We start from the raw sequence: 142,619 nt of genomic DNA on the forward strand, positions 1-142,619 counted from the left end.
TATCGAAGGCCGCTAAGAGATCCAAAAGCATCAACAGGGTCACACTTCACATGTCGATGCTCAAGCAAAGATTATCTACTAAGGTGGCCATAACAGTTTCAACTCCGTATCCCACCCTGAAGCCAGTTTGAAATGGGTCCAGATAATCCATTTCATCCAAGACCGCTTGGAGTTGAAGAGCAACTGCCCTCTCAATCATGTTGTTTAGAAATAGAAGATGGGAGACCGGTCTGTAATTGTTCATCTCCAAGGGATCTAGAGAGGGCTTTTCCATAAACGGCCGTAACACCGCTTCTTTTAAGCAAGATGGAAAATAGCCCTCCCTAAGAGATGCATCTATGATATATCTCAGGTGAGTCCTAAGTGCATCTCCTTCTTGGATGACCAGCCATGAAGGGCAAGAATCCAGAGGGAAAGTTGTCTTCTTCTCATTTCCAGGGAGCTTGACCACCTCCTTAGTACTCACAGATTCAAATTGATCCAGTATGATCTTAATCAGAGTCACTGGACACCTGACCTATGGCCTCTGCAACAATGCTGGCATCCAAGTCAGGTCTTATCATTTAAAGCAGGGGTCCTCAAACTCCAGCCCTCCAGATGTTTTGGACTTCAGCTCCCAGAATCTCAGATCATTGGCCAAGCTGTCAGGGAGGGCATTATGAGGTAGGAAGGAAATTTGCATGTGGATGGTGATTGGCTGAGGGACAAAGAGGGAGGAGGAGCCTTTGTGGGGCTCTGGAAGTCTATTCAGATTGACTGTAGACTACTGAGGTAGGAAGGAAATTTGCATGTGGATGGTGATTGGCTGAGGCTTCTGGGAGATGAAGTCCAAAACACCTGGAGGGCTGGAGTTTGAGGATCCCCGATTTAAAGCATGACAGTGAGCTGTGATAGCTCTTACAATGGGTCCTGGGGGTGGGTACATTAGTGTGGTCCAAGATACCCCCTCCTTGCTTCAGTAGTCCCATTATGCTTCTCTTCATTTGGCACTTTCACTCCTTCCTTCCTTCCTTCCTTCCTTCCTTCTCTTGCTTTCACCTCCAGTCAGCCAGACAGAGAGCTGAGCCAAGCCAGAAGCAACCCTTTCTCTCCCCCAATTCCTCCAGGGGCCAAGGAAGGCATCAGAGGTAAGGCAGCAGTGAGAGGGGCATGGCCAGGACTGTAGATCCTCCCGAGGCCAGAGGACGCCAGCCAGGAGACAGCCTTCTCCCTTAACATCTCTGGCTCCCAGTGGCAGGGACGCAGTGGTGAATGGTGAGTGAGGCTGTGGGTGCCACTTTAAAGGGTCCCTTCAGTCTGCCCTGGGAACAACCCTCACCCGTCTGAGGACAGACGATGCCAACTGGCTGGTACCTTTTTCCTTGTGTACTTTTATTTCATATGTTCTTGAACAGATCTGTGGTGGGACACTTGGAGGGAGATGGGCATGGGCAAGGGCAAGGAGAATATGATTGAGGTGGCGAATTGGGGGGGGGGGAGAGATATTGACTGTGGAGCGGCTATACAAGGAGTGCATGGTGCGCTAACAGGGTGAAATGTTGTTACAGCAGAAGGAGAGATTGATGTTCAATATCTATCTCCACTTCCATTCACCCTGCTATCCCAAAAGAGCTGGAGAGCATACCAAAACAACCACAGAACCTTTGCCTGCTCTTGTGTAATGCCAGGTCAGTCAAAAATACAACGCAGATAGTCCAGGATCTCCTACTGGACGAAGAGGCTGACCTGGCTTGTTTCACGGAGACCTGGCTAGGTGATGAGAGCTCAGCCATCTGGGCTCAGGCCTTACCAGCCGGGTTCTCTGTCAGTGAGCAGGTAAGGGGACGTCGCTTTGGTCCATCAAGACAATCTTGCTTTGGCCCGGATACCTATCCAGAAGATGGACCACATCGAATGTATCTGCCTCAGCTTAAAGACTAGGGAAAATCTGGGGATTCTGTTGGTTTAATGTCCACTCCGTTACTTAACAGACTCCCTAGCGGAGCTGACACAACTGGTCTCAGAGCTGCTGCTGGAGTCGTCTAGGCTTTTAGTCCTGGGCGACCTCAACATCTCCCTCGAGGCCGGTTTAAGAAACGTATCTGGTGCAGCTCGGGAGTCCATGGTCACATGACAAACATGGGCCTTTCCCAGATAGTCTCTGAACCCACGCACTGTGCAGGTCATACTCTCGATGTGCTCTTCTATACGGAACAGGCACATCCGTGGGCGGAGGTAGTCAATATTTCCGCATTGTCATGGACTATGGATCATTTCCTGGTCAAGGCCCAGCTGAAGGCCACTATTACCCCCGTCAGGGGTGGGGGACCTATTAAAGTGGTCCACCCTCAAAGGTTGATGGAACCCACTAGGTTCCCAGAGGCCTTAGAGGGATTGATGGCTGGTAATGCCGGCGATTCTGTTGAAGTTCTGGTCAATACTTGGAACAATGGCCTGACCAGAGCTATAGACACTATCGCTCCCAAATGCCCCTTCCAACCCACTTCAATCGCAATTCATGGTATACTAAAGATCTCAAAATAATGAAGGGACAATGGCTAGAGTGCCACTAGCAGAAATATCGACTCATACCTGATAAGGGTTTTTTTAAAATCCTATGCAGTGGGAATAGATGCAGCTAAGAAGTCGTACTCTGCATCTATTGCGTCTGCAAAGTCTCGTCCTGCCCCCCTTTATTATAACTCTTTATTAGAACCTACAAAAGCCTGCTCTGATGCTTTTAATAACTACTTCGCAGACAAAATCTCTCAGATAAGAGCCGATTTGGATGCCTATACTGTTCTTCTGGATCAGTTTGAGTCAGTTAGTACAGAGGATGTGTATGAAAAAGGAGTATACTCAGGAGTATGAAAAAGACGACTTGCTCTCGCGATCCTTGCCTGTCTTGGCTGGCCGTCCAGGGGGAGATACCATCAAGATGCTACTTAAGAAATATAATTTATGCACTTTCAGGGAAGGCTGTCTTCCATCTTGCCTCAAAGAGGCGGTGGTTAAACCACTTCTAAAAAAGCCTTCCGTTGACCCCCTGGACAGAAACAATTACAGGCCAGTTTGGATCTTACCATTCTTAGGCAAGGTAATCGAGATGGCAGTCGCCATTCAACTCCAAGCAGTTTTGGAAGAAACGGATTTTCTAGATCCATTTCAAACCGGATTTAAGGCAGGTTACAGGGTTGAGACCGCCATGGTCGCCTCAGTCGATAATCTCCATTTGGGCGTCGATAGCTCTTTGAAAGGGGGAAGTGAGATCCTGCTGGTGCTCACAGGCCTTCGATACCATTGACCACGGTATCCTTCTGGAACGTCTGGGAGAGTTGGGTTTTAGGGGCACTGCTTTCCAATGGTTCAGGTCCTACATCTGCGGCAGATTCCAGATGCTGTCACTTGGGGACAGTTGTTCGTCCAAGAGGGAGCTCAAGTCAGGTGTCCCTTAAGGCGTGATTCTGACCCCAATGCTATTCAACATTTACCTGAAGCTGCTGGGTGAGATCATCTGGAGACATGGGGTGGGATGTTATCAATATGCTGATAACACCCAAACATATTTCTCTATGTCTCAAACTGATGCAGTGACTAAGGATCTTAATGCGGTAATGGACTAGATGAGGGAAAACAAACTCAAATTGAATCCAGGTAAACGGAGGAACTTGTACTAGGGAGCCCTAATCCGGGAATGGAGTTATATCAGCCAGTTCTGGATGGGAACCCTTTCTCCAAGGGTCCCCCCTGCCCTCTATTCTCATAATAACCTGCCAAGTACCTGGGCCCCAAGGACTCCCCCGAGGAGGGGTCAGGGAAGGAAAGAGGGAGAGGAGGCCTGGCAGGCCCCCTGCCTTTCCTTGGGCGGAGAAGAGGGGCATCCTTCCTTCTTATAATCCCCCCAAGGGCCCCCAGAAGACCCTCCAGCCATTAATCTGAATGAACAGAATAGACTGTGAAGGCAGCCATGGCTTCAGGGGCTGAGACTGTGCATGCACAGATGCCCCCAAAGGCCCCTCCTCATCATGCACAGAAATTGACAGGGTCTAGCTGCTGCTGCTTATTCTGCTGGCGGACTTTGCGGGAAAGGAAGGTGTGTGCCAGGGGTTCAGTGGCCTCTCCTTCCTTCCCTCCTTTCTTCCTTTGAGGAGACCGCAATGGAGCCCAAGGTGCAGAGCTGGACTCAAGAGGGAAAGGCAGGAAAGGAAGGTTCTAGTTTGGAAATATAGCTGTCTCTGTGTATCCTGTATGTTTGTGTTTGTGTGTGTTTGCCTCTGCTTTTCTTATGGCTGGGAATGGAGCTGAGGACTGAGGAGAGAAGAAAGGGTCAGTTTTGGGCAAATTCAGAACTTCTGTGCATCAAAGAGTCCAGTGTGTTGAAACAGCAAAGAACTTTATTGAGAACACATAGAAATTCAGTCTTTAAGCCAAAACTGCCCACTCCAAACAATACATTAAAACTCCAAAACCTAAAACTCCACCCTCTTCTAAATCTAGCCCCCACCTCCAATTCCCACAGTCTATGCCCCACAAGTAACAAGACCTCCTTTGCCATTCCCACAAACTATCTCTTTCTGTTAATACCGGCCTCCAACTTTCTTCAGCCAACATCCCACACATTGCAAAAGCTATCATTCCCATAACTAATAAAGCCAGCTGCAACAAATCCCAGCCCCCATCTACCTAACCTATACCACAATCCACAATCCCCAGCCAAATAGACAACCGAAAGTAATTATCTATACAATTAGCAATGAAAACCTAAATTTAACAAAATACAAACTTAAAACATAAACAGACATATGGACAGACAAACCTTACAAGCAAAATCACAAGGACCTTTTCTTAGCACCACTGGATTGAAAATATAATTTTTGTATTACTAATTGACAAAAAAATATTAGATCACTACTGGGATTTGTGTGGCTTCTCTCCTGTGTGGACTCTCTGATGTGTCACTAGGTATGACTTCATAGAAAAACATTTCCCACAATGCTGGCATTTGTATGGCTTCTCTCCTGTGTGGATTCTCTGATGTGTCACTAGTTTTGACTTTAAATAAAAACATTTCCCACAGTGCTGGCATTTGAATGGCTTCTCTCCTTTGTGGATTCTCTGGTGTGTCAATAGGTTTGACTTCCAATAAAAACATTTTCCACAATGCACGCATTTGTATGGTTTCTCTCCTGTGTGGATTCTCTGGTGTGTCACTAGGTTTGACTTTAAATAAAAACATTTCCCACAATGCTGGCATTTGTATGGCTTCTCTCCTGTATGGATTCTCTGATGTCTTACTATGTTTGACTTCAAACAAAAACATTTCCTACAGTGCTGGCATTTGCATGGCTTCTCTCCGGTGTGGACTCTCCGATGCCTGACAAGGATCGACTTGTACGCAAAATGTTTCCCACAATTCTGGCAGTTGTATGGCTTCTCTGATGTGTCTCTCATGACTGACAAGTTCTTCTGTAAAGAAGGAAAATAATACTGATTATCAGAGTTAAGAGAGGAAAGTGTTAGTCCAAGATTAAGACCCTACGTTCACGCCTCCCTATTTGATATTAAATTAATAAAGTTGGAGTGGGTGACCTGAGCATGACCCTGTTGCAGATGCCCCAAATCCATGAAACGATTATATCCTTACTCACAGGAGCTGGCAAAGAAGAGATTGTGGGGGAACTACCTTGAGGTAATCATTAGAAGCAGATAGTCATACAGACGGTTGAAAAAAGATTCTTTTAAACATGTGTACAAATATTTTGATTGAAAAGTGGCCTCATATCCTGTGAGACGACCAGAGAGTGTTGAGTCTGAGCATATGGCATGATGCAAGCTGACTGCAGAGGAGGCTTCATGCTGTGTGGCACCAGGAGATGGATCACAACCAATAGAGTACACAGGTGACATGTGGATTTCTGTGGATAGGATTGGATTGGAGTTGTTTATAAAAGAGATGGTGAACATGATGGAAGTCAGAGAGGAGAGCTTGCAAATATTTTTATTATATTGCAACTCAAGATAGAGAACCTCCAAAGATTTGGATTAAATCAACTGATATAACAACTGTGACTTATTTTTAAGTGTGAAATGTGGTCAGTGCATTGCCAATACCTGTATCTGGAAATTGTTTCCATACTGTGCTATGTTATTGTTGAGCTGCATCTGGGAGCATCGTGTTCACGTTGCGCTGTACATTCACTTGTGAACAGGACTGGTATTTAGAGCCAACGAGGACCTGAGGACCGGTGTGCTAATCCCTTATGTCTGAGGTATTTCCACCAAGCACCCATTGCATTCAATTTGATTTTGGACCATATTTTCCCCACCCAGGAAACTTCCTAAAACAATGGCGGGATACAGACGGGCAAAAAGGGGTGTATTCATGACGTCATGAAGGTAGAGCCTTCAGACGGGCCTTACCTGAATGCCGCCATGAACACGCCCCCCGCACGCCCCAAGCGGGAAGAAGCGGCATTAAAAAGGTGCTGCTTTTCTCCGCTTCTTTTCCGTCTGTAAGCTGCTGCACCGGTACGCCAGAATTGCTACGCCGCTAATTTAAGTTGCCCATTTAAAAGCTCCGTGTCTGCTGCGTCGCATAATGAGTCAGGGTCCTGGAACATGCGCAGTTTGCAGTCAGGCTTTAATTGCAGCGTCAGCTGCCATGCAGGTGTGGAAGCTGCAGCACATCTGCAGCGCATTTTAAGACTCGTAATCCTAACCCTAACCCTAACCCTAACCCTAACCCTAGAGCAACATGTACGCATGCGCTGCTTGGAAAGTTTGGACTTTAAAGTGAGCCCCTACACACATTCCTGTGCCATTTTCACCTAACAATAAAAAACGCTAAAACTGTAAATATTTATATATGTAGAAGGGAGGTGATGGGGGATGGCAGGGGGACAGCGGTGGCAGCGGCAACAGCTGTGGCTGTGCATTGCAGATTCAGCAGGAGCGCGGGGACCAAAGGAGAGGAGGCATCCATGATGCTGGTGACACTGGCAAAGTGCAAGTGGACAAGGATGCCAACACCAGCTGATCACCAGCTGGCAGGAGACCACCATTGTTCTTGGGCAGAGCGGGGGGAAAAGTTTTAAAGGGGCTTGGGCACTTTAAATGTGCCCATAGGCTTTCTGCCGCAGCTGCGCATCTGCCAGCCGGCAAAGGAAAAAAAAAAGCCCCGTTTTTGGCCACCCATGAGGAAGCTGCCTCTCTCTTTGCAGCGTCCTCCGAGGTGGCGGTTTGGAAACTGTGGGTCAGAAACGGCCCCAGGTGAGGCGTCTTCACTGCCCCCCATGTGGAAGCCCCATTTCCTGAGCCACGCCCCCGGGGCGGGCGGTCTGGAAGCTCCGTATTCAGCAGAATACACCTCCAAGACGTCTTCCCCTGCCCGTTTGTATCCCGCCAAAGTAAACCTTATAGAAAACTTGGTTTCTGCCCACTAGCAACAATTTCAGTATAAATATACCAACTGGCTGTTCTTCTGGATGAGTCCAGTTGCAGGCAGATGTTTCGTTGGTTTACATTGCTAAACCCCTCACTACACTCGCCAGCTCCACTTGCCATGGGAGTTACTGACTTCTCTCCCAATTTTGGACCCTCAAGAATTGGAATCAAGTTCCGTCTAGGTCATGTATTACCATTAGCAAAGCCTAACATCTATTAATCACCCCTACCTTTGTTAGCTAGTTCTTGTGTGTGTGCGGGAACACCTGCATCCACTGCTCCGGGTCCTAGTCTCTGGAGCAGCTGAAAACAAGTCAGCTCCCTCCTCAGTATGACATCCCTTTTAGGCCCATTTGTTGAGAAAGGCAGGATAATCAATATACAAATAATTCATTGGCAAAGGCAGAGCAAGGGGGCTGGGACCTGGACTCCAATTTTGGTGAGGGTCAAGCACCAGGGAGCAGCCTTAAAACAGCCTTAAAACATTTATAAGACAGGCATGGACTACTGATGGGGTTTGGAGGAGATCTCAGGGGCAACCCCACATTGTATTGCTGGGGGGGGGGGGGGAGATGAAATAATATTTTGCCCCTCAACATCCCACAGCATCCCTTTTGGGAAGTGGAGGCCATTTTGCCACTGTTGGGCCCTCTCTGAGCCATTGCAGGCCCAAGGGAGGGCTTTCTCCTAAGAAGACTCTCCAGAGCCTTAAAAAGATGGAAGAGGGGCCAAAAGAGGTAGGAAACTTGCTCAGGGATGTGCTGAGTACCATTTGGGTGTGAAAAGCATTAATCTCCATGGCTTCTTTCCCCAAAATCCTAGAACTGGTAGTTTAGGATGGGGTATTTAGACTCCTTAGAAACTGGAGAGCAATAGTGCCCCACTGAACTACAGATTCGGATATTCTACAGGATGTTGCTATCACAATTAAACTAGTCTTGAAAGGGATCTAGGACTCCTAGTAGACCGCAAGTTGAACATGGGCCAACAGTATGATGCGGCAGCTACAAAGGCCCATGTGATTCTAGACTACATCAATACAAGAATAGTTTCTAGATCAAGGGAAGTAATAGTGCCTCTCTATTCTGCTTTGGTCAGGCCTCATTTGGAATAATCCTGTGTCCAGTTCTGGGTCCCACAATTCAAAAAGGATGTTGACAAATTGGAACATGTCCAAAGAAGGGCAAGCAAAGTGGTGAAGGATCTGGAAACCATCAAACTGTATGAGGAGCAGCTTATAGAGCTGGTTATGTTTAGCATGGAGAAAAGAAGATAAAGAGTGGATATGATATCCATGTTTAAATATTTGAAAGGGTGTCATGTTGTGCAAGGGGCAGGCTTGCTTTCTGCTACTATAGAAAAAAGGAGACGCTACAATGGACGCAAGCCACAGGGAAAGAGGTTCCACCTGAAGATTAGGAGGAACTTGGTGATAGTAAGAGCTCTTTGACAGTGGAATATACTCCCTTAGAGTTTGGTGGAGGCCTCTTCTTTGTAGGTCTTTAAAGAGAGGCTGGATGGCGATCTCTTGGGGGTGATTTGAATGTGCATTCCTGCATGGCAGAAGGGGGTTGAACTGGATGGCCCTTGTGGTCTATTCCAACTCTATGACTCTATAATTCTAGTGGAACCAAAGCGACATGATAATATGGTATGAAAGGGCCCTCAGTCTTTATAGAAAGAGCAATAGATTCAGGTTCCTTACCCACAGAAGCCACATTCTCATAATTGTCCATCATTACATAATTGTACAAAAGTTTCTGTTTCTTCGTCAACAGATTCCATTCATCCTCGGAGAAATATACTGCCACATCTGCAAAGGTCACCTGAAATAGAAAATAGCCCTCATCTAGAGAGTGACTAAGCAAAACGGGAGGAAAGCACATGGTGCATCCAAATATTATTTCATCACTTCAGAATTCAGTCCAGGAAATAAACTTTAAATTCTTTCAACAAGAAAAAAGCTACTGCCTTTGAGATCTAGTTTGTCTCGAATCCTTTCAATATAATAAACAATATAATAAACAATATAATTTAGGCCATGGCTGGGATACCGAGGATGGATTAGGATACTGACTATCCAAACACATACAGTACATTTAGCCACAAAAGAATTATGATGCATTTAGCCATTTCTTGCCAAATTTCAGAGGCAAATATCATTTTCAAAAACAAACAAACAAACAAAAAAAAACCAGTTCTGGGGAGCACTCTGGACTTGAGGGCCACTGGGCCCACCCCCAATTTAGATCCAGAGATGGTTTCCCATATCCCCAACATTTCACAGACAGGAAAAGCAAAGAACATGTGGTCAAGCAACACCAGAAGGTGGAGAGGGTGGCCAAAGTTGTTTATGAGAAAGATCACACAAGCTAGGAAGGGCACAGCTGTTTGCTTTTGCCTCAGCCTCCTGGCAAGGGAAGACCCTGGCAGCTTCTCTCCTCTCCTCTCTCCCCTTTTGAGTTGATGGGGTGCAAACTCCTTGGAAGTCATTTTGCAGCAAGCCAAGGGAGCCAAGGAGAAGGGGGAAAGTGGGAGGAGGAGAGAGAAACTGGGACATTTTTGAAAGCCCCTGAAAAAGTGGGGCGACAGAGGATTAACCAAGACTTTCTCTGCCAAATTGGGACAATATGTTCTCCACTTGCTTTCATGAGCTGGCCTAGCAGTGACACAAATGAAACTAATAGTCAGGATGGCGACTCACCAAAGAGTTGTTGTACTTTGACAGTCTTTTTCTATTGGAGCACAACACCCTCCGCTTGACCTCTGTGTTGGCCATTAGGTGAGCCCTGCACTTTGGTCTCTTCCAGTAAAATATGCCCGAAAGCTGTATACAAGGAGACAGAGATGAAGTTCCTGAGAAAAGAGACTTGGTTTGAGAGGAACACAATAATAATAATGCTTTCTTGCTTCTGTACTTTGCTTTGCAAAAGAATCAATAGTTACAGAAGGCCCATAGATTAAGCCTACAGAGTAAAGTGCAAATGGGCTATGCTGGCCCCCACCCTTTCTTTCTGTGTGTGGCAGTAGCAAACACACTCACATAATCACCCCCTCCTTCCTCTGGAGGACTCTGAATACAATGGCCTGTGTTTAACCAGCGGCCTTGAAGAGCCTAGCTTAGCCGAGTATGTATCTTACAGTTATCTGTGCACATTCCAGGCTCCATGCAAGCAAGCAAGCAAATGTAATGCCAAGCAAATGTAATGCCAAAAAGAAAATGTAGGACAGAATGCTGCTTCGCTTTTGTGATTGGCTTACGCTAGGAAAAGTAGAGTTAGAAGGGCATAAAAGAAGATGGCAAGAGGCCCTCAGCGCTGCAGTTTTGATAACGCCCACCTTGCTGTGTGTGTGCGTGCTGCTGCCCTTGGCCAAGAAAATAAAGCGTGTTTTTTATCCTAGCCAGTTCGGTCTCTTTGACTCTGCTTGTCCTCTGGCAGGCCACGGGCCTTCGAGTTTGTGGATTTGGGGTTCACCCGCTACATTTTCTGGGGGTGATCGTCCGGGATTCCCCCCTGCCATTTTGGAGGACAGAGTCAGGGAAGAGGGTGTTAGCCCCGCCATGCTGACACCACCCCGGCGGACGACGGGACTTCTGTGCGACAAGAGGGGCCCCTACTGATAACCGTTGGCAGTCTTCGCGCCGTCCGACGTGGCTGTCCCAGTGTTAGGTGCCGAACCAGGTGGCTAGGATAACCGCTTCAGGACGACCGGTGCACCGCAGGAGGAGGAGGCAAGTATGAACACAAGGGGAATGTGTTAATTAAATGTGGGAGGCTTTTGTGTGCAGAGTGCATGACCTATGAGGCTGGTACGGTTTCTGTCACTTGCCATGACCGTCTGGGGGCACAGGCTACCAGTCTGAGTGTTCAAGTGGTTACTTCCCCCATTTTCCTTAAGTAACCACGAACTCCCTGTCAACCCTTGTGTGAATGGTGATTTATGTACCGCGGTTGAGAATAAAGAAGAGACAAACAAAGTCTAGACTATAAAGATAGGTTGTAACCTAAGGGAAACTGCAGTTAAAGTTGGTCTAGGTGAGGGTGATCCGAGACCCTAGTTACCGCAATGGGATCAGGAAAGTCAAAGGGACTGACCCCCTTGGATTGTATGTTAAAAGAAAAAGGAAAAAGGAAAAAAAAAGTTTAAAAGGCAACAGCTGTTAAGACGGGCTAGTGAGGGTGGGTGTCCCCACCCAAGACCTAGTCTGCAATAAGACAGACTAAATCTAGTCTGCAATGGGAGGAAAAAGTTCAAAAGGCAAAGTGCCATTGAGCTAATAAAAACAGCTGTTCAGAAGACTAGGGAGGGTGCCTCAACACCTGGTCTGCAAGGGTTAATGGAAAATCAAAAACTGGAGGCAAGACGTCTTTGGATTGTATGCTAGCAAACTTTGGAGAAAAAACACATTTCGGCAGGCACCGAAAAGCAGGGATGTTGAAACAAACAAGCAAACCTTTTGTATGTTAGAGTGGCCACTTTTCCCTTTAGATTCCCCCTGGCCAGCTATTGTGTCCTTGGACCTAAAACTTATAAAGAAAGTGTTAGCCTTTACAGCAAAGTACCAATCCAGATCAATGCCACTACATTATTGCATGGTACAATGTTGTAAAAGAAAATCTGCCATGGTTAAGAACAATGTTGCATGGTAGTTAAAATACAAACTACATGAGAAAGATCTACAATTCTGTGATTCTTCATGTGCTAAAGACATGGAGACCAATTGTGAAGGAGACTGGCAACAGTGATGCAAGTTTGCCTAAGGCAAGAAGAAGATTCAAAAACAAAACAACAGAGAGGGTTCTCGAGTTTTGTGATCTATGGCCCAGTGAATGAGAACCTGAAGGAAAAAACAGAGACTGAGTAATAAAATGCTAAGAGTTTTAATTGTAAAATAAGACCCCTTTTGTCAACCTATTGGAAGAGATTAAAGTTTATGCAATACACTGAATAGCCCATAAGGTCTAAAATGCTCCTAGATGCCCAGTGCCTTTGAAACAGACTTTGCCTGAAAACTAGAAATTTGGGATGAAATTTGAAAAAGCCAATGTCCGTTTGCTCTGAGGACTGTGTTTAAAATTTAAAAAGGAGCAAACAGAAGATAAACACAGGAGCATGGGCAGAAGAAAGATTAAAAGCCTGGAGTGTTTAAAATGAAAAATGAAAGATGGGTGTTAGAGTAATTCAAAAGCACCCAAATGGACTGTATATCATATAAGAAGAAAAATCACATTAATGAAATACCAGTTTGTGTGGAAAACACTCCTGTTAAAGAAAAATATAATCCCAATCTGTGTGAGTTTAAAGGAACTATTATTATTATTATTAAACTTTATTTATAAAGCACTGTAAATTTACACAGTGTCCAACAAACTTCCACAGATTGAGTTAGAAAACAGATGAGTTTTGCTGTCCTAAAGTAACAAAAGAACCTAAAGTAACAAAGCAGGACAAGCTTGAAATTCGGTTGTGAAAGCAGTGTAACAACCACATTTAAAGAATAAAAGATGGGTTTGCAAAGTTATGCAGAACACATGAAAGAACCAAGCATGTTTGTAAAAGGAAAGAGACTCACAAGAAGCCTTTGGATTGTGGAAATCCAGGCTGAGGAAGGATGTATGCATGGAGGCCTGAGAGAGGAATCCTGAGAGAGAAATCCTGAAATACAATACAGAGCACACAGCCAACCACTAAGAGAAAAGCAGGAGACAATGAGGAAATAAATGGGACAGGATTGCTAACAGCTTTTTGGGAAAACTTTCATTGAGCAATTTAAAAAGGAAAAGTTTCCTTCTAGAGAAAGAAGGCTTTCTTTTTTCTCCTGCCCCCCTTTATTCTTGCCATGGAGGATGAAAAAAAATACTTCTTCTTCGTGGTCTCTGCGAATCATACAAATGGGTTTTACTGCGCCTGCGCAGTGCTGTTCGGAAACCTCTAGAATCACTGGGCAAAGTACACTTTGCAACATATAGAAACTTTTTGGCGGTAACCCCGCCCCCCTCCTATAAAGCCCCGGTTCCCGCTCTTTTCCCCAGTTCCATTTTTCCACCGCGTTTGGCTGCTGTTTGGAACCTCGCTGTTATTTGCTCGTTTTTGGATCACTGGTTTTCGGACTTCGGACTGTTTTTGGACTTGGCTTCTCTGTTTCCCCGGATGTTTGACCATCGGACTGTGTGACTTCGATTTAGATCGCCCTCGTTTTCGGCTTTGGCAAGTATGTCTCCGCCGTTCAAAAAGTGTGAGGTCTGTGGGGGGAAAGTCCCAGTCCAAGACCCACACTCCTCCTGCCTCCTGTGTCTGGGAAGAGAACACGATGCAAAGGCTTGCCCGTTGTGTAAATCGATGTCCTCCCAGGCCAGGAAAAACAGAGAGTCGCGACTGACATCCGCGATTGCCCAGGGCAAGGTCCGGGAGGTGGACCCCCGTCCTTCTTCAGCACCCTCTGCCTCGGTTGCATTGCCTCCCGGCTCTTCGCGCAACATGGCCAGCGCTCCGCCTACATTGGCCACTCCAGGCCAGAGCTCTAGAGAGCCTAGTGTGATTTCTGATGTGGCCCGTGGTTCTGCCCAACCCAGTGCCTCTTCCAAGCCCGCCAAGAAATCCCGGGGATCGGGTTCTGCGGCGCCCACCTCTGCCTCATCAGCCCATGACGACCGTGCTTCGGGAGCGTCTGCTTCCAAGCGAGGATCTTCGGATCGTAAGGCGCCCGCGGCGGCTTCGACCTCGTCTTTGAGCCCGAAGAAGTCTAAGGACACTTCCAGGCATTCTAAGACTCACTCCAAGTCTTCGAAGCCGGAGGGCTCTGAGGCCGGTAGATCAGGAGCTGACACCACCAAGAAAGACAAGTCCAAGTTGGGTTCGAGGGTCTCGGAGATCCCTATTCCCTTCTTCCCGCCCGACGCACAGCTTGAACTGAGGTCGAGCAAGAAGAGACCTTCCTCCGTTTCGACCCCAGACACCGTGGCACCCAAGAAGCCTAGGTCGACTCCACCTGTTAAGGCTGTCTCCCAGCGTGACCGGTCCAGGTCTAAGTCTCCATCTCCAAGGGCCGCATCTGTCTCGGGCGGATGCCGTCTTTCTCCTCGAGGTGAGCGCCGGCGTCGCCATTCATCTCGGGACGACCACCCCAGCGGTTCGGCCGTAGAGGGCTTGCCTTCTGCCCCCTGCCCTTCGGAGTCAACGACTCAGGTCTCTCACCCGAAGGAGGTAGATGCTCGAATGCACCGAAGGAGGTCCCCCACCCCGCTGCCACGTTCGCCGGTCCGTGACCTCGACGAGGATGCCTACTTCTACGACTCCGAGACCGACCGGTACTATATGGCGGTACCGAGGGACGTGGCCATGCTGAAGTTCCCCTCCACACGGGACCGACATCGGGAGGAAAGGCGTCTGGACGCGGATATCTCCTCCAAGACAACTCGGGCTCCATCTACTCACCGCCCGGCTGACCGCCCTGTGCCCAAGGTCACGGTTGACCTGATGGCCTCGGACTCCGAGCCGGATCCCCTCCCAGAGTCTGACCGTTCCTCCGACGTGGGTGATCTTCCGCAGGACTCCCCACAGGCACTTCATCAACCGGAACCGACTTCGCCGACCGATGACGTCAGGTCATTTAGCGAGCACGTCATAAAGATGTCCCGTGCCCTTGACATTGAGGTGGCCTATCCCGACGAGACCGCCAAGGACCCGGTGGAAAGGCGTGTTCATGGTCGCGTGCCGACCCCTCCGGCCATACCACTCCTGCCTTCGTTAGAGACTCTAGTCAAGCGCTCATGGGATGCCCCATCTTCTCTTCTGGGTCCGCCCCGGAAGATTGAGTCTCTTTACAGACTGGCTTCTCCTGTCGCCCCATGGTTGGCCTCTCACCCGCGTCAGAACTCTGCGATTGTTGAGGGAGCCCAGCAGACTGCCATCCAGCGTCAGGCCTCTTCACCCCTGGATAAAGAGGCCAAGAAGATTGACGCCTTGGCCAAGAAGTCTTACTCGGCGGCCGCCTTGGTGGTCAAGGCCACTAATTATGCTGCCTGTATGGGCGCTTATATTCAGACTCTCATGGAGGGCATTTCCCCGGTCATCCCGGATGTCCCGGATGAGGTACAGCGCACCTTGGCTGAAATTAGGGACGAGACCCACTCCATTGGCAGCTGGCTAATTACTGCCTCGAGGAACATCGCAGAGTGCTCTGGCAGAGCAATGGCAGCTTCGGTCGCTCTGCGGCGCCACGCATGGCTCCGTGCCTCGGACCTAAATCCTAACGTTCGGGCCACCATCGAGGACATGCCGATTGACGACTCGGGTCTGTTCCATGCGGAGACTGATGACAAGCTGAACAGAAAGTTCAGAATGAAGGCGGCCGCGAGGAAACATGGCATGTCGGCCCCGGCGCCCTCTACGTTCCGCAGACGCCCGCGCCCGTGGCAACACCATCAAGGTCAGTCCCAGAGGTCCTTCTACCAGGACCGTCAATTCGGCCAACAGGGACAGCGCCAGAGGGATCCTTCCCAGTCTTCTTCTTCATCTGGCCGCCGCAACCAACCTGCTCGGTATCGTAAGAGCCGCCGGCAGGACTTCGAGCAGGCCAAGAAGAGGACATGAAGGTCCTGAGCGCACTTCGTCCATCCCTCTCCATTCTTCTTAGACATTCTGAGACCCTATTTCACCATCTGGGCCTCCATCACTTCCGACTCCTGGGTCTTAAACATCGTCCGTAGGGGCTATACCCTTGAGTTTGAAGAGCTCCCACCCACCGGAGCTTTTATTTCCACAGTCCCCTCGGACACCCTTCTCGACGAAGTGCGCTCTCTCCTCCAAAAAGGTGCAATTTCACCTGTCCCACCCGAACTGTTGTCTAGATCCTTCTTCTCAAGGTACTTCACGGTACCGAAGTCGGATGGTGGGATTAGGCCTATTTTGGACTTAAGACATCTTAATCTTTTTCTTCGATACCGACGTTTCCGAATGGTAACTTTGGCTTTTGTTTTACCATTGCTTCATCAGGGTCTCTGGTTTGCCACAGTCGACCTAAAGGACGCTTATTTCCACATAGGGATTCGAGACTCTCACAGGAGATTCCTCGCCTTCGCCATCGGCTCCGACGCCTATCACTACAACGTCCTGCCGTTTGGTTTGGCCACCGCTCCAAGGGTGTTCACGAAATGCATGGCACCGATTGTGGCATTCCTTCACCGCAAGGGCATCAGGGTCTACCCGTACCTGGACGATTGGCTGTTGGCAGCCCCCTCCCGGGAGGAGCTCCAGGAGGCCGTCCGCTTCACTCTGCTCCTCCTTTCAGATCTGGGACTAGTGGTCAACCTACAGAAATCTTCCCTGACACCATCCAAGCAGGTCCGCTTCATAGGCGCCATTCTAGACTCAGAAGAATGCACCGCGTTTTTGCCTCAGGACCGATTCTTGACCTTGTCGGCTGCGGTGAACACCGTACAGCTCCACAGGAGAGTGAGGGCGAGAGACGTCCAAGTGGCCTTAGGTCATATGGCATCCACGACTTTCGTGACTCCTTGGGCGAGACTACGACTGAGGCCTCTTCAGGCATGGTTCCTCTCAGTCTTCAACCCCATGTCGGACTCTCCAAACAAGTGGCTTACCGTACCGAGACCCGTCGCAGCCTCCCTCCGGTGGTGGTTAGACTCCCACAACGTCTGCGTCGGCATGCCTTTCGCCGAGCCCCGACCACAGCTGACCCTAACGACGGATGCGTCGATGGAAGGTTGGGGCGCCCATCTTTTGGACCTATCTGTAAGGGAGAGGTGGTCTCGACAAGAGTGTCTTCTCCACATCAACGCACTGGAGATGTTGGCGGTGGAGAAGGCGCTGAGAGCTTTCGAATCCAGTGTCACGGACAAGGTGGTCCTTCTCAGAACGGACAACACCACCGTGATGTACTATATAAACAAACAAGGAGGCACCAAGTCGACGACACTCCTGGAGATCACATTAAGAATTTGGGACTGGTGCATCCAGAGGCACATTCGCCTTCAGGCGATTCATCTCCCGGGAGACGACAACACGCTAGCGGACCAGCTCAGCAGGGCTTCCTCAACCTGCCACGAGTGGAGGTTGCACCCGGAGACAGTCAGCGACTTGTTCCGTCGGTGGGGAGCCCCCGGGATCGACCTGTTCGCGACTGCCTCCAACACTCATTGTCCCCAGTTCTGCTCCCGAAGGCATGACGAGAGATCCCTCGGAGACGCCTTCGCCTTCGATTGGTCCGGAGAGATGCTGTACGCCTTTCCCCCGTTTCCTCTCCTCACCAGGGTAATCTCCAAGATGTTGAGGGACCGTGTCGACGTGATCCTCATTACACCATGGTGGCCGAGACAGCCGTGGTTCCCGTCGCTGATCCACCTCTCCAACGACGAGTTCCTCCGGTTGGAACCGTGGCCAGATCTCCTCACTCTCCAGGGAGGGAGAGTTCGGCATCCAGACATCGACTCGCTACCGATGGTAGCGTGGAGGCTCCGCAGCTGATGTCTCTCCCACCCTCGGTACAGAGGGTAATTCGCGCCGCACGCAAGCCGGCTACCCAGAAGTCCTACGCCTCCAAGTGGAGGAGATTCCTGCACTTTCTTGAAGAGAGAGCCTTACCGCCAGATGCGGTTACAGTACTGGTGGTACTGGAATTCCTGATGTCTTTAGTGGATGCGGGGCTCTGCCTCTCGTCCATTAAGGTCTATCTTTCATCTATTTGTGCACATTTCCAATACGATGGTCTGCCCTCCTTTTTTAGGGACCCCCTTGTTAAGAACTTCCTGAAGGGCTACAACAACCTCCACCCCCAGGTCTCAGCTCCTGCCCCGGCTTGGAGTTTGGATTTGGTACTGTCTGCTCTCCAATCCAAGCCCTTCGAACCCTTGGCCACAACAGACTTGAGACTATTGACTTGGAAGACTGTATTCCTGGTGGCCATAACTTCTGCACGCCGGGCGGGCGAGCTGTGTGCTTTACGGAGGGATGAGCCCTACCTTTGGTTCCATAGGGATAAGGTGGTGCTCCGGACGGATATCACCTTCCTCCCTAAGGTGGTCTCATTTTTTCACACATGCCAGGACATTGTTTTGCCTTCCTTAGCCTCGAACCCGTCCACGGCCGAGGAACGCAGCTTGCATATGCTGGACGTTCGGCGAGCCTTGGCTTTCTACTTGGACAGGACTGCGGGTTCGAGCCGCTCCGAGAGACTATTCCAATGTTATTCGGAGCCGAGGAAGGGACTACCGGTATCATCTCAGAGATTGTCAAAGTGGGTGGCAAACACTATTCACCTCTGTTATGAGCTTTTGGGCAAACCGGCTCCGGCAAGGGTACGCTCGCATGCGACCAGGGCGGTTGCGGCATCCTCTGCCTTTTTGGCAGGAGTTTCTTTAGAGGATGTGTGCAAGGCTGCGACTTGGTCCCAGCCTTTGACTTTTATTAAACATTACAGGCTGGACACCAGGTCTAGGAGGGATGCAGCCTTTGGGAGGGCAGTGTTGGTTTCAGGTTTGCATTGACCAAACTGCTGCCTATCCATATTATGATACTGTTTTATACAGGTGTTTACATTTTACCTTGCCATCCAGGGTTCGTTTTTCCTCCCTTGGATGTGGTGTTGCCTTGTAGATAATGTAGAGTATCTCTCAGATAACAAGGATATTGACACATGTTTGGACTGGTTTGAAGTTTATTGTTCAATAAAATGCATTGCTTTACCTAGCTTGGTTTCAGGACACTCCCTCCGCCGTAACCTAAGCTTGCCAGTCTAAACCCATTTGTATGATTCGCAGAGACCACGAAGAAGAAGGACAGGTTACTCACCTGTAATGGTATTTCTTCGAGTGGTCATCTGCGAATTCATACAAATCCCGCCCATCCTCCCCTCGGTGTCCTGCTTGATTGGCTCTGTTGACATCGCCTGCTTGGCGGAAAAATTTTGGAACTGGGGAAAAGAGCGGGAACCGGGGCTTTATAGGAGGGGGGCGGGGTTACCGCCAAAAAGTTTCTATATGTTGCAAAGTGTACTTTGCCCAGTGATTCTAGAGGTTTCCGAACAGCACTGCGCAGGCGCAGTAAAACCCATTTGTATGAATTCGCAGATGACCACTCGAAGAAATACCATTACAGGTGAGTAACCTGTCCTTTCAGTTCCTCAAGGCAAGGCCAGAGATAAGACACTGTGTGCACTACAGAGAGAACAAGGAAGGTTTGTTTTAAGAAGGCATGAGAGAGAAAAAGAGAGAGTTCTTGCAATACTTTAAAAGTGAACACTGGAGGCACTAGAGAGTCAACAAGGGTTCCAGAGCATAACAAGAGTGCTATCTTAATGAAAAAGGAGATGAAGTTACCATTGCAGAATAAGTTTTAGCTGCACTTGATAACAGCAGCAACAACAACAACAATAAAATTACAGAGAGACATCTTGCTAAGTTGAAAGAGTCTGAGAAGGATTTCTAACAAAGAAAGGCATTTCCAGACTTTAAAGAGTTTTTCAGTTCTTGTTTTTTAAACTTTTGATGTTTATGAAATTCAACCACTTTTGAGAGTGTTTGGGACTGTTTGGATTTTGATTTTTGATTTTTGGGAAAAGGACACTGTTTCATCAATTTAGTGTTTTTGAGTTTTTGGAGGTTGTAATCCTGAGTGAGTTTTAAATCTTTTGTAACCATACCTGGAAGAAGTTGTAGAAGGACTGAGGAATGTCCCAGCCTTGGCAGACAGAAGTTTAAGGAACAGTGAGAAGCAGATGCAGGAAAAAGCAAGTTTGCTGGCCCAGCAGCACTGAAGGAGGATGATGTGTCCCATTGGACTGGAGAGGCCAGATGAGAGTATGTGGAATGATGATGCATGAGGATGAGGAAGAAGGCGTGGATGCGGAAAGGGTGCCATGAATTCTATCCTAGAGCTCCCATTCTATTCCACTTCCTAGGATGTTCCTGCCATGGTAATGAGAGATGTGGAGGAAGAAGAAGACTAAAGTAGAAAACAGAATACAAGAGTCTTAGCAGACAGCTGATGGCAAGATACTGTCAAATATGGATTTTAAACCTTGCTTCTCTGGTGAAGCCACTGTATGATATGTTAAAAGAAAAACTACTAGAGTCTGCACTTTTTTTGTGGACAGGCAAACACCAAGAAGACAACTGTAGCCCACCTGTTTTAGGATTACCAGACATCAGCAGACCTAGCATCTTGGTTCCTGGAATAAGCCTGTAGCCTGTTTCAATAAAAATAGGGACCCTGTGAGCCAAAGATAGCCGGGCTGTCTCAGAAACATTGTGGCTATTTCTCTTTTGTTGGAAGAAGCTGTCAAACTTATTTAAACTGTTAAAGTTATCAGCTCACATTAAATTCAAACCCTGTTGGAAATTTAAAGGCCTAAGTAGAAGACAAGTTTGAGATTGGAGAAATAATAATAACTTTATTACAGCCATTTGGTCAGCACAGTTAAAGACTGAGCTATGCTTAACTCAGCCACACTGTTTCCCATCCCAGAAGGCTAGGCCATCCCAACTTGGTTCAGAAGTTGTCATTTACATGTACAGTCTGTGTCACTTAGGAGAAGAGACACTGAGATATTTGACTGAACAAACTATATATATATATATTTATATATATATATATATATATATTGACTGGCTCTCAAGTATGTGCAGAGATGCCTCCAAAGGTTGTGTGACCAGAGCCAAGTCAAAACCCCTACAAGAGACCTGTGTTACAGCCCAAAGTTGTACTTGAAGAAAACTAAACTAAATTGGGTTAAGGTTTTACCAATGGCGTTGTTAAAAGTCAGGTGTACACCCACCAGGTTTTTGGGACTGTCACCTTATGAATTGGTGTTTGGCAGACCACCATTAGCAATTCCCCAATTGCATGCAGATCCAGGAATCTTGGGTCCCAACAGGTTAGCTAAAGAGGTCCAAGCATTAGGGATTATTTTGCAACAGTTGTACAAATATGTGGGTGAAATCAGATATCCGTTCCCCTTTACTGCTTTACATTCTTTCTCTCCAGGGGACACTGTGTGGCTAAAAGATTGGAAAACGTCTACCCTGGGACCCAAGTGGAAGGGACCATTTGTGATTTTGCTGACAACTCCAACTGCAGTTAAATTGGAAGGAGTTAAACCTTGGGTCCATTACACTCGCATCAAGAAGGACCACACCCAACAGAGACCTGTGTGGACCATACAGACCAATAAAGACAATCCTTTGCAGGTAAAGATCACCAAACATCCTACAGATGGAGATGGAGGAAGGGGCAGCATCGCAACGTGAGCCCCCCTTCCGAGGTCATGATGCTAAGATCAGCCTCGAAGAAACAGGAGGAGTGGCTTCCGAGAGCCATTCTGAAAGGCAGAAGGGACTTATGGGAAACGGGATGTGTTGCACAATTGATGTAGAAACACAAACACAAACATTTTCATCACCCCCTCCTATATGCCCACCTTCATCCAGATTAAGCTGCCTCACACTTAACCATATGGTAATCATTTGGTTAGCTGGTTTCATAGCAATTATGTTCATATTCCCACCGAGATGTCACGGATTTTCAGAAAGTAATTCCCTTTTGGTATACTCACAGAAAATTGGGAACGCTTTAAATGTATCTGACTGCTGGGTGTGTCACCAAAGGCCCCTTGACTCACACACTGGGATGCCCTTTGAGGTAGTACCATTGAACTCTGCTGAATTGGCCAAACCATATAGACCAGACAACAGCACGGGCTGGAGTTGGGTAAAGTCTGAACCCTCCACCCAAGGGTACTATAGAATTGGTCAAAAGGCAGGACAATGGTGCTGGCAATGCAATGAGACCACAGGACCAAGAGTGGGCATCAGTAAGTGTAAAGTCAACCTAAAAATAAATGGGGCATATATCAATGGTAGCTGGGTGGCAGGATACACCTTGCAAAATCAGAATGTAAGTGGTTATTATGCATCATGGACAGTGTCTGCATCATGTAAAAGGTCGTTCCCTGCTTTGAAAGGACATTATTTTATCTGTGGGACACGTGCATATGCCATTTTGCCTGAGAACTGGAGTGGGAATTGTTATGTAGCCACAATACTTCCAGCCATGACAATCAGAAATTATCAAGATTTGGAAGAAAGCAGGCAGCTTGTAAAAACTTATGCCCCAATGAGACACTGGAGAGGCCATAGAGGCCTATTGAATGCAGTATATAGACTGCAGGCTGTGGTAGAAATCATGGCAAATAAGACAGGTGAAGCCCTCATTGGTCTAGCCAAAGAACAGAAAGAAATCAGAAAAATGGTGTTGCAGAACAGGCTAGCACTGGACACCATGTTAGCCAGTCAGGGAGGAGTGTGTACACTAATAAAACAGGAGTGTTGTGTATACATCCCAGACAATGAAGAAGATGTCAGACAGCATGTCGACAGAATAGCAAAAATAGCAGAGGTTCCTCACATGGGAAAAGGATGGAATCTATGGGACTGGCTGACATCCTGGTTGCCAAACTTTGGATGGTTAAAAGGTCTGTTTGGAACAGGAATAATTGTCCTCACAATAGGGCTATTGTTATGTATGTTAGTGCCATGCTTATTGCAATGTATAAAGAGAAGTATTACTAAGACCACTGCAAGCTTTGTAGCAAAAGAAATGATGATAATGAGGGCATATGATGAACATTCATAGTGAAACTTGTTTTCACAACTTTCAAAGAGAAAAAGGGGGGAATGAGAGGAACACAATAATAATAATGCTTTCTTGCTTCTGTACTTTGCTTTGCAAAAGAATCAATAGTTACAGAAGGCCCATAGATTGAGCCTACAGAGTAAAGTGCAAATGGGCTATGCTGGCCCCCACCCTTTCTTTCTGTATGTGTGGCAGTAGTATACACACTCACATAATCACCCCCTCCTTCCTCTGGAGGGCTTTGAATACAATGGCCTGTGTTTAACCAGCGGCCTTGAAGAGCCTAGCTTAGCCGAGTATGTATCTTACAGTTATCTCTCTGTACATTCCAAGCAAGCAAGCAAATGTAATGCCAAGCAAATGTAATGCCAAAAAGAAAATGTAGGACAGAATGCTGCTTCGCTTTTGTGATTGGCTTACGCTAGGAAAAGTAGAGTTAGAAGGGCATAAAAGAAGATGGCAAGAGGCCCTCGGGGCTGCAGTTTTGATAACTCCCACCTTGCTGTGTGTGTGTGTGCTGCTGCCCTTGGCCAAGAGAATAAAGCGTTTTTTATCCTAGCCAGTTCGGCCTCTTTGACTCTGCTTGTCCTCTGGCAGGCCACGGGCCTTCGGGTTTGTGGATTTGGGGTTCACCCGCTACAGCCCCACCTTCCCTTCCCTGCCAAGGAGACCCAGAAGGAGCCCTTCTTCTTCCTAAGCAGCCAATGGTCAAAGCCACAGCATCCTACGACCCCATTCAGGCCTCTCTAGTCTCAGCAGCCACCTTCTAGAAGCTTCTTTCCCAACAGCTGCCCTCTGATTGGACGGTTGCCCACCAGTGATGTCATCCCCCAGAGGAGTGTCTTTGTGCCTCTGAGAATGGCCTCCTTCACTGTTGCCAGGCAGAGTCCATTGTCACCATGGAAACACCAAGGGAGGGAGGGAGAGTACTGAGCATGGTCCTCAAGAGATCTGGGCATGCTCAGTAGCAGCCACTGAAGCCCCTCTGCCCTGAAGGAAGATGGCTGCCCTGGCTGCCACTGAGCATGCTCAGTCCCTCCAGAGGAGAAAATGGAGAAGGAGGAGGAAGGGGGCTGAGCCTTTAAGGGCTTGAGCCATTCCCAGAAAGAAGGACTCATTAATAGTTAATACTAATTATAAGTGAGTCAGTTGGAAAAGCCCATCTCACTCCAGAAAATAAAATAAAGATACTTGAAGAGTTTGCTCTCTACCTCTTTTCTAATGTAAGCGGAAAATACAGGAAAGGGCAAAATATCAGTACAGAATATATAGGTTATGCCAAGATAATAAATAGAACATGTATTGGAAGGTATTAGAAGTTGTAAATATGATCCATCTGTAAATATCGTGTATGTTCAAGAGATGCTGGCAGAAGTTATAAATAACTGCAAAGTACAATCGCAAATGTATAACTGTATGTGAATTTATAAATAAAGCTCACCTGAACCTAAATCAATCAATCAATAAATAGTCACAGTGAGCTGCCATATTTTGAATTAGTTGAAGTTTCCAGACTTACTGCAAGGGTAGCCCTATGTAGAGCGCATTGCAGAAGTCAAGATGTGAGCTTACCAGTACATGAACCATAGTTTTGGGGTCTTCAGATTCCAGGAAAGGGCGCAGCTGGCGTATCAACCGAAGCTGATAACAGGCACTCTTGGCCGTCGCATCTATTTGAGCTGACATCTGGAGCAAAGGAACCAGGAGCACCCCCAAACTGCAAACATAGTCCTTTAGGGGAACTGTGACCCCGTCCAGGAGCGGTAGACAAACCTCCATACCTGGGTTAGAGGCTCCAACAACAAGTACTTCTGTCTTCAATGGATTCACTTTCAATCTGATTTCCTCATCTTGCCCATTACTCCCTCAAGACATTCATTCACAGGGGAGATGCCTTCCTTAGTTGACGCTGAAGTCTGGGGCATGGAGAGATATTGGATGTCATAAGCGTACTGATAAAACTCCATCCCATACCTCCGGATGATCTCTCCAGGTGGTTTCATGTAGATGTTAAATAGCATTCAAGACAGGATGATGCGACGAAGGATGGCAAATTTAAGATCCCTTTTGGTGCCATCTGCAAATTTGATAAGTATGCCCTCAATTCTGTCATCCAAGTCCTTGATAAAGATGTTGAATAGCACTGGGCCCTGGACAGAACCCCACTGGACACCTGACTGGTCACTTCTCTCCAGGATGAAAAGGAGCCATAGTTGAGCACCCTTTGGGTTCGGCCAGTCAACCAATTACAAATCCATGTAACAGTTTCCTTGTCTAGCTTGTTTCATGTTTTTGTTTTATATACTCTTTAATTTGGTTAACTGCTATTAAGAGACATAGCTATGAGATTCTATGATATGGGAGGCACTAAAAAACTTTTAATAAATGAACAGGTATTGCAATCCTATATATACATATTATCAGACATAACTCCAGAGAATGTTAACCTTTTGGTTGGCACAAGGTTCCTCTCATTCTTCAGTGCAAGAAGCAACACCTTCTAGAAGACAAAGCAAAAAGGCTTTCAAAAGGACTGAAGCCTTGGGCAAGCCTCACTCTCTCAGCCTTCCAGACCCTTCAACATTTTAGTTGCCCTCCTTTGGACAGATGGGGGGCTGGGATTTGTTGCAGGCCAGAAGATGGCAGTTATGGAGGGAGGAGTCTCTTCTTCCAGGCTAGCCCTGATGGAGCTCGGCCTGCCTGGTCAACTCCCTCGCAGGCCGGAAGACGACAGTTATAGACGGAAGAGTTTCTTCTTGCAGGCTAGCCCTGATGGAACTGGCCAGGATTGGTTTCAGGGTCTGTCAAGAAGAGAAAGGGACAGACCTCTCAGCCTCTTGAAGTTATTGGCTGTGTTTGCAGAGTACTCCAACAGGAATGTGGATTTCAACAGCTCCTATGAAATGGTTCCTTTGGGCTGATGCCCAAAGAATTACACTACAAGGATTCTACTTTAACTGATATGACATCACTGTAGGGAATCCCTCAGGCTTTGCACATTTGGAAGGGATACTTGGAGTTTTCTGCAAGAAAGTTCTAGTGCCGACTACACTACAAATCCCAGGATCCCGTAAGATGTAGTCTAAACAGATAAAGAGGAATCAAAGGGTTCTTTCACACTACACTGTCACAGCACTGTTTCTTTTTGGAGTTTTAATGCCTACATGCTATGAAATGGTGGGATGTGTAGTTTAAGAGGCACTAGGTCTCTCTGGCTTGGATTTCTAAATGCCTCTCTCTGTATGCTGCAAATCCCACATGGATTGTGGTTAGCTCATCCCCACATGCAAGAGCCAGCCTTTGGGGACTGGAAAGTACAGAACGGCCTCTTTGCTCTGTCTCCTTTCCCATCCTAAGGTGGGTTTCTGAGGACAAACCAGTCTATCTTTTTTGCCTCTGAAGAACATCATAAGCTGGTTCTCCTCCTTCTGCCATAAGCTCACCTTGCGCTAGCCCTACTAAACAGCCAAATAAGCCAAGGGTCCAGAAAAAGCCCAGCGAGCCCCGTCTCCTTTTCCCAGGAAGAGCCAGTCCAAGAAATGCCTTTCCATTGCTCCAAAGAGAGAGCCTTCCTCTGCTGAGGTTGCTCTCCTCCTGGGCAGCTGGGATTCAGAGGGAAAGGGCCGCCTGCCTCTCGACACGGAGGCTCTCTTTAGCCAAGAGACAGTGGGGAAACCCACCCTCCGTGGGTCCATGCCATCCTCCCCACAGGCCTCTCTACACCAGGGACTGTCACGGCATCTTGGAGCAAGGCTGGCCAACACTTTGTGGAAAGAAGGGTTGGTTTTCTCCCTCCAGAACCAGAACCATTTCAAGAAGGGAGATGGGAAATCTTTGTGTAGTACTCAGCATCATAGCTAGATGTCAAAGGGAAGCCATGTTTTCTGGGAGGGAGAAGCAGAGGGATTTTGGAAAAACCCCTTAGTCTTTAAGAAGACTATCTTGTCTGTAAACCCCCAAGAATAGGATTCCAATGAAGAACAAACCCACTCTCACTGGGAAAGTAAAAGCGGTCAGGAACAGTCTAAGAGCCTGAGTCCTTCTTTCCCAACCCATCCCATCCTAGGGTTGGTTTTCAGTTGAACTTTCTTCTTCCTACTCCATAATTACTACATGAACTAACCTTGTGTTGTCTTCAAGCCTGACAAAAGAGTGCAGGAAAGCAACCAGGAGGAGAAGGCAACATTCCCCATTGGCTCCCATAAGCTCTCCCTGAATCCTCCCTGGACCTGAGGTTTGGGAGCTGAATCCTAGCTCCTGGGGCAGGGCCTCTAGCAACGCCATTCAGCCTAATGCATAAAGTACCAACCAGAGTTGCTTTCAGCTTGTCATTCAATGATTCATTTTGATATATTTTCCTGTGTGGAAACGATGATTGACATTTTTAACTGGCTCTTCCCAGATCATTGGGAACTGAGAAGAATATTCTTTTCCACTTCCTTGGAGAGACAGGATGAAGAAGATGTAATTTAGCCTCCTTGTTTCTAGCCAGATGGAGGATGCAGAGTAGAGAGTGATTCCCCTGCAATCTTTGCCAGTTGAAGCAACAAATCCATTAATCCCTGCAATTATAACATTAGCAATCAATCAGTTATTAATACTTAGAACAAAGGCCATTTGCATACAAAATGTTAAAATACAATACAGCTGTAGGAACAGCATAATAAAAGTACAACACAAGTAAATTACATAATACTCTTGCATGTAAAAGGTATAAAATTCAATTCGGTTAAAATATAGACAACAAAACTATAACTAAATGAGGGCATCCTCAAAGCAATCAACAGCAATATCGGTAATATATCTAGCCCCAATCTTCATTGCTGCCAGGGAAAAAGATGAAGCCTTAGGAGTTATAATCAGAAAGGAAATTAAAAAAGAAAAACCCTTTCTGAAAGAATAGTCGAATCCAAAGGAGGCAGAATAGATCGCCCCAAAATTACTTCTCCTTCTTTGTCTTCACAGCTAGCGCTCATTGACTCCATTATGTTCTAGTGCATGTGTCTTCTCTGTTTTAAAAGTGCCTTCTTAGAAGTTGACCTCAGAACAGCGGAAGTGTCAGGGAAGTCGTATTATCGCTATAAACTCACCTTGTTATTATTTCAAAGTTGGTCAAAAACCCCTTCATTTTCACCAACTGAAGAGGAATTAGAGACGGTTCAAATGTTAGCACAATACTCTTATGTGCAGATATACTGGGAAGCCACTCCACAGCAAGCGTATCAATGCTATAGCGGTGTCTATGTAGAAGTTGGCTCACAGAAAGTCTAACAGCTCTATAGGAACTCCATCTGCCATTGCTTGATCAATCCTAGGCCATTTGCAGCATGGCTTGGTGTGCTTGCAGAGTCCTCTTGCGTTTTCCTTTCCCAGCTCCTTTGAAACAGCTGCTGAACTGCTCCTAGGATCATGGATTCTGTTCTCTTTCAGCCCAGCTTTCCTTCCTTTCTGGGTCCTGTGCTGCTGGATTGACCCAAGCTTTCTTTTAGAGCTGTAGCTTTTGGTATAAAGTTATCAAAGGGGAGTTTAAGACGCTTAAGTTGATTACCAGTTTTTTGTCTAAGAGTTCATACACTGAGATAACACTATGGGCTGTTGAAAAGCATGGTTTGCTCACAAAGTCTGGAGGGCATGGTTGCTGTTCAATATGTTGTTTCTTCTCAGCAATGAGTAAATACTCAAGGACAGGCTCCTCTGCCCCATTTGGCTCCAAGGATAGAAATTCCACTGCAGTGGCTCCAGGCAAAGAGACGGCGCTGTTGCCGGACGCTCTAGCTTTCCTTAAGCCACGCATCTTGTCCCTCCACTTACAGTACGCTGCTTCCGGCTTCATTTGCGAGGCGTTTCTGAGCGTCAAGAAGACCAGGAGCGGTTTGGATGCAGTTTAGAAGCGGTTTAGTCATCGTTAGGCACAAACCCTTGAAGTGTTTGTGTAATAACTGGGATCCAGTCAATGGAGGTCTTCTTCAGGCAGTAAAAGGAGGTTTACGCAAATGCAGAATGACATCACTGCTACGGAAGGCTCTCTTGACCAATCAGAGAGCAAGATAAAGGTTCTTCTGGAAGCTTCCGTGAGAAGGAGATATAAGGCCTGAGAGACCAAGAGACAGTTGGGGGAATTGTGTCGGTTGGAGATCGAGAGAGAGAGTTAAAGAGCGGATCTTGGAAGTTAGTCTCAGAATTGGACGCTTAGGTTTATTTATTTGTTTTAATAGCTTGTATGAATTGAATATTATATACTTACAAATATTGTACCTGCAAGATTCTAAATATCTTGTATGACTTATATTTCAGTTATATTTTGTTATTTACAGTAAATATCTCCTTGGAGTATCTGCTACTCAACGCTCCTTTTACAGGTGGTTTGGCTCAGTTGATGCTTGGGAAGATAAGTAAAGAAGTAGAAATAAGGTTCCTTAACTGGTCCCAGTGTAGGTTAAGGGAAACCCTTTTATAATTCACTGGATGATGGCAGCGAGATTTCAGGAATTTAAGGGTCTGCTGGGCTAAGAGCCATAATGACTAAATGTCTAATTAACAATTTGTAATCCACTCTGATAGCCTTTTGGCTGAAGAGAGAGGGATATAAAAATATTATCATTATCATCATTATTATTATTATTACAGGGTCGCAGTTTGGCTGCTTGGACCACCGGAGATCTTCACAGTGAGTCAGTTGGAAAAGCCCATCTCACTCCAGAAAATAAAGGTACTTGAGGAGTTTGCACTCTACGTCTTTCTGTAATAATAGCTACAAAACTGATAATAGCATTTGGGACATTTAGTCTTTTATAAACAAATATTGCAGATTTAAATGCTGCTTTAAAACCTCTTTCCATCTGCCAGCTTTGCTCAGATTTTGGGGGGAAATGAGAAAGTGTTGGGAGGGAGGGACTGCCAACAGAATTAGGAGATGCATTGCAGGCTATGGACAGTTTGCGGCCAAGAAAGGTCCAAAACACACGGCAGCAATAGTCCAGTTTGAGAGAGCTTTCACTGCCCTGCTCCAGTGCTAGGGAATCCTGGGAAATGGAGTTTATTATGACACCAGAGTTCTCTGAAAGAGAAGGCTCAATGTCTCACAAAACTACATTTCCCAGAATTCCCTAGCACTGAGCCAGGGTAGTTAAAGCAGTCTCAGATTGGATTATTGCTGCAGTTTGTTTTGGACTTAATGACCCTTGGGAAGTCACACTTTCTTAGCCTCAGAGGATGGCAATGGCAACCCCTCTCTGAAGAAACCTGCCAAGGAAACCCCATGGTAAGGTTGCCTTAGGATTGCCATAAGTTGGAATTGAATTGAAGACACACATGAAGAACAGATAAAAGTCTGCAATTATTTCTCAGGTTGTACATGGGAACGGGAGGCAGTGTGGTGCAGTGGTTTGAGTGTTGGGTTACAACTCTGGAAGCCATGGTCCAGTGCCCCAATCCTCCATGAAACCAGCTGGGTCCCTTGGAGAAGAAGTCACACTCTCTCAGCCTCAGGGAAGGCAATGGCAAACCTCCTCTGAACAACTCTTGCCAAGGAAACCCCAGGAGAGGCTCCCCAGAAGTCGGCAATGACTTGGAGCCACTCCACAAAAAACGAGAAAGCCTCAAGAAAGAGACAGTGTGGTTCAGTGGCTGGAGCATTGGACTGTGACCCTGGAGCCCAGGGTTCGAATGCCCTCTTGGCCACGGAAACGCACTGAGTGACCTTAGGCAAGTCACACTCTCTCAGCCTCAGAGGAAGGCACTTGCAAAACCACTTTTGGACAAATCTTGCCAAGAAAAGCCTGCAATGGGCTTTCTTTAGGGTTGCCATAAGTCAGAAACAAAGCATTGAAAGCACACAATGACAAAAGAGAAGTAACACCACTAACACAAGGCAGCTAGGGAGAAAGAAAGAAAGAAAGAAAGAAAGAAAGAAAGAAAGAAAGAAAGAAGACGTGGGAGTTGTAGTCCTTGTTTCTGAGGGACTGGAGGGGCCTTACTGCAGGGCAGGACCCCTCCTCTCTCTGGCCATGTGGATGCTGGGATACCAAGTCCAGGAAATACACTGTGAATCCCATTGGCAAGAGAAAATGCTACTACTGCCTTTCAGATCCAGTTTGCCCCAAATCCTTCATGAGGCCAGAAACCACTTTGTTAGGAAGCGAACACCGAATATCTCAGGAAGCTCTCTATTTCCCAAGACCCCATCCCTCCAGGGCCTCCTTCCACTCTTCCCTCAGCCTCTCTCTCTCTCCCCTGAAGGCCTCAAACTGCCAAGTGCACTGAGGCAGAGGCAGCCATTTTGTGTTCCAGCGACCATTTTGTGTTCTGGCTGCCATTTTGTTCTGCTTGTGACTGTGGGGAATAATGTTCCAGAACCTTCTCTGAGTCCTCAGTTGAACAGAGGCTTCTTTTTCTCTCCTGAGGCTCCAGAGTCAGAAGGAGGCCAGGCTCCTTGGGCCAAAAGGAAAGAAGTGTGTCCCTTTGTGCGTCTGACTCTCCATTTTGGGGCAAAGGAAGGAAGGACGGAAGGGGCCTGTGGTGTCTGAGGAAGGGAGGCAGGGACTCAGGGCCAGTGGGGAGGCTGGGCTTTGGGGGCTGGGAGAGAGAGGTGGGAAAGAGACTTTTGGGCCCTAGTTGGGGAGGGTCTCACAGGTCCTTGCCCCCCCCCTTTGAGAAAGGAGACCCCTTCAGCTCCCTGGACTCACTCCTGCCACTCATTCCTAGAATGGCTGGGACTCAGAGGAGTTTCCTAGGCATTGCCACCTTCTGCCCTCCATGGCCATTGGCACTGACCTTTCCCCATTGCCTTCCCTCCCTCAGCCCTTGGACCTCCTCCTCCTTCGCACTCAGAGCAACCCTTCTCTACGGCTGAGGAGACGGCCTCTGACCCAGGGAAGCTCCGGCCATAAAGGACTGAAGGAGAGGCCTTTCTGGGGCTGCAGGAATCAGGGACTTTGTACTGAAGGTAGGTCTTTATTCCTGGAGCTAGAAGAGGACCTTTGTTTAAATGCTTCAGTCCAGGATTGTGTGGAAGGGTTGCAGCTGAGAGACTGAGCCCATGCTTTGCAGGAATAAAGCCCCAAATTCAGTCTCTGGCAGCAATGTCTTCCCAGAATGTGGAAGTGAGATTTCCAGACCCCAGACACACAGTGCGCCAGTGAGTCCTTTGTGTGGGGACTGTGTGTGTATGTGGTGTTTGCTAGAGTTTTATGAGGTATTCGTTTCACTGGGTTGATAAAATGAGTTTACATACTTCTTCACTTCCCCCAAATGAGCATAATCCACGGTTCAGTGTTCAGTCATAAGCCTATACATTTATAGATTTTTGTTGTATAAGTGCAACATATTCAGCAGTGTGCATCTTTTTAAAAAATATACAAGGAAAAGTGAAGAAATTGTCATTTTGACAATAGATCCATTGAGAAACAATGCACACAAATGTACATGCCTCAATTTCTATGTGGCTTTAGCAAGCAGAGGGAGGAGGTGCATACTTCATGCTCCTGCTATGACTGACATAACAAAAACAGTAGTTAAGTTTAGAGAAATAGCATCATCTACAAAAATGAAATAATTATTTTGACCAGTGTCTAAATTGGGAGGGGGCCATCAGATCTCTAAGGTAATGTAGCTCTTATTCAGCCCAGGAGCTAAAGCTTCTCCACCTGGGACATAAAGCAGGTCCTCCCACTCCTCCTCTTTGTGAAAGAGAAGTCATGATGACACAGTGATTTTGAGTGCTGCAGAGTTTCTAGCCAAAGCAAGCCTAACCCTTGTCTCTTTTCTCAGGAACTTCATCTTGGACACTTTGTACACGGCTTTGGAGTGTCTTTTGTTGGAAGTGACCGAAGTGCAGGGCCACCAGGATCCCCCTTCCCACATGATGGCCAACACGAAGGCCAAGCAGAGGGAGCTGGGCTCCAACAGAAAGAGGCTTCAGAGGTACAACAACTCTTTGGTAAGTTGCCATCCTGACTGTTAGTTTCATCTGTATCTGGGCCGGCTCATGAAAGCAAGCAGAGAACATACTGTCGCAGTTTGGCAGAGAGAGTCCTGGTTAATCCTCTATCACCTCATTTTTTGAGGGGGCTTTGAAAATGTCCTATTTCACTCTCCTCCTCCCACTTTCCCCCTTCTCCTCAGGTCAGTTCAGTTGCTGCAAAATGTGTTCCAAGTTCAAAAGAGTGTGCAGCCCATCAACTCAAAATAGGGGAAAGGGGAGGAGGGAAGGGGGCAGGATCTTTCCCTTGCCAGGAGTCGGAGCAAAAACAAACTTCTGTACCCTTCCTCACTTGTGTGATCATTATAATTAACAACTTTGGTCATCTGGACCACCTTCTGATGTTGCTTGTCCACATGAGTCTTTCTTTCCCAATCTGTGAAATGCTGGGGGATATGGAAGAATATCTCTGGACTTAAATTGAGGGTGGTCCCAGTGGCCCTGAAGCCCAGAGTACTCCCCAAAACTGGTTTTTAAAAAGGAAATTTGCCTCGCAAATTAGGTGGGATATGGCTAAATGATTCAGTGGTGACTAAATGTGCTATACATGTTGACATAGTCAGTATCTTAATCAATCAATAATATTCCAGAAATGGCCTAATTTATATTGTTTATCATATTTTATATTATATTGAAAGAATTTAAGACAACCTGGATCTCAAAGGCTGTAGCTTTTTCTTGCTTGCAGAATTTAAAGTTTATTTCCTGGACTGAATTCTGAAGTGTTGAAATAATATTTGCAATGCACCATGTGCTTTCCTCCCCTTTTGTTTAGTCACTCTCTGGATGAGGGCTATTTTCTGTTGCAGGTGACCTTTGCGGATGTGGCAATATATTTCACTGAGGACGAATGGAAACTGTTGACGAAGAAGCAGAGACTGATGTACAGTTCTGTTATGATGGAGAATTATGAGAATGTGGCCTCTGTGGGTAAGGAACCTGAATCCATTTCCCTTCCTGTGAAGACTGAGGGCCCTTTCATAATTCACTGTCAGAGCGCTATGATTCCACTTTAGAATTATAGAATCAAATAGTTGAAATAGACCACAAGGACCATCCGGTTCAATCTTCTGCCATGCAGGAACAGACATTCAAAGCATCCCCAAGAGATGGCTATCCAGCCTCTGTTTAAAAACCTCCAAAGAAAGAGACTCCACCAAAATCTGAGGGTGTATATTCCACTGCTGAAGAGCTCTTACTGTGAGGAGGTTCCTCCTAAAGTTTAAGTGGAATCTCTTGTCCCTGTGGCTTGCATCCATTGTTCCATGTCCTTTTCTCTGGAGTAGCAGAAAGCAAGCCTGCTCCATCCAGAACATGACATCTCTTCAAATATTTGAACAGGGCTGTCATATCCACTCTTAACCTTCACTTCTCTAAGCTAAAAATACCCAGCTCCTTAAGTCATTCCTGCGAGAGCATGGTTTCCAGACCGTTCTCCATTTTGGTTTCCCTCCTCTGGACATGCTCCAGCTTCTCAACATCTGTTTGAATTGTGGTGCCCAGAACTGGACACAGGATTATTGCAAGAGAGCCCTGACCAAAACAGAATAGAGTGGCACTATTACTTCCCTTGATCTTGACACTATACTCCTATTGATACAGCCTAGGATCACATTGGCCTTTTTAGCTGCTGCATAACACTGTTGACATATGTTCAACTTGTGCTCTACTACCATTCCTAGTTCCCTTTCACACGTAATTTAATTGTCATAACAACTTCCTGCGGAATCATGAAATTTCTAGTTTTAGTGAGGCACTATTATTCTCCACTTTGTAAGGTTTCTAAATATCCAATCCTAAACTGCCAATTCTGGAATGTTGTGGGACGCAAGTGCTATGCTTTTAGGGGATTTTGGTACTTAGCTCAATAGAGTGAAATAGTTTTACTGGAGCAATAGTGACCTCTGGACTCAGCCAATCTATAGCAGTTCCTGAATCAAACAGATCTTCAGAGGCATTTGAAATAGGTTTTTATGTTTTATTTAGGGGGAAAGCAAAACACACAGACACATACATATAAGTGTTCATGCACACACTCAAGAACTAGGTAACAAAGGTGGAGTGGTGAATAGATGTAAGGCTTTGATAATGGTGATACATTATCTATCCAGATCTTTATTCCAATTGCTGAGGATTTGAAATAAGGAGAGGTCCGTAGTTCCCATGACAATTGGGGTTGGTGAGTGCATTGAGGTGTTTAGCCATGAAAACAAACAGAGTGTCTATCTGTAACTGGACTGACACCGAAGAACAGAAGTCGGGGCTGATATTTATACTGAAATTGGTGCTTGGGGGCAGAAACTGGGTTCAGAAAGGTTTATATCACTTTAGAATATTTCCTTTGTGGGGGAAGAATGGTGTGAAACAAACTGAATGCAATGGGTGTTTGATGCAGATACATCAGACAAAAGGGATTAGCTCACTGCCTCTCAGATTCTTGTTGGCTCTGAATTTTGATCGCGTTCACAAGCCAATGTACACTACAATCTGAGGGTGATGCACCCAAATACAGCTCAAAAATATCATTGCAGAATACGGACGCAAATATCCAGATACAGGCATTGGCAATGCAATGACGACTTTTCACACTTAAAAATAAGTCACAAACACAGTCGATTTCATCGAAATCCTTGGAGCTTCTCTATCTTGAGTTGCAAAATAATACAAATATTTGCAAGCTCTCCTCTCCGACTTCCATCAACTTCACCATCCCTTGTACACACAACTCCGATCCAATCCACTCCAATCCTCATGTGAGCTGCATACTGTATTGGTTGTGAGTCCTCTCCTGGTGCCAAACAGCATGAAGCATCCTCTGCAGTTAGCTTGCATCATGCCTTGGGCTCTGACTCAGCATTCAGTGGCCGTCTCACAGGATATGATGCCACCTGTCAATCAAAGTATTTTTGCACATGTTTAATTGATTTTTTTTTTCAACAGTCCTTTGACTATCTTCTTCTACTGATTCCCTCAAGGCAGTTCCCATATGGTCTCTTCTTTGCTAGCTCCTAGGAGTAAGAATGCAACTGTTCAATGGATTTAGGGGCATAAGCATCAGGGTCATGATTAGGTTACTCACAGCAACTTTATTAATTTAATCTCTAAGAAGGAGGGATTAATGAGGGCTAAATCATGCAGTAACACCCTCCTCTGTTAAGTCTGATTTTCAGTCTCATCTGTAATTGTCCTTCTTTACAGAAAAACATTTGAGTCATGAGAGAGTCCCCACAGGAAAGAGGTCACAAAAATGCCAGCATTGTGGGAAACATTTTGCTTACAAGTCAATCCTTGTCATGCATCGAAGAGTCCACACAGGAGAGAAGCCATACAAATGCCAGCATTGTGGGAAATGTTTTCCTCAGAAGTCAGACCTAGTGAAACATCAGAGAGTCCACACAGGAGAGAAGCCATACAAATGCCAGCATTGTGGGAAATGTTTTCCTCAGAAGTCAATCCTAATGATACATCAGAGAATCCACACAGGAGAGAAGCCATACAAATGCCAGCGTTGTGGGAAATGTTTTTCTCGGAAGTCAATCCTAATGATACATCAGAGAGTCCACACAGGAGAGAAGCCATACCAATGCCAGCATTGTGGGAAATGTTTTTCTCAGAAGTCAATCCTAATGATACATCAGAGAGTCCACACAGGAGAGAAGCCATACAAATGCCAGCGTTGTGGGAAATGTTTTTCTTGCAAGTCACACGTAGTGTCACATCAGAGAGTCCACACAGGAGAGAAGCCATACAAATGCCAGCGTTGTGGGAAATGTTTTTCTTGCAAGTCACATGTAGTGTCGCATCAGAGAATCCACACAGGAGAGAAGCCATACAAATGCCAGCGTTGTGGGAAATGTTTTTCTTGTAAGTCACACGTAGTGTCACATCAGAGAGTCCACACAGGAGAGAAGCCATACAAATGCCACCATTGTGAGAAATGTTTTCCTCAGAAGTCAATCCTAATGATACATCAGAGAATCCACACAGGAGAGAAGCCATACAAATGCCAGCATTGTGGGAAATGTTTTTCTCAGAAGTCAATCCTAATGATACATCAGAGAGTCCACACAGGAGAGAAGCCATACAAATGCCAGCGTTGTGGGAAATGTTTTTCTCGGAAATCAATCCTAATGATACATCAGAGAGTCCACACAGGAGAGAAGCCATACAAATGCCAGCGTTGTGGGAAATGTTTTTCTGAGAAGTCAAACCTAGTGAAACATCAGAGAGTCCACACTGGAGAAAAGCCATACAAATGCCAGCGTTGTGGGAAAGGTTTTTCTCAGAAGTCAGACCTAATGAAACATCAGAGAGTCCACACAGGAAAGAAGCCATACAAATGCCACCATTGTGAGAAATGTTTTCCTCAGAAGTCAAGCCTAGTGAGACATCAGAGAGTCCACAGAGGAGAGAAGCCACACAAATCCTAACATTATATTTGTCAATAACGAATACAACAAATATATTTTCAATCCAGCAGTGCAAAGAAAAGGCCCTTGTGATCTTATTTGTAAAATTTGTCTGTAAATATGTCTCTATGTTTTCAATTTGGATTGTGTTAAGTTTAGGTTTTAATTGCCAATAGTATAGATAATTGCTTTGGGTTGTCAATTTGGCTGGGGATTGTGGGTTGTGGTATAGGTTAGGTAGATGGGAGGTTGGGATTTGCTGCAGCTGGTTAGAATAGTTATGGGAATTATAGCTTTTGCAATGTGTGGGATTTTGGCTTAAGAAAGTTGGAGGCCGGCATTAAGAGAAAGGGCTAGTTTTTGGGAATGGCAAAAGGGGGCCTTGTTACCTGTGGGGCAGAGACTGTGGGAATTGGAGGTGGGGGCTAGGTTTGGAAGAGGGTCATGGTTTAGGTTTTAGGGGTTTTAATATATTGTTTGGATTGGAGTGGTCAGTTCTGGCTTAATCACTGAATTTCTATGTGTTCTCAATAAAGTTCTTTACTGTTTCAACACACTGGACTTTGATGCACAGAATTTCTGAATTTGCCCAAAACTGACCCTTTCTTCTCTCCTCAGTCCTCATCTCCATTCCCAGCCATAAGAACAGCACAGACACACAGACACAAACATACAGGATACACAGAGAGAGCTATATTTCCAAAGCAGAGCCTTCCTTTCCTGCCTTTCCCTGCTGAGTCCAGCTCTGCACCTTGGGTTCCGTTGCTGTCTCCTCAAAGGAAGAAAGGAGGGAAGGAAGGGGAGGCCACTGAACCCCGGCGCATACCTTCCTTTCCCACAAAGGCCTCCAGCGGAATGAGCAGCAGCATTTAGGCCCTGGCAATTCCTGTGCATGCTGAGGAGAGGCCTTTGCGACTATATGCACCTGCACAGTCTCAGCCCCAGTAGCCATTTCTGCCCTCACTGTCTGTTCTGAGGGAGGGAGAGAAGTGGGGAGAGCCCTTGTTCATTCAGAGGAATGGCTGGAGAGGCCCCTCTTCTCTCCCCAAAGAAAGGCAGGGGTCCTGCAAGGCCTCCTCTCCCTCTTTCCTTCCCTGCGTCCTCCTTGGGGGATTCCTTGGGTCCAGGGTACTAGGGGAGTTGTTATGATAAATGAAGGCCGGTGGGACCCTTGGAGAGAGGCATGGCCATGGAGGGGAGGGGGATCCAAAGGTAAAAAGGTCTTTGAGGAGCCCCCTCTCTCATGGAAAGTGGGGCTGAGGAGAGACCCTCTCTTCTGATGCTTCATTTGGGGAAGAGTTTTGTGCCAAATAGAAAGCATTGCACAGGATAGGATTCAATAGCATTTTTCTTGTGGGGGGGAGTTTTCTCTGGAGTCCTGGGGGAGGAGGCTCTGGGGGGGGGGGGGAGAGAAGAGCCAAAATCCTCTTGGCCAAAGCCAAGAGGAGGGAGACGGAGGGACATCAAAACTCTGGCAATCCCCTGTCAACCTGGGAACTAGGCTTAGAGACCCACAGGATCCAGATTGGGCACCCCCTCACATACTTACCTTTTCCTTCACAACAATCCTGCAGGACCAACAGAGAGACCCACAGCCCCAGAAACCCCCCCCCCCCCCCAGTTCTGGGAGCATACTGAAAGGGCTTTTGACCCCCTTGAAGAGACGTTATTATTATTATTATTATTATTATTATTATTATTATTATTCTACTTTTTCCTCAATGGAATCAAAGTGGATTACAGTAATAAAATAACATACAATTTAAGAAATACAATTAAAATTCCAAACCCCCAACCCTTCTCCCAATTATAAAAACATTAATCAACCTTTAAAAATCCTATTAAACAGCAAGAAAATTTAAAACTTTCATAACACAATACAGTAAAAAAGTTTTTTCGGGCAAGAAATGGGTCGTTTTCTGAAGGAGAGATGGGAGGGCATTAACGATATACATCAATAGCAATTTCCATCACACTAACGATGGCAAGGGTAAGAGTCAGGGGGAGGGGGAGGCAAGTCAATAGATCTCATCTAGTCTGGAAAGAGGTCCGTCTTAATAGCCTTCCTAAAGGCTTCCAAGGTGTTAATAGGACGGATCTCATCCAGAGGTCATTCCAGAGTGAACCAACACCTTGTATCTTGTCCAGAAACTAATGGGCAGCCAGTGAAGGGATTTAAGAACCCGTGTAATGTGGGCAGTTCTAGAAGAGCCCGTAACCAACCTGGCTGCCATATTCTGTATCAATTGAAGTTTCTGAACTTGGCACAAGGATAGCTCCATGTAGAGTGCGTTAACAGAAGTTGAGCACATGTACTACTGTTTCAAGGTCTCCCTGCTCCCCGCCCCATGTCTCCAGAAGATCTCACATAACAGCTTCATGTAAATGTTGAATAGCATTGGGGACAGAATCACGCTTTGAGGGATGTCCGACTTGAGCTCCCTCTTGGACGAAGAACTGTCCCCAAGTGACAGGAATCTGCCTGAGATGTAGGACCTAAACCACTGGAAAGCAGTGCCCCAATTCCCAACTCTCCCATATGTTCCAGAAGGATGCTGTGGTCAATGGTATTGAAGGCCGCTGAGAGTCAGACTTCCCTTTTTCAAAGAGCTGTCGATGCTCAAACGGAGATCGCCGACTAATGTGACCATGGCTGTCTCGACTCTGTAACCCATCCTAAATCCAGTTTAAAATGGATGTAGAAAAATCCATTTCTTCCAAGACTGCTTGGAGTTGAATGGCGACTTCCCTCTCAATTGCCTTGCCTAAGAATATTAAGATCCAAACTGGCCTGTAATTGTTTCTGTCCAGAGGGTCAAGGGAAGGCTTTTTGTAGAAGTGGTTTAACCACCGCCTCTTTGAAGCAAGATGGAAGACAGCCTTCCCTGAAAGATAGTTATATGTTTAGCAGCATCTTGATGGTATCTCCCCCTGGACAGCCAGCCAAGACGCACAAGGATCAAGAGAGCAAGTCCTCTTTTCATACTCCCAAGGAGCTTCTCCACATCCTCTGTACTAACTGACTCAAATTGATCCAGAATAACAGTATGGGCGGAGGCTCTGGATACCTCTCCTGTCACTTCTGTCGTAAGGCCAGCATCCAAATCGGCTCTCATTGAGAGATTTTGTCCGTGAAGTAGTTATTAAAAGCATCACAACAGGCTTTTGTAGGTTCTAATAAAGAGTTCAGGGTTCTGGAAGCTATATATTAAATGGGACAGTGTTGAAAGATATGTAGTTTGGCAAATGGGTGATATAACCCAAGAAAAAGGTTTAGTTCACAGAGACTGGAAGAATCTTAAAGTAAAAGTTGAAAGAATAGATATGTAAATGCAGAACATGTTCACGTCTATAAACTTCGCTGTCAAACATACTGGTGGCGACCAGATGACAGACAAGCGTTGGTGGGACCCCAAAAGCCATCAACCAACTGGAAAAGGAGATTCAACAGAGGGAAAAAGACCAAAGATTGTGATGAACTATCTAGAGAACGGGATGATTTTGATAAGGGACACTTTACGGTCTACAGAAGAAGATGTAAAGATTGCTCAGCGCAGTCAAGGAATGTGGTCCAGTGAAATAGGAGGAAGCAAAGACTTTTTACTAGATGAGGTGTTAAGTCCACAGCCGGTAAAAAGAAACACGCGGTCAGTTACAAGGACTGATCCAGAGAAGACTCCTAAAAAGGACAAGGATATAATTGAGTTGATAGACTGGAAAACCAATATATTGTAGTTTGCCATTAGTATAATGGAAGATGAAGTGTTTTCAAAACCATACTGGGAACGGGGCAAAGTAGTTGGAGATGATGCTCCATCAATAAGAGAAAAGGGTTAAAAGATTAAATATGTTTGATAACAACATTTAAATGGAACATATAAAGATCTAAAGTTGGGGGAAAGGTTATTTAAGTGTTATTAAAATATTTAAACCCAACAAGTGATATGGGCTGTGGTTATAATATGTTAAACGTATAAGAAAATGATGGTAAGTTGTTATAACAGGTAGAACTGATATTAGACATATGTTTAAAAGGGGAACATACAGAAAATACCAAAGATATTTAAGTTGGAAATGGTTACTGATAAAACAAGGATATGAAGTATATCACATGTGTCACCTGATGTGTGTATAATGTTATATATAATGGGTAAGTATAATTGATAACTGGGAGTTCCTTGGACCATAGAACCGTTTGGTTCTGTGTCTCAATGAACCTATTAAAGGGGGGAGGCGTGTGACGGACTGACTTACAAACCAGCCAATCAGAAGCCAGAGACTCTAAGCCAATCAGGTGCTGGCTGAGGAGTTTGAAGATTCCGCTTGGCAGTTGGGTGGAGTCAGTTGGGGTTTGCAATCCTGAGGGATGAAGCGGGAGTTCAGTGGGAGATAGTGATAGAGAGGATGGGAACAGTAGAGTCCAAGAGAGGACTGGGTTCCCATAGTTCCTGAGGGATGGTTACTTAAGGAACTGCTTTGTCCAGAGAGGGACAGGATTAGTTCTGGAGAGTCTAGAAGAGAGACTCAGTGGAACCAGACTCAGGAAGAGGGCTTTGGCTTACATCATTTCTTGAGTGATAGTATAGCCTGCGGGGCAGTTATTATTGTTATTATTACTATAGAGTTAAAACCAGACCTGTATATAAATAACAAAAGAAGACATAGTAACAACTCCATCTCAAAGATACCTTTGCCTATTCTGTTTTAAAAATAAACTTATATTCTTGTTTAACCAGCCGCTTGGTCTGTGTTTTAAAATCCATCCACACGACTGTCCTTCAAACACCCAAAGAAGTGTCAGGTCAAAATAGAAGAGAGGATTGTGAATCGTTACATCATCTATTAGAGATTTAAATCTGATTCTAGGTCTTTTTCCTTCCCAGATGAACTTTTGCAGGTCCTTCTGCCGTTCTAAAAATGGTTTGTCATTAAGAAGGATAGTTATAGTCTTAAATGAAAACAGTAATTTAGGCAGTACGTTCATTTTAAGTGCCGTGATCCTTCCCAAGAGGGATAGGTTGAGTTTAGCCCATCTATTGGGATCTTGGTTGATATCACCCCATATTTTCTTGTAGCTGTTTTTAAAGAGGTCTTAGTTTTTAGAGATGAACTCAACACCTAGATATCTGACCCTTTTTTCTACTTTAAAGCCAGTCACCTCTTATAGATTTTCCTGATCATTCTTTTGTTAAATTCATTGGTAATTTTTTTGTCTTATCCCTGTTAATCCGGAAACCTGAATGCTGTCCATATTCCTTTAATTTATAAAGCAGGGGATTAACACTTTCTATTGGGTCAGATAAGTATATCACCGCGTCGTCCACGTATAGCTTAGGTTTGTACTCTTCCTGTTTTATTTCCAGGCCTTTGGTCTTTTATCTTCTTTAATGCTATTACTCAGAGTCTCTAAAGGGGCCATAAATAACAAAGGTGAGAGGGGTATCTCTCCTTCCAGGTAACACCTTCGCTTTTCCCCATTAATAATAAGTCTCGCTGTTTGTTTTCTATAGACTGCATCTATCCAGATGATAAAATTATCTCCTAGAACCATTTTTCTTAAGGTTTCCAGCATGAAGCTCCAATTAACTTCATCGAACGCCTTTTCGGCCTCAAGAAAAATCATAGCTGCTTTTTTATCTATTTTCTTCTCATAGGAGTCTATAATATCTAGTAAATTCCTCCTGTTGTTTCTAAGGTACCTTTTTGGGAGGAAGTCCGTTTGGTCTCCGTTTATGATATTTTGTAGGGTTTTTAAAAATCTTTCTGCTAAGACCATTATGAAGATTTTATAATCGTTGTTAAGGAGAGAAATCCTTAACAGCTCCTTACTTTCTTTAGGAATCAGTTCAATATCATCTATCTTCCAAGAGTCAGGCGTTCTTCTTTGTGAGAGTCTATTCGTGATTTCTACTAGAGGTTTAATTAGCCCATTCTGTAAGCTCTTGTAATAGATTGCGCTTAGGCCATCCGGTCCTGGCGCTTTGGGTGCCTTAGTTTTACTGATTGCTTCTAGCACCTCAGGAGGCGTTATTGGATTATTAAGTTCGATTCTCTCTTCTTCATCAATCTTTACTACGTCTTGTTTGTCCAAAGATTCTTGTATCCTCTCCTGGGAAATATATTCTTCTTTGTACAGACTTTTGAAATATTTATATAAACATTCTTTCATATGTTTTTGGTTGGAATAAATCTTGTCTCCTTTAACCCTTGAAAAGATTCGTTTCTCCTTTTCCTTTTTCAGTTTCCATACTAAACATTTGCCAGGTTTATTAGCATTCTCAAAGTGTTTCTGTTTGATGTATCTTGATTTTTTCTCCTGGTCTTCTATTAGCCTTGTGGATATTTCCTTTTGAATCTTCGTAATCTGTTGTTGAATCATTTTGTTTTGGGGGTTTTCTTTAAGTAATTCTTCCTTATCCTTTAACTTTTCCTGTAGTTCTTTCCAATTCTTTTCTTTATTTTTTTTCCCTTTCCTAAGATTGTTTCAAATAGAAACCCCTCATTACCGCTTTGCTTGTGTCCCAGACGATCTCTGGGCTAACTTCCCCATTCAGGTTTTCTTCAAAGAAGGATTTAAGTGGGTTTGTTTTTGCTTCATCTAGACTTTTTCCGTCTTTTAACAAAGTCTCATCTAGTCTCTATATCAGTTCCTTAGGTTTATTCTTCAAAGACAATAAAATTGGGTTGTGATCTGATAGGATTTTGGTAGGGTTTCTCCTGCTTCCACTATTGTGCTAATAGTTGGGGAAGTCAGGAACATATCTATTCTCAAAGAGGATTGATGGGTGTTTGAAAAGAACGTGAATCCCTTAGACAGACCGTACTTGATTCTCCAGTATCTTCTCATGCGAAGGCTTCTTTTAATTCAAAGAAAGATTTCGGCAATTTCCCATGCTTTAAGTATATTTTATTGTCTGCCTTTCTATCTATCTGGGGGTCTATCACCCCATTTCAATCTCCCATCATTAAGGTTCTATCGCTCATACGGTCTGGCATTTGTTTTTTCAATTGTTCAAAAAAAAACCGCCTTTATTTCCTAAGGGTACATAAACTCCCACCATTAGGATCCTTTGGTCTTGTAAAGTAACTTCTACACCAACCAAGTATCCATTGGGGGCTGAGAATACCTCTTTAGATTCTCATTTATCCTTTACATATATCACTACACCTTTTCCCCTCTTTTTTGAGGCTGCTATATACTTTCCCCAATTTGGCGTTTTTCAGCAATCTTATATCCTCTTTCTTTATATGGGTTTCCTGAAGGCAAATGACATCAAGTCCCTGTTTCCCTCAATAATGGAAAAGTTTACCTCGTCTTTTTGCGCTGTTAATTCCTTTAACATTCGATGATAGGATGTACGTCTTTTCCCGTTTCATCCTCATATTCTCCATCTATATCGTCCTCTCTTGTGTTTGGATCTGATTTCCCAAGCAATTTTCCTTCTTCTGTTTCTTCTTCTAAGCTCTCTTCCTCCGTATCCTCTTCTCCTTTTCTGGGGTTGTTTCTTCCTTCTTTCTGACTCCCCCCTTTATTAAGTTCTTTTTCATTCTCATGTAGAAAATGTCTTTCTTTTTGTACCGAGTTGATTTGGTATCTTTTTTTCTTGAATCATAAAGATAGGCCCTGAGTTAGTTCCCATTTGTAGTAGATTCCATTGCTGTGCAAAATCTTAGTCAGTGGTCCATATTCCTTCCTCTTCCTTAACAGTTTCCCAGAGATATCTTTAAACAATAAAAATTCATTTTCTTCAGTTTTGAATCTAGTATGAAAGCGTTGTTGTAGAATTGTTTCTTTCATTTGAGTCCTAACAAAATAAATCATGATATCTCTGGGCAGTCTCTTCTGTTTTGAGACCCAGGAGCTTACTCTAAACATCTTCTCCATCTCAAGGAGAAAAGTTTCATTATCTAGGTCCATAAATTCAGCCAAGGCTGGTATTATCTTTTTATATAGATCTTCATCCTTCTGTTTGGGAAGACCTCTTATTCTAAGCCATCTCTCCCTAAATCTTTGCTCTAATTTAATTCTTTCTGCTGTATCTTCAGTATGTTCTTTTGATAATCTCTCTATCTCCTTTCCCAATTTTTTATATTCTTCCTCCAGGAATGTCACTCTTTCCCTGGTTTGTATTAATTCTGATGTTATCTTTTCCAGAGAGTATTTATGTTAAGCAACGGGGTGGACATTAAACCAACAGAATCCCCAGACTTTCCCTAGTCTTTAAACTGAGGCAAATCTTACGGATAGGTATCCTGGTCAAAGCAAGATTGTCTTTATGGACCAAAGTGATGTCCCCTTACTTGCTCACTGATGGAGAACTCAGCTGGTAAAGCCTGACCCCAGATGGCTGAGCTATCATCACCCAGCCAGGTCTCCGTGAAACAAGCCAGGTCAGCCTCTTGGTCCAGTAGGAGATCATGGACTATGTGTGTTTTATTTTGGACTGACCTGGCATTACACAAGAGCAGGGAAAGGTTCTGTGGTTGGTGTGGTATGCTCTCCAGCCCTTTTGGGATAGCAGGGGGAATGGAAGGAGAGAGAGATATCTGTCAGGGTCCTAAGTGCAGCCCATCTTGCAACACAAAAGGCAGTACTTTGAAAAAGAATAGCTTTTATTGAAGAAGATATATGCAATAGAAGTGACCTTTTTTGTCAGGAATGAAAGAAAGGATAAACATATCACGTTTATAACCATATCAAATAACCCCACCCCATTAACCAATAAAGCTAATTAATTGGATAGCCCTTTCCCGCACATCAATCCCAATCTAATATGATACCATATGAAAATATAATAAGCATAAACTCATAACAATATAATACAATATAAAAATACCAATAACTCTCTATGTTCCCCCTCCTTTTACAGAGACCAGTCTTTTAAACCTGATGCTCCTTTCCTGAATGATTTAGACGGGACTATTGTGACTTAAGTCTTGTGCTCTTTATCTGAAGGATTGACGCTGGCCCTTTGCATCCTCAGGCTGAAGCTCTTTCCCCAAAGGATTGAGAATGGCCCATTTGACTTCAAGTTGATGCTCCTTTCCTGAAGGATTGAGACTGGCCCATTGTGATCTCAGGCCTTGGACCACAGAACTCAGCCACACAACAGTTTTAATTAACGTTATATATATATATATATATATATATATATCCCATCAATCCCAGTCTAGTATGATACCATGTGAAAAGATAATAAGCATAACCCCATAACAACATAATACAATATAAAAATACCAATAACTCTCCATGTTCCCCCTCCTTTGACAGAGACCAGTTTTTTAAACCCAAGCCTCTGTTAGAAGGATGATTCCCACACATTCCAATCCTAGCAAACAATCACATTCTTTAGCCATGATCTCCCTACCTCTTTCTAGTATCTTTTATTAAAGCACATATTAAAACATATTATTTTAACCCACCATAAATCCCACCTATCTCAACTCTAATTTAATCCTAAACCTATGACCCTTATGGCATGGATCCCTAAATGAAGAAATGCATGAATAAAGTGATTCGTGACATATTGTGACTTCAGGCTGGTGCTTCTTACCTGCAGCAATGCAATGGGACCATTGTGAATTTAGGCTAATGCTGCTTACCTGAAGGTGTGAGACGTGACCATTGGAACCTGAGGCTGATGCTTTTTGCCTGAAACATTGAGACTGGCCCATTGCAGGGACGTAATAATAATAATAATAATAATAATAATAATAATAATAATAAATTTATTTATATTCCACCTTTTCTTAAATGAATCAAAGCGAATTACAGTAATAAAATAACATACAAATTAAGAAATACAATTCAAATTCCAAAAACCCAAGCCCTTCTCCCAATTATAAAAACATTCATCAACCCTTAAAAAGCTATTAAACAGCAAGAAAATTTAAATCATCCAAAACACAATACATTAAAACAGTTTTTTCAGGCAAGAATTGGATCATTTTCTAAAGGTGAGAGGGGAGAACAGGAATGATAGATAACAATTTCCATAACAGTAACGATGGCAAGAGTAAGGGTCAGGGGGAGGGAGAGGCAAGTCAATAGATCTAATCTAGTCTGGAAAGAGATCCATCTTAATAGCCTTCCTAAAGGCTTCCAAGGTGGAAATATGACAGATCTCATCCAGAGGTCGTTCCAGAGCCTGGGTACAGCTGGTGAGAAGGACCTCTGGGTCACCGCCTAAAGTCTGGTCTTCTTGAGTTGGAGCAGGTTCTTCCCAGAGGACCTGAGTCTGTGGGTGGATTGTATGGGAGGAGGCACTCCCTCAAGTAGTCAGGACCCAAGCCATGGAGGGCTTTAAAGGTTAAAACCAACACCTTGTATCTTGCTCGGAAACTAATGGGCAGTCCAACCTGGATGCCATATTTTGTACCAATTGAAGTTTCCAAACTTGGCACAAGGGTAGCCCCATGTAGAGTGTGTTGCAGAAATCGAGCAGAGAGGTGAACAATGCATGTCTGTCCGGGAAAGCAGCCAAAGGCTGATAAGGCAGCTAGTTCCCAAACAAACAACCCTCTCCCAGCACAGCAAAGTCAGTCCTAGAGAGATGCAGTAGCTTTACCAAAAGGGATTACCAAGAGAATTGTCAGACAGTCCGAGGTTCAGGGCAACAGATAGGCAGGTCGATGAAGCAGTCCAAGGTCAAGGTTTCCGGGTATTCAGGACAAGAAGCCAAGGAGCCAGAGACAGAGTCTTTCCTCTAAAAGAGTCAGATATCCACTGGCAAAGAACCACACATGCTCCAGGTGTTTATAAAGGCAAGGAGCTGGCCTTCAGCTGTGCCTGATTGCGAAGACGCTTCTGATAAAGCCTCCGAGATCTTCGAAGGCCCTCTCTTTCTGCTCGACGCTCATTGAAGGTAGGCACACTGCCCAGATCCTCCTCCATGTCCACAGCCTCGGCACCAGGCAAACTTGACTGCTGAACCTCTGGAGGGGCCACAGACTCTGCTCCAGCAGAACTAGGGCCAGCCTCTGGCTCCTCCATTACAGGTTCAAGCCCCTGGGGCTCTGGCTCCTCAGTTATAGGTTCAGATCCCAGAGGCTCTAGCTCATCCTCTGAGTCCTCCAAGCCATCTTCCAGGCTGGGCATGACAATGTACTACTGTTTCAAGGCCTCCCTGCTCCAGGAAGCGGCACAGTTGGAGTATCAGCCGAAGCTGATAACAAGTGCTCCTGACCTTTGCATCCATTTGAGCCGTCAGATGAAGTGATGAATCCAGGAGCACTCTCAAACTGTAGACAGAGTCTTTCAGGGGAAGTGTGACCCTATCCAGAACTGGATGACATAACTTCATTCCGGGATTAGGGGTCCCTATTACAAGTTCCTCTGTTTACCTGGATTCCATTTGAGTTTGTTTTCCCTCATCTAATCCATTACTGCATTAAGACAGGCATTCAGAGGAGAGACGCCATCCTTAGTCACTGCATCAGTCGGAGACGGACAGGTTGCATACCTGTTTCAGTATTTCATTTCAAATGAATAAATGCAAGTATAAAGGGATTCATGACATATTGTGACTTCGGGCTGGTGCTCCTTCCCTGAATGAGACTGGCTCATTGCGACCTCAGGTTGATGCTTCTTGCCTGCAGCAATGAGATGGGACCATTGTGAATTTAGGCTAATGCTGCTTACCTGAAGGTTTGAGACGTGACCATTGCAACCTGACGCTGATTCTCGTTGCCTGAGAGATTGAAACTGGCCCATTGTGACTTCAGTCTGATGCTCCTTGGATGAAGGATTGAGACGGTAGTATTGTGACTTCAGGGTGGTGCTCTTTACCCAAAGGATTGAGACTGGCCCATTGCAACCTCAGGCTGATGTTCCTTGCCTGAAAGATTGAGATGGGAGAATTGTGACTTCAGACTGGTGCTGTATACCTGAAGGATTGGGACTGGTCCATTGAGTTACAGACACAGTGTATAAGGGTTCTGTCATAAAGAGTAAAAATATTAGGATTTGATTATTGGAGTTAAAGTAGGAGTTATAGTTATAGTTCATAGTAGGTAGTATAGAGTGATGGGTTATAGAAAGCATGTAGTGGGAAATGTTAGAAAGACAGATGATGGAGTGGCTTTTAGATGAAGGAGGGCGTTTGGAGAGGGGCTGGGGCTGCAGCTGGAGACTGGTTCTCAAGGAGGAGTGAAGCTGGCTTGGGAACACCGCTCTTCAAGGTGAGGCTGTCTGGGAGAAGGGAAGGGAAGTACAGTATAGACAACCTTGGTATCTATGCAACCTCCGCTTGTGTTGCTTTAGCTTGGAAATTGGGGGCTGGCTTAGAGAGGGGTTGAGCAAGTTCCTTTGGACTTCAGACTTTGCAAAAAGGTGTTAATGGATGTTTCTGCCTGTATCCATCAATAAAGCTTCTATTGTTTCAAATGAGTTTGATTTTTTGAGCACAGAACTGACTCTGGATCTCACATTCCAACTGCAGGCTGATGCTCCTTGCCTTAGAGATTGAGACTGTCCCATTGTGACCTCAGTCTGCTGCTCCTTACCTGAAGGATTGAGACTGGACTATTGTGATCTCACCCTGAGGTTCTTTGCCTGAAAGACTGAGATGGGACTATTATGACTTCAGGCTCATGCTCTTTACCTGAAGCATTGAGACTGGCCCATTGTGACTTCAGTTTGAGGCTGCTTGCCTGATAGATTGAGACGGGACTATTGTGACTTAAGGCTGGTGCTCCTTACCTGCAGGAATGAGATGGGACTATTGTCACTTCAGACCTGGAGGATTGATACTGGTCCATTACGACCTTAGCCTGACCCTCATTGCCTGAGAGATTGAGACTGGTGCAGTGTGACTTCAGGCTGATGCTCTTTGCCTGAGCTACTGTCATATTGCTACCTCAGGCTGATGCTCTTTTCTTGATAGATTGAGATAGGACTATTGTGACTTCAGGCTGATGCTTTTTCCTGAAAGATTGGGAATGGCTCATTGTGACCTCAGGCTGATTCTTGTTGCCTGAGAGATTGAGATGGGCCCATTGTGACTTAAGACTGGTCCTCCTTACCTGAATGAATGAGACTGGCCCATTGCGATCTCAGACTGATGCTCCTTATCTGCAGGACTGACACTAACTCATTGTGACTTTAGGCTGATGTTTCTTCCCTGAAGGATTAAGATGGGTTTATAGACTTCAGGCAGGTGTTCCTTACCTGAAAGATTGAGACAGGACTATTGTGATCCTTAACAGAAGCACTGAGATTGTCCCATTGTGATCTCAGAATCATAGAATCATAGTTTAAAGAGAGATCTGAAAGAGGATGTGAAATCAGAATTGAAGACAGAATTAAGAGAAATCAAACTATCTCTGGAGGAAGTCGCTAAAGAAATAAGTCAAGTTACCAAATGAATTGACAAATTGGAAGAAAAGTCTCAAATATTAGAAGAAAAATCTGCTTTTTTAATTCAACAACAGGAAATGCAACTGGATGCTAAAGTATTGGATGATTTAAAGCAAGGGTCTACTTGATTGATTTGTCTACTCAATAATGACTATAAGCTGTATGCAAGTATCTTGGCAGAGAGAATTAAAGAAATAGTACCATTAGTGATACATAGAGATCAAAGAGGGTTCATCCCCAAAAGATATATTAAAGATAACATTAGGTATTTTGGAGATTTGATTGAGTATCACAAAATTAATATTGATAAGAAATCGGCTGCCTTTTTTGATATTGAAAAGGCTTTTGATAACGTTTCATGGAATTTGTTAGTTGGTGTCATGCAAAAGTTGGAACTGGGGGATAGGATTTTAAGTTGGGTACAAGCCATATATCAAAAGCAACATGCAAGACTTAATGTGAACGGAGAGAGATCTGAAATGATAAACATCTACAAAGGTACCAGGCAGGGATGGCCTTTGTCTCTTTACTTTTTGTGATGATTATGGAAGTGCTGTTACAAAATGTAAGAATAACTTGAAGATTAAGGGAATAAAGATTAAAGGAACTGAACACTAAACCCGGGAATTTGCGGATGACCTTATGGTAACTATTCGTGATCCTATTAATGACTCTAAAGCACTAATAAAGGTATTCAAGGATTTTGAATTAATTTCAGGACTGAAATTAAATAGAGATAAAACAACGATACTAACTAAAAATATGACAATATCAGAAGTAAAAGAGTTAGAATCAATTACAGGTTTTAACTCAAGTAAAAGAACTAAATATCTAGGAATTTGGGTTTCAAGTAAGAACTCTGATTTATTCCCGAATAACTATGAAAGATTGTGGTCCAGTGTTAAAAAGGATTTAGGAAATTGGAAAAACTTGTATCTATCACTGTTGGGAAGAATTGCTGTGGTCAAAATGAATATATTGCCAAGATTTTTTTCTTTATTTCAATCTATCCCAATTATTGCAAATGAAAATCCATTTGTAGAATGGCAAAAGGGCTTGTCTAAGTTTATCTGGAAGGGTAAGAAAGCAAGAGTGAAAATGAAATACCTTCAGGGTTCAAGAGAGAGACTTGCCATGCCAAATCTCAACGTATATTACGATGCAGCCTGTCTTTCGTGGTTAAAAGATTAGATCATTCTAAAAGAGGAGGATTTATTAAATCTGGAAAGCGTGAATTTGAGATTTGTCTGGCACTCCTACCTATTTTATGACAAGGATAAAGTAAATTGGGACTTTAATAATCACATTGTGAGACATGCTCTACTCAGAACTTGGAAAGAATACCAAAAACTAATATGTCCTAAAATCCCCCTTTGGGCATCTGCCCATGAAGACCTTTTTAAATATAACCCTAAGAAAGAGAGTTGGGTTATCTATGAAGATTTGATGGTGATAAATAATAATGGATATGAGATAAAGGCATGGAAAAACCTTACTGAAGAAGGGTATCAAATATCGTGGTTCTTTTGCAGACAGCTAAGGGAACGATTTCTTATGGACAAAAACTGTATGAGATTGGTAAAGTAGATTCTGATTTACAGCGGGAGTTAATGCTAACTAAAGATGACTTATTGTCAAGACTGTATAAATGTATTCTTAAAATGTATATGGAAGAAGATGTTGTCAAAGACAATATGATTAAGTGGTCCCAAAACTTTGGTTTTTCTATTGATTTGGACCAATGGGAAAATATGTGGATCAAGCGACTGAAATATACCTGTAGCCAGAACCTTAGAGAAAACTATTGTAAAGTCTACTTCCGATGGTACCTAACTCCCCTTAAGATCAGCAAAATGTATAGTAATTGTACCAACCTGTGTTGGAAATGTGGGAAAGAGCAAGGCTGAATCTCTCACATGCGCTGGACTTGTCGGGAAGCATGGAAATCTTGGAAATTAATCTTCTTTGAGGTCAAGAAAATAACTGCCATAACTCTGAAGTTCTCACTTGAAGTCTTTTTGTTAAATATAACTGATCTTCATTTAGAGAGTAAATATGGTAAAATATTATTTTATATGTTATCAGCGGCAAGAATAGTCTGCGCCCAGAAATGGAAGCTGAAAGAAATCCCTACTAAAGAGGACTGGATGCTGAAGTTATTAGACACGATGGAGATGGACAAGCTCTCGAGCGCAATCAGGAATGGATCCAAGAATGTATATAAAGAAGACTGGAATGACATTATGCTCTTCCTCCAAAAAGAATGGGGTAAAATGCTGTTCTGGGTATAGATTAAGTTCAAGTGGAAGTAAAGGTTTTGTTTCTCAGGGTGATAACAGCTGACAGAATGTATATGTGTATATTGGTTAACGCTAATGATATGTAATTTAGAGGTCAACTTGAAAGCACTTAACAACAACAACAACAATAAAAGAATTGGTGCTTAGGTGATGCCTATCTACTGACTGTATGAACTGCTCAAACATCAAAGTAAGTAAAGCTATAGTAACAGAAGCATGATTGACTGAGTTGAGTAAGATCTGGAAATTGTTGTGTGTTTATCTTCTTACAGTAGCCACCAAAATCTCTCATGCAGTGAACTTTAAGGTGGAAGTTTTATAAAAATTGGCATTGTGGACTGATTTTCAATGACCCCGCTTTGATGTCTTACTAAACATTTGTAGAGCCCTAAGTGCCTTAACTGAGACTTTCTTTAGTCTCCAGTCCAAGCAGACGCCAGTTCATCCCTTGTTTACCTTCAGCAGCATTCCCCAAACATTTTTGAGCTCTTCACATCAGATTACTAGATGATAAAAATTTACACATGATTGTGGAATGATCCAGCCTGAAATTTGATACCACTGGGATTGTGAGAGGATGGAAACACCCACATGTTTTATGTCAAGCTGAGAATTTAAAGGCAAGACTTTGTTTTAAAAACGAACATATAAGATTAATTAATCATCATTCAGAAAGTTATCTTTTAGAAAATTATGATGTTTTAAATACCCATGCTGTTAATACCCTTGCCTAAGTTTCAGCATGAAATAGCTAAAATGTACAGTATAATGGAAAGCTATAATTGATTAAGAGGGTACGCCGCTTCCGGCTTCGTTTGTGAGGCATTTCTGAGCGTCCAGGAGACTAGGAGCGGTTTGGACGCAGTTTAGAAGCGGTTTAGTCGTCGTTAGGCAGAAACCCTTGAAGTATTTGTGTAATGACTGGGCTCCAGTCAATGGAGGTCTTCTTCAGGCAGAAAAGGGAGGTCTATGCAAATGCAGAATGACATCACTGCTACGGAAGGCTCTCTTGACCAATCAGAGAGCAAGATAAAGGTTCTTCTGGAAGCTTCCATGAGAAGGAGATATAAGGCCTGAGAGACCAAGAGACAGTTGGGGGAATTGTGTCGGTTGGAGATCGAGAGAGAGAGAGTTAAAGAGCGCATCTTGGAAGTCAGTCTCAGAATTGGACGCTTAGGTTTATTTATTTTCTAATAGCTTATATGAATTGAATATTATATTCTTACAAATATTGTACCTGCAAGATTCTTAATATCTTGTATCACTTATATTTTAGTTATATTTTGTTATTTATTAGAGTATCTACTACTCAACGCTCCTTATTTAAATGCTGCTTTAAATTCTGCCAACAGAATTAGGAGATGCATTGCAGGCTATGGACAGTTTGCGGCCAAGAGAAGTCCAAACACACGGCAGCAATAGTCCATAGGAGCTTCTTATTCAAGATGGATAAAGGCAATGTAAAAAGATCAAAGAGCTAAATTGTTAAGTGTAAAAAAAGAAGAATTTAAGATTTCTAAAGGTAAATAGCAAGCTTTCCCACTTTCACCCCTTTTGTTCATTCTGATCCTTGAAGCACTGAATAATAGGATAAGATTAGAAAATAAGATCAATGGAATAAAAATTAAAAACAATTGAGTTTAAAATGAGAGTCTTCTCAGACGACATTTGTATTCCCTGGAGAACCCAGAAAAGAGCACAAGACAATTGATGGATGTAATAGTGGGATTGGAATATGATTCAGGACTAAAAGGAAACAGAGACAAAACAACATTAATAACAAAAAATATGGGAAAAAGGAAAAACAAATCTTGTAAGAAATTAGTGGATTTAAAGTGGGAAAGAAAGTTAAATATCTAGGAATCAATTTAACAAATAAAAACTCAGATCCATTTCACAATAACTATGAGACACATGGAAGGAAATCAGAAAAGACCTAGAAAAATGGGGGAAATTACACTTATCGCTATTAGGAAAAATATCACTGATCCAAATGAGTTTCCTTCCTGAAATGCTGTTTCTGTTTCAAGCGATACCCATCATCCAGAATGAAAAACCATTGAATCTATGGCAAAAGGAAATCTCAAAATTTATTTGGAATTAAAAAAAGAGCCAGGATAAAAACGAAAATACTTTGTGATGACAAAAGTAGAGGAGGGCTGGGTTTACCAAACTGAAAACTTTATTATGCTGCTTGTTGTTTAGTTTGGATTAGAGAATGGGTTCTGTTAGAGAATGAACAGTTGTTATGTCTGGAGGGTGAACATTTAAGATTTGGGTGGCATGGATACCTAATTTACGGTAAAGAGAAAGTCCATAAAGAAAGCACAAATCATTTCGTAAGAAAAGCTCTATTGAAGATCTGGGGGAAACAAGTGTAGAATATGTCCAAAAATACCTTTGCTGACCAACTCATTAATAATGAGACCAGACACAGAGAACTGGATTATAAAATGGGCAACTTTATTTAACTCAACTTATTTAAACTTATTTCTTCGAGAACTGCAAAAAACCAGGGGGGAGAACCTTGTGTAGGAACAGCTGGCAGATGGTCTGCTCCAAGACCAATTCCCCAGCTTCCAAAGGGCGAAAACACCTGTGCCCCAAGGGCAATCCATACTTTGGGTTGCTCCCCGGCCGGCATCCGGAAGGCCAACCCAAGACTCCCCCACTTAACTCGCCAGACTTAAGTGAGGATTTAAATCTCAAGCCAGCCCCAAGGCAAGTCTCTTTCCCTTCACGTTTACTCGCAAGACCTAAACGTGATTTCCAGAGACCTAGCTTCACCCTTTAGGAGGGTGCCGAGGTGTTCACCGAAACATCTATCTCCCCCCGCCTATGCGTGGAACCTATTTATGACCACACCCATGCCAATTGTCAAAGTCCTCAACCAACAGTGTGGGGTAGGCGAAAAAACCCTTGGAAAGGGGAGAAAATTCCTACCCGGCCCCGAGGCGACCAGAATTAATTTTCACACTGATGTCGAGGTGGGAGGGTGGGCCAGCGTTTGAAGCCAAGTGAGAGGAGTTTGGGCAGGGAAGCCCCAAGCAAGCTAAACCCCGCCCCCTCCTCTCCCAACAGCCAGCCGAGCATGCTGTTTTCCTTTAACATGCTGGTCTCTAATGAGAGGCCAGCAAAATCTCCTCCCCAGCCCAAATGGTCGGGGAGAAGCATTGCTGACCAACTCATTAATAATGAGACCAGACACAGAGAACTGGATTATAAAATGGGCAACTTTATTTAACTCAACTTATTTAAACTTATTTCTTCGAGAACTGCAAAAAACCAGGGGGGAGAACCTTGTGTAGGAACAGCTGGCAGATGGTCTGCTCCAAGACCAATTCCCCAGCTTCCAAAGGGCGAAAACACCTGTGCCCCAAGGGCAATCCATACTTTGGGTTGCTCCCCGGCCGGCATCCGGAAGGCCAACCCAAGACTCCCCCACTTAACTCGCCAGACTTAAGTGAGGATTTAAATCTCAAGCCAGCCCCAAGGCAAGTCTCTTTCCCTTCACGTTTACTCGCAAGACCTAAACGTGATTTCCAGAGACCTAGCTTCACCCTTTAGGAGGGTGCCGAGGTGTTCACCGAAACATCTATCTCCCCCCGCCTATGCCACAGATAAGGGGCAAGCGTCGGCTTAGCCCCTATCCCCCACAAGGCTGGCCAAACAGCCAAAACCCCTGCTTGCAGATCTCGAAGAAAGAGCTGGTTCCCCACTTCAAAAACGTGGATGCCATCCGCTCAGTAGAGCTCAGGCTTAAGCAACATGATATCATCGTGAACCAGGTAGAAACCCAGTCCTCCATTCATAGCCTTGCAGATCTTATTGTTGGCCCTTTTACAGGCCCTATTGTAAAGGCGTGGATCACCTCCACCGCCCCAAACTCGGTGTGGCAGCTTTGCCGACTCTAACAGCATAACAAAATGCCATCTCTCGTGAATGCACCGCATGTCATGAATGGCTTGACAAAGAAGGGCCCTGCCATTGAACAAAACCAAATCATTGCCTCCCAAATGTATCTCCAAAACAAGAGGGAGCAGAAACTGGCCTTCGCCAAAGACAGTAGCCCGTGCCACCACAGGACACGTTTTTCTTTCCATTCAACAATGGCCTTATCTGATAGCCACAGCTGGCTTCCAAAATGGCACCTCCTGGCTTGGCGGACCACACAGAACACCATGATGTGTCCGCAGATCCACACATGGTGTCTCATCACAGGGTGTACTGCATCTGAAACAGATCATACAAAAACACCATCAATAAGTCAGAGGTCGCAAACATGACCCATAGACCTGAGATTCCATCAACCGACCCTCTGCATATCTCGTTGATGTACGCCCAAGCCAGCCACTGTAGATGCAGCCCCTATACAAAAGGAGTATGTGGCAAATACAACTCCGTTAAGGCATAAACAATTTAATATTCTTGCTGGAACTGAACAAAACTGGAACCTGGTGATTGGTAGCCCATCCAAATAGCATAACAAAGGGCCAGGGGTATGTCCTTTAACTTGTAGGAATTTGTCTAAAGCTCTAACAGGACAGAGCTATTTATCACTGAATGATAGTAGTTGCAGCACCTTGTCATTTTTTGCCTGGTCTGATTTGGAGGAATAGATAAAAAGGAAAATAGACTGCTCGGATAGAGTAACATCTTGAAATAACAGGGCCTTATTGGAGAAATCTTGTCTTGAAGCTACCACTAGCTCGCTTATCCTCAGCATGCCAAAAAAGGCATTTAGTGCGGCTGCATGGAAAAGCATTGCCTTATAAGAGGAAGTGGATAGAGATGGCCAAATAACACTGAGACCCTTTAAAATATTGGGTGACAGAAGCTTGTGTGGGTCCTTAGTTATTATAGCTTCCCTGTACCGTCATTCCAGTAGCTTATGTATCCTAAAATCACTTGAAGTACCATGGCTATAGCCAAAAGGTTATCGCCGAAAGCCTGTTCTGTCTAGACAAAACTGTTAATCCTTTATCATGTAAGGACACACAAAACTGTAAGAAATGTATAACAGACACAGGGTACTGGTCAGCCAACCCTGAGCATCTTTGGACTGTCATAAATTCATTGGCCGCCCCAACACAGGTTTTCTTTGATGCAGGCGTCAATGACAATCCCAAAGCCAGAACTAATTTTCCCTGCCAATATTCCATATGTCCGTTAGCATCAGGTGTAGAGAATCTGCCACCTCTGGTGTAGAGAATCTGCCACCTCTGGAGCTAGTTGCCTGAATCGCTTCATCTGCATACAAGAAATAGAATCAGGAATCTCATTATCAATTCCAGGGAGGCTGCAAAGAGAATGTTATGCGACAAGCAATGCAATGTGAATGCACATTTTAATCTCATGACTTTATGTGATCTAGAGGTCAGTGAACTCACTACTTGTACAAACACCATGTTGTCACACCAGAGTTGGCCAACTCGCTTGTCCATAAATGTACGACAACTAAAATGGGGAACAATTGCAAGAATGTTAAGTCTAAAGTAATATCTGATTGTAATTATTGCACAGGCCACCTGTGGGCATACCATCTTTTCAAAAAGTGGACTAGAAAGCCTATTGAACCTGTATTATCAGAAAATATGTAGCTGGGCATCTAGCTTCTTAACCTCTCTCCAAATGGTTATACCACTGAACTTATCTAAGAATAGATCAAATGGTGGATAGTTTGCATCAACCTTGTCCTATGGTAAGGGTGTGAAATCCCACCAAAGGCATCACAGAGACATCTTAAGAAGGCCCTACCTGGGGCCACAACCCTAAAGTTGAAATTAAAGTGGCCAATGAGCTCTTGAAATTCCCTTAGTGTTGCCTTTCTAAGGGAAGCAAAGCAGTTGACCCTCTACCAGCATTGGTTAACCATATCTATAATTTTACCTAGGAAGGTAAGCTATTGGCATGGCCCTCTGTCTTACTTTGGTGAGAAAGGAACCCCCAACTCTCCAGCTAATGTTTCAAAACACTGTAGTAATTGGAGACACTGTCCAGAGCTAGATGCCCCCGTGAACAGGAAATCATCTAAATAATGTATAACCCCTTTTAAGCCCAATTTGGTCTTAAACACCCATTTCAAAATTGTGCTAAACATTTGAAAATTTGAACAAGACATTCAGCACCCCATAGGAAGTGTCAGATCCATATAAAATGTACCACCAAAACTAAAACCTAACCAATCAAATTTGCCTGGGTGAACTGGCAACAGGAGAAAAGCTGAATATCACATTTTGCCAACTCTGCTTTCAATCCGTATTTGTTGACTTCCCTCATGGAAGTGCCAAAGAGATATATTTAACAGTAGCCAATTGGTGTGGAATGGCATCCTTAACACAGTCTCTCTTGGTAAAAGAAAGATGATGTCAAAGCTGGAATTTCCCCAGTGTCTTCTTAGGGACTATCCCAATGGAGAGACCCACAGGTCTGGAACAGGAGGTTCCTGGAAGAGTCCAATCAACCTATCTTCGGAAACTTCCTTGATTATCATTTATATACCAGGTATCCCATTTGCCTAACTAATTTTAAGTTAGGAGCCAGAAAGGGGGACGAAATATCACAAAAAGGGGATCTTCAAACCATAAGTAAAACCTTTTAACAAGAACAATGCAGCCTCTCTGATGGGATAACGTTTCAGCCAGATAGAGAAGGTATCAGCATCTAATGAGCTAGGTCCCTTTTGTAGCAGGGGTGGCAGGGCCACCTACCTTTCTCGTATCTTGGTCCTTATGTCCCATTTGTCCCCTTATCAGGGTGCAGTTATTAAAGGCTTCATTCCCTCCACACAATGAGCAGTCATGCTTAAACCTACAGGGCTTTCGGTTACAGACACCCTGTGAGCCAAACTCCCAGCATAACAGTTTTTGTTGTTGGCTTGTTGGTCCTGAACCATGAAAGGAAGACAAAACAGGCGTTTTCTGGACCAGATGTCCACTATGCAAGCGCTCACCTTGTGTAGGCCTAGCAGAAGGGGAAGATGGCACCCCTGTAGCCATGGAAGTCCCAGGTATCGGGTTAGGCTGTGATACAGCCTGCAACTGGCCTGGACCCCGTGGTCAAGTGACCATTGATGAAAGAAACTGTTGCTCAAGTTCCTCACCTGGTGAAATGTCTGAAACATTACCATCCACTGTAGTTCGCTCACCCTCTGGAAGCCTCCTGACACATTGACTGCGAAGAACCCTCATCTTGGGCTTGTAACTGCTCAAGGGGAGTAAGACGAGAGCAAACTTTGTTAAATAATCTCTTTTGTTCCAACATCACAGCTGACATATGCCCAGAAGATGCATTTGGAACATATTCCACCCTCTCAGATTCCAAAGCCTGCAACCTGGATAGCACTGAATCCCAATGAATATCTTTATCACTATCCTCCTCTTTGGGGGCAGGGCCCTTCTCCCTCTATTCCTTTCTTTGGAGCTATTAGCAATTACTTTAACTGAGTAAATGATAGTTCCTATTATAAGGATGTGCTCCAAAAAACAAAGGCCATACTGAACAGAACAAACTTGAATTGCATAATATATCATCCATCCCAACATTAATGAATGTATATGTTTGTGTCACCAGCCATCCTTGTATTTAACGGTGGACTCCCCTCCAAATATCATCCATACTGGACCCAGCTTAGCATAAAAATTAATTTGAAAATGGCTGATTAACACTTGACATGTGGAACTGGGGTCCCCTGAAATTGTATGACACCCCTTGTAGAAGCACAGACATCCTCTCAACAAGGCTGACAATGTGACAATAATAAATGGCTGGGGGAAACAACAACAACAACAATAATAATAATAATAATAAATGGCTGCCACACTGATAGTAAAGGGGGGGGGGTAGCCAGCACAGAATGCTGTTATAAAGGGAATTAAGCACCAGCTGCCCTTGCATTTATTTGCAGACTCCCTCCCAAAAAATGTCCAGGCCAACCTGGCTTAGCATGAAAATTTTATTCCAAAATGACTGATTATAGATTGTTATGGCAATCTGTGGCCCTCTATAGTTGTTTGACACCCGCAACTGAGCCAGAGACCTCCCCAAACAAGTCTGGGAATGCAGTTATATAAATTGGCTGCCAATACAAAATGGCTACTGAGCCTCAACCAAATCAGCAAGGGAGGGTAGCCAGCACTGAATGCTGTTATAGAATGAATTAAACACCAGCTTAGCATGGAAACTTTTATTCCCAAATGACTGATTAGAGATTGTTATGCCAAACTAGGGCCCCCTGGGGATGCATAGCACCCTCCCTGAGCCACAGGCCTCCCCAGAAGAAGGCTGCAAATGCAGCTATAGAAAATGGCTGCCAATAGAAAATGGCTGCCACACTTCTCAGCAGCAAGGGAGGCAGCCAGCAGTGAATGAAACACCAGCTGCTCTTGTGTTTATGGGCACACTCCCCTACAAAAACCATCTGGGCAAACCCAGCTTAGCATGAACATTTTTAGCCTAAAATAAGACTCAGAGGTGGCATTGCCACTTCTTTCCTCTGAAATATAACCTGCAGCATTTGGTATTCACTCGTGGTCTCCCACCCAAATACTAACCAGGGCAGACACTGCTTAGCTCCCAACATCAGACAGGATCTGAGTCCTTTAAGGTATTAGTGGAATAGGTCTGATTGAGGATTGTTATGTAAAGTTGGGGCCCTCTGCAGTGGAAGGACCCTACTCACTGAGCCCCAGGCCTTCTTCCCACAACAAGGCTGCAAGGCAGCTATATGAAATGGCTGCCAACACAAAATGGCTGCCAAGCCTCCAACCAAATGGCTGCTACTGAAACTATTAACAGGGGGAGGAAGGTAGCAGGCACAGAACTTGAAGAGGATATTCACTTCCTCCCCCAGAAGCCCAACTGAGGGCTGCTGTGAAGAAGGACCCAAGCCCCCTTCCCAGCCCCATCACTTAGCCTCCAGAGATCTCTTGTCCTGCCAAGGGCTTCCCACAGTCAGGCCAGCTGGCTTCCTACTGGCTTATCCTGAATCAAGCCGGCTTTCAGGCCCCTCTTCTCCAAGGCTGGCCACAGGAGTGCTGGGCAGGAACAGGCATCTGAGGCCTCCTTCCTGCTCCAGCGTTTGAAGCCAAGTGAGAGGAGTTTGGGCAGGGAAGCCCCAAGCAAGCTAAACCCCGCCCCCTCCTCTCCCAACAGCCAGCCGAGCATGCTGTTTTCCTTTAACATGCTGGTCTCTAATGAGAGGCCAGCAAAATCTCCTCCCCAGCCCAAATGGTCGGGGAGAAGCATTATGGTGTTTGCCGCATGAGGCTCTTTTCAGGACGAAAAGTATCCAGAAAACTAAATGGTTAAGATACAAGGATGTCCTGAAAGAATCGCAAGGAAAACTAGAGATCAAAACACAAGAAGAACCTAAAGAATCTGGCCTAGATTGTCACTGGTATCTTTATCATCAAATGAGGGAGAGGTTTAACATAGATGTGGAATTAGAAGGACTACAAAATGCAAAATGGGAATTGTGGAAGCCATGCTCCATGTTCATTCCATGCCTGATGAGAGTGTTGGGTGCGAGGCATTGGAGAAGCCTCCAGCTGTGTTTCTCTAGCCAGAAGCCAAAGGAAGGCATTCTCCTCTGAGGGCCACTGGGGAGGTCAGGAGGTTTCAGCAGATGATGCGCTCATTTCACATCTAGCTACAGGGACATAGCCAGGGTCCTCTCCAATTCCCCACCCCCTGACCCCCCCCCCCTCCACTCTCACAAGGCATGGAGTGTAAGGACCATGGTGAACAGGTCTGAGGAAATGACATGCATGTGGCCACTAGACGGAGCTGTTGTGGAAGTCATTGACAGCTCTAGTGGCAGTTAGATGTCTCAGCATTTAAACAGTGCATCATTGGAAGGTTGATGCAACTGTCAACTGTCATTCTCAACTGTCACTGAGGAAGAGTCAGACAGTGTGTGCCTCAGAGTGGGTTGTTACTGGTGTGGATGGTGGAGGGTGTCGATGTATATAGTGTTGTACACAGTGGAACTTCTTATATGAATAAAAGCCTCATCTGAGAGAAGATTACAGTGTCTCTTTGCTCAGTGAGAAAGCGACAGGTGTTTCTTCAGCTCAGAAGCTACTGACTACAGTCAAGGTGCATAATCTGGCGCCATACGTTAACGTGTTGCCTCACGTGCTGCGCAACATAGCAACATCATAAGCGTTTTACCATGGAGTATCTGTTGTGTAGGGGAGCTGCAGTAAATCCATGCTAGGTCCAGGGGGCTTTGTTTAGTGCAGAGGGAGGAAGGGGATACCCATCTCTGCATTGGCCCAAAGGAGGCATATGTCACCTGCGTATCTCACTAGCAGCATGCTGTTCTCTGTGTCTTTGAGTGATGCAGGGTTTCTTGACAAACCAAACCTAACCCTAGTCTCTTTTCTCAGGAACGTCATCTCACCTTCTTTGTATACAGCTAAGGGGCATATTTTACTGGAAGAGACACTAGTGCAGGGCTACCAGGACCCCTCACTGCCCACCTGATGGCCAACACAGAGGCCAAGCGGAGAAAGTTGGGCTCCAAGAGAAAGAGGCTGTCAAAGTACAGCAACTCTTTGGTGAGTCACCATCCTGACTATTAGTTTCATTTGTGTCACTGCTGGGCCAACTCATGAAAGCAAGTGGAGAACATATTGTCCCAGTTTGGCAGAGAAAGTCTTGGTTAATCCTCTGTCGCCCCACTTTTTCAGGGGCTTTCCAAAATGTCCTGGTTTCTCTCTCCTCCTCCCACTTTCCCCCTTCTCCTCAGCTCTCTTGAGTTGCTGCAAAATGACTTCCAAGAAGTTTGCACCCCATCAACTCAAAAGGGGGGAGAGGAGAGGAGATAAGTTGCCAGGATCTTCCCTTCCCAGGAGGCTGAGGCAAAAGCTAACTACTGTGCCCTTCCCTGCTTGTGTGATCTTCCTCATAAACAACTTTGGCCATCCTACCACCTTCTGGTGTTGCTTCTCCACATGTGCCTTGCTTTTCCTGTCTGTGAAATGTTGGGGATATGGGGGGGCCATCTCTGGATCTAAATTGGGGGTGGGCCCATTGGTCCTCAAGTCCAGAGTGCTCCTCAGAACTGTTTTTTGAAAAATGACATTTGCCTCTAAAATTTGGCAACAAATGGCTAAATGCACCATAATTCTTTTGTGGCTAAATGTACTGTATGTGTTGGGATAGTCAGTATCCTAATCCATCCTCAGTATCCCAGCCATGGCCTAAATTATATTGTTTATTATATTTTATATTATATTGAAAGGATTTAAACCAAATTGATCTCAAAGGCAGTAGCTTTTTGCTTGCTGAGAGAATTTAAAGTTTATTTCCTGGAATGAATTCTGAAGTGATGAAATACTAATATTTCGGATGCACCGTGTGCTTTCCTCCCCTTTTGCTCAGTCACTCTCTGGATGAGGGCTATTTTCTATTTCAGGTGACCTTTGCAGATGTGGCAGTATATTTCTCAGAGGATGAATGGAATCTGTTGACGAAGAAACAGAAACTTTTGTACAATTATGTAATGATAGACAATTATGAGAATGTGGCTTCTGTAGGTAAGGAACCTGAACCCATTGCTCTTTCTATAAAGACTAGGGGCCCTTTCTTACTATATTATCAGGTCACTATGGTTCCACTAGAATTATAGAGTCATTGAGTTGGAATAGACCACAAGGGCCATCCAGTTCAAGCCCCTTCTGCCATGCAGGGATACACATTGAAATCACCCCCAAGAGAGGGCCATCCAGCCTCTTTTTAAAGACCTCCAAAGAAGAGGACTCCACCAAACTCTAAGGGAGTATATTCCACTGTCACAAAGTTCCTCCTAATGTTTAGGTGGAACCTCTTTCCCTGTGGCTTGCATCCATTGTGATGTCTCCTTTTCTCTGTGTCAGCAAAAAGCAAGCCTGCTCCTTGTGCAACATGACACCCTTTCAAATATTTAAACATGGATATCATATCCACTCTTTATCTTCTTTTCTCCATGCTAAACATAACCAGCTCTCTAAGCTGCTCCTCATAGAGCTTGATGGTTTCCAGAGCCTTCACCACTTTGGTTGCCCTCCTTTGGACATGCTCCAATTTGTCAACATCCTTTTTGAATTGTGGGGCCCAGAACCGGACACAGGATTATTCCAAGTGAGGCCTGACCAAAGCAGAATAGAGTGGCACTATTACTCCCCTTGATCTATAAACTATTCTTGTATTGATGCAGCCTAGAATCATATGGGCCTTTGTAGCTGCCGCATCACACTCTTGGCCCATGTTCAACTCTACTAGGAGTCATATTATTATTAATATTATTAACCTTTATTTATAAAGCGCTGTAAATCTACACAGCGCTGTACATACAATCTTTTAGTTAGACGGTTCCCTGCCCTCAGGCTTACAATCTAAGAAGACACGACACAAAAGGAGAAGGGAGTGGTGGTGGGGAATGGGATCAGGTCCAGCAGTTCTTCTACACCTCCGAGGCCTGTACCAAGGCAGATGGACTGGAGGAAGGGCTTGGCTTCTTAATGTATGGTTAAAAGATTCCTTTCAAGCCTAGTTTAATTGTGATAGCAACATCCTGTAGAATATTTGAATCTGTAGTTCAGTCAGGCGTTATTGCGCTCCAGGTTCTAAGGATTCTAAAAACCCCATCCTAAACTGCCAATTCTAGGATTTTTTGGAAAGAAGTCATGGAGATTAATGCTTTTCACTCCCAAATGGTACTCAGCACATCCCTGAGCAAGTTTCTAACCTTTTATGGCCCTTCTTCCATCCTTTTAAGGCTCTGAAGAGTCTTCTTGGGGGGGAAAACTTCCCTTGGGCCTGCAATGGCTCAGAGAGGGCCCAATAGTGGCAAAATGGCCTCCACTTCCCCAAAGGGATGCTGCAGGTTGTTGGGGGCAAAATATTATTTCATTTCTTCTTCGTGGTCTCTGCGAATCATACAAATGGGTTTCACTGCGCCTGTGCAGTGCTGTTCGGAAACTTCTAGAATCACTGGGCAAAGTACACTTTGCAACATATGGCAATTTTTTGGCGGTAATTCCACCCATCCGTTATAGGTTTTGGCAATGCACTGACTACTGTCCACACTTAAAAGTAACTCACAGACACAGTTGATTTCACCCAAGTCCTTGGAGGTTTTCTATCCTGAGTTGCAAAATAATACAAATATTTGCAAGCTCTCTGACTTCCATCAACTTCACCATCTCTTGTACACACAACTCCAGTCCAATCCACGCCAATCCGCATGTGAGCTGTATACTGTATTAGTTGTGAGTCATCTAGTGCCAAACAGCATGAAGTGACCGCTGCAGTTATCATGCCTTGGTCTCTGAGTCAGACTCTATGGCAGTCTCACAGGAAATGATGCCACTTGTCAATCAAAATATTTTAAATCATGTTTAATGGAATATTTTTTCAACAGCCCTTTGACTATCTGCTTCGACCAATTCCCTTAAGGCAGTTTACTACAATCTCTTCTTTGCTCCTGTCAGTAGGGATACAATTGTTCCATGGATTTCGGGACATCTGCAATAGTGTCATGCTTGGGTCACTCTCAGCAACTTTATTAATTTAATATCAAATAGGGAGGGTTCAACAAGGGCTAAATCTTGGGGTAACACCCTCCTCTCTTAATTCTGATACTCATTCTTGACTGTGATTGTCCTTGTTTACAGAAGAACTTGTGAGTCATGAGAGAGTCCACACAAGAAAGAAGTCACATAAATGCCAGCATTGTGGAAAAAATGTTGCTTGCAAGTCAGTCTTAGACATACATCGGAGAGTCCACACAGGAGAGAAGCCATATAAATGCCAGCATTGCGGGAAATGTTTCTCTCAGAAGTCAAGCCTAGTGACACATCAGAGAGTCCATACAGGAGAGAAGCCATACAAATGCCAGCATTGTAGGAGAGGTTTTTCTTCAAAGTCAGACCTAGTGAGACATCAGAGAGTCCATACAGGAGAGAAACCATACAAATGCCAGCATTGTGGGAAAAGTTATGCCTACAAATCAGTCCTTGTCACGCATCAGAGAATCCACACAGGAGCAAAGCCATACAAATGCCAGCATTGTGGGAAATGTTTTTCTTTGAAGGGAGACTTAGTGAGACATCCGAGAGTCCACACAGGAGAGAAGCCATACAAATGCCAGCATTGTAGGAAATGTTTTTCTTCAAAGTCACACCTAGTGAAACATCAGAGAGTCCACACATGAGAAAAGCCATACAAATGCCAGCATTGTGGGAAATGTTTTTCTCGGAAGTCATACCTAGTGACACATCAGAGAGTCCACACAGGAGAGAAGCCACTCAAATCTCAGCAGTAAACTAACATTGTTTTTGTCAATAAGAATTACAAAAAGTATATTTTCAATCCAATGATGCAAAGAAATGCCCTTGTGATTTTGTGTGTTATGTTTGTCTGTCTATATCTCTGTTTATGTTTTAAAGTTATAGTTTGTTAAGTTTAATTGCTATTAGTATAGATAATTGCTTCAGGTTATAATATTGGCTGGGGATTATGGGTCATGGTATAGGTCAGCTAGATAGGGTGTGCTGGGATTTTTTTTACAACTGGCTAGAATAGTTATGGGAATGATAGCTTTGGGAAAGTGTGGGATGTTGTCTGAAGAAAGGTGTGGGCAGGTATTAACAGAAAGGGGCTAGTTTCTGGGAATGGCAAAGGGGTATTGTTCCCTTTGGGGCATAGACTGTGCGACTGTGGAGGTGGGGTCTAGGTTTGGTAGAAGGTGGAGGTTTAGGTGTTGGGGTTTCAATGTATTCTTTGTCTTGGGGAGGACAGTTCTGGTTTAAACACTGACTTTCTGATTATGTGTTCTCAATAAAGTTATTTGTTGTTTCAATGTGTTGGACTCTTTGATGCACAGAAGTTCTGAATTTGCACAAAATACACTTTATTCTCTCATCAGTCCTCAGCTCCATTCCCAGCCATAAGAAGAGCAGAGGCAAACACACACAAACACATACCAAACAGACAGATAGAGCTATATGTACAAAGCAGAGCCTTCCTTCCTTCCCTTTCCCTCCTGCGCCCAGCTCCTCCTTGGACTCCATTCTGGCATCCTCCAAGTCTCCTCAAAGGAAAGAAGGAAGAAAGAGAGGAAGGAAGGAAGGGTGCACTCCTTCCCTTTTCGCAAAGGCTGCCAACGGAATAAGCCTCAGCAGCAGCAGCAGCAAGGCCCTGGCGATCCCTGCGCATGCTCAGGAGGGGCCTTTGGGGCATGTGCACATGCTCAGTCTCAGGTCCTGAGGAAGCCATTGCTGCCCTCACAGTCTGTTCAGAGGGAGGAAGAGGTGGAAGTGGGGGAGAGATATGTATGAGAAAAAGGGGGCAGGGGGCACTTGAGGAGAGGCATGGCCATGGAGGGAGGGGGCAGGGTCCTTTAGATGTAAAAAGGGCTTTGAGGAGCCCCTGCCTCCTGGAAAGTGGGGCAGAGGAGAGACCCTCCCTCCCTTCCTCCTCATTTGGGGGGAGATAAGGGCTCGCAAACCACCCTCTATGGTCTTCCAATGGGGGCACCCTCTTCATCTCTGGGAAGAGGGGAGGCTCCCAGTCAAAAGACTTGTGACAAATAAAAAGCATCAGATAGCATAGGCTTCAATAGCATTTGAAACAATTTCATATATTTTAAATAGCATTTTCCCTGGGGGAAGGGGCTCTGTCTGTGAGGGAGAGAAGAGCCCAGATTTAGGCCAAAGCCAAGAGCAGGCAGACAGAGGGAGCTCAAAGCCCCTTCTGGGGAGAGGGATTCCCCCCTGGCAACTAGGCTTAGAGGCCCACAGGATCTGAATTAGCCCCCCCCACCCCCCCACCCCCCCCACACACATATCCTTTCCTTACCCTTCACAACAACCCTGCAAAGATCAGTCATCCTCCTCTGGGAACATGCAGAAAGGACATGGAAGTCATTGTTAGTTCTTTGTCTGAAAGTCCCCTTCATTGAAGGGATGGAGGTTAAAGGAAGGAAAGAAGGAAAGTGCCAAGGGAAGAGATGGCATAAAGGGGGCTGCTGAAAGACAGGGGGCATTTGGATAGGACCCCCTCAGCTGCCATTTTGGGAAAGAGGGCTCTGCCTCTGGACAGAGAGACGGAGAATGTGCTCATTTGGGGAAATGTTAGGGTCCCTCTATTGGGCCACATTCTCCTCTGCCCTGGAGCCTTCTTTTGAAGCCCCATAGACAGGGAAGATCCAGACCTTGCCCTCCCCAGGAAAGGAAGCCCCCTCCCTTTGCAGGCCCCATAGATGGAGGGAAGATAAGAAGATTATAAAGAGGGGAAATACCCTGGAGTGGACGGATTTACAGCTAGATATTATACAACATTTCAAGGGGAAGTAGTGGATCCACTATATAAATGGTTTAATTCTCTTAATGCAGAGGGGATTCCAGACTCATGGGAGGTAGTGAGTATCACTTTAATTCCTAAAGAAGGAAAGGACAGCTTGTTAATGACTAATTGTAGACCAATAAGTTTGCTGAACACTGATTATAAGAGATTCACACAAACGCTTGCCAGCAGACTGTAGGGAATTTTGAATTCGACAATTGGGAAGGAGCAAAAGGGGTTTTTACCAGGCAGACAGATTAGGAACAATATCAGAACGATTATAAATTGTCTTGAATTTTACCAGGTCAATAATGAGAAAAAATGTGCTATCATTGCTATTGACACGGAGAAAGCCTTCGACGGCGTGAGATGAGATTTTTTGATAGAAGTGGTAAAAAGTATGGAAATGGGAGACAATAAGGCAAATATATAATCGGCAAAGAGCTTAATTATCAATGGAGAAAGATCCCAAGGATGTATGATCAATAAGGGCACAAGGCAAGGATGCCCGATGTCACCGCTCTTATTCTTAGAAGTGATGGAAATTTTGATTTCCTCTATTAAATGTAATCCAAATATAAAAGGGATTAACAGGAAAGGAAAGGAAACCAAGATAAGAGCGTTTGCGGATGACGTGGTAACAGTTTTGGAGGACCCAAATCGGGGCAGAGAACCGCTGCTACAGGAGCTAAACAAATTCGGCAAATTTACAGGACTGAAAATCAATAAAGACAAGACAGTGTTGATAACTAAAAATATGACTGGAGAAGAGGTAGAGGAATGAAAGAGGAAACCGGGCTTCCAAGTAGGAAAGAAACTGAGGTGCTTAGGAATTTGGATTTCTAAAGACAATAATTATTTAGGGGTATGGAAAGACATAAGGGAAAATTTAAGGAGATGGAGCTGGTTAAATCTTTCACTACTAGGCAGAATTGCCATCATCAAAATGGCAGTTCTACAGAAAATTATGTTTCTGCTACAAAATTTGCCAATAGAGATTAAGGATAAGATATTTAAAGGTTGGGAAGCCGAGCTAAAAAAATCCATATGGAAAGGACACAAACCTTGGATTAAATGGGAGGAGCTCAAAGATGCTTCAGAGAGAGGGGCTATTCGCTCCCTGCGTTCAGATTATATTACTGTAATCTAATTTGGATCCAAAAATGGATTAAATTAGAGGACAAAGAAATGCTTGATCTAGAGGATGTGCAGTTAAGATTTGGTTGGCACGCCTTCTTATGTCATGAGAAGTTGGGGATGAATAAAGACTTCAATAATCATCCAATGAGGAAATCTTTACTACTCACTTGGAACAAGATTAAAAAGACATTATATTTTAAGTTAGCACTTCAGACATCGGCCCGGAAGGCACTCTTCAGTAGATGGATAAGCATCAGTAATTGGCTCACTTACAAACATTGGCTTAAGAAGGATCAATCAGGGAATTGGTCGATAAGATCTAGGGAAGATATTGACAAGGATGGACATAATATACAGTGGTTTAATTCCTACCAGTTAAAACAAAGATTTCTGGTAGACAACAAAACAATAGGAATTGAAGCCAGACTAAACGGACTGGATGATTTGTTCTGGCAACCTGATAAGAAAAAGATATCCAAATGACACAAACTACTGTTGAGGAGGAATATGGAACAGGAGACTGTAAAAGAGTATATGGTGAAACGGGCGCAGGATATGGGATGCAAAATGGAAATGGAAGAATGGCAAAACGCCTGGAATAGAACAAATAAATTTACAGTAGCACAGGATCTAAAAGAGAATCACATGAAAATAAGGAACAGGTGATATTACACCCCATGGAAGCTAATAAAACCCTTATAAATTAGCACAGGGGAATTGTTGGGGGTGTGATTGTGAAAAGGGAAACATCTATCATATATGGTGGCATTGCAGGGAAATTCAGAAACTTTGGAAGAAAGGAAATGACTCAATACAGCAGATATTGGGAATAAAATTCCCAATGAGCCCTAAGTTGTACTTACTCAATATAACTTTGATTTTAAGCCCACAGGACGAAATACAATATTGGAGGATTATATTTTGTAACAGCAGCTAGAATCGAAATAGCAAAGTTATGGAAGTCAGATGAGACTCCAAGACGGGAAAATTGGATGCAGAGAGTTAATGATTACAGGGAACTGGACAAACTCTCTTGTAGGGCTCATAATTACGATATGGAAAAAGAGAAGAGGAATGGAAAAAGAATGGAACTTAAATCTGAAGCTCATTGAGGTCTGAATTAACTGGAATTGAATCTACAAAGTTTGTTCTTCAAACATTTGTTTAAATGTGTATTTTTATTTCCTGATTAATTATAGGTCAGTAGAAGAAAGTTTGAGTCTCCTGCTCAAAGTAAAGCATGATAAAGAAGGAATCGAATACTGCGAAGTTATGCATACGGTATTTTGACAATAGATAAGAACATAAATGAAAACTGATATTATCAATAAGCAATTGGGATATATTGTGTTCATACGTTTTAGAGTTGTGCATCAAATTTGTGTTTAAAAGCAGGGTTCGGTTATAATATGATGAAAGTGAGCTCTTTGAAAGGCCAAGAAGACAGAAAGCAGAAAGTGGGTCCAAGGAAACGGAAAGATTTGTGACAGTGATGTTATGGACACTGGATTTGTATCGTTTTTTTCTATTTTATGACTCAGAAAATAATAAAGATTATATAAACGTCAAATTTGTAATGAAGATTACTGTGTATTGTGGAAAGAAAAGATAATATCTGGGGGAATATGTACAAAGGATTTACATTGAAAAGGGGAGGGAATAATTCCAGTTCAAAATAAAATTGGTATAGGTTAAGTATGAAGACAAATAGAGAATTATGGACTCTCATCCATAGGGTCGCCATGAGTCTAAATCGACTTGAGAACAAGAAAAGATGTAAAGACTAATTAGCCAGAGATAAAAGAGGATTATTTAAAGAAAGGAGCTAGCTGTCGATTTAGGTTTGGAAGTTTATTCTAATGTATTTTGCATTTAGAATTATATGTATATATGGCATTCCTATGTATGTATGGTAATTTAAAGGTTGTTCATTTGTTTGTTATAAGTACTATGCATGTTTTTAATTCATCTTTATTTAAGTTTCCAAATACATAAAACACAACCAATACATAATCCAAATAAAAATTGCTTGTAAAAGCAAATCTGAGTCTTGACTGGTCTTTTGGGACCCTCTTAAGTCTTCCTTTTCCTTCTTCTGAATCTGAGCCCATTTGAATGTCCTTCGCCTTGAAACCTCCCTCCGAAATATGAAGTCTAGCTGTGAATTATTCTTTTACAATTTAAGTAAAAAAAGAAAGAAACTGCAAATTTTTCCATTCGATTTTACATAGAAAATTTGTCTACTTCTCTTACTATTTTGTAAGGTTAACAACAACTGAAGAAATGTATATTTATACAGATGTTCACATCAATTTCATTATATAGATCTCTCTCTGTTGTTTTTAATATACACAGTGAGTCATTCAATCATCCTCTGTTGACCTGGGATTTATATAAGAAAGCAAAAAGAAACAGAATATGCTTATATTCAACTTATAACATGAATAACATAATATTCTTAAAGGTTCTTACATTTCATTCTCCCAAATCCACTGAGAACAGTAAAAAGAGAGGACTTTGATTAGTCCTCCACTAGCGACAAGTTTAATTCCCATTCTTTTCCCCACTTTATCAAAACGTTCTTCCACTCCTCCTTTCTTCTGCCGTTATCATGATTTTGGGATATACATGAAAGTCTATCCAATTCCCTGGACTCATTTACTTTCACATCCAGTTTCCCCAAGTTGGTCTCTTATCAGATTTCCATAATTTAGCTATTTCTGTTCTAGCTGCCGTAACAAAATAAACTAAAATTCTCCAAATTTTGTTTTCTTCTTTTGAATTTAGTACCGAAGTTATAGTCAAAAGATACAACTTTGGGTTCATTGGGAATTTAATTTCAAGTATCTGTTGAATGGATTCATGAATCATTTCCCAAAATGTCTGAATTGCCTCACAACCCCAACACATATAATAATAATAATAATAATAATAATAATAATAATAAATGTTATTTATATACCACTTTTCCATAAAGATCAAAGCGGTTTACACAGAGTGGTAAAGGGCACCCTTTTTGTTTTTACATCTCCAACAGTTTCCGTCCGATACTCTATACATTTCTTTTCATTTTCCAGGGAGTAAGGTACCATCTATTCAAGTTATATGTATTTTAATACAATAAAGATTTAAAAAAGAAACCTTCTGGGTGACCTTGGGGAAGTTGCACTCTCTCAGCCTCAAGGGAAGGCAATGGCAAAGCTCCTCTGAACAAATCTTGCCAAGAACAAGCCAGGATAGCGTCGCCATAAGTCAGAAACCACTTCAAGACACACAACAAAAACAACGGTTGTGTTAATGGTCAGAACTTGCCTTGTGTCCCAAATCGGAGGGAGCAGAATATGAATGAAAACGGCAAGACTAAGAAGGGGTCCCAACTCCCCCAAGCCCCCAAGCAGCCCTCTCCTGCCTTCCCCCCAAATGCACCTGAGAGGTCCGTGGGACAGCAACCAGGGCCTCCCCAGAAGATCCCAAAACCAGGACAGGTTTCATGCAAGAGAGTAGAGGAAGATGGGTTGCAAAATACGTCTCTGGCACATTTCTTGAATGAGGAAGAACTAGAGTATCTCAGATGACAGCCTGCTCCATTGTGGCTGAGGAAGACCTTTTGTCTTGAAACGTCCTCCATCAGTTCCCAAAGACAGGGATAACAGCACTTTATTCAGTTTCATATCATCTATTTTAGCATGTCCCCTAGAGCAGATACATTGGAGGGAGTTTGTGTCTTGTAATTGTTCCTTTTGTTGTTTTGTTGTAGCCCATTCTTAATTATATGTATTGCCATTGTACTGAAGCCTTTGTGTACCTGTACTCACAATTACCCTTGTTTATATTATTTGTTGTAGAAGTCATTCTGTATTACCTACATTAGTAGGTTATTCATAGTAATAAACTGAAATTAGTTTTTACATTATCATTGTTTAGATGTTATTCTGCATGACATCAGTATGTTATTTAGAGTAGATAAATTGAAGCTGATTTGTGTATTGTAATTGTTCTGTGTATACATAATACATACATACATATTATCAGACATAACTCCAGAGAGTGTTAGCCTTTTGGATGCCAGAAGGTTCCTCTCCTTCTTCAGAGCAAGAAGCAACACTTCAGCTCCCTCTAGAAGATAAAGCAAAAAGGCTTCCAAAAGAACTGAAGCCTTGGGCAAGTCACACTCTCTCAGCCTCAGAGGATGGCCATGGGAAACCCACTCTGAAGGAACCTGCCAAGAAAACCCCTTCAGAGACTCCCATAAGGTCACCATAAGACCTGGAAACAACTGGAAGAGAGACCCCAAGAACAACATTGGGAAATAGGTGCAAGCCATGCCTTGGGAAAGTGTAATGACTGGGCTCCAGTCAATGGAGGTCTTCTTCAGGCAGAAAAGGGAGGTTTATGCAAATGCAGAGTGACATCACTGCTACGGAAGGCTCTCTTGACCAATCAGAGAGCAAGATGAAGGTTCTTCTGGAAGCTTCCGTCAGAAGGAGATATAAGGCCTGAGAGACCAAGAGACAGTTGGGGGAATTGTGTCGGTTGGAGATCGAGAGAGAGAGTTAAAGAGCGGATCTTGGAAGTTAGTCTCAGAATTGGACATTTAGGTTTATTTATTTGTTTTAATCCCTTGTATGAATTCAATATTATATACTTACAAATATTGTAACCTGCAAGATTCCTAATATCTTGTATGACTTATATTTTAGTTATATTTTGTTATTTATAGTAAATATCTCCCTGGAGTATCTACTACTTGACGCTCCTTTTACACGTTTCTTGGCTTGGTTGATGCTTGGAAGATCAGTAAAGGAGGAGAAATAAGGTTCCTTAACTGGTCCCAGTGTAGGTTAAGGGAAACCCTTTTATCATTCTCTGGATGATGGCAGCGTGATTTCAGGAAGTTAAGGGTCTGCTGGGCTAAGAGCCATAATGTCTAAATGTCTAATTAACGATAGCCTTTTGGCTGAAAAGAGAGGTATAAAATTATTATTATTATTATTATTATTATTATTATTATTATTATTACAGAACCGCGGTTTGACTGCTTGGACCACCGGAGATCATCACAGTGAGTCAGTTGGAAAAGCCCATCTCACTCCAGAAAACAAAGGTACTTGAGGAGTTTGCACTCTACGTCTTTCTGTAACAATAGCTACAAAACTGATAATAGCATTTGGGACATTTAGTCTTTTAAAAACAAATATGGCAGATTTAAATGCTGCTTTAAAACCTCTTTCCATCTGCCAGCTTTGCTCTGGTTTTGGGGGGAAATGAGAAAGTGTTGGGAGGGAGGGACTGCCAACAGAATTAGGAGATGCATTGCAGGCTATGGACAGTTTGAGGCCAAGAAAGGTCCAAAACACACAGCAGCAATAGTCCAGTGTGAGAGCGCTTTAACTGCCCTGGCCTCAGTGCTAGGGAATCCTGGGAACTGGAGTTTATTGTGGCACCAGAGTTCTCTGACAGAGAAGGCTCAATGTCTCAAAAAACTACCTTTCCCAGAATTCCCTAGCACTGAGCCAGAGCAGTTAAAGCAGTCACAGATTGGATTATTGCTGCAGTGTGTTTTGGATTTAGGTGACCCATTGCAAATCACACTCTCTCAGCCTCAGAGGATGGCAATGGCAACCCCTCTCTGAAGAAACCTTCCAAGAATACCCCATGATAAGGATGCCTTAGGGTTGTCATAAGTTGGAAATGACTCTAAGACACACATGAAGAAGAGAAAAAAGTGCAATTATTTCTCAGGTTGTACATGGGAATGGGAGGCAGTGTGCTGCAGTGGTTTGAGTGTTGGCTTACAACTCTGGAGGCCAGGGTCTAGTCCCCCACTCCTCCGTGAAACCAGCTGGGCAAGAAGTCACACTCTCTCAGCCTCAGGGAAGGCAATGGCAAACCTCCTCTGAACAACTCTTGCCAAGAAAACCCCAGGAGAGGCTCCCTAGAAGTCGGCAATGACTTGGAGCTACAGCACAAAAAACAACACAGCCTCAAGAAAGAGACAGCATGGTTTAGTGGCTGGAGCATTGGACTATGACCCTGGAGACCAGGGTTCGAATGTCCTCTTGGCCATGGAAACCCACTGAGTGACCTTAGGCAAGAAGTCACACTCAGAGAGAGGTCCTTGCAAAACCACTTCTGGACAAATCTTGCCAAGAAAAGCCTGCAAAGGGCTTCCCTTAGGGTTGCCATGTCAGAAACAACAAGAGAAGTAATACTACTAACGGGGCTTAGTCACACCTCAAAATTCAGATAGCTAGAAAGAAAGAAAGAAAGAAAGAAAGAAGACATGGGAGTTGTAGTCCTAGTTGAGAGGGATTGGAGGGGCCTTACTACAGGGCAGGACCCCTCCTCTTTCTGGCCATGTGGATGCTGGGAGATCCAGTCCAGGAAATACACTTTAAATCCCATTGGCAAGAGAAAAGGCTACTACTGCCTTTCAGATCCAGTTTGCCCCAAATCCTTTATGAGGCCAGAAACCCCTTTGTTAGGAAGCAAACACCAAATATCTCAGGAAGGCCCTATATCTCCCAAGGCCCCCTCCCTCCATGACCTCCTTCCTCTCTTCCCTTCAGTCTCTCTCTCTCCCCTGAAGGCCTCAAACTGTCAACTGCCAAGCACTGAGGCAGAGGCAGCCATTTTGTGTTCTGGTGGCCATTTTGTGTTTCATTGACCATTTTGTGTTCTGGTGGCCAACCTTCTCTGAGGCCTCAGTGGAACGGAGGCTTCTCTTTCTCTCCTGAGGCTCCACAGTCAGAAGGAGGCCAGGCTCTTTGGGCCAAAAGGAAGGAAGTGTGTCCCTTTTTGTGTGTTTTGTGTCTCTTTTCTGAGAGGGTTTTCTTACACAGCTCTGCTCCTTCTGGGGAACATGGATTTTAAAAGGGATCAGAAATGGGGAGGATAGTTTTAATACAAGCCTTATTCTTCTTCTTCAGAAACATCGGGCTTTGGCTCCTAAGAGGAGGCTAGTACCCCAAAAAAGGCCAAAAGTGGCTCCTTTGGGAGGTTTTAAAAGTCTCCCCAGTTTCCTTATTAATAGTTTTTCAGGCAAGAAGGAAGGTGCCAGACTAGACCATCTCATATTACCAAGAATGAAACAAACAAACATACAATCAAAGAACAACAATAAGAATAAGGATTAGACAGAAAAAAAACTCCTTATTTTTTAAAAAAGCAAAACCATTTTTAACAGGATAAAAATTCGACTTGGGTGCTTCTATCCTTTTACAACCAACTCAGGCTTTATCGCATTATAGAAATAATCCGCATCGAAACCTTTTTAACTCTCCTGGTTCTTTCCTATGGAATCCTGGGATTTGTAGTTTGTTGTGGCATGAGAGCTCTCTGGCAGAGAAGGCTAAGTGTCTCAAAGGTAAAATCCCAGGATTCCATAGCACTGAGTAGTTAAAGCAGTGTCAAAGTGCCTTATTTCTGTAGTGCGGATGCAGCCTTCTTGGGAAAGTGGCAGATGCTGGGGAAAAGAGGAGGAATGCAGAAGGAAAGGAGGACGGATGGAAGGAGGGCCACCTGCAGCTGGACTGGCCTCCCTGAGCGGTCAAGACCTGAGCTGGGTTGCGGACGATGAGCACTGTTAATATTAATAGTAATATCTTTCACTATTGATTGTAATTAAGGAGGGGATCAGGTTCCTCCTTTCAATAGCATCAGGAAAATGTTTAGGTGTTGTTAAGGTTTGGAAGTCCTATTTGGGGGCTTTTTGTGTTCTCACAGCCATCGGGTGCCATCAGGAATACTTTTCTTTAGGATCAGAAATCCTGTTTGGGGTCCCTTCCGACTTTAGGGCCCTTTCATCCCCCATTTTGTGTTCTCTCAAGGCCTCAAACTGCCAACTGCCAAACACTGAGAATCAAGAGGCCATTTTGTGTTCTGGAAGCCATTTTGTGCTGCTTGTGACTGTGGGGAATAATGTTCCAGAACCTTCTCTGAGGCCTCAGTTGAACAGAGGCTTCTCTTTCTCTCCTGAGGCTCCAGAGTCAGAAGGAGGCCAGGCTGCTTGGGCCAAAAGGAAGGCAGTGTGTCCCTTTGTGCCTTGGGCCCTCCATTTTGGGGCAAAGGAAGGAAGGAAGGAAGGAAGGAAGGAAGGAAGGAAGGAAGGAAGGAAGGGAGGGGTCTGTGGGGGGGTCTGAGGAAGGGGAGGCAGGAGACTCAGGGCCAGTGGGGAGGCTGGGCTTTGGAAGCAGGGAGAGAGAGGTGGGGAAAGAGACCTTCCCTTTGGGCCCTAGCTGGGGAGGGTCCCACCCGTCCTTGCCTCCCCCTTTGGGAAAGGCAACCCCCTCAGCCCCCTGGACTCACTCCTGCCACTCATTTCTAGGGCTGGGACTCAGAGGAGTTTCCTAGGCATTGTCACCTTCTGCCCTCCATGGCCATTGGCACTGACCTTTTCCCATTGCCTTCCCTCCCTCAGCCCTGTGGACCTCCTCCGCATTCAGAGCAACCATTCTCTACTGCTGAGGAGACGGCCTCTGACCCAGGGAAGCTCCAGCCATAAAGGACTGCAGAAGAGACCTTTCTGGGGCTGCAGGAATCAGGTTCTTTATACTGAAGGTAGGCCTTTATTCCTGGAGCTGGAAGAGGATCTTTGTTTAAATGTTTCAGTCCAGGATTATGTGGAAAGGTTGCAGCTGAGAGAGTGAGTCCATGCTTTGTAGGCATAAAGCCCCCAATTCCATCTCTAGCACCATTGTCTTCCCAGAAGGTGGAAGTGAGATTTCCAGACCTCAGACACACAGTTCGCCAGTGAGCCCTTTTTATGGGGACTGTGTGTGTACATGTTGTTTACTAGAGCTTTGTGAGATATTAGTTTCACTGGGTTTACATACATCTTCACTTCCCTCAAATGAGCATAATCTAGGGTGCAATGTTCAATCATAAGCCTATACATTTATACATTTTTGTTATATCAAATGCAACACATTCAGCAGTGTGCATCTTTTTCAAAAATATACAAGGAAAAGTGAAGAAATTGTGGATTTTACAATAGATCCATTCAGAAACAATGCAGACAAATGTACATGCCTAAATTTCTATGTGGCTTTAGCAAGCAGAGGGAGGAGGTGCACACCTCATGCTCCTGCCATGACTGACATAGACAAACACAGCAGTTAAGCTTAGAGAAATAGTCTCATTTGAAAAAATGAAATAATTATTTTGACCAGTGTCTAAATGGGAAGGGGGCCATGATGATGGGAGGGCATGGATCAGATCTGTAAGGTAATTCATGTCTCATTCAGCCCAAGAGCTAGAGCTTCTCCACCTGGGACATAAAGCAGGTCCTCCTCCTCCTCCTCTCTGTGAAAGAGAAGTCAGATTCTCATCAGTCATGACGACACAGCATGAAAAATTTGTATTCCTGAATTCAAAATCTGAGGAGTCCTGAATCCTATTGGTTAACTGTCGAGAGTAGACCCATTAAACCCATAAGTGACTGGTGAGTCAACATATAAATAAATCAAACTGATTCAGTGATTCTACTCTGATCAGGACTAGGCATAGGATACAGGCTAGGATTTAGGTCTGCATGTGGCTGGAACAGGATATTCCCAGGTCAAGATGAACAGGTAACAGTGTGGAAAATGGGCATTCTCCACATGGGCAGAGAAACTCTCAGAATTGTGACTTCTCTGCATGCAGAAGTCTGCCATAGGAATTGGGTGCTCCCTTTCCATCAGCTCAATCCTCTGGTGCCCCCTGATCCTGGGAGAAGGGCTGGATCCCATGGAAGGGGAAAAACTTGAGAAGATAGAGCTCCTTTCCTGCCCTTCCTGACGAGGGGCCTCCCTGGGGAAGGGACAGTTGTAGACCCATTCCACCCAGAGCAACACTGGAGCATAGAGAGTTCTGCTGGTTTGGCCATTGGGAGAATGAGGAACCACCAGGCCAGACAGCCTGACCCAGCAGAACCTTCTATGCTCCAGTGTTGTTCCGGGTGGAATCAGGCTACTGGATGTGAGGTATTAAGGAAGCATCCAACTGTGTTTCTGTAGTCAGAAGCAAAATGAAGACATGTTTCTCTGAGGGCCACTGTGGACCTCTGCAGGTTTCAGCAGATAATGCACTCATTTCACATCTAGATATGAGGAAATAGTCAGGACTTTTTCCAGTTCCCATCCCCTGATCCCCAGCTACTCTCACAAGGCATGGAGTACCTGTTGTGGAGGGGAGCTGCAGTGAGTCTTCTAGGTCCAGGGGGCTTTGGTTGGTGCAGAGGGAGAAAGGAGATGCCTCGGCCCAAAGGAGTCATTCGTTACCTGCCTATGTCCCCAGCAGGATGCTGATCTCTGACTTTGAGTGCTGCAGGGTTTCTTGCTAAACCAAGCCTTACCCTGGTCTCTTTTCTCAGGAACTTCATCTCGACCCTCTTGACACAGTGTTGGGACATCGTTTGCTGGAAGTGACCCAAGTACAAGGCCACCAGGATCCCCTGCCCACCTAATGGCCAACACAAAGGACAAGCAGAGGGAGTTGGGCTCCAACAGAAAGAGGCTACCAAGGTACAAAAACTCTTTGGTAAGTTGCCATCCTGACTATTAGTTTCATATGTGTCATTGCTGGACCGGCTCATGAAAGCAAGCGGAGAACATCCTGTCCCAGTGTGGCAGAGAGAGTCCTGGTTAATCCTCTGTCACCTCATTTTTTCAGGGGCTTAGAAAATGTCCTATTTCTCTCTCCTCCTCCCACTTTCCCCCTTCTCCTCAGGTCAGCTCAGTTGCTGCAAAGTACATTCCAGGTTCAGAAGAGTCTGCAGCCCATCAACGCAAAAGAGGGGAGAGGGGAGGAGAAAAGTGGGCAGGGTCTTGCCATTGCCAGGAGTCTCCACCAAAAGCAAAATGCTGTACCCTTCCTCACTTGAGTGATATTTATCATTAATAATTTTAGCCATATTGATCCCCTTCTGGTGTTGCTTGTCGACATGTGTCTTGCTTTCCCAATCTGTGAAATGCTGGGGGATATGGAAGAATATCTCTGGACCTAAATTGAGGGTGGGCCCAGTGGCCCTCAAGCCCAGAGTACTCCCCAGAAGTTCTTTTTAAAAATGAAATTAGGTGAGATGTGGCTAAATGTACTATAATTTATTGGTTATTAAATGTACTATACATGTTGGGATAGTCAGTACCCTAATCAATCAATAATATCCCAGAAATGGCCTAAATTATATTCTTTATTATGTTGTATATTATATTGAAAAAATTTGAGACAAACTGGATCTCAAAGGCTGTAGCTTTTTGCTTTCTTGCAGAATTTAAAGTTTATTTCCTGGACTGAATTCTGAATTGTTGAAACAATATTTGTGATGCACCATGTCTGGATAAGGGCTAATTTCTGTTGCAGGTGACCTTTGCAGATGTGGCGATATATTTCACTGAAGAGGAATGGAAACTGTTGACGAAAAAGCAGAAACTTATGTACAGTTCTGTGATGATGGAGAGTTATGAGAATGTGGCCTCTGTGGGTAAGGAACCTGAATCCATTCCCTTCCTGTGAAGACTGAGGGCCCTTTCATAATTCACTGTCAGAGCGCTATGATTCCACTTTAGAATTATAGAATCAAAGAGTTCAAATAGACCACAAGGACCATCCGGTTCAATCTTCTGCCATGCAGGAATAGACATTCAAAGCACCCCCGAGAGATGGCTATCCAGCCTCTGTTTAAAGACCTCCAAAGAAAGAGACTCCACCAAACTCTGAGGGAGTATATTCCACTGTTGAAGAGCTCTTACTCTCAGGAAGTTCCTCCTAAAATTTAAGTGGAATCTCTTGTCCCTGTGGCTTGCATCCATTGTTCCATGTCCTTTTCTCTGGAGTAGCAGAAAGCAAGCCTGCTCCATCCAGAATATCACATCTCTTCAAATATTTGAACAGGGCTATCATATCCACTCTTAACCTTCTCTTCTCCAAGCTAAACATATCCAGCTCCCTAAGTCGTTCCTCAGAGAGCATGGTTTCCAGACCGTTCACCATTTTGGTTTCCTTCTTCTGGACATGCTCCAGCTTCTCAACATCTGTTTGAATTGTGGTGCCCAGAACTGGACACAGGATTATTGCAAGTGAGCCCTGACCAAAACAGAATAGAGTGGCACTATTACTTCCCCAGATCTTGACACTATACTCCTATTGATACAGCCTAGGATCACATTGGCCTTTTTAGCTGCTGCATCACACTGTTGACACATGTTCAACTTGTGCTCGGCTACCATTCCTAGTTCCCTTTCACACGTAATTTAATTGCCATAACAACCTCCTGTGGAATAGTGGAATTTCTAATTTATTGTTCTCCACTTTGTAAGGTTTCTAAATATCGAATCCTAAACTGCGAGTTCTGGAATTTTGTGGGAAGGAGCCATGGAGATTAATGCTTTTTGCCCCTAAATGGTCCTCAGCCCATTCCTGAGCATGTTTCCTGGCTTTTGTGGCCCCTCTTCCAGCCTTTTGAGGCTCTGGAGAGGCTTTCTGGGGAACAGACATCCTTTGGCCCTGCAATGGCTCAGAGATGGCCCAACAGTGGCAAAATGTCTTCCACTTTCCCAAAACGGATGCTGTGGGATATTAAGGGACAAAACATTATTCCATATTTTTAGGTGACACAATGTGAGGTTGCCTCTGAGATCCCCTGGGAGCCAATGTAATCCCCACCCCCAATAGTAATCCATCCCAGTCTTGGAGATGCCTTAAAGCTGTTTTAAGGCGCCTCTCTGGCATTTGACCCTCACCATAATTGGAATCCAGGTCCCAGCCCCCTTGTTCTCCCTTTCCTAATACATTATTTGTATATTGATTATCCTGCCATTCTCAACAAATGGGCTTCAAGGTGTCCCTTTTATGCATCACACACACAATGTGGGTGTGTTTCTGTCTGTGATAGAGAGATGGAGGGAATGTGAAAAACAGAAAAGCGGGAAAGAGATGCTCAAGGTGAGATGCTGAAGCAGTGCAGATGGGCAAGAGGGAAGGTTGGAGAGCGGATGAAGAAAGGGAAGGAGATCAGGCCCTTGGGAGCCAGGAGGGGAAGGCAGGAGCAAAGCCAGGATCTCCTAGCTCTGTGTGGAGAGGAAGGGACCTCTGGGAAGGGCCAGGAGAGGGGCCTTGGGGATTGGGAGGCAGCCACCAACCTCACAGATTTTAAGAACTGGTTTGAGTGAACTGTGAGAACATGGCTCAGGCCTTGTTTTCAGACATATTAAGGAGCTCCATATTGCAATTATCAGCAATGTATATGAAGAGAGGAAAGTTGACACAAAAATTCATTTTTCGCTAATGTTTCTTTTCCTACCTAAGCTTCCTTAGCTCCATGGTTGATTGAAGAAGTCCTTTGTTACCCAAAATGCTGGAGTCTAGGGAGGATACCCAGCAAGTGCTATGCTTTTAGAGGAATTAGCTGAATAGAACAAAATAGTTTTACTGGGGCAATAGTGACCTCTGGACTCAGCCAAGCTATAGCAGGTCCTGAATCAAACAAATATCCAGAGGGATTTGAAGTAGGTTTTTGTGTTTTATTTAGGGGGAAAGCAAAACACACAGACACATACAAATAAGTGTTCATACACACACGCAAGAACTAGGTAACAAAGATGGGAGTGGTGAATAGATGTAAGGCTTTGTTAATGGTGATACGTTATCTATCCAGCTCTTTCTTCCAATTGCTGAGGATTTGGAGTGGGAAGAGGTCAGTAGTTCCCGCGACAATTGGGGTTGGTGAGTGCATGGAGGTGCTTAGCCAAGAAAACAAACAGAGTGTCTGTCTGTAACTGGACTGACACTGAAGAGCAGCAAGTCTGGGCTGATATTTATAGTGAAATTGGTGCTTGGGGGCAGAAACCAAGGGTTCAGAAAGGTTTATATCACTTTAGAATATTTCCTGTGTGGGGGAAGAATGGTGTGAAACCGAATTGAATTCAGTGGGTGTTTGATGCAAATGCCTCACGTCCTTGTTGGCTCTGAATTTTGATTGCGTTCACAAGCCAATGTACATTGCAATCTGAGGTGATGCACCCAGATGCAGCTCAAAAATAACATAGCAGAGTACAGAAGCAAGTATCCAGATATAGGCATTGGCAATGACTGACCACTTTCCACACTAAAAATAAGTCACAAACACAATTGATTTCCTCGAAATCCTTGGAGGTTCTCTCTCTTGAGTTGCAAAACAATACAAATATTTGCAAGCTCTCCTCTCCAACTTCCATCAACTTCACCGTCTCCTGAACACACAACTCCAATCCAATCCGCATATGAGCTGCATACTGTATTGGTTGGGAGTCATCTCCTGGTGCCAAACAGCATGAATTGACCTCTGCAGTTAGCTTGCATCATGCCTTGGGCTCTGACTCAGCACTCTATGGCAGTCTCACAGGATATGATGCTGCCTGTCAATCAAAGTGGTTTTTTTGCACATGGTTAAAGGAATATTTTTTAACAGTCCTTTGACTATCTCCTTCTTCTGAATCATTCAAGGCAGTCCCCATTCTTTCTAGCTCCTATGAGTAAGGATGCAACCATTCAATGGATTTAGGGGCATAAGCAGCAGGGTCATACTTGGGTTACTCACAGCAACTTTATTAATTTAATCTCTAATAAGGAGGGGTTAATGAGGGATAAATCATGGGGCAACACCCCCCTCTCTTAACTCTGATTTTCAGTCTTGTCTGTCATTGTCCTTCTTTACAGAAAAACATTTGATTCATGAGAGAGTCCACAGAAGAAAGAAGTCACACAAATGCCAGCATTGTAGGAAACGTTTTGCTTACAAATCAATCCTTGTCATGCATCGGAGAGTCCACACCAGAGAGAAGCCATACAAATGCCAGCATTGTGGGAAATGTTTTTCATTGAAATCAAACCTAGTGACACATCAGAGAGTCCACACAGGAGAGAAGCCATACAAATGCCAGCATTGTGGGAAATGTTTTTATTCGAAGTCAGACCTAGTGAAACATCAGAGAATCCACACAGGAGAGAAGCCATATAAATGCCAGCATTGTGGGAAATGTTTCTCTCTGAAGTCAGTCCTAGTGACACATCAGAGAGTCCACTCAGGAGAGAAGCCATACAAATGCCAGCATTGTGGGAAATGTTTTTCTTGGAAGTCATACCTAGTGACACATCAGAGAGTCCACACCAGAGAGAAGCCATACAAATGCCAACATTGTGGGAAATGTTTTGCTCAGAAGTCAAACCTAGTGACACATCAGAGAGTCCACACAGGAGAGAAGCCATACAAATGCCAGTATTGTGGGAAATGTTTCTCTCTGAAGTCAGTCCTAGTGACACATCAGAGAGTCCACTCAGGAGAGAAGCCATACAAATGCCAGCATTGTGGGAAATGTTTTTCTTGGAAGTCATACCTAGTGACACATCAGAGAGTCCACACCAGAGAGAAGCCATACAAATGCCAGCATTGTGGGAAATGTTTTGCTCAGAAGTCAAACCTAGTGACACATCAGAGAGTCCACACAGGAGAGAAGCCATACAAATGCCAGTATTGTGGGAAATGTTTTTCTTGGAAGTCCATGCTAGTGACACATCAGAGAGTCCACACAGGAGAGAAGCCAAACAAATGCCAGCATTGTGGGAAATGTTTTTCTACGAAGTCAGGCCAAGTGACCCATCAGAGAGTCCACACAGGAGAGAAGCCATACAAATGCCAGCATTGTGGGAAATGTTTTTCTCAGATGTCAGACCTAGTGAAACATCAGAGAATCCACACAGGAGAGAAGCCATATAAATGCCAGCATTGTGGGAAATGTTTTTCTCAGATGTCAGACCTAGTGATACATCAGAGAATCCACACAGGAGAGAAGCCATACAAATGCCAGCATTGTGGGAAACGTTTTTCTGACAAGTCAGCCCAAGTGAAACATGAGAGAGGCCACACAGGGGAGAAGCTACAGAAATCCCAGTAATGAACTAACATTATATTTGTCAAGAAGGAGTACAAAGAATATATTTTTAATCCTGTCGTAATAAGAAAAGGCCCTTATGATTTTATTTGCTTTGTCTGTCCATATGTCTGTTTATGTTTTAAAGTCATATTTGTTTAAGTTTAGGTTTTAATTGCTAATAGTATAGGTAATTGCTTTGGGTTGTCAATTTGGCTGGGGATTGTGGGTCGTGATATTGGTTAGATAAATGAGGAGTGAGATTTGTTGCAGCTGGATAGAATAGTTACAGAAATGATATCTTTTGCAAAGTGTGAGATGTTGTTTGAAGAAAATTTTGGGGTATTAACAGAAAGGGCTAGTTTGTGGGAATGGCAAAGGGGGCCTTGTTACCTGTGGGGCATAGACTGTGGGAATTGGGGGTGAGGCTAGGTTTGGAAGAGGGTGATGTTGAACGTTTGGGGTTTTAATGTATTGTTTGTATTGTAGTGGGCAGTTCTGGCTTAAACACTGGATTTCTGTGTGTTCTCAATAAAGTTCTTTGCTATTTCAACACATTGGACTCTTTGATGCACAGAAGTTCTGAATTTGCCCAAACTGACCCTTTTTTCTCTCCTCAGTCCTCAGCTCCATTCCCAGCCATAAGAACAGAAGGGGCACACACACACATACGTGCACAGAAACACACAAACATACAGGATACACAGAGACAGCTATATTTCAAAACTAATGTCTTCCTTTCCTGTCTTTCCCTCCTGAGTCCAGCTCTGCACCTTGGCCTCCATTGCAATCTCCTCAAAGGAAGAAATGAGGGAAGGAAGGGGAGGCTGCTGAACCCCTGGCACATACCTTCCTTTCCTGCAAAGGCTGCCAGCAGAATAAGCAGCAGCATCTAGGACCTGGCAATCCCTGCGAATGCTAAGGAGGGGCCTTTGGGGGCATCTATGTATGCACAGTCTCAGCTCCTGAAGCCATGGCTGCCCTCACAGTCTGTTCTTAGGGAGGGAGGAAGTGAGGAGAGCCCTTGTTCATTCAGAGGAATGGCTGCAGGGTCTTCTGGGGGGCCCTTGGGGGTTATAAGAAGGAAGGAAACCCCTCTTCTTCTCCCAAAGAAAGGCAGGGGGCCTGCCAGGTCTCCTCTCCCTCTTTCGTTCCCTGCCCCCTACTAGGAGGATTCCTTGGGTCCCAGGTACTTGGGGGGTTATTATGAGAATAGACGCTGTGGGGACCATTGGAGAGAGGCATGGCCATGGAGGGGAGGGGGTTTTGGACTTCATCTCCCAGAAGCCTCAGCCAATCACCGCACATATGCAAATTTCCTTCCTACCTCAGTAGTCTACAGTCAATCTGAATAGACTTCCAGAGCCCCACAAAGGCTCCTGCTTCCTCTTTGTCCCTCAGCCAATCACCATCCACATGCAAATTTCCTTCCTACCTCATAATGCCCTCCCTGACAGCTTGGCCAATGATCTGAGATTCTGGGAGCTGAAGTCCAAAACATCTGGAGGGCTGGAGTTTGAGGACCCCTGCTTTAAATGATAAGACCTGACTTGGATGCCAACATTATTGCAGAGGCCATAGGTCAGGGGTCCAGTGACTCTGTGAATACTGGATCACTTTGAATCTGTGAGTACGAAGGAGGTGGTCACGCTCCCTGGAAATGAGAAGAAGACAACTTTCCCTCTGGATCCTTGCCCTTCATGGCTGGTCATCCAAGGAGGAGATGCACTTAGGACTCACCTGAGATATATCATAGATGCATCTCTTAGGGAGGGCTATTTTCCATCTTGCTTAAAAGAAGCGGTGTTACGGCTGTTTATGGAAAAGCCCTCCCTAGATCCCTTGGAGATGAACAATTACAGACCGGTCTCCCATCTTCTATTTCTAAACAACATGATTGAGAGGGCAGTTGCTCTTCAACTCCAAGCGGTCTTGGATGAAATGGATTATCTGGACCCATTTCAAACTGGCTTCAGGGTGGGATACAGAGTCGAAACTGTTATGGCCGCCTTAGTAGATGATCTTTGCTTGAGCATCGACATGTGAAGTGTGACCCTGTTGATGCTTTTGGATCTCACAGAGGCCTTCGATACCATTGACCATGGCATCCTTATGGAAAGCCTGAGGGAATTGGGGATCAAGGGCAATGCGTTGCAGTGGTTCTGGTCCTATCTCTCAGGCAGATTCCAGATGGAGATGCTTGGAGACAGTTGCTCCTCTAAAAGGGAGCTTAAATCTGGCGTTCCTCGGGGCGTCGTCCTGTCACAAATTCTGTTTTTTCTTAAACCTTAAAAACCAACTTCAAAAATTCAAGGTCACATGGGATGTAAAAGGGCAACATTACATAAAAACAGGGATGGACTCAGAAGACAGAGATACCTTCTTTGCACCAGTTCAGTCCTCGAAAGGGAATCCTATTACAAAGGAAGGCCCACTTCTGCTCCAAAGTGGTTGAGATCAGATATAAGTGGGGCCATTGTTCTTCAAAAGGCAGAGGAAGATTCCCCCCTGCAAAACCTTCTAGATTGATCAGCGAGCTTTTCCATAAACCAAAAATCCCAAAATCGAGACCACCAATCAGTCATATTGACCTTTCCAGTTTTCCCAGCCCTGGCAATTTCAATCCTGTCCAATGCCAACAAAAATGCAACAATATCTTTATTGTGTAATGTCTTGTTTTCATTAATAAACACTGAAAGCAATAAAAGTTCTGGAGAAGGGACAATCTTTTGATCACTGATTTCTGAAACTAAGTTAACTACTGAATGCCAAAATGCAAATACACTTGGACAATCGGACCACATGCGCAGGAAGGTACCTCTAGTATTACATCCTCTCCAACAGCATCAGATGGGGCTCTTAGTAAGGCCTGCAAGTTGTCATGGTGTCAGGTACCATCTATGCACAACTTTAAGGATGCTTTCTTTTAATGCTGTTTAACATCTACATGAAACCGCTGCGAGAGATCATCCAGAGGCATGGGGCGGGTGCTATCAGTATCCTCATGACACCCAGAGATATCTCAGCGGCATCTCCCCTCTGAATGAATGTCTTGGGGCAGTAATGGGCTGGATGAGGAAAAACAGACTGAAACTGAATCCAGATTAAACGGAGGTGCTGATTGTTGGAGGTCCTAATCCAGGTATGGAGGTTTGCCAACTGGTCCTGGAAGCGGTTGCACTTCCCCTAAATGACTGTGTTTGGGGGTGCTCCTGAATCTGTCGCTCCAGATGTCAGCTCAGATAGATGTGACAGCAAGGAGTGCCTGTTATCAGCTTTGGCTGATACGCCAACTGCGTCTCTTCCTGGAACCTGAGGACATGAAAACTATGATGCATGCGCTGGTAACCTCATGCCTTGACTTCCGCAATGAGCTCTACATAGGGCTATCCTTGCACTTAGTACGGAAACTCCAACTAATCCAAAATATGGCAGCCAGAGTGGTCAATGGAATATCTAGAGGTGTCCATATCAGACCTATAATGGCTGCTCATTAATTTCCTGGGACAGTACAAGGTCTTGGTTATAACCTTTAAAGCCCTCCATGCCTTGGGTCCATCTTACTTACGGGATCGCCTTCTCCCATACAATCTGCCCCACACTTTAAGGTCCTCTAGTAAAAACTTACTGCAGCCAGCAATAACAAGGCTCTCTGCAGTTACACAGAGGACCTTCTCCCAAGTTATGGAACAGCCTCCAGAAGAGATCCGATATATCAACAGTCTTTAAGGCTTTAAAAAGCTCATCAAGACATATCTCTTTCCAGATTAGCATTCCAGCAATCTCTTATTAATTGAATTGTTCAGCAACTGCTCTAACTGTTTCTGCCCTATTTTTAATAATTGTTTTCATACTTGTTTAAGAATTTAATTCTATTTTATTGTGGATGGGAGGAATTGGGAGGGTTTGGGACCAAACAATGACAAGTTGTTATTGTGTTTTACCAGTGCTTTTACTGTTAGCTGCTTTGATCTGTTTTTAGAAGCCTTTAGAAGCCTTTGAGGCACCTTTGTCACATGTGAGGGTTGCCTGGCAGGCGGAGTGCCCACACAGATGGCAACCCTTGCAAGTGATGAGGGTGCCGCAGCTGCAGCGCACCCACCAGACGCGGCGCATAACGGTGATGTTGCAGATGTGCCACCTCCAAACGGGGCGGCGCAACTGCAACGTACCCGTGCCATCGCTGGCTCTTTGGGGTGACAGAAGTGCACCGCAAAAAGGAGCTGCTTCCGTGCACTCCTTTTTTGCTCTGCAACAGCGCTGCTCAATTTGGTTGTTGCGGCACTTCTGCAGAGGAAAGAGTGACACCGGGGATGCACCTCTTTCTGGCGGCCTGTACCCCGCCTTAGTATGTTTCACAAGTTTTGTTGCTTGTAAATATTTGTATTTGTCAAGTCTCTTCATTGTATCTGTGTTATTGTTGTTGGTCCTATGTGGGTTTTTTTCTTTTAGCACCAAAGTTAAAAAAAATGTAGTATCCTGGAATCTAGAAAGCATATCCAGGAGAAGGTGTTTTGGCCACACTGTAAACAATAACATCCAAAATGCACAAAACAGTGGTGCCTTTCTCCCGTTTGATTTTTAACACTTTTGATCATAGAACTGTAGAGTTGGAAGAGACCGCAGGGGCCATCCAGTCCAACGCCATTCTGCCATGCAGGAACTTTCAATCAAAGCATCCCTGACAGATGGCCATCCAACCTCTGTTTAAAGACCTCCAAGGAGGAAGACTCCACCAAAATCTCTGAGGGAGTTTGCTCCACTGTCGAACAGCCCTTACTGTCAGAAAGTCCCTCCTAATGTTGAACTGGAATCTCTTTTCTTTTGCATTCATCCATTGCTCCGGGTCCTAGTCTCTGGAGCAGCAGAAAACAAGCTTGCTCTCTCCTCAATATGACATCCCGTCAAGTATTTAAACAGGGCTATCATATCACCTCTTAACTTTCTCTTCCCCAGGCTAAACATCCCAAGCTCCCTAAGGCCTTCCTCATAGGGTTTCATGGTTTCCAGACCCTTCACCATTTTAGTCGCCCTCCTGATAAAAATCTGATAAAGAAGACCCTCTATTTTTTCATGATGATGATGATGGACCTCTCTATCTACAGATTTCTTTACCCATGGATTGAACCATCCAAAGCTTGAAAACATAGAAACACAATGTAAATTCCAAGAGCAACTCTTGTTTTTGCCATTTTATATAACAGACGTTGCTTTTGTTGTTGTTGTTGTTATTGCGTGTCTACAAGTCATTTTGAATTTATGGTGACCCTAAGGCAGACCTATCACAGGGTTTCCTTGGCAAATGTCTTCAGAATAGCTTTCCCATTGCCTTTCCCTGAGGCTGAGAGAGTGTCCTCCAATGGGCTTCCATGGGATTCCCAATCTGATCTGCAGAGTCATAGTTCAGCTATGCTCAAACCACACACTGGCTCCTATATTATGGACACCATTTCACTGGGCCATTTCATTTCATGGACTAGGCCCAGCTTTCTCATCCATGGAAATCATTTTGCAAGCCCCCTTCTCCTCCTCCATTTCCAGGCCCAGCTCCTTCTGAATGCCCCCCAACTCTCCCAGTTTGGCAGGGACCCTCCCCTGGTTCATCCTCTGCCCTCCCACCTTTTCAGATGCTCTTCAAATGCCACAGTTTCCTCCTCCTCCTGCCATTTTTCCCCTTCTCTTGAGCTCACTGCCATTGCTGCAAACTGAGTCCAAAGGGCAAAAGGAGTCTGCCCTCCATGAAGACAGCCAAGGAGAAAGGAGAAGAGGGGCCCTTCCCAGAGGCTCAGGCAAAAGCAAACAGCTGCAGCCTCTCCTAGTTTGCCTCTCCTTCCTCAGCAATAACCTTGTAATCTTGATCATACTCTGAGGTTCCATGGTCACAGCGTCCCTTTGATTTTCTGGGATCCCCGCCCCCCCAAAAAAATCTCATGGCCCCACAGAGTCTCCCAAGAAAGGAGAGGACTAGACACACAAAGAGACACACTTCCTTCCTTTTGGCCAAAGGAGCCAGGCCTCCTTCTCTTTCTGGAGCCTCAGGAGAGAAAGCGATACCTCTGTTCAACTGGGGCCTAAGAGAAGGTTCTGGAACATTCTCCATAGTCACAAACAGCACAAAATGGCCCCCAGAACATAAAATGGCCACTGGAACACAAAATGGCTGCCTCTGTCTAAGCGCTTGGCAGTTGGCAGTTTGAGGACTTCAAAGGAGAGAGAGAGACTGAGAGGAAGAGTGGAAGGGGGTCCTGGAGGGAGGGGCCTTGGGAGATATTGCCAGAACCTGTTATTGAGATCAGTTATAATGCTGTATATATTCAGTTGCTATATAATCACTTCATGTATGTTTTGAGATATCTGATCTATATTGTTCTGTTAGCTAAGATGTTGGGGGGGTGGGGAGAGTATATGGGGAGAATATTAAAGTTGGTGTTAGTTTCTAAGTGGGGCCCTGTTAACTGCTTTGGAGTGTTGTTTTAGACAACTAGCTGGCAATGTTGCAAATGTCTTGAGTGAGGCTGGGTTGTGATGGGGACCTGGCTAAGTGTTGTGGGGTGGGGAACTAGCAGGGGGAGAAAGGAGGGGGCAATTTTGTATGTAGAACGCTGTGTAAATTTACAGCGCCTTATAAATAAAGGTTAATCATAATAATAATAATAATTTTAAAAGTGTACATTTTTCTCTGAAGCCTCAGACTCTGCAAAAAAGTGTTACAGATCACTACTGCAATGCTCTCACAATAGACTTTCTACTTTTGGTATACATTTGGTTGTGGGCCATTGATCAGAGGATTCCAACCTCACAGATATAGAGCCTTCCTGAGATATTCGGTGTTCGCTTCCTAACAAAGGGGTTTTTGGCCTCATAAAGGATTTGGGTCAAAAGAGGAGGGGTCTCTAATAGGAGGGCCACTGAGACGACGATTGTCCCCCAAACTACGCCAAAAGTAGCTCCTTTGGGAGGTTTTAAAATCAAGTGAATGTACATGAACTGAAAAGATATAACCTTATAACTGATCTTAATAACAGGTTCTGACACCTAGTGAGACATCAGAGAGTAGTAGTAGCCTTTCCTCTTGCCAATGGGATTTACAGTGTATTCCTGGACTGTATCTCCCAGCATCCACATGGCCAGAGAGAGGAGGGTCCTGCCCTGCATAGGGCTGCCATTTCATGGGTCTTAGGCTCTGGGAATGTGTGCCTTTGGCCAGTGTCCGTGTGGCTGGGGCTCCAGGGCCCCTCAGTCCCTCCTGCCTTCTTCCATATTAACTGCAGGAGGAGCCTGTGAGGGTGGGGCAGGGGGAGGGGCCTTCCAACTCCTTTGCCCTCATTGGCCAGAATGAAGAAGGGGAGGAGCTTCTGCCTCTCTATTTAGCTCTGTGCAAGGAAGGGTGAATGAGGAGCAGAGAGTGAGAAGGGGTCAGAGACAGACAAGGAGGAAGGAGAGAGACAAAGACAAGGAGGGAGGGAAGGCAGGAAGGCAGGAAGGAGAGGAGAGGAGAGGAGAGGAGAGGAGAGGAGAGGAGAGGAGAGGGACAAGGCCTGGAAGAGGTAGGCTTTACTGATGTGCTGAGGCCTCCAACTGCCAAGCGCTGAGGCAGAGGAGGCCATTTTGTGTTCTGGCGGCCATTTTGTGCTGCTTGTGACTCTGAGGAATAATGTTCCAGAACCTTCTCTGAGCCTCAGTTGAACAGAGGCTTCTCTTTCTCTCCTGAGGCTCCAGAGTCAGAAGGAGGCCAGGCTCCTTGGGCCAAAAGGAAGGAAGTGTGTCTCTTTTCTGAGAGGGTTTTCTTATTACACAGCTCTGCTCCTTCTGGGGAACAAGGGTTTTAAAAGGGATCAGAAATGGGGAGGATAGTTTAAATACAAGCCTTATTCTTATTCTTCACAAACATTGGGCTTTGGCTCCTAAGAGGAGGCTAGTCCCCAAAAAGGCCAAAAGTAGCTTCTTTGGGAGGTTTTAAAAGCCTCCCCAGTTTCCTTATTAAGAGATTTTTAGGCAAGAAGGAAGGAGGCAGACCAGAATAACTCATATTGCCACGAATGAAACAAACAAACAAATAACAACAAAAATAAGGATTAGGCACTAAAACAAATTACTTATTTTTTTAAAGGAAAACCATTATTAGGAGGGTAAAAAGAAGAATTGGGTGCTTTCTATCCTTTTAAAACCGACTCACGCTGTATCTACACTGCAGAAATAATCCACTTTGAAACCGCATTAACTCTCCTAGCTCCATCCTATGGAATCCTGGGATTTGTAGTTCATTGTGGCATCAGCTATCTGTCACAGAAGGCTAAGTGGCCCAAAGGTAAAATCCCAGGATTCCATAGCACTGAAAGGTTTAAGTGGTGCCAAAGTACTTTATTTCTATAGTGTGGATGCAGCCTCCTTGGGAAAGTGGCTGATGCTGGGGAAAAGCACTGGGGACCTCCAAAGGTTTCAGCAGATTATTTATTTATTTATTTATTTATTTATTTTTGGAGCACTCATTTCACATCTAGCTACGGGGACATAACCAGGGCCCTCTCCAATTCCCCATCCCCTGATCCCCCACCACCCTAAGAAGGCATGGAGTATCTATGCTAGGTCCAGGGGGCATTGTTTGGTGCAGACGGAGAAAGGGGATATCCACCTCTGCATCGGCCCAAAGGAGGCATATGTCACCTGCATATGTCACAAGCAGGATTCTGTTCTCTGTCTCTTTGAGTGCTGCAGGGTTTCTTGCCAAGCCAATCCTAACCCTGGTCCCTTTTCTCAGGAACTTCATCTCGGACTCCTTGTATACGGCTTTGGGGCCTCTCTTGCTGGAAGTGACCAAGTGCAGGGCCACCAGGACCCCCTGCCCACCTGATGGCCGACACAGAGGCCAAGCGGAGGGAGTTGGGCTCCAACAGAATGAGACTGCCCAGGAACAACAGCTCTTTGGTAAGTTGCCCTCCTGACTATTCATTTCATCTGTGTCTGGGCCGGCTCATGAAAGCCAGCAGAGAACATACTGTCCCAGTTTGGCCTAGAGAGTCCTGGTTAATCCTTTGTCACCTCATTTTTTCAGGGGCTTTGGAAATGTCCTATTTCTCTCTGCTCCTCCCACTTTCCCCCTTCTTCTCAGGTCAGTTCAGTTGCTGCAAAACGTGTTACAAGTTCAAAATAGTGTGCATCCCATCAACTCAAAAGAGGGGAGAGGGGAGGCGAAAAGGTGGCACGGTCTAGCCCTTCCCAGGAGTCGGATGCACAAGCAAACTACTGTACCCTTCCTCGCTTGTGTGATCTTCATTGGCCATCTTGATCCCCTTCTGGTGTTGCTTGTCCACATGTGTCTTCTTTTCCCCGTCTGTGAAATGCTGGGGGCTATAGAAGAATATCTCTGGACCTAAATTGAAGGTGGGCCCAGTGGCCCTCAAGCCATGAGTACTCCCCAGAACTGTTTTTTAAAAATGAAATTTGCCTCTGAAATTAGGTGAGATATGGCTAAATGCACTATAATTCATTGGTGACTAAATGTACTATACATGTTGGGATAGTCAGTATCCTAATCAATCAATAATATCTCAGACATGGCCTAAATTATATTCTTTATTATATTGTATATTATACTGAAAGGATTCAAGACAAACTGGATCTCAAATGCTGTAGCTTTTTGCTTGCTTACAGAATTTAAAGTTTATTTCCTGGACTGAATTCTGAAGTATTGAAATAATATTTGCAATGCACCATGTGTTTTCCTCCACTTTTGTTTAGTCACTCTCTGGATGAGGGCTATTTTCTGTTGCAGGTGACCTTTGCGGATGTGGCAGTATATTTCACCAAGGAGGAATGGAAACTATTGACAAAGAAGCAGAAACTTATGTACAGTTCCGTTATGATAGAAAATTATGAGAATGTGGCCTTTGTGGGTAAGGAACTTGAATCCATTGCCCTTCCTGTGAAGACTGAGGGCCCTTTCATAATCTACTGTCAGAGCGCTATGATTCCCCTTTAGAATGATAGAATCAAAGAGTTGAAATAGACCACAAGGAGCATCCGGTTGAATCCTCTGCCATGCAGGAATAGACATTCAAAGCACCCCCGAGAGATGGCCATCCAGCCTCTCTTTAAAGACCTCCAAAGAAAGAGACTCCACCAAACTCTGAGGGAGTATATTCCACTGTTGAAGAGCTCTTACTCTCAGCAAGTTCCTCCTACAGTTTAAGTGGAATCTCTTGTCCCTGTGGCTTGCATCCATTGTTCCATGTCCTTTTCTCTGGAGTAGCAGAAAGCAAGCTTGCTCCATCCTGAATATGACATCTCTTCAAATATTTGAACAGGGCTGTCTTATACACTCTTAACCTTCTCTTCTCCAAGCTAAACATATCCAGCTCCCTAAGTTGTTCCTCAGAGAGCATGGTTTCCAGATTGTTCAACATTTTGGTTTCTTTCTTCTGGACATGCTCCAGCTTCTCAACATCTGTTTGAATTGTGGTGCCCAGAACTGGACACAGGATTATTGCAAGTGAGCCCTGACCAAAACAGAATAGAGTGGCACTATTACTTTCCTTGATCTTGACACTATACTCCTATTGATACAGCCTAGGATCACATTGGCCTTTTTAGCTGATGCATCACACCATTGACACATGTTCAACTTGTGCTCTACTACCATTCCTAGTTCCCTTTTATATGTAATTTAACTGTCATAACAACTTCCTGTGGAATCTTGGAATTTCTAGTTTTAGTGAGGCACTATTGTTCTCCACTTTTTAAGGATTCTAAATATCAAATCCTAAACTGCCAATTCTGTAATTTTGTGGGAAGGAGCCATGGAGATTAATGCTTTTTGCCTCCAAATGGTCCTTATGCCATTCCTGATCAAGTTTCCTGGCTTTTGTAGCCCCTCTTCCAGCCTTTTTTGGCTCTGAAGAGGCTGTTTTAATGCTCATCCCTGGCACTTGACCCTCACTAATATCAAAAACCAGGTAGCAGACCCCTTGTTCTGCCTTTCCTAATGCATTAGTTGTATATTGATTGCCCTGCCTTTCTCAAGAAATGAACCTCAAAGTGTCCCTTTTATGCATCACACTCTGTGGATGTGTGTCTGTGATAGAGCGATGGAGGCAATGTGAAAAACAGAAAGGCAGGAAAGAGATGCTGAGGGTTAAATGGTAAAGCAGTGCAGATGGGCAAGAGGGAAGGTTGGAGATCGGAGGGAGAAAGGGAAGGGGATCAAGCCTCTGGGAGCCAGGAGGGGAAGGCAGGAGCAAAGCCAGGATTGCCTAGCTCTGTGCGGAGAGGAAGGGACCTCTGGGAAGGGCCAGAAGAGGGGCCTTGGGGATTGGGAGGCAGCCACCAACCATTCAGATAATAATAATAGGTTTTATTTGTATTTACCTGTAAAATAGCCACAAAACAACAATAGCATCTTTTTACACACAGTAAAAAAACAAGTTGCTTAAAACTCAATTTGGGACAAATAAAAACATTGTATAAAATGCACAATTGCGATCAGAAGTGGGATTTCTCCTTAAGTTTTTTGCAAGAGGTCGGGTGGGTAAGCCTGCCGGAAGGGATCTGTCTTAAGTGCTTTCTTGAAAGCATCCAAGGTGGTGATAAGACGGATCTCCTCCGGCAAGTTGTTCCATAACTTGGGGGCCATGGCTAATAAGCTCTGTGGGAAGTTGTTCTTAGCCTGACCTTTGGGTAATCTAATAGATTCTTCCCAGATGTTCTGAGAGTATGGGGCATATTGTGTAGGGAGAGGCCTTCCCTCAAGAAGCTCGGGCCCAAGCCATGTAGGGCTTTAAAAGTAATAACCATCACTGTGTATTGCACCTGGAAGCTAATTGGCAGCCAATAAAGAGATTTTAGAACTGGTGTTAAGTGGTCTGACCTAGATGTTCCGATGACCAATTTGGTGCAGCATTTTGAACTAATTGAAGCTTCCGAACTTGGGACAAAGGTAGCCCCTTGTAGAGCACTGAACTTAAGAACTGAACTTGAAATCAGGCCCTTGTTTTCATACATATTAAGGGTTCCATTTAGCAATTATAAGCAATGTCTATGAAGAGAGGAAAGAGTAACACAAAAACTCCTTTTTCTCTAATGTTTCTTTTCCATCCTAATCTTGCTTAGCTCCGTGGTTGATTCCAGAGGCCCTTTGTCACTTGAAATGCTGGAGTCTGGGGAGGACACTCCCAAGAGCTATGCTTTTAGGGGAATTTCATACTTAGTCCAAAGGAGAGATTGGGGCAACAGTGACCTCGGGATTCATCCCAACTATACCAGGTCCAGAAGCACACAGAACTCCAGAGGCATTTCAAATAGTTTTTTGTGTTTTATTTAGGGGAAAAGCAAAATACACGCATACATAGACATATACACATATAGGTGTTCACGCATACACACAAGAACTGAGTAACAAAGGTGGGAGTGGTGAATACTTTGAGGCTTTGCAAATGGTAATACATTACCTAGATGGATCTTGATTCCAATTGCTGAAGGTCCAGAAAGGGGAGAGAGGTTAGTAAGTCCTGTGGCAAGTGGGGCTGGCGAGTGTAGTGAGATGTACACCAATGGACTGTCTGTCTGCAACTGGACTGAAACTAAAGAACAGCCAGTTGGGGCTGATATTTATACTGAAGTCGTTGCTTGGGGGTAGAAACCGAGCATTCAAAAAGGTTTAAATTGTTTTAGGATGCTTCCTGGGTGGGGAAAGAATTGTCTGAAACTGAAATAAGTGCAATGGGTGCTTGGTGAAATACTTCAGCCAAACAGGATTGTCACTGAATTCTGATCCCATTCACAAGCCAATGTATAGCACAGTCTGAAGGCGACACTCCCAGAGCTCAACAATAACATAGCAGAGCACAGAAACAAATCTCCAGATATAGGCACTGGCAATGCACAAACCACTTTCCACACTTAAAAATAACTCACAGACACAGTTGATTTCCTCCAAGTCCTTAGAGGTTCTTTATCTTGAGTTGCAATATAAAACAAATATTTACCAACTCTCCTCTCTGACTTCTAGCCATTTCACAATCTCTTACACACCCAACTCCAACCCACACCAATCCGCATGTGAGCTATATACTGTATTGGCTGTGAGTCATATCCTGGTGCCAAACAGCATGAAGCATCCTCTGCAGTTAGCTTCCATCATGCCTTGGATTCTGACTCAGCACTCTATGGCAGTCTCACAGGAAATGATGCCACTTTTCAATTGAAATAGTTTTATATACATTTAATGGAATATTTTTAAACTGCCTGACTATCTCCTTCCACTGATTTCTTCATGGCAGTTCCCATTCAATCACTTCTTTGGTAGCACCTATGAGTAAGAATACAGTCATTATATGGATTTGGGGGCATCTAGAACAGGGTCATGCTCAGGTCATTCACACCAATTCTATTAATTTAATCTCAAATAGAGAGGGGTGAACGTGGGGCTGAATTTTGGGGTAACCCTTTCCTCTCTTAACACTGATATTCAGTTTTGCCTGTCATTGTCCTCCTTTACAGAAGAATTTGTCAGTCATGAGAAAGTCCACACAAGAAAGAAGCCACATAAATGCCAGCACTGTGGGAAATATTTTGCTTACATGTCAGTCCTAGTCATGCATCTGAGAGTCCACACAGGAGAGAAGCCTTACAAATGCCAGCGTTGTGGAAAATGTTTTTCTTGGAAGTCAGAACTAGTGAGACATCAGAGAGTCCACACAGGAGAGAAGCCATACAAATGCCAGCGTTGTGGGAAATGTTTTTCTTCAAAGTCAAACCTATTGGCACATCAGAGAGTCCACACAGGAGAGAAGCCACACAAATCCCAGAAATGAACTAACATTATATATGTCAATAAGCAATACTAAAGAATATATTTTAAATCCTGTGGTGATAAGAAAAGGCCCTTGTGATTTCGTGTGTTAGGTTTGTGTGTCGATATGTATGTCTCTTTATGTTTTTCAGTTATATTTTGTTGAGTTGAGGTTTTAATTGCCATGAGTATAGCTTATTGCTTTAGTTTATAAATTTGAGTGGGGATCATGATGGTGGAATAGGTTAGTTAAACAGAGGGGTGGGATTGGCTATAGCTGGTTAGAATAGTTATGGGAATGATAGCATTTGGAATTTGTGGGATGTTGGCTGAAGAAAGTTTGGGACAGGCATTAACAGAAAGAGCTATTTTCTGGGAAGGGCAAAGGGGGCCTTGTTATCTGTGGGGCATAGACTGTGGGAATTGGAGGGGGGGCTAGGTTTGGAAGAGGGTGATGTTTTAGGTTTTGGGGTTTTAATGTTTGGTTTGGGGAGGGCAGCTCTGACTTAAGCGCTGAATTTCTGATTATGTGTTTGCAATAAAGTTTTTGTTGTTTCAACACACTGGACTCATTGGTGTACAGAAATTCTGCATTTGCACAAAATGTACCCTTTCTTCTCTCCTCAGCCCTCAGCTCCATTCCCAGTCATAAAAACAGAGGCAAACACACATATATACTCAGAGAGACAGAACTATATGTACAAAGCAGAGCCTTCCCAGCCTTTCCCTCCTGAGTCCAGCTCTGCAGCTTGGGCTCCATTCTGGAAGGAAGGAAAAAAGGCCATAGTCCTTCCCTTCTTCCAAAGGCCGCCAGCGGAATAAGCAGCAGCAGCAGCAAAGGCCTTACGATCCCTGCGCATGCTGAGAAGGGGTCTTTGGGGCATCTGCGCATGCAGACTCTCAGCCCCTGAAGCTGCTCTGAGGGCGGGAAGTGGGGAGAGCCCTCATTAATTTGGGGGAATCTCATGGTTCTGGGATCACGCTGAAAGGGCCTTGGACCCCCTTGAAGCAATGTATGTTAAAAGAGGAGAAGGAAGGAATAAAGGAATGAAAGTGCCAAGGGAAGAGAAGCATAAAGGGACTGCTGAAGTTGGGGGGGGGGGGGGGTTGGATCTGGGACCTGTTTCAGGCACCTTCCTCCCGGAACCCTTTATTGGAGCCTTCCACAGCTCACTATGATACTTTAAATGACTATTTCACAGATAATATATCTCAGATAAGAGCCAAATTGGACATCAGCATTATAGAAGATGCTGTAAGTGAGGTGTCCATGAGTAAGATCATACTGGATCAATTTGACTCTGAGTACTGAGGATGTGGACAAGCTCCTTTTAAGTGTGAAGAGGAGAACTTGTCCTCCCGACCCTTGCCCTTTTTATATCACCTGAGATATATCATACATGCATCTCTTAGTTAGGGCTATTTTCCATCATGCTTAAAAGAAGCGGTGCTACGGCCCTTTCTGGAAAAGCCCTCCCTAGATCCCTTGGAGATGAACAATTACAGACCGGTCTCCCATCTTCCATTTCTAACCAACATAATTTTGAGGACAGTTGATCTTCATCTACAAGAGGTCTTGGATAAAACAGATTATCTGGACCCATTTCAAACTGGCCTCAGGATGGGATACGGAGTCGAAACTGTTATGGTTGCCTTAGTAAATGATCTTTGCTTCAAGGTGGGATGTAACTTACCAAACTTTAAGCTGTATTATTATGCAGCTTGTTTCAAATGGTTAGAAGAATGGTTCAAATTAGAAAACAAGAATTTATTGAATATAGAAAAAGCTAACCTGAATCTTGGTATACATGCATATAATTGGTATACAAAACCAAAATATAATAATGCTTTTAACCATCATGTTATAAGAAGATCATTGCTTAAAGTATGGTATAAAATGAGACATCAATTTTGGGTGTCACTGCAAGAAGCCTATTACAATAGAACAAAGGACAAAGATACTCCATGGCTAAGATATGGAGATTTAATGAACAAAACACCAGAAGGAAAATACAATATGAAATCTACGGAAGAAGTTAACGAAAGAGGAAACATGAAGGATTGGTTTTTATACAACTCATTAAACAATTGTTTTAAGGCAGATAATAAAGCTCTTGAGTTAACGATGGATAACAATGAAATAGATAAAATTATGATGGACCAAAAAGGTAAACAAATATCCAAATGTTATAAACTATTAAAAGAAAGAGATCTAGAAGATGAAATTATTAAACACAGCATGGTAAGATGGGCACGTGATATAAATAAATCTATAACTATAGAGGAACGGGAAAATCATGGAAAGGAACAAATAAACAGGGCCAAGTGGGAATGGGGCCTTTGTGAAGGTGGGGAACTGACCTTCCTGGTGCTGGCCCTCCAGGTGAGCAATGCATTGGGCAAGGAGTCCCTCTCGCTCATCGCCTGCAGCCTCTGGTTCCGCTGGAGGCAGGGTCTCTTCTCCAGCATCACCTGGAACAACGAACCAGAACAATGGACAACAATAGATGGATGTGTGCATATATGTATATATGTGGAGGCATCTCTATCTAAGTGCACTCAGACTTATACCTTAATCTGAACACCTACTGGCTGCAGAAATGAGCTCCAGTGCCTGAAGGCAACTCATAACCGTTGCAAGTCTCTAAACATAAATCTTGCATAGAACATGTCTTTGCATACATAACCATAGATATCTGTCTGAACGTGTGCATCTTCACACACACGTACTTACATACATATGTGTATGTATATATAATTATATTTTATATATACATAAATGTGTGTGTATATATATATATCATATATGTATATATATTAACTCTGTGTGTGTGTGTATGTGTGTGTGTGTGTGTGTGTATACATATATATATACAGTATATATTCATAAGCCAACCTTCAGGGTGATGGCGTGGACTCCCATTGTCTTCCTCCTCCGGGCGAGGTGGACTCCGCATGGCCGCCCTGTGTCGCCTCCGCAGGTGTTCTGTGTGGAGGAAAGAGGAACAGGAGACACAAGTGCAGAAATGAGCTCAGGTGCCTCAAGACAACCAATCATAGCACCCCAGTACAGGAAATGTCAACAACCAAGACTCACCCGCAATGGCATTGAGGTCCAATATAGGATGCCCAGCCAGCATCCAGAGATGCCACATCTCATAAAAAACCGGAGGTTTGTGTCATGGTGCGCAGCTGTTGCCATGCTCGCGCATGGCAAGATAGAAGGCTGTCCTCATCACCTTCACTTTGGAGGCCACCTGCTTCTGTGACCTCTCAGACCCCTTCTCCTCATCTTTCTGGCAATCTTTGAGTAGTTTGCCCTCTTAGGGTGGGATGTGGACCCCATTATGAGGTCCAGGTCCACATTCCTCTCCAGACAGCGATAGAGGTACTGGGCCTCCCCATCTGTCCAGCGATTCCACTCTCTGGGCATTGTCTCTGGGCAGAGTAAAGCAAAGCACACTACCAATACTCCCAGCCTTAGGACCCAAAACTCACCTCAGGAGTTTGGGCCTGTGACGGTCAACCTTTCTATTGTGGCAGGTGCTTGGGACTTTTGTTATCCCACCACTGCCACCAAAATATGTGTGAGGCACACCAAAGATTTTAAACTATAGGTAGCGTTGCTGTTTTTAACCTCACCATGAATAGGGTTGCCATAACCCTCCTGCCGGCGGGACATGCCCCGTTTTTCACCACTAGGGGGCGTCCCTGCACGGTTTCCTCCTTGACTCCTGGTCTGTTGCCAATCTGGTGACTTTCACACCAAAATGGGTACTTTTCAGAGCCTTTGGTGTGATTTTGGTGCTTGGTTTTAATGGTAATTTTGAGAGTTGAAATAAGTTCCAATTATTTTTATTCAATTAGGGCTACATTTTATTGCCATATTAACATTACAGGGACTTTTCAGGGATTTTGACTCAATATTTGGTGAGATACGGGGGGATTTGGTGAGTTTTGGCCAAACGTTTGGGGAATTATCTTCGAGGCTTGTTGGAGGTTGCCAGACTCAGGAAGAGGAGCTCCTCCTCTGTTTGGTCCCAGCAAGGCAGCAGGGGGGAGAGGGCCATTTCCTTTGGCACCGAGGCGAGGATGATGAGGAGGAGGAGGAGGAAGAGGAGGAGGAGGAGGAGGTGCGTGGCCATTTTCAATATTTATGTTTTCCCTGTGTATTTTTTCTAACTTTGACTGCCAGGGCTCAATGCTCTGGAAGTCTGGTGTCTGTGAGGCATTTTTAGCCTTCTCTGTTGGAGAGCTCTGGTGCCACAATAGACTACAATTCCCAGGATTCCATAGCACTGAGCCCTGGCAGTCAAAGCAGTGTGTTTTGGACACAGACATCCTCCTTTTGTGAGTTAATGAATGACTCCAATCCCTAGCTTTTATATCTCTCTCACAGACTGCAGGAATAATAACCCACTTTGAGACTGCTTTAACTCAGTGCTAGGGAATCTTGGGAGTGTTTGGGAGACATTGAGACTTCTCTGTCAGAGATGGCTCTGAGGCCACAATAGACTCCAATTCCCAGGATTCCCAGCCCTGAGCAGTCTCAAACTGGACCATTTCTTCAGTGTGTGGATGCACCTGGTGAGGAATTCTGGGCACTGCAGTTCAACTACGTTTGGAGGGTTATGGGACTCCCTGCCAGAGATAGCTCTGGGGCCACAGTGTACTACAATTCCCAGCATTCCCAGCACTAACCCAGGACAGTTAATTCACTCTCAAACTGGATTCTTTCCTCAGTGTGGCTGCAGCTTTGGTGAGGAACTCTGGGCATTTCAGTCCAGCATTGTTTTATTTCTGCAGTGTCTTTTGGACCAGAGACAAAGTGACCAGGCATCCTCCTCCTTTTCCAGGACATGTCCTCTTCTGTCAAATTTCAAAATGTCCTCCATTTTGATCATGCCTAAGAAACATGCATTTATATTAACATTTTTTAAAAAGCATCAATTTTTTCGCCTGTCCTCCATTTATTAAAACTGTGTCCTACATTTGTCCTACATTTGTCCTGGTTTGAAGGTCCTGGCTTATGGCAACCCTAACCACGATCCAAGTGATGTTTAAAATAAAAACGAAGGCTTATTGTAATACAGGATGGAATAAATATAACTCGTTTCAAAGCTTGTTCAATATGAATAAATAATTAGTGCTACCAAATTCCCTTCTAGGGCCCAAGCCCCATAGACTATTGACACAGTTAAGGTACGCAACCCATCCCTCTCTTTCCTAGAGTCTGTTTGGGACCCAAGTCCTTCCCTTTGGACTCAAGGAAAACCCCGTTTCCAGTCCCTCGGGAGGACTGCTAACAACCCAAGCCCTCACACTGCCTTGGCTAGAGCCTTCCCCTCAGAGTCCAAAGTCCCAACTGGACTCTTCTCCAACTGTCAGCCACCAGTTGGTTTTCCCCTCTTCTCAGCCAGCACCTGATTGGCTGAGCTCTAGCTGCCTTTTCATTGGTCAGCTTGAGGCTCTATTCGCCACAGGGCCTTCCCACGCAAAGTTTTTGCTGGACAGCAGATGGCGCTGTAGGAGGCTTTTGCGCATGCGCCAAAAACTCCAGGCTTGCTGGAAAAACTATTGATGGGTTTTAACGTGAAATATAGATATAGATATATGGATTATATATGATGATAATACACACACACACACACACACACACACACACACACAGAGTGGACCCTTGTTGTAGTCCGGGGTTTGGTTCCAAGATCCCCATTGTTTAACAAACTACGGGGATGCTCAAGTCCCACTGACTATAATGAGAGAGCAAAATGGAGTCCGTAATAAAAACTGGAAAATCAAGGTTTGATATTTTATCTTTATTCTGTTGTGGAACTTTTTCTGGCCGTGGATGCTATAAAAAATCCATGTTTAAGAAGGGCAGACTGTATAAGTATAATATATAGAAGAATATATAAGTACATATAATATTATCAAAGTCAGTCCTAGTTAGGCATCAGAGAGTCCACACGGGAGAGAAGCCATACAAATGCCAGCATTGTGGGAAATGTGTTTCATTGAAATCAAACCTAGTGAAACATCAGAGAGTCCACACGGGAGAGAAGCCATACAAATGCCAGCATTGTGGGAAATGTTTTTCTATGAAGTCAAGCTCCGTCATCTCCCTTGATCTTTTTAGGAAGGAGTTAAAGACCTTTCTCTTCCGACAAGCTTTGGCCCATGTGCCCTGATTACATGCTGTTCTCTCCTGATATGCAATGGTTTTAGCTAGTTAGTTTGTCTTCTTTGGTTTTAACGCTTGTTTTAGATTTTATAGTGTTTTAAAGTATTGGGTAATTTTTATGATGTTTTTATACTGTATGTTTTTATATTGCATATTGTGCTACATTTTTTTCCTTTGCTGTACCCCGCTTTTGGAAAAGTGGGTTATAAATAACAATTATTATTATTATTATTATTATTAGTGACACATCAGAGAGTCCAGACAGGAGAGAAGCCACACAAACCCCAGTAGTGAACTAGCATTATTTTTGTCAGTAAGGAATGCAAAGATTATATTTCCAATCCAGCGTTGCTAAGAAAAGGCCCTTGTGATTTGGCTTGTAAGGTTTGTCTGTCCATATGTCTGTTTAAAACATAAACAGATTAGGTTTTAATTACTAATAGTAAAGATAATGGCTTTGGGTTGTAAATTTGGCTGGGGATTGTGGGTCATGGTATGGGTTAGGTAGAGGGGGGTTGGGATTTGTTGCATCTGGCTAGAATAAACACACACATTTATATATACTCTTCTACTTGTGTACAATTTAAACATAAGCAAATGCATGGAGAAATATGGAGGTACATATGAATGCACATTGATGCACACATCTCACATTCTGGTCAACATCAGCATGTATATATAACTATAACTGTGTATACGTTTACTTCCGGTCATAACAGCATAACTGCCCTGCGATTACTGTAATTGGAAATTTATACTTTGTGATGTTTTTATGATATGTATTTTACACATAATTGCCTCCTGAGGACACTCTGAGGGCTGCCATTGGCTGGAATCCCCTCCCTCCCACCATCCCTGGCCCTGATTGGCTGGAGTCCCCATCCCTCCCATCATCCCTGGCCCTGATTGGATGGAATCCAATTTTGTGTTCTGGCAGCCATTTTGTGCTGCTTGTGACTGTGGGGAATAATGTTCCAGAACCTTCTCTGAGTCTCAGTTGAACATAGGCTTCCCTTTCTCTCCTGAGGCTCCAGAGTCAGAAGGAGGCCAGGCTCCTTGGGCCAAAAGGAAGGAAGTGTGTCTTTTGTGTCTCTTTTCTGAGAGGGTTTTCTTATACAGCTCTACTCCTTCTGGGGAACAAGGGTTTTAAAAGGGATCAGAAATGGGGAGGATAGTTTTAATAGAAGCCTTGTTATTGTTTGCAAACATTGGGCTTTGTTTGGCTACTAAGAGGAGGCTTGCCCCTCAAACAAGGCCAAAAGTAGCTCCTTTGAGAGGTTTTAAAAGTCTCCCCAGTTTCCTTATTAAGAGATTTTCAGGCAAGAAGGAAGCTGACTGACCAGACCATTTCATATGACCAAATAAACATAGAAACAAACAAGAACAACAAAAATAAGCATTAGACAGATAAGTAGACTGCTTATTTCTTTTAAAGGAAAACCATTATTAGGAAGGTAAAAACAAGACTTGGGTGCTTCTGCCCTTTTACAACCAACTCAGGCTGTATCTGCACTGCAGAAATAATCCAGTTCTAAAGTGTGTTAATTCTTTGTTTCAATCTTATGGAATCCTGGGATTTGTAGTCCGTTGTGGCACCAGAGCTCTCTGGCAGAGAAGGCTAAGTGTCCCAAAGGAAAAAGCCCAGGATTCCATAGCACTGAGTGTTTAAAGCGGTGTCAAAGTGTCTTATTTCTGCAGTGTGGAAGCAGCCTTCTTGGGAAAGGGGCTGATGATGGAGAAAAGCACTGGGGAACTCTGGAGGTTTTAGCAGATTATTTATTTATTTAGTTATGATGCACTCATTTCACATCTAGCTACGGGGACATAACCAGGGCCCTCTCCAATTCCCCATCCCCTAATCCCCCATCACTCTACTAAGACATGGAGTATCTGTTGTGTAGGGGAGCTGCAGTGAGTGTATGCTAAGTCCAGGGGGCTTTGTTTGGTGCAGAGGGAGGAAGGGGATGCCCACCTCTGCATCGGCCCAAAGGAGGCATGTATCACTTGTGTATCTCACAAGCAGGATGCTGTTCTCTTTAGTCAACATTATTTCCTGTTCTAGATCAGAGTCTGATTTGCAAATACCGTATTGTTTTTTATCCATTAGGAAGAGCTTTCTTAATTGTCTGTCAAAGAACCATGAAAGATCATAACCCTGATCATTAGGATCTTCTCATGTCTTATTCTAGAACCAGTTCTATCTATTTGCATTGATTCTTTATAGGAGATCCAATTTGCGTCCTTTTTTGAATCTCTGGTGTCTTTTCTCAGGAACTTCATCTCGGCCCCCTTGGACACAGCTTTGGGGCACCTTTTGCTGGAAGTGACCCAAGTGCAAGACCACCAGGACCCCTGTCCACCTGATGGCCGACACAGAGGCCAAGCGGAGGGAGTTGGGCTCCAAGAGAAAGAGGATGCAGAGGTGCAAGAACTCTTTGGTGAGTCGAGGTTCTTGACTATTAGTTTCATCTGTGTCACTGCTGGGCCAGTTCATGAAAGCAAGAGGGGAACATATGCTCCCAATTTAGCAGAGACAGTCCTAGTTAATCCTCTGTCACCCCATTTTTACAGGAGCTTTTAAAAATGTCCCGGTTGCTCTCTCCTCCACCCACTTTCCCCTTCTCAGCTCACTTCAGTTCCTGAATGCCAGTTTGCCCCCCCCATCAACTCAAAAGTGGGGAGAGGAGAGGAAAAAAAGAGGCAGGATATGGCCCTTCCCAGGAGGCTGAAGCAAAAGCAAACTGCTGTGTCCTTCCCAGCTTGTGTGATCTTCCTCATAAACAACTTTGGCCATATTCACCACCTCTTGGTGTTGCTTGTCAACATGTGTCTTCCTTTTCCCATCTGTGAAATGTTGGGGGATATGGAAGAACATCTCTGGATCTAAATTGGGGGTGGACCCAGTGGCCCTCAAGCCCACAGTGCTCCCAGAACAGTTTTTGAATAATGAAATTTGGTTCTAAAATTTGGCAAGAAATGTCTAAATGCACCATAATTCATTGTTGGCTAAATGTACTATATGTGTTGGGATAGTCAGTATCCTAATCTATCATCAATATCCCAGCCATGGCCTAAATTATATTGTATATTATATTGAAAGGATTCAAGACAAACTGATCTCAAAGGCAGTAGCTTTTTTTCTTGCTGACAGAATGCATAGTTTATTTCCGGGACTGAATTCTGAAGTGATGAAATAATAATTGGATGCACCGTGTGCTTTCCTCCCCTTTTGCTTAGTCACTCTCTGGATGAAGGCTATTTTCTGTTGCAGGTGACCTTTGCGGATGTGGCGGTATATTTCACTGAGGACGAATGGAAACTGTTGACGAAGAAACAGAGACTTATGTACAATTATATAATGATGGAGAATTATCAGAATGTGGCCTCTGTGGGTAAGGAACTGGAATCCACCAGCATTATAGAATCATAGAGTTGGAATAGCCCACAAGGGTCATCCAGTTCAACCCACTTCTGCCATGCAGGAATATATATTCCAAGCACCATCCAGCCTCTTTTTAAAGACCTCCAAAGAAGAGAACTCCACCAAACTCTAAGGAAGTATATTCCACTGTCGAAGAGCCCTTACTGTCCCAAAGTTCCTCCTAATGTTTAGGTGGAACCTCTTTCCCTGTGGCTTGCATCCACAGTGGTGTCTCTGTAGTAGCAGAAAGCAAGCTTGCTCCATCCTCAATACGACGACCCTTTCCAATATTTAAACATGGATATCATATCCACTCTTAAATTTCTTTTCTCCAGGGTAAACATACCCAGCTCTCTAAGCTGCTCCTCATAGGGCTTGATGGTTTCCAGATCCTTCAACATTTTGGTTGCCCTCCTCTGGGCATGTTCCAACTGAATTGTGGAGCCCAGAACCAGACACAGGATTATTCCAAGTGAGGCCTGACCAAAGCAGAATAGAGTGACACTATTACTTCCCTTGATCTAGAAACTATACTCATATTGATGCAGCCTAGAATCACATTGGCCTTTAGGAGTCCTAGATCCCTTTCAAGTGCAGTTTAATTGTGATAGCAACATCCTGTAGAATATTTGAATTTGTAGTTTAGTGAGGCGCTATTGGAGAGAGACCAAAGGAGAGGGGCCTTGGGGATTGGGAGGCAGCCATGAACCTGACAGATTTTAAGAACTGGTTTGAGAGAACTTCTGAGAATTGGCTCAAATCCTTGTTTTCAGACATATTTAGGGGTTCCATTTAGCAATTATGAGTAATATCTATGAAGGGAGGAAAAGGGGACACAAACCTGCTTTTCCTCTAATGTTTCTTTTCCAACCTGACTTTGCTTAGCTCCATGGTTGATTCCAGAGGCCCTTTGTTACCCAAAATGCTGGAGTCTGGGAAGGACACTCCCAAGTGCTATGCTTTTAGGGGAATGTGATACTTTGCTGAAAGCAGACATATAGTTTGTTTGGGGCAAGAGCGATCTTCGGATTCAGCTCAACTATACCAGGCCTGGAAGCACAGAGAACTCCAAATGCATTTGAAATAGGTTTTTATGTTTTATTTAGGGGAAAAGCAATATACACGTATATACAGATATAGGGGTTCACACACACACATACAAGAACTAATAACAAAGGTGGGAGTGGTGAATAGTGTGAGGCTTTGCTAATGGTAAAACTTTACCTAGATGGATCTTGATTGCAATTGCTGAGGGTCCAGAATGGTGAGAGAAGTCAGTAACTTCCATGGCAAGTGGAGCTGGCAAGTGTAGTGAGGTGTTTAGCAATGTAAACCGACAGACTGTCTGTAATTGGACTGACGTTGAAGAACAGTCAGTCAGGGCAGATATTTATACTGTAATTATTTCTTGGGGTCAGAAACCGAGTGTTCAAAAAGCTTTATATCATTTTAGAAAGAATCCTGGGGGAGAATGGTTTGAAACTAAAATGAATGCAATGGGTGCTTGGAGCAAATAAATCAGACAAAAAGGATTAGCACACTGGCTCTCAGTCCTTCTTGGCTCTGAATTCCTATCGTGTTCACAAGCCAATATACAGCACAATCTGAGGGTGTTGCTCCCAGATGCAGCTCAAGAATAACACAGCAGAGTATGGAAACAAATATCCAGATATTGGCAATACACTGGCCACTTTTCACTTAAAAATAAATCAGAAACAAATTTGTTTCATTTAAATCCTTGGAGATTCTCTCTCTTGATTCACAAAATAATACAAATATTTGCAAGCTCTCCTCTCTGACTTCTATCACCTTCACCATCCCTTGTACACACAACTACAATCCAATGCACACCAATCCGCATGTGAGCTGTATACTGTATTGATTGTGAGTCATCTCCTAGAGCCAAACAGCATGAAGCATCCTCTGTAGTTAGCTTGCATCATGCCTTGGGCTCTGACTCAAGACTCTATGGCAGTCTCACGGGATAGATGCCACCTGTCAATCAAAGTATTTTTGCAAATGGTTAATGAAATATTTTTTCAACAGTCCTTTGACTATCTGCTTCCACTGATTCTCTCATCAAAGTTCCCTCAATCTCTTCTTTGGTAGCTCCTAGGAGTAAGGATACAATCATTATATGGATTTGGGGGCATCCAGAACAGGGTCATGCTCAGGTCACTCACATCAACTTTATTAATTTAATCTCAAATAGGGAGGGGTGAATGTGGGGCTAAATCTTGGGGTAACATCTTCCTCTCTTAACGCTGAGATTGTCTCGTCTGTCATTTTCCTTGTTTACAGAATCACTTGTCAGTCATGAGAGAATCCACACAAGAAAGAAGTCACATAAATGTCAGCATAGTGGGGAAAATTTTGCTTACAAGTCAATCCTGGTGGTACATCAGAGAGTCCACACTGGAGAGAAGCCATACAAATGCCAGCGTTGTGGGAAATGTTTTCCTCAGAAGTCAATCCTAGTGACACATCAAAGAGTCCACACAGGAGAGAAGCCATACAAATGCCAGCATTGTGGGAAAGGTTTTTCTCAGCGGTCACACGTAGTAACACACAAGAGAATCCACACAGGAGAGAAGCCATACAAATGCCAGCATTGTGGGCACTGTTATTCTCAGAGTTCAAACCTAGTGAGACACAAGAGAATCTATACTGGAGAGAAGCCATACAAATGCCAGCATTGTGGGAAATGTTCTTCTTCAAAGTCAGTCCTAGTGACACATCAGAGAGTCCACACAGGAGAGAAGCCACACAAATCCCAGTAGTGAATTAACATTATTTTTCTCAATAATGACTACAAAAAATATATTTTCAATCCAGTGGTGCTAAGAAAAGGCCCTTGTGATTTTGTTTATAAGCTTTGTGTGTTGATATGTCTGTTTGTGTTTTAAAGTTGTATTTTGTTATTTTAAGGTTTTAATAGCTAATAGTATAGATAATTACTTTGGTTTGTAAATTTGGGTGGGGATTGTGGGTTGGGGTACAGGTTAGGTAGATGGGGGTCTGGGATTTGTTAGAGCTGTCTAGAATAGTTATGGGAATTATAGCTTTTGCAATGTGTTGGATCTTGGCTGAAGAACGTTGGGGGCAGGTATTGACAGAAAGGGCTAGTTTGTGGGAAGGGCAAAGGTGGCCTTGTTTCCTGTGGGGTATAGACTGTGGGAATTGGAGGTGGGGGCTAGGTTTGGAAGAGGGGGGAGTTTTAGGTTTTGGGGTTTTGGTATATTGTTTGGATTGGAGTGGGCAGTTCTGGCTTAAACACTGGATTTCTATGTGTTCTCAATAAAGTTCTTTGCTATTTCAACACAGTGGACTCTTTGATGCACAAAACTAACCTTTTATTCTCTTCTCAGTCCTCAGCTCCATTCCCAGCCGTAATAACAGCAGAGGCAAACACAAACACACACATACACACACAAACATACAGGATACATAGAAAGAGCTATATTTCCAAAGCAGAGCCTTCCTTTCCTGCCTTTCCCTCCTGAGTCCAGCTCTGCACCTTGGGCTCCAGGAATAAAGGAGAGAAGGAACGGGAGGCTGTTGAACCCCCGGAGCATACCTTCCTTTCCCGCAAAGCCCCCAGTGGAATAAGCAGCAGCCTCTAGGCCCTGGCAATCCCTGCGCATGCTGAGGAGGGGCATCAAGGGGGATGTTGCGGTCGCCCAGGACTAAATGCTGCTTACCTGAAGGTTTGAGACGTGACCATTGCAACCTGAGGCTGATGCTTCTTGCCTGAAACACTGAGATTGGCCCATTGAGACTTCAGTCTGATGTTCCATGGATGAAGGATAGAGACGGAACTATTGTGACTTCAGGGTGGTGCTCTTTACCTGAAGGATTGAGACAGGCCCATTGCAACCTCAGGCTGATGCTCCGTTCCTGAAAGGTTGAGACGGGAGAAATGTGACTTCAGACTGGTGCTGTATACCTGAAGGATTGGGAGTGGCCCATTGCGTGTCAGAAACAGTGTATAAGGGTTCTGTCATAAAGAGTAAAATATTAGGGTTTGGTTATTAAAGTAGGAGTTATAGTTGTAGTTCATAGTAAGTAGTGTAGAGTGATGGGTTATAGAAAGCATGTCATGGAAAATGATAGAAGGGCAGATGGAGTGGCTTTTAGATGAAGGAGAGTGTTTGGAGAGGGGCTGGGGTTGCAGCTGTAGATGGTTATCAAGGAAGAGTGAAGCTGGCTTGAGAACATCTCTCTTCAAGGTGAGGCTGTCTGGGAAAAGGGAAGGGAAGTATAGACAACCTTGGTATCTATGCAACCTCCGCTTGTGTTGCTTTAGCTTGGGAATTGGGGGCTGGCTTAGGGAAGGGTTGAGCAAGTTCCTTTGGACTTCAGACTTTGCAAAAAGGTGTTAATGGATATTTCTGCCTGGATTCATCAATAAAGCTTCTTTTGTTTCAAATGAGTTTTATTTTTTGAGCAGAGGACTGACTCCAGATCTCACTGTTTGTAAAGTCTCACAGTTTTAACTCCAATGGAGACCCAGGAACAAGAAGACTCCTTGGGTAACCCGGTGGTTCTGGAGAGTCCGGTGGTGGAGGAGCAGGTGCCTTCTTCAGAGGAACTAGGGCCAAGCCCAAGACTGGGAAACCTCCTGAAGCTCACACCATCCAGGCCACCACTGGAGGATTTGGGTTTCAGGCCCCAGAATGGGGAAAGGAAGGCCGTCGCGGGGGGGGGGGGGGGGGAGGGAATGACAGCCTGGGACCTGGCAGTGGGATAGCTGCCCCAGCACAGAAGAACCCCAGGTAGACGTTTATCGAATGGAGGAAGAAATCAAGTAATTAAAGGACCTTATGAAGTGGATGGTGTCCAAGTTAAAAATGTAAGACAAATGTGTGAGTTGTGACTTAAACCCAGAGCTGAAGAACCAAAGAACCAAGGAATGGTGTTTTAAAACAAGCTAAGAAACTAAACAAGATGGTTCCGCCCAGAGCATTGATGTGAAGGAGGGATTTGGCAACTGAGATGAGGAAAGGCTGAGGAGTTTGGAAGTTGAAATGGGGTGCTGTTCAGGTGTGTCGAACTATGACCGGGAAGATGCCTTTTCTCCAGAGTCGCAATAAAGAGGAACTGACAGGACAATGGACTAATTTGAACAGAACGATCTGCTTTTGAACAGCGTGGACTGTTTGAACAGCTGTCTCCTCCCAAAAAGAAGAAGTTGAGTAATGGGCTGCAATATTGCAAGACTTCAGCAGCCAAAAGCCAGAGAGAAGAAAAGTATAAGGATCCTTGGCTTTCACGCTAATTTTGTTGGCACCAACCGCACGGAAACGATGTCATCCCCAGCCTTTGAGGACAACTGATCAATGTCCGGCGGAAGGAAAGTGTGTGTGAGTATTGTATGAATGTGCGAGTGAATGAAAGAGCTCTTGATAATCAATGCTTGTATTATTTTTGTGATTTAATAAATGTTACATGTATAGTGTTTAAACACAAATTTGGTGTCTCACTATCTGTGTTAGCCCTGCTCTGAATAAGTCAACAGAAAGAGAAATTTTCATTACACATTCTCAGTTACAAACTTGGGCATAACAAAGATGTGGAGGAGGAAGATGTCAGAGGCGAACTGAGGGCAGCTGATGCTCCTTGACTGAAGCATTGAGACTGTCCCTTTGTGATTTCAGTCTAATGCTCCTTGCCTGAAGCTTTGAGACTGTCCCATTGTGACCTCAGTCTGATGCTCTTTGCCTGAAGCATTGAGACTGTCCCATTGTGACTTCAGTCGGATGCTCTTTGCCTGAAGCATTGAGACTGCCCCATTGTGACTTCAGTCTGATGCTCCTTGCCTGAAGCTTTGAGTCTGTCCCATTGTGACTTCAGTCTGATGCTCTTTGCCTGAAGCTTTGAGACTGTCCCATTGTGACTTCAGTCTGATGCTCCTTGCCTGAAGCTTTGAGTCTGTCCCATTGTGACTTCAGTCTGATGCTCCTTGCCTGAAGCATTGAGACTGCCCCATTGTGACTTCAGTCTGATGCTCCTTGCCTGAAGCTTTGAGACTGTCCCATTGTGACTTCAGTCTGATGCTCTTTGCCTGAAGCTTTGAGACTGTCCCATTGTGACTTCAGTCTGATGCTCCTTGCTTGGAGCATTGAGACTGCCCCATTGTGACTTCAGTCTGATGCTCCTTGCTTGGAGCATTGAGACTGCCCCATTGTGACTTCAGTCTGATGCTCCTTGTCTGAAGCATTGAGACTGTCCCATTGTGACTTCAGTCTGATGCTCCTTACCTGAAGCATTGAGACTGTCCCATTGAGACTTCAGTCTGATGCTCCTTGCTTGGAGCATTGAGACTGTCCCATTGTGACTTCAGTCTGATGCTCCTTACCTGAAGCATTGAGACTGTCCCATTGAGACTTCAGTCTGATGCTCCTTGCTTGGAGCATTGAGACTGTCCCATTGAGACTTCAGTCTGATGCTCCTTGCCTGAAGCATTGAGACTGTTCCATTGTGACTTCAGTCTGATGCTCCTTGCTTGGAGCATTGAGACTGTCCCATTGTGACTTCAGTCTGATGCTCCTTACCTGAAGCATTGAGACTGTCCCATTGAGACTTCAGTCTGATGCTCCTTGCTTGGAGCATTGAGACTGTCCCATTGAGACTTCAGTCTGATGCTCCTTGCCTGAAGCATTGAGACTGCCCCATTGTGACTTCAGTCTGATGCTCTTTGCCTGAAGCATTGAGACTGTCCCATTGTGACTTCAGTCTGATGCTCCTTACCTGAAGCATTGAGACTGTCCCATTGTGACTTCAGTCTGATGCTCCTTGCCTGAAGCATTGAGACTGCCCCATTGTGAATTCAGTCTGATGCTCCTTGCCTGAAGCATTGAGACTGCACCATTGTGACTTCAGTCTGATGCTCTTTGCCTGAAGCATTGAGACTGCCCCATTGTGACTTCAGTCTGATGCTCTTTGCCTGAAGCATTGAGACTGTCCCATTGTGACTTCAGTCTAATGCTCTTTGCCTGAAGCATTGAGAATGTCCCATTGTGACTTCAGTCAGATGCTCCTTGCCTAGAGCATTGAGACTGTCCCATTGTGACTTCAGTCTGATGCTCCTTGCCTGAAGCATTGAGACTGTCCCATTGTGACTTCAGTCTGATGCTCCTTGCCTGAAGCATTGGGACTGTCCCATTGTGACTTCAGTCTGATGCTCCTTGCCTGAAGCATTGAGACTGTCCCATTGTGACTTCAGTCTGATGCTCTTTGCCTGAAGCATTGAGACTGTCCCATTGTGACTTCAGTCTGATGCTCCTTGCCTGAAGCATTGAGACTGTCCCATTGTGACTTCAGTATGATGCTCCTTGCCTGAAGCATTGAGACTGTCCCATTGTGACTTCAGTATGATGCTCTTTGCCTGAAGCATTGAGACTGTCCCATTGTGACTTCAGTCTGATGCTCTTTGCCTGATGTTTTGAGACTGTCCCATTGCAGTTTCCAAATCCTTCACCATTTTAGTCGCCCTCCTTTGGACGTGCTCCAGTTTCTCAACATCCTTTTTGAATTGGGACACCCAAACTGGACACAATATTCCAGGTAAGGCCTGACCAGAGCAGAATAGAGTGTCACTATTACTTCCCTTGATCTAGACATTATACTTCTATTGATGCAGCCTTAAATTGCATTGGCCTTTTTAGCTGCTGCATTGCACTGTTGACTCATGTTCAACTTGTGCCTATTTGATTCTTAGATCCCTTTCACACGTAGTTTCATTCAGCCAGGTGTCCCCCATCCTATATCTGTGCATTTCATTTTTCCGCCCTTAATGCAGTACCTTAGATTTCTCCGTGTTGAATTTCATTTTGTTAGCTTTGGACCAGCTTCCTAGTCTATTCAGATCATTTTGAATCTTGATCCTGTCCTCTGAGGTATTAGCTACTCCTCTTAATTTGGTGCCATCTGCAAATTTGATAAGTATGTCCCCAATTCTGTCCTCCAAGTCATTGATAAAGCTGTTGAATAGCACTGGGCCCCGGACAGAACACCATTGAACACCCCACTGGTCACTTCTCTCCAGGATGAAAAGGAGTCATTGTTGAGCGCCCTTTCAGTTTTCGCAGGTCAACTAATTACAAATCCATGTAACAGTTTCCTTGTCTAGCTTGTTTCATGTTTTTGTTTTATATACTGTTTAATTTGGTTAACTGCTATTAGTGAATTGCCAAGAGTGGCCACCAGATGGCGCTCCAGGATAGAAGTTGGAGAGAAGCCCAAGGAGGCTGCAGTGCCCTGAGTATCCACAAGAGGGAGGCGTTGTATTGGGAATGTTCTTGATTGATAAAACCGAAGTCTATGGGGACTAATGTGATTTTCCCATTGGCCCCCATTTCCTGAGGGGGCGTGGCCTCCTTCCCTTTACCTGGACCTTCCTCCGCTCCCATTGGCTGCCTATTCCCCCCCCCCCCTCGGTTGCCCTGAAAGCGAAAGGACCACCGGAAGGAAATGGGGGGAATTGCAGCGCTGCATCATGGGAAATTTGCAACCGGGGGGTTTGTGATGGTAAAAAAGAGCAGAAGTGAAGCTGCATTTCACACCAGACCAATTCGGAGTGGAATCGGAGTGAGCTTGGAAGCGGTTTCTGTGAATTTGCTTGTTATGGATTTCACCAAAATGAGGGGTCACTTTGGAATCACTGCAGAAGCCCCATCGAAGGAGCCCCCATAGAAAGGAATCGCCTGTGATAACACTCACATTATTGCATGAATTCGCATCGTTGGCCTGCAGTGGCTTCAGATCTGAGCTGCAAAGAGCTGCAAAAACCTCCATGTGATACTTTTTCTTGTAACCCGCCTTGATTCCTTCAGGAAAAGGCGGGATCCAAATAAATTATTATTATAATTATAATTATTATTATATTCACCCAGAGTTAAAAGGCATAAGGGTGGAGTGGAGTCATCACTGTTGTATCTAATGATGCAGAAATGCATCAGTCAGCCTTCAAAGGAGATAGAAGGAGATGACATTGTAGATTCTTTTCTGTGTATTGACTGAACTTTGGATGGAGTAGAAGAATGTAAATTGAGTAACAAGATAAAAGTGTAGTAGTAAAGTAAATATGAAATAGAGAAAGAAAGGAAAGTTATGATACACGGTAAAGTATAGAATAAATTAGAAGTGAGGAAGCTGAAATAAGATCTTCTTTCCTATTCTTCTAGAAGTGAGAAAGAAAGGGAGAAAGAAGATAGATGTAAAAAGAGAGTTAGTTATGTAGTTGAAGGTAGTTGTAAGTGTAGAAAATAGAGGTTAAAGTTGTGTAGAGTGGAATGATGAGAAAGAGAGTGGTACAGTTATGAAGGAGAGAGAAAGAAAGGAGGAGAAAGGTGGAAAGAATGAGAAAGAAGGTAATAGGAAGGTAGGATGACATGCGGTTTAAAGAATAGAGGAGGTAGGAAGGAGAAAGATGTGGATGGAAGAAGCAGATGCTAATAATAAGAACAAAAATAAGAACAAGTGTGATGTATGTTTGAATTGTAATTTTATTGATTGTATGGTTGTTTATTCTGAAAGTAAAAAGAATTTGAACATTATTTACAGTTTGACCTCAGTATCTGCTGAGATTTGGTTTCAGGACCCCATGAAGTAACCAAAATCCGTGGATGTTCAAGTCCTATTACAAACAATGGGGTTGTAGTATGATGTGCCTTACATAAAATGGCAAAATCAGGGTTGGCTTTTTGGGGATATATTGAGATGCAGAATCTGTGGATACTGAAAGCTGACTGTGAAATGTTAAAAAGCAGTTGAAATCATCCTATTAAGAGAAATGTAACCCATGTCATTGGACTCATGGAGAAGTGGTCAGATGGAACCAAGGAGAATGTGTTTCTTTGGTTGGTTTCCCTGGAAAGAATTGGGAATCTTGGCCAAGGTGGGAGTTGAGTCAGTTGAGGCTGAGAGAAGGAGGAGAGACCTCAGGACAAGAGCATTTCTCTGGGTTAGTTTGCCTGTTTCCTATTTTATGTTAGTGTTTTGAGTACTGTCTTTCTTACAGTGCAACCTCTTAGTGTTTCCATCTTAGCCAACCCAAATACACACAAACGTCTAGCCAGCATTGAGCTTTTCTTCAAAAAGTTTGGTGTTTTTTTTTCAATTGTCAGAAAATGTTGACAACCCCATGCCCCCAAGTATCCCAGTTTGGCAGGGGTAGTCCTGGTTAATCCTCTGTTTCTACTTTTTCCTCTGTTTTGGAAATACCCCTTTCTCTTTCCTCCTCCCACTACCCTCTTTCATCCTCAGCTTACTTCAATTGCTGCAAACTGAATTGAAAGTGCAAAATAACTTTCAGTTACCTCACTGAGAGGAAAAGGGGCACCAGCTCATCTTTCTACTCTTTGTTCAAATGGACAGGTTTTCTCTGACCGACGGAGTCAAAGCAGCCCATTTGGATGTTGAATGCGGATTGGAGCATGACTCACATTTGCCGCTGGGATCTTACTGGCATGGCTGCAGGAACATGGATCTCATAGAATCAGAGGATGACCTGGAACTAACTGACAAGGAACAGAAGAAGCCTATGCACTTTCTATGTGTTTTAGAGTCGGGCAGCGTTTTCGCATCTGGCTGTCTTGAGAAGAGAGTTAGTTATTCCTCCCCACTGAGAAGTCATCCTTAAAGTGACGGAGGTTAGGGCAGGGAAGCATTAAATTCACCCCAAACTTTTTACTGAAATCTCTTCTTCCCAATAAATTCAATGCCTTGGACAGTCAAGATTAAAACCAACATGGATTCACTGTCCCACTAAGATGGAAGCCACTATGGGCTTTGGATACAATGGGACACAGACCTTTGTCTTTAGTGAGAGCCATTCAATGAATTTTACTAGGCAAGTCAGGTCAGATTTAGGAGTCCAAGTAGACAACAAATTGAATATGAGTCGACAGTGCGATACGGCAGCTAAAAAGGGAATGCGATTTTAGGCTGTATCAATAGAAGTATAGTTAGAAGTTAAGAGGTGATATGATAGCCCTGTTTAAATACTTGAAGGGATGTCATATTGAGAAAGGAGGAAACTTGTTTTCTGCTGCGACAGAGACTAGGACCCAGAACAATGGATGCAAGCTACAGGAAAAGAGATTCCAGCTCAACATTAGGAGGAACTTTGTGCTAATAAGAGCTGTTCAACAGTGGAACACTTTTTCCTCGGAGTGTATTGGAGTCTCCTCCCTTAGAGGTCTTCAAACAGAGGCTGGATCTGTCAGGGATGCTTTGATTGAGATTTCCTGCATGGCAGAATGGGGCTGGACTGGATGGCCTTTGGGGTTTCTTCCAACTCTATGATTCTATGAATCCCCTTAAATCTTCCATCATTTTGATATAGTCCATTACTTCATCCCAGTCTTATTATACAATGTACTGTATTCCAGTATTCTTTCACTTTGACACAGGACCAGCAGAGATGGAAAAATGTACCCTTTTCTTTTCCGCACATCCAGCACCCATCAGAACAAGTCTTAGATATTTTATGTATATTTTCATGTTTTAAATACCATCGAAAAAAATACTTTGTAATAGTTTTCCGTTAGGGCTTGGGAAGCTGTGTATTTTATCCTCCTTTTCCAGGTTAACTCCCATTCTTCCATCTCAATATTGTGTCCTAGATTTCTTGGCCATTGAACCATGTTTTCTTTAACCACTTCAGATTCCATCTCATGTTTTAACAGGATTGTATACAATCTCCCCACAAGTGAACATTTCCCGATAGCAAGCACATTTCCTAGTATTTCTGTACTAATTATTTCTATTCCATATGTTTTCATATCCAACAAAAACCTCTCCCTTATTTGCCTGAAAATAAGCCCATTGCATTGTTTAACCTTATTTCTTCTAATGTTTTTCAATTTAAAACATTAGCTTGGCTTATTGCCTTGCTTATTTATCATTGTATTATTATTATTATTATTATTATTATTTATATCACGCTTCTCCAAACAGATCAAAAACATCAGTAAAATGCAATAGCAACTTATCATTGTTGCTTCCAAAACTCTCCCAATTCCTCCCATCCACATTAAAATACAATTAAATTCTTAAACAATTATTAAAATAATTATTAAAACAGAGCAGAGGCAGTTAGAGCAGTTGTTGAACAATTTATTAAATTAATTGGAGATTGCTGTAATGTTAATCTGGAAAGGCCTGCCGGAAGATATACGTCTTGATCACCTTTTTAAAGCCTTCAAGACGAGTTATATATCAGATCTCTTCTGGAGGCTATTCCATAAACTGGTAGCAACAGAAGAGAAGGATCTCTGGGTAACTGCAGGCAGCCTTGTTATAGTTAGCTGCAGTAAGCTTTTACTAGAGGACCTCAATGTGTGGGGCAGATTGTATGGGAGAAGGGGATCCTGTAAGTAAGCTGGACCCAAGCCATGAAGGGCTTTAAAGGTTATAACCAACTCCTTATACTGTCCCCAGAAATTAATGAGGAGCCAGTGAAGAGACGTTAGTATAGGTGTGATATGGTCACCTCTAGATCTTCCAGTGACCACTCTGGCTGCCATAATTTGGATTAGTTGAAGTTTCCGGACTTGATACAAGGGTAGCCCTATGTAGAGCACATTACAGAAGTCAAGATGTGAGGTTACCAGCACATGCACCATAGTTTTTAGGTCTTCTGTTCCAGGAAGGGACGCAGTTGGCGTATCAATCAAAGATGATAGCAGGCACTGTTGGCCATCGAATCTATCTTACTTGACATCTGGAGCAACGGATCCAGGAGCACCCCCAAACTGCAAACACAGTCCTTTAGGGGAAGTGTGACTCCATCCAGGACCGGCTGACAGACCTCCATTCCCAGAATAGGACCTCCAACAATACACACCTCGATTTAATCTGAATTCAATTTCAATGTTTTTCCTCATCCAGCGCATTACTGCCTCAAGACATTCATTCAGAGGAGAGATGCCTTCTTTCGTTGACACTGAGATATCTCTGGATGTCATGAGCATACAGATAGCACCCCGCCTGACGCCTCCAGATGAAGTCTATTGGCGGTTTCATGTAGATGTTGAATAGCATTGGGAATAGGATGGCGCCCTGAGGAACGCCTGATTTAAGCTCCCTTTTAGTGTAGCAACTGTCCCCAAGCATCTCCATCTGGAATCTGCTTGAAATAGGACCGGAACCATTGCAATGCATTGCCCCCAATCCCCAATTCCCTCAGGCGTTCCAGAAGGATGCCATGGTCAATAGCATCAAAAGCCATTGAGAGATCCAAAAGCATCAACAGGGTCACACTTCTCCTGTCGATACTCAAGTGGAGATCATCTAAGGAGACCATAGCAATCTTGACTCTGTAGCCAATTTGAAGCCAATTTGAAAAGGGTCTAGATAATCTGTTTCATCCAAGACCACTTGGACTTGAAGAGCAACTGGCCTCTCACTCACCTTGTTTAGAAATGGAAGATGGGAGACCGATCTGTAATTGTTCATGTCCAAGGGAACTAGGGAGGGCTTTTTCAGAAGCAGCCGTTCCACCACTTCTTTTAAGCAAGATGGAAAATAGCCCTCCCTAAGAGATGCACCTATGATATAGCTCAGGTGAGTCCTAAGTGCATCTCCTCCTTGGAGGACCAGCCATGAAGGGCAAGGGTCGAGAGGGCAAGATGTCTTCTTCACACTTCCAAGGAGCTTGTCCACATCCTCGATACTCACAGATTCAAAATGATCCAGTATGATCTTATTCACAGAGTCACTGGACACCTCACCTATAGCTTCTGCAATTTGAATAGAATATTTTTACTGTTTCCTGTTTTTATACTATCGTTGTTTAATCCAGTTTTTGTATTGGGATCGGGGCATAGGGATTGATTTCTCTTCGATTTTATTGTAATCTCAATGTATTTTATTGTTGTAAACTGTCTGGTTTCTCAGTGATAGGGCAGGCTAGAAATAAATTATGCTAGCAGCCAAGTCGGCTCTTATTTTAGAGGTTTTATCTGAGAAATGGTCATTTAAAGCATCACACTGATTTGTGGTAGGCTCTAATAATGCATTCTGGGAGGTGGATTTCTGTATCAGGTCCCAGATGCTCCCCACTTCAGCCGTCCCTTTATGCTTCTCTTCCCTTGGCACTATCCCTCCCTCTCTCCTTCCTTCCTTCCTTCCTTCCTTCCTTCCTTCCTTCCTTCCTTCTCATCCATTCTCTTACATCCCTTCAAGGAGGTCCAAGGCCCTTTCAGCATTTTCCCAGAACCGGGAGGGGGTAATCTTTCTGGGGCTGAGGGTCTTTCTGCTGGTCCTCCATCACAGGGTTGTTGTGAAGGAAAATCCAGATCTTGGGGGCCGCTAAGCCTAGTTCCCAGGTTGCCAGGGAGGTGTACCTCTCCCCAGAAGGGTCTTGGGTCCCTCCGTCTGCCTTCTCTAGGATGTGTCCTAAATTGGGGCTCTTCTCTCCCGTCCAGATAGAGCCCCTTCCCCCTAGACCCCAGGGAAAACTCCTCCCACCTGAAAAATGTTGTTTCCAATGCTATCCTATGTGGTGCTCTTTATTTGGCACAAAAATATACTCCAAATGAGGTATCAGAATGGAGGGTCTTTCCTCTGCCTCACTTTCCAGGAGGGAGAGGGCTCCTCAAAGCCCCTTTTACATTTGGATCCTGATCCCCTCCATGGCCATGTCTCTCTCCAAGGCTCCCTCCTGCCCTCTTTTCTCAGAATAACCCCACAAGTAGCTGGGCCCCAAGGAATCCCCCGAGGAGGAGGCAGGGAAAGAAAGAGGGAAGGGAAGCCTGGCAGCCCCCTGCCTTTCTTTGGAGGAGAAGAGGGGCTACCTTCCTTCGTATAACTCCCAGGGCCCCCCAGAAGACCCTTCAGCCATTCCTTGTCCCCCATGTCCATCCCTCAGAACAGACTGTGAGGGAAACAATGGCTTCAGGTCTGAGACTGCGCATGCACACATACATCCAAAGGCCCCTTCTGATCATGCACAGGGAGCATCAGGGCCTTACTGCTGGTACTGTTTATTTCACTGGCAGCCTTTGAGGGAAGTGCGCCAAAGGTTCAGCAGCTTCCCTTTCCTTCCTTCCATCCTTCCTTCCTTCTTTTGAGGAGCCCAGGAAAGGCAGGAAAGGAAGGCTTTGCTTTGGAAATAGTCTCTCTGTGTATACTGTATGTACAGATGTGTGTGTGTGTGTGTGTGTGTATGTTTGCCTCTGCTGTTCTTATGGCTGGGAATGGAGCTGAGGACTGAGGAGAGAAGAAAGTGCCAGTTTTATGCAAATGCAGAACTTCTGTGCATCAAAGAGTCCAGTGTGTTGAAATAGCAAAGAACTTTATTGAAAACACATAGTCAGAAATTAAGTATTTAAACCAGAACTGCCCACTCAAAGCCAAACAATACATCAAAACCCCAAACCTACAACTCCACTCTCTTCCAAGCCTAGCTCCCACCCACAATTCCCACCATCTATCTCCCACTATTAACCAGCCCCACTTTGCCATCCTTCTCACATACACAATCTCTCCCTGCCCCAGACATTTGAAGAATCTAGCTCCCTTTCTGTTACTACTGGTCCCCAACTTTCTTCAGCCAATATCTCACATTGCTATCATTGCTATTCTAGCTAGCTGCAACAAATCCCAGCCCCCCACCTAGCTAACCTATACCGTGACCCATAATCCCCAGTCAAACTGATAAACCAAAGCAATTAACTATACTAGTAGCATTTAAAACCTAAACTTAACATAACATAACTTTAAAACATATACACACACATGGACAGAAAAAACATACAAATAAAACCATAAGGGCCTTTTCTTAGCACTGCCCGACAGAAACAGAATTTTTGTATTCCTTCTTTACAAAAATAATGTTCGTTCACTGCTTGAATGTGTGTGGCTCCTGTCCTGTGTAGCCTCTCTGGTGACTGAATAGGCCTGACCTCCAAGAAAAGCATTTTCCACATTGCTGGCATTTGTATGGCTTCTCTCCTGAGTGGATTCTCTGGTGTGTCAGTAGGGTTGACTGCCGAGAAAAACATTTCCCACAATGCTGGCATTTGTGTGGCTTCTCTCCTGTGTGGACTCTCTGATGGTTCACTAGGTCTGACTTTGAAGAAAAACATTTCCCACAATGCTGGCATTTGTATGGCTTCTCTCCTGTGTGGATTCTCTTATGTGTCACTAGGTGTGACTGCCGAGAAAAACAGTTCCCACAATGCTGGCATTTGTATGGTTTCTCTCCTGTGTGGACTCTCTGATGTATCACTAGACATGACTTTGAAGAAAACCATTTCCCACAATGCTGGCATTTGTATGGCTTCTCTCCTGAGTGGATTCTCTGGTGTGTCAGTAGGGTTGACTGCCGAGAAAAACATTTCCCACAATGCTGGCATTTGTATGGCTTCTCTCCTGAGTGGATTCTCTGGTGTGTCAGTAGGGTTGACTGCCGAGAAAAACATTTCCCACAATGCTGGCATTTGTGTGGCTTCTCTCCTGTGTGGACTCTCTGATGGTTCAATAGGTCTGACTTTGAAGAAAAACATTTCCCACAATGCTGGCATTTGTATGGCTTCTCTCCTGTGTGGATTCTCTTATGTGTCACTAGGTGTGACTGCCGAGAAAAACAGTTCCCACAATGCTGGCATTTGTATGGTTTCTCTCCTGTGTGGACTCTCTGATGTATCACTAGACATGACTTTGAAGAAAACCATTTCCCACAATGCTGGCATTTGTATGGCTTCTCTCCTGAGTGGATTCTCTGGTGTGTCAGTAGGGTTGACTGCCGAGAAAAACATTTCCCACAATGCTGGCATTTGTATGGCTTCTCTCCTGTGTGGACTCTCTGATGTCTCACAAGGCCTGACTTCAAAGAAAAACATTTCCCACAATGCTGGCATTTGTATGGCTTCTCTCCTGTATGGATTCTCTGGTGTGTCAGTAGGTTTGACTGCCAAGAAAAACATTTCCCACAATGCTGGCATTTGTATGGTTTCTCTCCTGTGAGGAGTCTCTGGTGTGTCAGTAGGTTTGACTGCTGAGAAAAACACTTCCCACAATGCTGGCATTTGTATGGTTTCTCTCCTGTGTGGACTCTCTGATGTTTCACAAGGTCTGACTTCAAAGAAAAACATTTCCCACAATGCTGGCATTTATGTGACTTCTTTCTTGTGTGGACTCTCTCATGACTGACAAGTTCTTCTGTAAACAAGGGACAATGACAGACAAGACTGAAACTCATCGTTAAGAGAGGAATATGTTACCCCAAGATTTAGCCCCACATTCACCCCTCCCTAATTCAGATTAAATTAATAAAGTTAGTGTGAGTGCCCTGAGCATGACCCTGTTCTGGATGCCCCCAAATCCATATAATGATTGTATCCTTACTCATAAGAGCTAGCAAAGAAGAGATTGTAGGGGAAATGCTATTAGGAAATCGGTGGAAGCAGATAATCAAGCAGTTGAAATTCCATTAAATATATGTAAAAATACTTTGATTGAAAAGTGGCATCATTTCCTGTGAGACTGCCATAGAGTGTTGAGTCAGAGCACATGGCATGATGCAAGCTAACTACAGAGGATGCTTCATGCTGTGTGGCACCAGGAGATGACTCACAACCAATACAGTATACAGTTCACATGCAGATTGATGTGGGTTGGAGTTGAGTGTAGAAGAGATTGTGAAGTTGATGGAAGTCCGAGAGGAGAGCTGGTAAATATTTGTTTTCTATTGCAACTCAAGCTAAAGAACTTCCAATGACTTGGAAGAAATCAACAGCATCTGTGAGTTATTTTTAAGAGTGGAAAGTGGTTAGTGCATTGCCAATACCTATATCTGGAGATTTGCTTTTTTACTCTGTTATGTTATTGTTGAGCTCTGAGAGTGTCACCTTCAGACAATGTTATATATTGGCTTGTGAATGGGACCAGAATTCAGAGGCACGAAGGACCTGAGAGCTGGGGTGATGATCCTTTTTGGCTGAAGTACTTCCAAAAAGCACCCACTGCATTTATTTCAGTTTCAGACAATCCTTTCCCCACCCAGGAAACATTCTAAAGCAATTTAAACATTTTCAAATGCTCAGTTTCTGCCCCCAAGCAACAAATTCACTATAAATATCAGCCCCAACTGGCTGTTCTTCAGCATCATTCCAGTTGCAGACAGACACTCCTAGAATCATACAGTTGGAAGAAACCGCAAGGGCCATCCAGTCCAATCCCCTGCCATGCAAGAAATCTCAATCAAAGCATACCTGACAGATGTCCATCCAGCCTCTGTTTAAAGACCTCTAAGGAAGGAGACTCCACTACACGCCGAAGGAGTTTGTTCCACTTTCCAGCAGCCCTTACTGTCAGTTAGTTCTTCCTAAAGTTGAGGCGGAATCTCTTTTCCTGTAGCTTGCATCTATTGTCTGGGTCCTGTTTTCTGGAGCAGCAGAAAACAAGCTTGATCCCCTCTCAATATGACATCCCTTCAAGTATTTAAACAGGGCTATCATATCACCTCTTAACCTTCTTTTCTCCAGGCTAAACATCCCCACCTCCCAAAGTCATTCCTCATAGGACATGGTTTCCAGACTCTTCACCATTTTGGTTGCTCTCCTCTGGGCATTTTCCAACTTATCAACATCTTTTTTGAATTGTGGTTCCCAGAACTGGATACAGTATTCCAGGTGGGGCCTGACCAGAATAGAATAGAGTGGCACTATTACTTCCCTTCATCTAGACACTATACTTCTATTGATGCAGCCTAAAATTGCACTGGCCTCTTTACCTGCCGCATTGCACTGTTGACTCATGTTCAATTTGTGGTCTACTTCGACTCCTAGATCCCTTTCGCACGTAGCTTCATTCAGCCAGGTGTCCTCCATCCTATATATGTTCATTTCATTTTTCCGCCCAAAGTGCAGTACCTTACATTTTTCCATGTTGAATTTCATTTTGTTAGCTTTGGCCCTGCTTTCTAATCTATTAATGTCATTCTGAAGTTTGATCCTGTCCTCAGGGGCTTTAGTTACTCCTCCTAATTTGGTGCCATCTGCAAATTTCTGTCATACAGGTCATTGATAAAGATGTTGAATAGTACTGGGCCCAGGAGAGAACCCCACTGGACACCCCACTGGTCACCTCTCTCCAGGATGAAAAGGAGCCATTGTTGAGCACCCTTTGGGTTCGGCCAGTCAATCAAGTACAAATCCATGTAACAGTTAGATTGTCTAGCCCACATTTCACTCGCTTCTTTGCAAGAATGTCATGGGGAACTCTGTCAAACACCTTACTGAAATCAAGTTGGTTGAAATCCATTGGTTTACATTGGTAAACACCTCACTACACTTGCCAGCCCCACTTGCCACCAGAGTTACTGACTTCTCTCTCCATTCTGGACCCTCAGCAATTGGAATCAAGATCCATCTAGGTAATGTTTTACCATTAGCAAAGCCTTAGCCTATTCACCACTCCCACCTCTGTCACCCAGTTTTTTGCATGTGTGCGTGAACACTTATATGTATGTGTGTGTTTTGATTTCCCCCTAAATAAAACACAAAAACCCATTTCAAATGCCTCTGAAGTTTTATTATTATTATTATTATTATTATTCAGGACCTGCTATAGCTGAGCTGGATCCAGAGGTCACTGTTGCCCCAGTGAAACTATTTTGTTCTATTGAGCTAAGTACCAAATTCCCCTAAAAGCATAGCACTTGCAATGTCCTCCCCAGACTCCGGCATTTTGGGTAACAATGGGCCTCTTGAATAACCATGGAGCTAAGCAAGCTCAATGAGGAAAAGAAAGCAGTTTTTGTGTCCCCTTTTCCATCCTTCATAGATATTACTCAGAATTGCTAAATGGAACCCCAAAGGTTTGAAAACAAGGGCCTGAGCTAGTTCTCACCAGTTAAGTTCTGAAAATCTATCAGGTTGGTGGCTGCCTCCCCATCCCCAAGGCTCCTCTCCTGGCCCTTTCCAGAGGTCCTTTCCATCTCCGCACAGAGCTAGGCGATCCTGGCGTTGCGCCTGCCTTCCCCTCCTGGCTCCCAGATGCCTGATGCCCTTCCCTTTCTCCCTCCGCTCTCCAACCATCCGTCTTGTCATCTGCAGTGCTTCAACATCTCACCTACAGCATCTCTTTCGTGCCTTTCTATTTTTCTCATTCCCTCCATTACTCACAGACAGAAATACACCCACAGATTGTGTGTGATGCACAAAAGGGACGCTTTGAGGCTCATTTGTTGAGAAAGGCAAGATAATCAATATACAAATAATGCATTAGGAATTCAGAACAAGGAGTCTGGGACCTGGATTCCAATTTTGGTGAAGGTGAGGTGCCCAGACAGCAGCCTTAAGACATCTCTAAGAAAGGGATGGGCTACTGTTGGGGATTGGGGGGGGGGGTGTCACATTGGCCCCCAGAGGACCTCAGGGGCAACTCCACATTTTATTGCATTGCATCCCTTTGGGGAAGTGGTGTCCATTTTGCCACTGTTCTCTGAGCCATTGCAGGGCCAAGGGAGGCATTTCACCCACAAAGCCTCTCCAGAGCCTCAAAAGGATGGAAGAGGGGCCAATTCTCACCATTTCGGTGAGAAAAGCATTAATCTCCATGCTTCCTTCCCACAAAATCCTAGAATTAGGGGGATTTCCGAGGGCCGAACTAAGTTTCAGAATTAAAAAGTCCTTTCCTTGCATCAAAAGGTTTATTGAGAAACTCAGGCAGAAGCATCCATTAACGCATCTAAGCAGTCTCCTCTGTCGTTCATTATCTCCACACTCCTCCGCTTTCCTCCTCTTTAAGCTCCTAACCAGCTCGGCTGCCAAGTTACCTCTTGCCTTCTTCTTCCACCGTTCTCATACGCCTCTCCCCCTGAGGCATGTCTGCCATCCAAAGCTCACAAACCAGTCAGTTTATACCCTCCACAACTGCTTCCCTTGCCACAAGCCGTTCTAGGCCCCACTATCTTTACCAACTACTTAAAACTACTAACAATTCCTCCCTAAACCCCAATACCATTCTGGATGAAGCTGGTTCTGACACTCGGCAGTTTATGATGGGGTATTAAGAATCATTATAAAGTGGAGAGTAATAGTGCCTCACTAAACTACAAATTCAAATATTCTACAGGATGCTGCTATCACAATTAAACTATCCATGAAAGGGATCTAGGACTCCCAGTAGACCACAAGTTGAACATGGGCCAGCAGCTAAAAAGGCCAAAGTGATTCTAGGCTGCATCAATACAAGAATAGTTTCAAGTTCAAGGGAAGTAATAGTGCCACTCTATTTTGCTTTGGCCAGGTCTCACTTTGAGTAATTCTGTGTCCACTTCTGGGCCCCACAATTCAAAAAGGATGTTGACAAGTTGGAAGATGAGGGCAACCAAAGTGGTGAAGGGTCTGGAAACCATCAAGCCCTATGAGGAGCGGCTTAGAGACCTAGGTATGTTTAGCCTGGAGAAAAGAAAGTCAAAAGTGGATACGAAATCCATGTTTAAATATTGGAAAGGGTCATATTGAGGATGGAGCAAGCTTGCTGCTATAGAGAAAAGGAGGCATCACAATGGATGCAAGCCACATTACTAGGGACTTTGGGACAGTAAAAGCTCTTCAACAGTGGAATATACTCCCTTAGGGTTTGGTGAAGTCCTCTTCTTTGGAGGTCTTTAAACAGAGGCTGGATGGTGCTTAAAATGTGTATTCCTGCATGGCAGAAGGGGGTTGAACTGGATGGCCCTTGTGGTCTATTCCAACTCTATGATTTTATAACTCTAGTGGAATCATAGCACCATGATAATTTAGCATAAAAGGGACCTCAGTCTTCATAGAAAGGAGAATGGATTCCGGTTCCTTACCCACAGAGGCCACATTCTGATAATTCTCCATCATTACATAATTGTACATAAGCCTCTGCTTCTTCGTCAACAATTTCCATTCGTCCTCAGTGAAGTATACCGCCACATCCGCAAAAGTCACCTACAACAGAAAATAGCCCTCATCCAGAAAGTGACTAAGCAAAAAGGGAGGAAAGCACATGGTGCATCCCAAATATTATTTCATCACCTCAGAATTCAGTCCAGGAATAAACTTTAAATTCTGTCAGCAAGCAAAAAGCTACTGCCTTTGAGATCAGTTTGTCTCGAATCCTTTCAATATAATAAACAATATAATTTAGGCCATGGCTGGGATACTGAGGATGGATTAGGATACTGACTATCCCAACACATATAGTACATTTAGCCACAAAGGAATTATGGTGCATTTAGCCATTTCTTGCCAAATTTCAGAAGCAAACATCATTTTTAATACCAGATCTGCAGAGCTCTCTGTACTTGAGGGCCATTGGGCCCACCCCCAATTTAGATCCAGAGATGTTTTCCCGTATCCCCCAACATTTCACAGATTGGAAAAGCAATACACATGTGGACAAGCAATCCAGAATGTGGTGAAGATGGCCAAAGTTGTTTATGAGGAAGATCACACAAGCTAGGAAGGGCACGCACAACAGTTTGCTTTTGCTTCAGCCTCCTGGGAAGGGCAATATCCTGCCTCCTTCATTCTTCTCCTCTCCCCACTTTTGAGTTGATGGTTTGCAAACTGAATGGCACTCAGGAACTGAAGTGAGCTGAGAAGGGGGAAAATGGGAGGATGAGAGAGCAACCGGGACATTTTTAAAAGCCCCTGAAAAAGTGGTGTAACAGAGGATTAACTAGGACTGTCTCTGCTAAAATGGGAGAGTATGTTCTCCACTTGCTTTCATGAACTGGCCCAGCAGTGACACAGATGAAACTAATAGTCAAGAACCTCGACTCACCAAAGAGTTCTTGTACCTCTGCATCCTCTTTCTCTTGGAGCCCAAGTCCCTCCGCTTGGCCTCTGTGTCGGCCATCAGGTGGGCAGGGGTCCTGGTGGTCTTGCACTTGGGTCACTTCCAGCAAAATTGGTGCCCCAAAGCTGTGTCCAAGTGGGCCGAGATTAAGTCCCTGAGAAAAGGGAGCAGGGTTAGGATTGGCTTAGCAAGAAACCCTGCAGCACTCAAAGACACAGAGAACAGCATCCTGCTGGTGACATACGTAGGTGACATATGCCTCCTTTGGGCCAATGCAGAGGTGGGCATACCCTTCCTCCCTCTGCACCAAACAAAGCCCCCTGGACCTAGCATGGATTCACTGCAGCTCCCCTACACAACAGATACTCCATGCCTTCTTAGAGTGGTTGGAGATTAGGGGATGGGGAATTGGAGAGGGCCCTGGTTTTGTCCCCGTAGCTAGATGTGAAATTAGTACCATATTTTCCAGTGTATAAGACGACGGGGCGTATAAGACGACCCCCAACTTTAAAAAAAAATTATAGGCTTTAGCCTATACTCACCGTATAAGGCTACCCCTCCTCCGCGCCGGCGCGGGACTACTGGCTTCCCAGGTCTCCGGAGGCCTGAGAGGCCGGCGGCCCCGAGAGCGCTCGTGCCGGCTTCTGAAGGGCCTCCGAAGGCCCCTCAGAGGCCGGCCGGGGCTGCTGGCTTCCCAGGCCTCCGGAGGCCTGAGAGGTCGGTGGCCCAGAGAGCGTGCGCGCCAGCTTCTGAAGGGCCTATGAAGGCCTCTCAGAGGCCGGTGCGGGGCTGCTGGCTTCCCAGGCCTCCGGAGGCCTGAGAGGTCGGTGGCCCAGAGAGCGTGCGCGCCAGCTTCTGAAGGGCCTATGAAGGCCTCTCAGAGGCCGGCCGGGGCTGCTGGCTTCCCAGGCCTCCGGAGGCCTGAGAGGTCGGTGGCCCAGAGAGCGTGCGCGCCAGCTTCTGAAGGGCCTATGAAGGCCTCTCAGAGGCCGGTGCGGGGCTGCTGGCTTCCCAGGCCTCCGGAGGCCTGAGAGGTTGGTGGCCCAGAGAGCGCGCGCGCCAGCTTCTAAAGGGCCTCCGAAGGCCTCTCATAGGCCGGCGCGGGGCTGCCAGCTTCCCAGGCCTCCGGAGGCCTGAGAGGTCGGCGGCTCCGAGAGCCCGCGCACCAGCTTCTGAAGGGCCTCCAAAGGACCCTCAGAGGCCGGCGCGGGGCTGCCGGCTTCCCAGGCCTCCGGAGGCCTGAGAGGCCGGCGGCCGAGCGTGCGCACCCGACGTACAAGATTTCAGAGGGTCAAAAAGTCGTCTTGTACGCCGGAAAATACAGTACATTATAAGTAAATAGATAAATAAATAAATCCACTGCTGAAACCACCAGATGTCCCTAGTGCTTTTCCATAGCATCATCTCCTTTCTCAAGAAGGCTGCATCCGCACTGCAGAAATAAGGCACTTTGACACCACTTTAATTTCTCAGTGCTATGGAATCCTGGGATTTTACCTTAAGGACATGTAGCCTTCTCTGCCAGAGAGCCCTCATGCCACAACGAACTACAAATCCCAGGATTCCACAGAATGGAGCCAGGAGAAATAAAGCAGCTTCAAACTGGATTTTTTCTTCAGTGCAGATACAGTCTGAGTCAGTTGTAAAAGGGTAGAAGCACCCATGTCTTGTTTTTACCCTCCTAATAATGGTTTTATAAAATAAGCAGTCTGCTTTTCTGTCTAATCCTTATTTTTGTTGTTCTTGTTTGTTTCTATGTTTATTTGGTAATAACATGAGATGGTCTGGTCTGCCTCCTTCCTTCTTCCCTGAAAATCTCTTAATAAGGAAACTGGGGAGACTTTTAAAACCTCCCAAAGGAGCCACTTTTGGCCTTTTTTGGGGGACAAGCCTCCGCTTAGAAGCCAAAGACCCATGTTTGTGAAGAAGCAGAATAAGGATTGTATTACAACTATCTTCCTATTTCTGATCCCTTTTAAAACCCTTGTTCCCCAGAAGGAGCAGAGCTGTGTAATCAGAAAACCCTCTCAGAAAAGACACACAAAAGACACACAAAGGGACACACTTCCTTCCTTTTGGCCCAAGGAGCCTGGCCTCCTTCTGACTCTGGAGCCTCAGGAGAGAAAGAGAAGCCTCTGTTCAACTGAGGCCTCAGAGAAGGTTCCAGAACATTATTCCCCACAGTCACAAGCAGAACAAAATGGCCGCCAGAACACAAAATGGCTGCCTCTGTCTCAGCGTTTGGCAGTTGGCAGTTTGAGGCCTTCAGGGAACCCAAAATGGAGGGTGAAAGGGCCCCAAAGTCAGAAGGGATCCCAAAAAGGATTTCCCAATCTTAAAACACTTAAACGTTTTCCTGATGCTATAATTTAGAGACTCCCTGAGGCAGTCTATATAAGTAACTCTTTATAAGTCTTTGTAAATAAATAAAGTTTATGAATAATAATAATAATAAGAAGAAGAAGTATTAACCAAGAGCTATTTCTTCCTCTGGCTTTTCCCTCTGAGGCCTCTGCGCATGCCCAGGAGCCCCTTCTTCTTCTCCTTCTTCCCCTGAAAAATCCTCCGGAGGCCTCTCCTAAGCCTTCCTCCTCCTCTTCCTCAGTCCCTTCCTCTAAGACTCACTCCTCCTCCTCCTCCTCCTCCTCTTAGCCTTCTCTTCCTCCGCCACCCTTTCCTCTAAGCCTTCCTCTTCCTCAGCCCCATCCTCTAAGTTTTCCTCCTCTTCCTCCTCCTCCCCCCTCCCCCAAAAAGGCCAGGCCTCCTCTCCCCTCTTGGGAGTCTCCATGGGCCATGAAATTTCAGAGGAGGAATCAAAGAGAGGGTGTGTGTGTGTGTGTGTATGTCTTTGTACATCTGCTTCTTTTTTAGGTAAAAGAGGAGCAGCTCTGGTGTTGAAGCTCTTTCCACACTCCTTGCCCAAGAGTGAAACCTGGAGGGAGGGGGCTGTTTTAACTGGGTTTACACTGCAACCTCATGCTGATGCTCCATGCTCAAAGGATTGAGATGGGACTATTATGAGCTCAGAATGGTGTTCCTTCTCTGAAGAAATGAGACGGTACTATTGTAACCTCAGGCTGTTGTTCTTTACCTAAAGAATTAAGACTGGCCCATTGTGACTTCAGATTGATGTTCCTTGCCTGAAGAATTGAGAGGGGACTATTGTGACTTCTCGGTGGTGCTCTTTACCTGAAGGATTGAGATTGGCCTGTTGTGACCTCAAGCTGATGCTCCTTGTGGAAGGATTGAGACTTTCCCATTGTGATCTCAGAATCATAGAATCCTAGAAACCTAGAGTAGGAAGAGACTGCTAAGGCCATCCAGGCCACCCACTGCCATGCAGGAACTCTCAATCAAAGCATCCCTGACAAATGGCCATCTAGGCTATGTTTAATGACCTCTAAGGAAGGAGACTCCAATACACGCTGAGGAAGGAGTGTGTTCCACTGTCGAACAGCCCTTACTGTCATGAAGTTCCTCCTAATGTTGAGGTGGAATCTCTTTTCCTGTACTTGCATCCATTGTTCCGGGTCCTGTTCTCTGGAGCAGCAGAAAACAAGCTTGCTCCCTCCTCAATATGACATCCCTTCAAATATTTAAAAAGGGCGATCATATCACCTCTTAACCTTTTCTTCTCCAGGCTAAACATCCCCAGCTCTCTTAGTCGTTCCTCATAGGACATAGTTTCCAGACCCTTCACCATTTTGGTTGCCCTCCTCTGGGCATTTTACAGCTTGTCAACATCTTTTTGAATTGTGGTGCCCAGAACTGGACACAATATTCCAGGTGGGCCCTGACCAGAATAGAATAGAGTGGCACTATTACTTCCCTTGATCCAGACCAGGGGTAGGCAACCCTTTTGAGCCGGGGGCCGGGTTGCTGGCCCTCAGACAACTGGGGGGCCGAAGCCAAAAAAATAAATAATTAAATAATTTTTAAAAAATTAAATAAATAAATAAACCGGGACAAATGTAGGACAAAATTTTCAAATGGAGGGCTCTTTTTTTAAAAAAATGGAGGACACGGGAAAAAATTTGCTGATTTTTAAAAAAATGTTAAGATAAATGCATGTTTCTGAGACTTCTATAGACAATTGCCCCACCATGCCCCTCGCGCGAGACGCCAAAGGCCCCGGCAGCAATCGGCAGCAGGACCGGGCTGGGGCCGGTCCCAAGGCCTCGCTGGGCCACATTCGGCCCGCGGGCCGCAGGTTGCCTACCCCTGATCCAGACACTATATTTCTATTGATGCAGCCTAAAATTGCACTGGCCTTTTTACCTGCCGTGTCGCACTGTTGACTCATGTTCAACTTGTGGTCTACTTGAACTCTTAGATCCATTTCATACGTATTTTCATTCAGCCAGGTGTCCCCCATCCTATATCTGTGCATTTTATTTTCCCGCCATGATTGCACTACCTTACATTTCGCCATGTTGAATTTCATTTTGTTAGCTTTGGCCCAGCTTTCTAGTCTGTTCAGGCCCTTTTGAATTTTCATCCTGTCCTCTGGAGTATTAGCTAGTCCTCCAAGTTTGATGGCATCTGCAAATTTGATAAGTATGCCCCAAATTGTGTCATCCAAGTCCTTGATAAAGATGTTGAATAGCACTAGGCCCAGGACAGAGCCCCACTGGACCCCCCACTGGACACTTCTCTCCAGGATGAAAAGAAGCCATTGCTGAGCACCCTTTGGGTTGGGCCAGTCAACTAATTACAAATCCATGCAACAGTTACCTTGTCCAGCTTGTTTCAAGTTTTTGTTTTATATATTGTTTAATTTGGTTAACTGCTATTAAGGGACATAGCTATGAAATTCTATGATATTGGTGTTGTGGCGTGGAAAGACTCACTGTGTCCACCACGACTACCTATAGAGTTGAACCACGTCGACAGGATGCCAGGGAGAAGGAATCTGAAGAGATGTCTGCAAGGTATTCAGGCCAAGAAGGAAAATATTTCTTCATCACTGCAAACGAACTTGAGCTCCCAGCTTGAGAAATAACGACAAGAGCACTTCAAGCTTTCACTCTACACGAGGGCTTTAATAAATAAGTTACTTTGTCAACCAAACAACCATAACAACAAAACCAGAGAGGCAGTTACTTTAACACCAACTGTCATAACTGACATACTCTCTCAGAAGAACACTGACAGCATCAACATTCCATGATGCAAGTGTCAACTGTTAACTGCCACTGGAACTTGACTGTTTACAATACTTAGCTTACAGCTCTATCTTGTGGTCACATACATGTCATTTCCTAACATTGGGATGCGCTATAAATCTTTTAATAAATGATCAGGTATTGCAATTATATATACACATATTATCAGACATAACTCTTCCACAAGGTTCCTCTCATTCTTCAGAGCAAGAAGCAACTCCTCAGCTGCCTTCTAGAAGGTAAAGCAACAAGGCTTCCAAAAGGATTGAAGCCTTGAGCAAGTTGCACTCTCTCAGCCTCAGAGGATGGCCATGGGAAACCCACTCTGAATGAACCTGCCAAGAAAACCCCTTTAGAGACTCCCATAAGGTCACCATAAGACCTGGAAACAACTGGAAGGCAGACCCCAAGAACAACATTGGAAATAGGGGCAAGCCTTGCCTTGGGAAAGTGTAATGACTGGGCTCCAGTCAATGGAGGTCTTCTTCAGGCAGTAAAGGGAGGTTTATGCAAATGCAGAATGACATCACTGCTACGGAAGGCTCTCTTGACCAATCAGAGAGCAAGATGAAGGTTCTTCTGGAAGCTTCCATGAAAAGGAGATATAAGGCCTGAGAGACCAAGAGACAGTTGGGGGAATTGTGTCGGTTGGAGATCGAGAGAGAGAGAATTAAAGAGCGGATCTTGGAAGTTAGTCTCAGAATTGGACGCTTAGGTTTATTTATTTCTTTAATAGCTTGTATGAATTGAATATTATATACTTACAAATATTGTTCCTGCAAGATTCTTAATATCTTTCATGACTTATATTTCAGTTATATTTTGTTATTTATATTGAATATCTCTTTGGAGTATCTACTACTCGACACTCCTTTTACATGTGTTTTGGCTCAGTTGATGCTTGGGAAAATCAGTAAAGAAGGAGAAATAAGGTTACTTAACTGGTCCCAGTGTAGGTTAAGGGAAACCCTTTTATAATTCACTGGGAGGTGGAGAGAGAGAGAGAGAGAGAGAGAGAGAGAGAGAGAAAGACTTTTGGAAAGGATTAAAGTAGAGAGATAAAGGTTAGAGTAAGAGCTGAGGCAAGAGAAAAGTGACCTTTAGAATATTTTTTAGAATATATTAATAAATGATGAAAGATGAATATGTAAGATAGAAATGCATAAGTAGGTGTGTGTGTGTGTATGTTTGTATATGAAGACTGATATGTGTTTGTTTGTATATATGTTTTAATAATAAAATATTTTAAAATATTAAAAAAAAATAATTCACTGGATGGTGGCAGCGTTATTTAAGGAATTTAAGGGTCTGCTGGGCTAAGAGCCATAATGTCTAAATGTCTAATTAACCATTTGTAAGACACTCTGATAGCCTTTTGGCTGAAGAAAGGGGTAAAAAATTATTATTATTATTATTATTATTATTATTATTATTATTATTATTATTATTATTACAGGGCCGCAGTTTGGCTGCTTGGACCACCGGAGATCATCACAGTGAGTCAGTTGGAAAAGCCCATCTCACTCCAGAAAATAAAAGTACTTGAGGAGTTTATACTCCACATCTTTCTGTAATAATAGCTACAAAACTGATAATAGCATTTGGGACATTTAGTCTTTTAAAAACAAATATTGCAGGTTTAAATGCTGCTTTAAAACCTCTTTCCATCTGCCAGCTTTGCGCTAGATTTGGGGGAAATGAGAAAGTGTTGGGAGGGAGGGACTGCCAACAGAATTAGGAGATGCATTGCAGGCTATGGACAGTTTGTGGCCAAGTAAGGTCCAAAACACACAGCAGCAATAGTTCAGTTTGAGAACGCTTTAACTGCCCTGGCCCAGTGCTAGGGAATCCTGGGAACTGGAGTTTATTGTGGCACCAGAGCTCTCTGACAGAGAAGGCTCAATCTCTCACAAAACGACATTTCCCAGAATTTCCTAGCACTGAGCCAGGGCAGCTAAAGTGGCCCCTGTCCTGCAGCTGGACTGGCCTCCCTGAGTGGTCAAGACCTGAGCTGGGTTGTGGACGATGGGCACTGTTAATATTAATAGTAATATCTTTCACTATTGACTGTAATTAAGGAGGGGATCAGGTTCCTCCTTTCAATAGCATTAGGTGTTGTTAAGGTTTGGAAATCCTGTTTGGGGACTTTTTGTGTTCTCACAGCCATCGGGTGCCATCAGTAAAACCTTTCTGTGTTGTTTAGGTTCAGAAATCCTGTTTGGGGTCCCTTTCGACTTTGGGGCCCTTTCATCCTCCATTTTGGGTTCCCTGAAGGCTTCAAACTGCCATCTGCCAAGCACTGGCGCAGAATCAACCGTTTTGCGTTCTGGCGGCCATTTTGTGCTGCTTGTGAATGTGGGGAATAATGTTCCGGAACCTGCTCTGAGGCCTCCTCAGTTGAACCGAGAGGCTCCTCTTTCTCTCCTGAGGCTCCAGAGTGAGAAGGAGGCCAGGCTCCTTGGGCCAAAAGGAAGGCAGTGTGTCCCTTTCTGCCTCTGGCCCTCCATTTTGGGGAGAAGGAAGGAAGGAAGGGGACTGTGGGGGTCTGAGGAAGGGGAGGCAGGGTACTCAGGGCCAATGGTAGGCTGGGCTTTGGGGGCTGGGAGAGAGAGGTGGGGAAAGAGACCCTCCCTTTGGGCCCTAGCTGGGGAGGGCCACCAGTCCTTGCCTCCGCCTTTGGGAAAGGAGACCCTCTCAGCCCCCTGGACTCACTCCTGCCACTCATTCCTAGGGCTTGGACTCAGAGGAGTTTCCTAGGCATTGTCACCTTCTGCCGTCCATGGCCATTGGCACTGACCTTTTCCCATTGCCTTCCCTCCCTCAGCCCTTGGATCTCCTCCTCCTTCGCACTCAGAGCAACCCTTCTCTACGGCTGAGGAGACTGCCTCTGACCCAGGGAAGCTCTGGCCATAAAGGACTGCAGGAGAAGCCTTTCTGGGACTGAAGGAATCAGGGTCTTTGTACTGAAGGTAGGCCTTTATTCCTGGAGCTGAAAGAGGACCTTTGTTTAAATGTTTCAGTCCAGGATTGTGTGGAAGGGTTGCAGCTGAGAGACTGAGCCCATGCTTTGCAGGCATAAAGCCCCAAATTGAGTGTCTGGCAGCACTGTCTTCCCAGAAGGTGGAAGTGAGATTTCCAGGCCCCAGACACACAGTGCACCAGTGAGTCCTTTGTGTGGTGACTGTGTGTGTACATGTTGTTTACTAGAGCTTTGTGAGGTATTTTTTTCTCATTGATTATAAAATTAATTTACATATGTGTTCACTTCCAAAAAATGAACATAATGCAGGCTGCAATCTTCACTCATAAACCTATACATTTATAGATTTTTGTTGTATAAGTGCAACATATTGAGCAGTGTGCATCTTTTTAAAAAAATATACAAAGAAAAGTGAAGAAATTGTGATTTTGACAATAGATCCGTTCAGAAACAATGCACACAAATGTACATGCCTCAATTTCTGTGTGGCTTTAGCAAGCAGAAGGAGGAGGTGCATACCTCATGCTCCTGCTGTGACTGACACACAGAAACACACAAATCTTGTAATTGTCAATTTGTAAACTGCTTGGATCTTTTTGGAAAGGTGGTATATACATAAATTTATTATTATTATATTATAAACACAGCAGTTAAGCTCAGATATTTCTCTCATTTGTAAAAAGCTTGCATCCATTGTTCTGGGTCCTGTTCTCTGGAGCAGCAGAAAACAAGCTTGCTCCCTCCTCTATATGACATCCCTTCAAAAATTTAAACAGAGGTATCATATCACCTGTTAACTTTATCTTCTCCAGGCTAAACATCCCCAGCTCCCTAAGTCATTCCTCATAGGGCATGGTTTCCAAATCCTGCACCACTTTAGTTGCCCTCCTTTGGACACACTCCAGTTTCTCAACATCCTTTTTGAATTGTGGTGCCCAGAACTGGACAAAATGTTCCAGGTGGGACCTGACCAGAGCAGAATAGAGTGGCACTATTACTTCCCTTGATCTAGACATTATACTTCTACTGATGCAGCCCAAAATCGCTTCTTTGCAAGAATGACATGGGGAACCTTACTGAAATCAAGATATACTATATCCATAGCATTCCCTTCATCTACCAGGATCATCTACCGAGATTAGATTTGTCAGGCATGACTTCTTTCTCTGAAACTAATATTGACTCTTTGTGATTATGGCATTGCTTTCTAGATGTTCACAGACTCTCTGTTTAATGATCTGCTCTTTAATCTTTCCATAAAGAAGGTGGTCCTCCTCCTCCTCCTCTTCCTCTGCATGAAAGAGAAATCAAATTCTCATCAGTGATGATGATGCAGCATGGAAAAATTAACATTCCTGCCTTTAAAGTCTTTTTTAAAAATAATTTTTATTGAAACTAAAGTACATACAATGAATTTTATACAATGCATAATTATGTATATATATTTTCTACATTCTATTGCAACTTATCTGAATTTAATGTCTGAGGAGGCCTGAATCCTGTTGGTTAAACCTAGCATAGACCAACTCAACACATAATTGACTGGTGAGTCAATCTATAGGTAAATCCAAGAGTCTGAGTGATTTTACTCTGATCAGGACTAAATATAGGATTGGATACAGGCTAAGATTTAGTCCTACTTGTGGCTAGAACAGGACATTCCCAAGCCAAGATGGCCAGGCAACAGTGTGGAAAATAGGCACTCTCCACATGGGCAGAGACACTCTCAGAATTGTGACTTCTCTGCATGCAGAAGGCTGCCATGGGAATTGGTTGTTCCCATCAGCTCAATCCTCTGGTGCCCCCCCTCTCGGTCCT

At 44.3% G+C, this 142,619-nt stretch overlaps 1 long non-coding RNA gene and 1 pseudogene across 1 annotated transcript; one reads left to right on the forward strand and one right to left on the reverse strand.

Moving 5' to 3' along the window:
• Positions 1 to 16,380: 16,380 nt before the first annotated feature.
• Positions 16,381 to 86,993, forward strand: LOC149301633 (uncharacterized; annotated as a pseudogene).
• A 44,695-nt stretch (positions 86,994 to 131,688) lies between these two features.
• LOC149301634 (uncharacterized) lies at positions 131,689 to 135,154 on the reverse strand. Its single transcript, XR_016272234.1, has 3 exons — positions 135,129 to 135,154; positions 132,642 to 132,810; positions 131,689 to 131,803 (listed from the first exon to the last, which is right to left on the reverse strand). It is a non-coding gene; the product is annotated as an uncharacterized LOC149301634 (long non-coding RNA).
• Between the last annotated feature and the right edge of the window lie 7,465 nt (positions 135,155 to 142,619).

The sequence above is a fragment of the Sceloporus occidentalis genome, unplaced genomic scaffold, assembly GCF_023333645.1.
Source record: "Sceloporus occidentalis isolate IW3139 unplaced genomic scaffold, rSceOcc1.0.p SCAF_21, whole genome shotgun sequence".
NCBI classification, from domain to species: Eukaryota; Metazoa; Chordata; class Lepidosauria; order Squamata; family Phrynosomatidae; genus Sceloporus; species Sceloporus occidentalis.